This window comes from Brassica napus, chromosome C9 (genome assembly GCF_020379485.1).
Source record: "Brassica napus cultivar Da-Ae chromosome C9, Da-Ae, whole genome shotgun sequence".
Classification (NCBI taxonomy): Eukaryota; Viridiplantae; Streptophyta; class Magnoliopsida; order Brassicales; family Brassicaceae; genus Brassica; species Brassica napus.
In genome coordinates this window covers 1-131374 of record NC_063452.1, presented here as the reverse complement: position 1 = coordinate 131374, position 131374 = coordinate 1, and the positions used below count along the sequence as shown (strand labels likewise).

Below are 131374 nucleotides of genomic sequence, written 5' to 3'. Positions count from 1 at the left end.
TTTAAAGTCAATCCAAAAATATGCGTCGGCAACATGCAAAAGTGTTTTGTATTTCTATTGCAAATATGACAAATATAGTAATTATTTTTAAAATACTCGTTTTAAGTATCATAAAAATTGTAAATTGTGAAAATAAACTTTGAGCATATTAAAATTCATAAAATGAGACATGAATCTTAAAGAATTTAGTAACTCTTTGAATTCGAATCATTAGCTTTTAAAACTCATATACAGTTCAAAACTAATTGTGGTACTATTGGAACTAAACTTAATTATTTATATTTAAAAAAAACTTATTTATTTAAATGTTACTTCAAGGTACTTGTTTTGATTAAACAACTACACAATATTAGTATTAGTATTATATTTATATTATGAATGTCATTTTGACACTTTTGACAACATTAGCTATTTTCATAATATTATACTACAAAATTCATAATATTAATTTTCTTTTCAGATATAATTAGTAGTATTTTAACTAGCTTTTTTGAAGAACTTTTAAAACTATGCACCAATAGTATTTTAACTAGCTAAATATAGCTACAAACTAAAGTCATTCATGCATGTGGAATAAAGCATATCATATCTCTTATGGACGTACCAAAAGTGGCGGAGTGGCGAGTTGAAAGTGGTCCAACCGTCAACGACGCTCCGGTTACCGGTAATAATCGTACGGTTGATTCCGTCACCGATCATCATTAGATACCTTTTGTTCTTAGCGATCAATACGTTTTCGTCATAAACACCAGACGTCACGTAGATAACAAAGTATCCAGCTGTACCGTCGGTTTTGTTCGGCGCCGCCGCAACTGCGTCCGTAATGGTCGTGAAATTCCCTGTTCCGTTTTGGTTCACCGTCACAATGTCACTCACAAGCACCGTGTTATCGTCATTGTCGTCGGCGAGCTTCCTCCTGCTTAAAGACTCGTAAACGGCGCGCGTCTGTTCCGTCATCTTTAACGGCAAAGCTCCGTTACGAAAGTGACGGAGCGGCTTGTTGTGAGAGTGAGTGTTCTTCGGGTGGGCCCAAGAGTAGCCGGTTTGTTTCTTCTTCTTTGGGACCCACCCTTTGGTGAACAAAGCGAGGGAAACGCTGAAAAGCTTCGTGTCGTTAATGAGAGGCAATGCGACGCCGTTCCGTATGGTCCACGAGGAGGAAGCCGCGGTGTTGACCCCGTCGAGACACGTTTGCTCGTTGGTCAACGCCGCGGAAAGAAGCGTTTGGATATCATCGGCTTTCGAAAACGACAGCGTTTTGGACGATGCGGTGACGTTGACGGTCTCGAACGACGTTGTGAGATAGTCCGTAGTGAGGCTAGCTAAGTCACGGCAGTCTTGGAGAGCTCCAACGGCGGAGTGTGATAATAAGCCTTTGTTGCGTTTGAGGTATTTGTCTATCGTGCGTGTGAATTTTCGCGACTGCGTTAGTGACTTACGTAGGGAGAAGCGGCCGTAGTCCCGAACGTCCCCTTGTGACGTTTGTGGGAACACTGACTTGCAGAACTTGGGGTCCGGAGTCGTTTTGCAGATGCTTGAGGAAGAGTTTGATGAAGAAGTAAGGATTTGAGAAGCAATGAAGAGTGTTTGAAGAGACAAGAAGAGTGTAATGAGCAAGAGTTTTGGAAATGTCATGTTTCTGTTTATTGTATTTGTTAAATGAATGTTTTGTATTTGGAGAATTAGGTTTAGTGGGTTTATATAGAGTGGAGGAGGTTGGGAGGTGGTCCATATAAATGTTACTGACATGGAGAAAATTTTCACAAATAATCTAGTATAAATGTAGCTGTTGTGGCCATATTTTCAATTGTTTTATTCAAAATCTAAGTTATGTGATGTGTTATTTAAATGTTTCCCCTTTTTATTTTAATTATAATATAACAAAACAACAATAATGGCCGATCTATGTAGTTTTTTTTTTCCAAGTCAATATCATGGAGTCTTGTGTGAGAAAAACGCGTTGTTACGTATATATTATATTCATCGGACATTGCATCTCCAAAGCTGCCCAGCTGTTTTTGGTAAAGATCTATGTCCGTTCATGTCCTGGCTCTAATCGGATAATGATGGAATACTATATTACGAGATATCGGGATATGTATAACTAACTCACCAGTGTATTAATTATATATAAATATTTATGCGTAAAACTACAATGAATATAAAGCTTGAATATTATGCGTATTTCGTGTTAAAATAAATAAAATCAATTTATGAACTGCTCAGATCCTGTAGAATAATTATTGTCGATGGCGGTGGCAATGTGTTAGGCAATAGTATGCATATAATGTATTACTATTAATGTATGTGTTTCAAAAAAAAAAAAAAGTATTACTATTAATGTATATTCTCTATAAACTTTCGTTGTTTCGCCTAAATTAACTATATTAGGTATGGACTATTTGACTTATGAGCTCAAATAATTAAACAATAATTGTCTAATTACTTTCTTTTTCTTTTGTAAAGTTGTGATAATTTATCTATTATTGTACGCCTATATGCACCGGCATGTTATACACACACATTTAGCTTGTAAATTTACAACCATTACCATAATTCATTTTTGTAGGTGTATATTTACTACACAATTATCATAACACCAGCAGATTCAAAAGGAAAAATAAAAGAATGAACGTCGGTTTTGTATATTCGAAGGATTAACATTAACTTCTTTTTTTTTGTTCAAAAGGGATTAACATTAACTATTCTTGTAAATTACAAAGATATTCGTCTGTTTGATTTTTTCTAGTTTTTGGTGTTGCCAGGGATTGAAAGAAAAAATCTGCAACTTATTTTAACCAGATCCAAGCCATATTAAACGTGACTTTTGATTGATAAAATATTTATGAAATGGTATTTAAAACGTCATTTCGCTATTATGCATCTTATCAAACCAAAACTATAGTTTTATGCAGCTTCCTATTTTTAGTAGAAGAGAGATCTCGTTAAGTTAAGAGTAGCATAAGAATTTAAGAACATTTTCCCATTTTTCAACATTTTAAAATATGTATTTAATGTGGTGTAGAAAAATTGTATGAGCAGGAATATCTTTTTGGGTCAACACGCAGAAATAATTGAGACTGAAGAAGTGTCAACTGTCCAGCCACATTCTAATCACGTCCTGGTCCACCTTAAGATTTTGCATTTTTAAACTAAATAAATATTCCTAAACCTCATGAAAACTTAAAAATTCTGCAGTTGTGTTGACTAAACTGGTTATTCAGTAGTTAGCATTCCTTAATGTTATTTTGCTAGTACTATTCTGTTTGTATCTAAATATTATTGTTTGTCGCATTAGTTGGACAGTACTGCATATTTTTCTTTGCTGGGGACCTTTAAAAGAGAATATGTGTTAATGATAAAATTGCAGACGGTCCGAAAGCGATGGAGACTATAGGCAAAGACTTGCTGTGGAATCAAATTAGCCAAACACTTTTCTTTAATATAACCTTCATTTCTTTGGTTGCGTTTTTATTTTATTAAACTTGCATGTCATCATAGTAATCCTTTTACGTTAGTTTTAATTGCTTATATTTGTATAATTTTTTTTTGTTAACAATTACAGACTCTAAAATTCAAACTGATAGCACATGTCTATGCGGACATGTGTATAGGGTGAATCCTAACACTTCTGGCTAGTTTGTGTGTCATTGTTTTGGTCGCTCTTGATACATGTTTCATAGCAAAAGAGTTGATTTTTTCTTTGCATCTTTGGTACTCTTCAACGTATATGGCGAACGCGGTCTATTCTTATGGTGTTCACTAACTCCAAATAATTTGTCGCAAAGTTAAAGTGCTCATATATTTCATGGCTCATTTTCGAAAACAATGGAGAAAGACTACAATGTACATTCTTTATCTCATCAATCCATCATATCCTTATAACGAGCAATACCATACCAATCATGTACACTGATCACATTCTTTCCAAACCTATTTATATAACACTATCTTCATGTGTGTGGGTCTGGTTATTCTCTCTCTATATCCATCTGATATGCATTTTAATTCTCACTGTCGGATACCAAAATAGGATTCCGTCCAAAGAATGTAATCTGTTTGTTAAAATGTTTTGGGGTCTCGATCTATATTTTATACGACTTATTACTTCTTTCTTTTTAAATATACCGTAGTATCTATGTAAATTGATTATTCTTATTTGATAGATTCCATCATAGATTCCACATTAGCAAATACTCCATCTGTTTCAAAATACTTGATGTTTTAGATGAATGCACAAGAATTAAGACATACTCTTTTTTCTAAAAAGTAACATTAAAAATATAAAGTAAAACTAATTCAGCCAATCACAAAACCTACGATAAAACATCATTGATGACACAGTTTTCTGTAAAACTAAAACTAATATAAAAATATCAAAACATCAAGTATTTTGAAACATTTTAAACTCTCCAAAACATCATCTATTTTGAAACGGAGGGAGTATCAAAAGCATTGGAATCTTTATGGATTTATGGGATACTAGAAAGAGTCCAAGTTCTCAGTGTTAGTGGAAATTCACAAAATATGATTTCTTTTGTGGTAATTTTATATTCTTGGTATTTGAGTAAGTACAATATGATCATACATGGAAAAATTAGGAACTACTTATTGAATTTGAATTCGTTCTATGTAAAGATAATAAAGTTTTAAAGGTGAAGTTTTAAAAATGCTTTATTAAATCCTAATATGCCGTGAAATCTTAGAAAGCTTAATATAAAACTTATATGTATATAGAGTTTCAAGTTTTAGAGCATCTGCAACTTCACTATATATTTTTTTTTAATTGAGTTTCGGGTAAAATATGTACTAACCCAATTCTACATTTTATTTTATAATGTGTAAAAATGAGCTTATTCTAAAATGGAATATCATTCGAAGAAAATTCACTCCATTTGAGAATTACTCTAAGTAAAAGTTTACATTAGAATTTTACTCTATTCTCTTACATATGTATTTCCTGAATTTAACAGAAATTTATAATTATCTTAAAATACAATTATGTTTGTAAATAGAACATAGTTTATCTCCAACAATCATTATAAATATTTTTTTATTGCTTTATGAAGATAGAAGTTTTACAAAAAAAATTCGTCTCACAAAGATTAGAACTTTGTGATGACAAAAAAAAAGATAAAATTTTATGTTTTCAGTGTAATTTTTATCTTTTAAAAAAAATTCTTGGCCATATACTTTTGGATAGAAATGCAATTGCTTGTTTATTAAATATACTCAACTAAACGCATTAATACTACTTCATTGAAAAAGTAGACGTGGTAATTAACTGAATTCAGTTTCCTAGGTACGGTTCTATAGTCAAATCGATAGCTAATTACACTCATTTTCTAAGTAAAGTTTACCCCGTAATTCCAAATTTAAAGTATCGTTAAGCAATGAAGAATTGCGCCATGCTTTGAGTTTGATTAAATGTAAAAAGTTAATGGAAAACAGTGACACGTATAAGAATGTAAGGAATGGAGAAAAATGGCACGCATGTCATCCTCAACTTTTTTCTCTCGTCAATTTAACTCAATTTGTTTGCCGACATAATTATACCGAGATAGACATACAAAAACGGCACGCATTATATAATCTGCAATTCTACGTGTATGTAATGTCATTATGGGAAGCTTTGAAAATCTTTATGAAGGAACGTATCAAAATTTAAGAACATACAACCACAAGATAAGGGAGCATTTATCTTGCAAATTGATCTATAACCAATGTAATTTTATTTATACAAAAATCTCCAACTTTTACATTATAGTTTTCTTTCTAAATATATAGTTGAAATGTACATCCTTATTTTTAGTTTTACATTATTATTTTTCTGTCTGAATAGTGAATATACAGTTGACATCTACATCGATATATTTTGGGAGACACTTGTTATATAAATGCAGCTTAAAATGCTTCCTGCTCCTGGATATGTAAAATATAAATATAAATTATTTAAAAAATCGTAGATTTACAATTTAGTTTCAAGAGAAATCGAACTTGTGATTCTCTAACAACTAAGGGCCTGACTGGTTCAAACGCAGCGGTTGCGGTTACGATTACGGGAGTTTGTGGATGCGGGCAATTGCGGTTTCTAACGGTTTTAAGAAATTTGTACGACTGGTACTGCGGTTAAAAATTGGTGCGTTTGCGGGTGACTTATCACTGGTTAACTACCAAATACGGTAACAGTCAAATAATAAATTAACAATATTTACATTTAATATAATTATAAAAATATCAAAAATCATAAAATTATAATAAATATAAAATTTATATTTAGAAAGTTATAATTTTAATTTTTGAAAATTTATTGAAAATGTTTTTATTATAAAATTTTATAATATTTATTAAAATATAATAGATATATTTTAATATTTCATAATTTCAATTTTAAATTTTTTATTAAATATTTTTACTTTTGTATATATATTGTTTAAAAAAAAAAAATTTACCCTCCCGCAAACGCTAGTTGGAGCCAACTTTTAAATTTATGAGATTCAGAGCGGTTTGAAGCGGTTTAGAACGATTCGAATGATTATTGCAAACCGCCGACAACCGCTACCAACCGCAAAAGCTGCGTTTGCGGGTGGTAGCGGAAAAACCAGTCGCCCCCTAAATATAGAATGCTGCAACGTAAGCAAAATATTTATATATCTGTTATAGATATTCTAATCCTGGAAATAGATATATAGTCACGTTGAAAATACTGGTAGCGCTAGGAATGATCATAAGACATGCTTGATGATGACAAATTGGCAAACAAGGGATACATTATTTTCCTAACGTCTTTGAATATTATTGAAAGAATCCAACTAAGAAACCAACAACAAGAAAAAACCAATTTAGAATCACGTATTTTTAACCTCTTATTTTGTTAATTTTTAAAACTTCTTTTTAACACAAAACATCTTCAGAGAAAAGAATGATGATAAAACCTTACATGGAAATTAGTTAAAGAAAACAAAAACAATCGTCTTATATTTTTTTTTTAATAATTGGAAGACAATTCAAAACACACAAATCATAACAAAATCAAAACCTAGAAGATAAGTCAATTATTATTTCTTTTAATCTAAAATTAACCGTATCATCGTCACATGGGAACAGAGTGATAAGAGAGAAAGTTCGAGTAATCTATTTTCTTCATAATGTACACATAATTGCTACTTGTAAGAAAAATATTTAAATAACATCCTAACTTCTTATATTCTTATTTCTAATCCATGCATACGATATGCAGCACATAGACTAATTAATATCATGAGCTGAGCTTCCTAGATAAAGAAGAAAAATCACTACACTTGCGGAGGACCTCCAATCATTCGACTAATGTGGAATAGCGTTGGTCGGAGTAGGTGTACTATACATATTTATTAGAAGGCGAATGCTGAACAACCGCAGGAAAAAAAATTCAAGCGCAACGGATTGATCGGAAAGGATCATAGCAGATTATCCTCAAACGAGAATCACCTTCGTTCGAATTGAAATCATCTCAAAACCAATCGTCGAACAAAAAACCGACTCCCTTACTTTTTTATCGAACAACCAAATAAAATTTGTCGGTTTAACATTTTCAGACCGAAAATGACTTTTGTTTCTACAAATGCTCCAAAACTGTTAATAATTAACTCAGACCCATTAAGGGTTTTGATGAGCTTTATTCTGCTAATACAGGTCCATAGAAATTAGGACTTTATAGATAATGTCCAATGGATCAAAGTATTAGTAATGGTCATGCTTGGTCAAATTTACATATTTTTCCAATACAAATCGATCATGAATTTATTCATACCAAATCTATTTATTTGTACATGAGAACATGTGTGGGTTAATTGGTAACAGTGGCAGAAAGTCATTACCGAGTTCGAGACTTAATTGGGTCTGTAACTATTGGGCATAATCTTCTTGTCTTGTAGGCCCGTTTAGCGTCTCTGTAGCCCAGTTTTCTCTCCGACCATACCAGCTGATAGAGATTTTCTTCTCAGTTAGGCCTTGAACATAACACAGTGTCGGAGACATAGACTGAATGCAAATGAATTCAAATCTTTCATCGCAAACTTACTTAACATTATGGCGCAATATTCAAAGTTTGGCTTGTCTATGGAGACTTGTGCTTCCTTTCTTTGGTTTTCCTCGTACATTTATGTTTGCAAAGGGACAAGTTCAAAGATACTCATGATACATGCTTCCTGCTACCCAAGTAGGCATACCAAACTTTTAGGCTGAGGTGATTTCGGTAAGGAAAGACAAACACGATCTAATGAATGACTAAGTTTATGCTTGTAACTACAACTTGATTGAGGAATGTAATAACCGAGGAAGAAGATGCAAGAAAAGGAAAAGCTTGATTTCCTCAGAAACACTTCTCAAGAGCCTGTCTCTACATTTATTACCAGGAAAAGAAAAAGAGAAAACGTTTCTTGAAACATAAACCATGAGCTGTTCCATTTTCATTCTCTTCTTTTTTTCACTTTTGCTGATCCTTGATTCAGCTGCTCTCATAGCTTTGGAATCTTGTCCACATTTTTGTGGACAAACTGAGATCCCCTTCCCGTTTGGAGTGGGAGAGGGATGCTCTCTAGAAAACGGGTACGATATTGAATGCCAAAATCATGCGGGGAAACATGTTCCTATTCTCGGAGTTAGTAGCATAGAAGTTGTAAAGATATCTCTTCCAGGTTATGAATATAGTGATTATGAGTCATGGTTACAAGCGTCAATTATCATCAGAAGCTCTAATGATGCAACTATGTTCTTGGATGCAACTATTCATGTATTTTCATATTTCTGAACTTTTTTCAACATCTATGTGTCAACCCATACGAAAATATTAATTTCTCCGGTAAATACTATATATTGAATCCTATAATCTTTAATGTTGTTTTAAATTTTCATGGTAAACACATTCTACATTAGTATTAATTTATATTAAACTCTCTTTCATGGTACATGAGCATCGTTTTATTTTTTTGTCAATTAATTTAGTAAAACTTCATAATACACCATAAATTGGTGGATTAACCACTATAAAATCGCTATTTTCTAAAAAAAACGGAGATAACAAAAGTTTCAAACCTCTTTGACATTCATCATATGTTAGTGCATGATGGAACTATGCATTAAAACAGTATTTTTATATTTTTGAATTTTTCTTAAAATCTATGTGTTAACCCCAACAAAAATATTGATTTTTTCAGTAAATGCTTTATATATTGAAGCCTATGATCTTTAGTGTTGTTTTAAAATTTCTAAACACATTTTACATTTGTATTAATGTATATTAAACTCTCTTTCATGGTACATGTGCATAATTTTAATTTTTTGTCAATTAATTTAGTAAAACTTCATAATACTCTCTATATTGGTGGGCTAACCACTATTAAATCGCTATTTTCTAGAGAAACGGAGACAACGAAAGTTTCAAACCTCTTTGACCTTTATCATATGTTAGTTAAGGATGAAACTATGCATTAAAACATTATTTTCATATTTTTGAATTTTTTTTTCTCAAATTCTATGTGTTAACCCCTAAGAAAATATTGAATTTTCCGGTAAATGCTCTATATACTGAAACCTATGATCTTTAGTGTTGTTTTAAATTTTCTAAACACATTCTACATTTGTATTAATCTATATTAAACTCTCTTTCATGGTACATGACATCGTTTTAAGTTTTTGTAAATTTATTTAGTAAAACTTTATAATACTCCCTAAATTAGTGGACTAACCACTATAAAATCGCTATGCTCTAGAAAAACGGAGACAACAAAAGCTCCAAACCTCTTTGATCTTCATAATATGTTAGAGGAGGATGCAACTATGCGTTAAAACAGTATTTCTATATTTTTGAATTTTTCTCAAAATCTATGTTTTAACCCCTAAGAAAATATTGAATTTTCCGGTAAATGCTCTATATACTGAAGCCTATGATCTTTATTGTTGTATTAAATTTTTTTAACACATTCTACACTTGTATTAATATATATTAAACTCTATTTCATGGTACATGAGCATCGTTTTATTTTTTTTTGTAAATTTATTTATTAAAACTTTATAATACTCCTTAAATTGGTGGACTAACCACTATAAAATTGCTATTCTCTAGAAAAACAGAGACAACAAAAGTTCTAAACCTCTTTGATCTTCATAATATGTTAGTGAAAGATGCAACTATGCATTAAAATAGTATTTTCATTTTTTGAATCTGTCTCAAAATCTATGTGTCAACCCCTAAGAAATATTAAATTTTTCGGTAAATGCTCTATATACTGAAGTCTATGATCTTTAGTATTGTTTTAAAATTTCTAAACACATTCTACATTTAAATTAATATATATTAAACTCTCTTTCATGGTACATGAGCATCATTTTAATTTTTTGTCAATTAATTTAGTATAACTTCATAATACTTCCTAAATTGGTGAACTAACCAATATAAAATCGTTATTTTCTAGAAAAACGGGGACAACAAAAGTTAGAAACCTCTTTGAAATTTATCTTATGTTAGTGAAAGATACAATTATACATTAAAACATTATTTTCATATTTTGAATTTTTCTCAAAATGTAAGTGTTAACCCCTACGAAAATATTGAATTTTTTGGCAAATGCTCTATATACTGAAGCCTATGATATTTTGTGTTGTTTTTGAATTTCTAAATACATTCTACATTTGTATTAATGTATACTAAACTCTCTTTCATTGTACATGGGCATCATTTTAATTTTTTATCAATTAATTTAGTAAAACTTCATTATACTCCCTAAATTGGTGGACTAACCAATATAACATTGCTATTCTCTAGAAAAACGGAGACAACAAAAGTTTCAAACCTCTTTGACCTTCATCATATGTTAGTGAAGGTTACAACTACGCATTAAAACAGTATTTTCATATTTTTCAATTTTTCACAAAATCTAGGTGTCAACACCCCTACTAAAATATTTACTTTTTCGGTAAATACTCAATATACTGAATCTTATAATTTTTAGTGTTGTTTTAAAATTTCTAAACACATTCTACGTTAGTATTAATGTATATTAAACTCTCTTTCATGGTACATGGGCATCGTTTTATTTTTTTGTTAATTAATTTAGTAAAACTTCATAATACTCCCTAAATTGGTGGACTAACCACTATAAAATCGTTATTTTCCAGAGAAACAGAGATAACAAAAGTTCCAAATCTCTTTGACACTCATCATATATTAAGGAAGGATGGAATTATGCATTAAAATAATATTTTCATATTTTTGAATTTTTTTTCAAAATCTTTGTGTCCCTACGAAATATTGAATTTTTCAATAAATGCTCTATATACTGAAGCCTATGATTTTTAGTGTTGCTTTAAAATTTCTAAAAGCATTATATATTTATATTAAAGTATATTAAACTCTCTTTCATGATACATATGCATCATTTTAATCTTTTGTAAATTAAATTTAGTAAAATTTCATAATACTCCTTAAATTGGTGGGTCAGCCACTATAAAATTGCTATTTTCTAGAGAAACAAAGACAATAAAAGTTCCAAACCTCTTTGACATTCATCAATTGTTAGTGCAGGATGCAACTATGCATTAAAACAATATTTTTGAATTTTTCACAAAATCTATGTGTTAACCCGTAAGAAAAAATATTAAATTTTTTGGTAAATGCTCTATATACTAAAGCCTATGATCTTTAGTGTTGTTTTAAACTATCTAAACACATTTTAAATTTGTATTAATGTATATTAAACTTTCTTTCATGATACATGGGCATCGTTTTAAGTTTTGTAAATTTATTTAGTAAAACTTTATAATACTCCCTAAATTGGTGGACTAACCACTATAAAATCGCTATTCTCTAGAAAAACGAAGACAACAAAAGTTCCAAACCTCTTTGATCTTCATAATATGTTAGTGAATGATGCAACTATGCATTAAAACAGTATTTTCATATTTTTGAATTTTTTTCAAAATCTATGTGTTAACCCCTAAAAAATATTAAATTTTTTGGTAAATGCTCTATATACTGAAGCATATAATCTTTAGTGTTGTTTTAAAATTTCTAAACACAATCTACATTTAAATTAAAGTATATTAAACTTTCTTTCAAGGTACATGAGCATCATTTTAATTTTTTATCAATTAATTTAGTATAACTTCATAATACTCCTTAAATTGGTGGAATAACCACTATAAAATCGCTATTCTCTAGAAAAAACAGGGACAACAAAAGTTCCAAACCTCTTTGACATTTATCATATATTAGTGAAATATACAATTATTCACTAAAACAGTATTTTCATATTTTGATTTTTTCTCAAAATATATGTGTTAACCCCTACGAAAATATTGAATTTTCGGTAAATGCTCTATATACTGAAGCCTATGATATTTAGTGTTGTTTTTAAATTTCTAAATACATTCTAAATTTGTATTAATGTATATGAAACTCTCTTTCATTGTACATGAACATCATTTTAATTTTTTGTCAATTAATTTAGTAAAACTTCATTATACTCCCTAAATTGGTGGACTAACCAATATAACATAGCTATTCTTTAGAAAAACGGAGACACAAAGGTTTCAAACCTCTTTGACCTTCATCATATGTTAGTGAATGATACAACTATGCATTAAAACAGTATTTTTATATTTTCAATTTTTCACAAAATCTAGGTGTCAACAACCCCTACTAAAATATTTACTTTTTCGGTAAATACTCTATATACTGAATCCTATGATTTTTAGTGTTGTTTTAAAATGTTCTAAACACATTCTACATTAGTATTAATGTATATTGAACTCTCTTTCATGATACATGGGTATCGTTTTATTTTGGGTCAATTAATTTAGTAAAACTTTATAATACCCTCTAAATTGGTAGACTAATCACTATAAAATCACTATTTTCTAGAGAAACGGGGACAACAAAAGTTTCAAACCTCTTTGACCTTCATCATATGTTAGTGAAGGATGGAACTATGCATTAAAACAGTATTTTCATATTCTTAAATTTTTCTCAAAATCTATGTGTCCAACCCATACGAAAATATTGACTTTTTCGGTAAATACTATATATACTGAATCCTATGATTTTTAGTGTTGTTTTACAATTTCTAAAAATATTCTACATTTGTATTAATGTGTATTAAACTCTTTTTCATGCTACGTGGCATCATTTAAATTTTTTGTCTATTAATTTAGTAAAACTTCATAATACTCCCTAAATTGGTGGACTAACCACTATAAAATCGCTATTTTTTACAGAAACGGAGACAACAAAAGTTCCAAACCTCTTTGACCTTCATCATTTGTTAGTGCATGATGCAACTATGCATTAAAACAGTATTTTCATATTTTTGATTTTTTCTCAAAATCTATGTGTTTTTCAGTAAATACTCTATATACTGAATCATATGATCTTTAGTGTTGTTTTAAAATTTCTAAACACATTTTACATTTGTATTAATGTATATTAAACTTTCTTTCATGGTACATGGACATCATTTTAAGTTTTTGTCAATTTATTTAGTAAAACCTTATAATACTCCTAAATTGGTGGATTAACCACTATAAAATCGCTATTCAATAAAAAACGGAGAAAACAAAGGTTTCAAACCTCTTTGATCTTCATAATATGTTAGTGAAAGATGCAACTATGCATTAAATCAGAATTTTCATATTTTTTTAATTATTCTCAAAATCTATGTGTTAACCTCTACGATAATGTTGACTTTTTCGGTAAATACTCTATATACTGAATCTTATGAACTTTAGTGTTGTTTTAAAATTTCTAAACACATTATAAATTTGTATTAATTTATATTAAATTCTCTTTCATGGTACATAGGCATCGTTTTAATTTTTTGTCAATTAATTTAGTAAAACTTCATAATACTCCCTAAATTGGTGGATTAACCACTATAAAATCGCTATTTTCTAAAAAACGGAGACAGCAAAAGTTTCAAACCTCTTTGACATTCATCATATGTTAGCGCAAGATGCAACTATGCATTAAAACAGTATTTTCATATTTTTGATTTTTTTCTCAAAATCTATGTGTTAACCCCCTACAAAAATATTGATTTTTTCAGTAAATGATTTATATACTGAAGCCTATGATCTTTAGTGTTGTTTTAAAAAATTTAAAAACATTCTACATTTAAATTAATGTATATTAAACTATCTTTCATGGTAAATCGGCATCGTTTTAAGTTTTTGTCAATTTATTTAGTAAAACTTTATAATACTACTTAAATTGGTGGATTAACCATTATAAAATCGCTATTCTATAGAAAAACGGTGACAACAAAGGTTCCAAACCTCTTTGATCTTCATAGTATGTTAGTGAAATATGCAACTATGCATTAAAACAAAATTTTCATATTTTTGAATTTTTCTCAAAATCTATGTGTTAACCTCTTCGATAATATTGACTTTTTCGGTAAATACTCTATATACTGAATCCTATGATCTTTAGTGTTGTTTTAAAATTTCTAAACACATTATACATTTGTATTAATGTATTTTAAACTCTCTTTCTTGGTACATGGGCATCGTTTTAATTTTTTGTCAATTAATTTAGTAAAACTTCATAATACTCCCTAAATTGGTGGATTAACCACTATAAAATCGCTATTTTCTAAAGAAATGGAGACAACAAAGGTTCCAAACCTCTTTGACCTTCATAATATGTTAGTGGAGGATGTAACTATGCATTAAAACAGAATTTTCATATTTTTTGAATTTTTCTCAAAATCTATGTGTTAACTAACCCCTACGAAAATATTCAGTTTTTCGGTAAATGCTCTATATATTGAAGCCTATGATCTTTAGTGTTGTTTTTAAATTTCTAATCACATTCTACATTTTTATTAATGTATATTAAACTCTCTGTCATGGTACATTGACATCGTTTTAATTTTTTGCAAATTAATTTAGTAAATCTTCATAATACTCCCTAAATTGGTGGATTAATCGCTGTAAAATCGCTATTTTCTAAAAAAACGGGGACAACAAAAGTTCTAAACCTCTTTGACCTTCATCATATGTTAGTGAAAGATACAACTATGTATTTAAACATTTTTTTCATTTTTTTCAAAAATATTGAATATTTTGGTAAATGTTCTATATACTGAAGCCTATGATTTTTAGTTTTGTTTTTAAATTTTTAAATACATTCTACATTTTTGTTAACGTATCTTAAACTCTCTTTCGTGGTACATAGGTATCGTTTTAATTATTTATCAATTAATTTAGTAAAACTTCATTATACTCTCTAAATTGGTCGACTAACCAATATTAAATCGTTATTCTCTAAAAAAACGGAGACAAAAAAAGTTCCAAACCTCTTTGACCTTCATCATATGTTAGTGAATGATGCAACTATGCATTAAACTAGTATTTTCATATTTTTTGTTTTTTTTTTCTCAAAATCTATGTGTCAACCCCTACGAAAATATTGACTTTTTTGGTAAATACTCTATATACTGAACCCTATGATCTTTAGAGTTGTTTTAAAATTTCTAAACATATTATACATTTGTATTAATGTTTTTTAAACTCTCTTTCATGGTACATGGGTATCGTTTTAATTTTTTGTCAATTTATTTAGTAAAACTTCATAATACTCCATAAATTGGTGGACTAACCACTATAAAATCGATATTTTCTAGAGAAACGGAGACAACAAAAGTTCCAAACATATTTGACCTTCATCATATGTTAGTGCATGATGTAACTATGCATCAAAACATTATTTTTGAATTTTTCTCAAAATCTTTGTATTAACCCCTACAAAAATATTGATTTTTTCAGTAAATGCTCTATATACTGAAGCCTCTAATCTTTAGTGTTGATTTAAAATTTTAATTCACATTCTACATTGGTATTAATGTATATTAAACTCTCTTTCATTGTACATGAACATCATTTTAATTTTTTGTCAATCAATTTAGTAAAACTTCATAATACTCCCTAAATTGGTAGACTAACCACTATAAAATCTCTATTTTCTAGAGAAACGTAGAAAACAAAAGTTTCAAACCTCTTTGACCTTCATCATATGTTAGTGAAAGATGCAACTATGCACTAAAACAGTATTTTCATACTTTTGAATTTTTTTAAAAATCTATGTGTTAACCCCTACGAAAATATTGAGTTTTTCAGTAAATGTTCTACATACTGAAACCTATGATCTGTAGTGTTGTTTTAAAATTTCTAAATACATTCTACATTTGTATTAATGTATATTACTTGAGGGTAACAAGATCTTTTTCTCCTGAGAAAAATTCAACTATTGTGTTCTTTGCTATTGGCGTCAGGCCGTTCAGTAGAACCCTGATATGAGCAATCGTATTGAGAAATTTCATAATCTCCAAGGACACCGAGTTCTAGGCCGATATTGTATATCATTTTATCATGCTAGAAGTGAAGAGGTACTAGAAAAAGATTTGAGGGAAAAGAAGACAAAATGACTGATTTCCATCTCTACAAAATAACTATGCAGTGGTTGTAGTGGTATGGTCTGTTTTTGAGGACGCTTTGCATACCTTCCTCATATTCAAATCTAAACTTAAAACAGTATTTGCCTAGATCCGAACCTAGGATCTTGCCTTTGGAAGTCTAGATTTTAGGGAGTTCCTTGATGAATCAAGAGATTGGTTGCTCCTTAGGGTTTGTGAGCCTTTGATTAAAAGTATTGTTCTGGATGAGGAAGGAGTTGTCAAACTCCAGAGCACACACTCTCTTACATGTTGGTGGAACTGAGCTGACTGGAGACCTTTCCCTTTTCCTGCAGCAGTGAATTTTTGTGGACTCGTGAGGAATCTTCAACAAGAGAAAATGAAGCTTTCAGGTATGTGATAACTGAGATAAGAAAATGAGGGTTTAAAGGGAGGATGAAAGACGTTTGATGTTTGAAAAATGCCATTTGGAGGTCGTAGAGGAGTAGCAGTTGACTCTACACTGGACAGTGAAGTTGTTAGACGTCTCGGGGTCTTCCATGCTGCACTAGACTGGAGGATGGTCACTAAATTCGGACCATGTAGATCCTAAAACCCATACTAGGTATTTAATAGTGATTGTATGTAAGAGATCAAACCCATCTCACTACAATAGTGATAGGCACGGCACCCCCGGATATCTAGATCCTGAATACCATCCATCAATCAAACCAGTACACGAAGAAGAGCGATGCGTACAGGTGTTGACGGAATTGGAATTGAGCTGCTCATCTCCAGAACAGCCACAGAGCCATGTATATATGTGAGGAAGAGGAAGCATACTTAGGAGTAGAACCGAGGAACTACGTCGCTACTATTTAAACAACTCACTCATACCTTTGCCTTTACCATTATGTTTTGGTGTGTTTTGTCTTAATACCCTAATTAAAAGCCACAGAGCCATGTATATATGTGAGGAAGAGGAAGCATACTTAGGAGTAGAACCGATGAACTATGTCGCTACTATTTAAACAACTCACTCATACCTTTGCCTTTACCATTATGTTTTGGTGTGTTTTGTCTTAATACCCTAATTAAAAGTTTCAGATCTAAAAAACTATAACTATTTAATTTAGCAGAATTATGAAAATTAGACTACTAGAAATAAAAATTTTATTCATCAAATATTAAGAGAGATAACTTTACAATCCACAAAAAAAATTAACAAGATTTCATATGAAATTTGGTTACTAGAAATAAATTTTTTTGTGCTATCTCATACTCATCTCTATTTTGTATGTTTATTTAGTTCAATAAATATAAAATAAAACTATCAAATTCAATGCATGTCAAATATATATATGAATCTTTATATTTATAACGCCTTTAGAGAACTTTTATGGAAGTTTTAGTCAGTTTTTGTAGATACCATGTATTTTATGTTATTGTTAGTAACATTTTGCAAGCTTACTCTATCTGAACAAAGACTTCCAAAAATTATGATATTATCATAAACGAAGTAATATATCGTATATATGTTCAAGGAATTACCATAACTTTTATATTGGCAAACCCTATAACACAAAAATTATGAAAAAAATTACATATAAAGAAACAATCTTCTAAATACCATTAATAAAGGGTAAAATGACTAAATTACTTCATATTCTATAATTTTATTTTAAATACCCTCCTAAATAATAAATTTTAAACCCTAATCACTAATTCCCATCCAAATATAAAACAAGAATATATTTTTTAATTAATGCTATTTCAAAAAAAATATTTTGTGTACTATTTTTTGAACAAATAAGTAATTTAGTGTTATCTAGTGTTTTCCTTTTTTTTTTAATCTCAGTTTTCAAATGATATTTCTCTGTCTGCGTTCCATGAATTGGAAATCTGACTGAAATAAAATTCCTTTCCACATACAAATAACAAATACATCAAATATAAATTCCTTTTACGTTACCGCGGTGGCCTTGAGTGTTAAGTATACTTGTATGATTTCACCTTTCACTTCACATTTCAGCTACTCTTTTAGATTCTCCCTTTCCGCTATTTTTTTTTTCCAAAAAAAAAAATGATTCATCTAAGAAAAGTGCCAAAATACATTGTAACTCTCAGCTTATTACTACCAGTTGCCTTGCTCCTAATATTCTTATCAACCGTCGTTTCATCTCATTCACCAACCCTCCACAAAACGCAGCATCTTACATCCTCCGGTAACACCACCGACCTCCTCGTCGCCACTTTAAATCAAACCATCTCCAAGGTCAATCTTTCTTCCTCAAACTTCTCCGAGCTCCAAACGAGTCTCGGCTCAAACCTAACACATCGCGACCGTTGCGCGTTTGGTGACTGTCTCGAGCTACTCGATGACACCGTCTTAGATCTTATCGCCGCTGTCTCGGAGCTCCAGTCTCCTTACCCGGTGTTCAACAGCGTCAGTATGTTGCTCAGCGCCGCTATGACGAATACACGAACGTGTCTTGATGGCTTTGCTTCTAGCGACGACGACGAGGACGAGAATACTTATGGCAATAGTAAAACGTATGGACTTGCTGAGAGCATGAGGGAGAGTCTTTACAATATCTCTAGACATGTCAGGGAATCACTAGCTATGCTTGAGAATATTCCGGGGAAATTAGAGAATGATGTTGGGTTTCCGACGTGGGTCGACCGGAAACTCCTTCAGGATCCGACAGATGAGACTAAGATTGATCTGGTGGTGTCTCGAAATGGTACTGGAAACTTCACAACCATTGGAGAGGCCGTGTCGGCCGCTCCCAACTTGAGCGAGACCAGGTATGAAAACGTTACATGTTAGGTTATTATTGGTAATGTTACATGCTTATCCCTTTTGCATGTTTTACAAATTATGAAATTATATTAAATAAGCTTTTAAAAATAATTTTAGTGTTTCTTTGTTTTTTGCCAGTTTAATGATTACTTTCCTTCTTATCTTTTGGGTCGATTTTATTTTGCTTCTTTTAAAAAAAACAGATTAATTCGATTCAAAAGAATAGTTAAGCATATTAATATCTAACTCTAAGGTATCGGGTGGTTCTTTATTTAATATCTAAAATTGTGCACATAAACACTTACGAATAAATTCAGAGAGTACCGTGGTGAAATGTTCATCAGAGCTTTTCGATGAATTACTTCTTTCTTTATAGAGATTTTTTTCTCAAAATATCTTAAACTTATGTAGTAATCGTCACGGATCTAACAACGACAAATCTTAAACTTGAAGAACCAGACAATTTTTATCATTCCTACACGTGATCAATGGCAATACCAATAAGTGTTGACAAAAAAAAACAATTAGTGTCAAGTCATCACAAATGTCTCATCAATTTTTATCATTCCTACACATAAACAACGCCACCCCAAATTCTCATAAACGTAAGTAAAAAAGCTAGATTTTTAATATCTCCAAATAAACTGTCCCTACTTATAAGATAGTTTAAGTAGAAGTGCAAAAAAAAAACATTAATGAAAAAATTGCGTAGAACATTAATTATACATATTTTTACTTCAAGAACATTGAATGAGAGACGTAGAAAAGTTATTGCATTCTCACCTTAATACATTTTTGATAGGAAGCTCTTTCAAAAATTTCTCACCAAAATATTACTATTGATTTTTTTTCTTTAAATATGAAAAATTCAAGAGAACCGTTTCTTTGTAAAGAATAAAAAATATTGAAAACACTGGTTTTACACTTGTCTTCTCTTGGTACAATTAGTTTTTAACCATTTAATTTTAATATAAAGTAAAATAAAACATAAAACTAACTTAAAATGCTAATATAATAAAAATTAATTAAATCTGGGAGACTGATCACTACAAATGATCTTGGTGCATCTTACACTACTTTTTTCATTAATTATTATTCATTTTATTCTTTTAAGATGCATGCTTCCAAAACTGAACACATTTGCTATCATATTTACTTTCAATCCTACCTGAAATTCATTCATTTTATTCAGTCTTTAGATTCTTGTTTATTTCTAAATAGCCATTTGATCTTCTATTTTGAACAGAAATCCAAATTTCTCATTTTTATTTATAAACAATAAATAGTTTTTCTTATAACGATAAACAATAAATAGTCGTTTGACCCTCCAAAAAAACAACAAAAATTTTGCTTCGACAATATTATTATTTTGGTTTAGTAATACATTTTTTGTCAACAGTTTAGTTATACATAATAATGCTTTATTTATTAATAACTTAATACTATGAGAGTAATATTGAAATTTTTTTATGATAGATTTGTGATATATATAAAGTGTGGAGTATATTTCGAAAACATTGAAATACCGAGGGAGAAAACGACGATAATGTTCCTCGGAGACGGAATCGGACAGACAGTAATAAAAGCTAACCGCAGCGGCGCAGATGGATGGACAGCATTTAACTCTGCTACTGTGGGTAAGTTTTCTTGATAATTTTCTTTATATTTTAGTTACAACTTATAACTTTAATCAAGCCCTTTCTCAAAAAAAAAAAAAAAACTTATAACTTTAATTTATAAATCTATTAGTTATACGTTCTTTTTTGCTTATGCAGGCGTAAGAGGTAGTGGTTTCATAGCTAAGGACATATCATTCGTGAACGATGCTGGACCGACCAAGCACCAGGCTGTGGCGTTGCGTAGCGGGTCTGACCTCTCTGCTTTCTACCGATGCAGCTTTGAAAGTTACCAAGACACCATTTACGTCCACTCACACAAACAGTTCTATAGAGAATGCAATATATATGGCACGGTCGATTTCATATTTGGTGACGCAGCGGCTGTGTTCCAGAACTGTAGTCTCTATGCTCGTAGGCCAAACCCTAACCAGAGAATCACATATACTGCTCAAGGTCGAGAAGATCCTCGTCAACCCACGGGTATTTCTATAATAAACTGCAAGATCTTGGCTGCTCCCGATTTGGTCCCTGTGAAGACTGACTTCAAAGCATACTTAGGTCGTCCATGGCAATTATATTCTAGAACGGTTATTATAAAATCGTTTATTGATGATTTGGTTGATCCTGCTGGATGGTTGCAATGGAAAGACGATTTTGCTCTTGACACTTTATATTATGGAGAGTATATGAATGAAGGCCCCGGTTCGAACATGACAAACCGGGTCAAATGGCCCGGTTTTAAGCGTATCGAAACCGCAGTGGAAGCAACTCAGTTCACTGTCGGTCCGTTTATTGATGGTAACAAATGGCTTAACTCTACAGGAATTCCTTTTACTCTTGATCTCTAAGCTTGATCTTATATATAGAAATCTTGCAATAATATTAAAATGTAAGCAAAATGTTTGGTAACACTTACATAGCAATTGTAAGTAAGGTGATCAAATCATTTTAGACTAATGTATTTCCTCTTTGTAATGAACTTAGTCTAGTTAAACCATACATCGATTTGATCGCAATAATCTAAAGAACTCACAAAATCACCACGCGATCTCGTAAACACAAAAAAAAAAAACTTACCAACAAAAAGTTGACATAATGGCTAAAATTCTTGAATCACCTAGTAGAGGTCTAATTGTTTATTTGTTTAAATTTCACTGGAAAGAATATGTTCTCTTAAAATAATTAATTTAAAATGATATGGATCTCGTTCGAGGTAGAAATATGTATAAGCTTTGGGATTCAGAACTTTTTAATCATTAATTCAAAGAGATACAAGAAAACTTGAAGAAACAATTTTAGTTGTTCCGAAACGAGAAATAGAGCAAAACTATAACGGTGAACAAATAGAATCAACAAGTTCATGAACTCGATGTGCGATCCCTATGTTTCGGTCTGTCACAACCAATTAATCAACTACTCTGTAAACTAAAATATATGTACAATCAACATATCAACAACTTAAACAGCGAAGTCACACAAGCCCTGTTTATATGTAGGGATCAATCACAAGTAATGAGTTGGTTGCTTAACCACAAACCGTCCTTATATTAAACTAGCTCTTCAACTTGACATATAATCTTGGTTTAAGCTACAATAAAAATGATTTTCCATCACCAAGTTACAATACTCTTGTAACGTTTTGTAGTGGTTAATCTCTCTTTTTCATCCGTTGATTTAATTTATCCAAAAGAAAAGAAAAAAACAAAGTGGCCGATTGTGGAGGACAGGAGGGTGATCAAATTGGGTTTTACGTATGAGAAGGGTGCATGCATGTTAAACGAAAAAGACCTTTGAACGAATTATTCATTAAATTTTGTTACTTACCTTCTTTAACTCTTTGTTCAAAGTGGAATATTACAGCTAATACTAACTTCTTTTGAAAACAATCAGTGTTGTTTGTACTGTCCATAGCTAAGCCCTAAAAGAAAGTAACTATCATCTTTTAATTATGTTTTCCCATTCTCATCATTTCTGCTTCTATTATATCAAACAAATAATTTTTTAATTTGGAGCTTAGTTTAATTTTATTGTTGTTTGGTAATTTTGACGTGCTATTTTTATATATTAAATAAAAAGGTTGGACTGAATCTGTAAACAACATTTTTAAGAACATAAAAACATGCGTAAAACTCAGTTTTTGGTGAGTTAATAATTAATATTTTGACTGAAGCTGGTGCCTATATATTTGGAAATTTTATACATCTATGCATTTTACGTATTTTGTGAAAATCTTGATGTATTTAATGTGTATCTTTAAAAATAATTTATTCAAATTGAAGAAAGACGTCCATACTCGTATGTTTATGTTTGAGTACATTTATCATAAGTTGAAAGAATTACCATTGTCTAGAGGAAATGAGGTTGATGAGTAAAGTAATATTATTCCTTTGTCAAAAAAGTAATATTATTCGCAGTCTCTCTGTTATTTTAATCTTCGCCTCTATATCATTAGTTACCTTTAAGGGTTTATATATAAGACTACAAGCTCTCACTACAGTCTTGAAAAAAAAAGAAGATGCATAATCCAAGTAGAAAAACGTCAAAACACATAAATCTCAACTTACTAGCATTGACCTTTCACCTAATCTTCTTAATACCCACCGTTCATTCACGATCCACCCAGCGTCTAGCCGAACCCAATAACATCACTGAGCTCATCGTCGCTACTTTAAACCAAACTATCTTAAACGTCAATGTCTCTTACACTACCTTCTACAACCTCCAAAAACGTCTTGGTCCAAACATAGCTCGCCGTTACCGCTGCGCATTCGAAGACTGTCTCGGTCTACTCGATGACACTATCTTCGATCTTGAAACTGCAATCTCCAAGCTCCAAACTTCTTCTCTTGGGGCCCACGATGTCAATATGTTGCTCAGCGACGCCATGACGAACCAAGACACGTGTCTCGAGGGTTTCAAGACAAGTGGAATTCATGAAAAAAATAGTGATAACACGTATAAATTGACTGATAGCTTGAAGGATAGCATCTTAAAGATCTCTAGCAACCTCAGTAACTCTCTGGGCATGCTTCAGAAGATTCCAGGACATGAACTCTCCCCGGAAGCGTATGAGGTTGACGTTGAGTTCCCGAGTTGGGTCTTAGAGAATGACAAGAGACGCCTTCACGCTCCGGTGGAAAAAACTAAGTTTAATCTCATGGTGGCTCAAGATGGTACCGGAAACTTCACTACCATCAACGATGCGGTCTCGGCCGCTCCTACCTCGAGTGTAACAAGGTACATACATCTTACCTCAACGTAGTAAAGCACCAACGTTAACATTTGGAACAAAATTATAAAATCTATATTGGTACTATTTTATTTATTCTCAAGTAATACCAGTAGTAAAATTGGTGATGTCGGAACAAAGAAAAGATATGTACATGCATGTTTTGGCTTATCAATGTTGATAATATATGATTTTTTTCTTACTTTTTTTCAAATGTGATTTATGAAAATTTCACGATGTCATTGTTTTTTCTTCAGCTTTATGGTTCTAATATACACCAACATTAACATTAGGAACAAAAGTTTTAAAAATGCAAATCTACATTCATACATATTTTATTTATTATTCTCAAGTAACACCAGTTGTAAAATTGGTGATGTTAGTACAAAGAAAAGATATGCACATGCATGTTTTCGGTTTATCAATGTTGATAAATATGATTTTTTTTTCTTTCAAATGTTATATGTGAATTGGGCCATGTCATTGTTTTCGTTTAATTTTTCTTTGAACTTTATTCCTTTTTCATTAATTTATTGTTTTAGTATACACCCTTCAAAATTTTTTTTACAGGTTTATGATATATATAAAACGTGGGGTATACTTTGAGAACGTTGAGATACCGAAGAATAAGACAATAATAATGTTTGTGGGAGACGGTATCGGAAGAACAGTCATAAAAGCAAACCGCAGGAAGGGTAACTTGGGAACATTTCAAACTGCTACCGTAGGTTAGCCTTTGATCAAAATACTTTGGCTTTTTTTTCAAATGCTAATTGCTAAACATCTAGAAAAATAAGCTGCTTATAACGAGTAACGATTCTAGTTTTATGGCGTCGTCCAGGTGGCCACATACTTGATTTCTTATGGGTTTAGGCTGGGGCCGAATGATATGTCGAGCCCAAATAAAATCCAAATTTTCTTTCTTCAAAAAATAAATATAACCTAATGTTTTTTTTGCTAAAAAAATCCAACCTAATGTAATCTTCATATTATATATGGTTGTAGTATAACGAGTAACTAATAGACAATTGTTCATGCAGGCGTGAAAGGTGAAGGGTTCATAGCTAAGGATATATCATTCGTGAATTTTGCTGGACCGTCACCACAAGCCGTGGCATTGCGAAGCGGCTCTGACCACTCTGCTTTCTACCGTTGCTCGTTCGAAGGCTACCAAGACACTCTTTATGTCTATTCAGGCAAACAGTTCTACAGAGAATGTGATATATATGGTACGGTCGATTTCATATGTGGTAACGCGGCTGCTGTGTTCCAAAACTGTAGTCTTTTTGCTCGTAAACCAAATCCTGGGCAGAAAATCGTATACACCGCTCAAAGTCGCACTTGTCCGAACCAGTCTACTGGTATCTCTATGATTAACTGTAGATTCTTGGCCGCTCCTGATTTGATCCCTGTAAAAGGAAGCTTCGAGGCGTACTTAGGTCGACCGTGGAAAAACTTCTCTAGGACTATCATCATGAAATCGTTTATTGACGATCTGGTTGTTCCTGCCGGATGGTTGGAGTGGAACGGAAATTTTGCTCTTGAAACCCTACATTATGGAGAGTACATGAATGAAGGACCTGGATCAAACATTACAAACCGGGTCAAATGGCCTGGCTATAGACCCATACTAAACGAAACGGAAGCAACCCAATTCACAGTCGGTCCATTTATTGATGGTGGGACGTGGCTTAATTCAACCGGCATCCCATTTAATACCGGTTTGTAATCACAGATTTGATTGTAAACATGAGATCAAGTCACTTTAGACTTGTACCTAAAAATTAATATGATCAACATTCTATAATTTTTTTATCACTACAGGTCTGGTGGGTGTGTAGTTATGTATCCAACTCGAAAAATGACATACCCTAGCAAGTGAGAATAAATTATCTATATACGTTTAATGGTCTATTAAATTTCACATATATCATTAAATTAAACTAAAATCTAGTCAAAGAAATTTAGTTTCCAATATATGAAACTTAGTTTTGAGATAAAAGTTATAGCCTTTACCATCTGTTTTCTTGGTTGTTCATCAATAATGGATAAACTTTTACAGAGAAGCAGGAAAAGGAGAATAAGAACATGAATCCAAAGTTATTTTTGCTCTTTATAGATAACGTGTTTTGTTCTGGGGGTCATGAGGCATGTGGAATCATCACAGGAGCGCACATGATAAGTACGACATTCCCATCATCTCCATTATTATTATTCAATGCTACTCTTCATACCTATATAGATATAGCTAATTATACATGTACATATAGATATATAGGGTATCAATCTTGCTAAAATATGTAACCAACATTATCCATATATGGTTTATTAATTACTCGAAGAGTAGAGGGGAGTTAGTGCTCGATTAGTATCCAGTTAGAAAATGTGCCATGAGCTACCCGTGATTGTTTTTCTTTTTTTCTCAACAGTCCCGTCCGCAAATACCATGTTGCAGCATCCACTTATCTTCTCAGTCTTTTTGGGCCATCGAACCTGTTCAAGCGGACTTCTGGGCATGGAAGAGATTGCTTAAGCTCAGAATTCTAGCTATTAGATTCTGCAAATCTGTGCTAGGAAATGGACGAACAACTAGTTTCTGGTTTGACGCTTGGACGCCATTGGGCCAACTGATCACTTACTTGGGGCCTCTCGGTCCAAGGGCTTTAAGAGTCAGAAAGGAGGCAGTGGTAGCGGATGTTGCTAGAGACTCAGCGTGGTCTTTACCTCACCCCCGATCTCAACAGGAATTTGATATACACTCTCATCTCACTACTATAGCTCTTCCTCTATCTCATGATATTGTTGATGAATACGAATGGATTGTTGATGACTCTCCTTCAAATGTTTTCAGTGCCTCTACCACATGGGAAGCCCTGAGACCAAAGCAGGAGATTCAAGACTGGCATGACGTGGTCTGGTTCAAAGGATCAATACCGAAGCATGCCTTTACAATGTGGACAGCTAACTATGACAGGTTGCCAACAAAGGCCCGGCTTTCTACGTGGGGTCTCCCGATCTCACCCCTTTGCTCCTTCTGTTCAAGAGAACCAGAAACGAGGGAGCACTTGTTTTTGACATGCGAATACAGTCTCGAAGTCTGGAGCTACGTCTTCAGCAGATGCCATCCTCCTACCTCTCCACTCACGGACTGGGCAGAGCTACTCTCTTGGATCCGAGCCCCTAGCTCTAAGAGACTATCTCTGCTTAGGAAATTAACAACTCAAACTGTGGTGTTTCAGTTGTGGAAACAGCGAAATAACTTGATCCATAACAAGATCTCTCTCCCGGCGACCGCGGTCTTCAGGAGCATTGACAAAGAGCTGAGAAATGTTATCTCTGCTAGAAGGGAGTATAAGAGATTCAAAGATCTTATGGCAATGTGGCTTTGATAAGCCCTTAGTTTCTAGTTAAAATGTTGACCCATCTTGTTTTTCTTTTTTTTTGCCAAGATGGTTCAGAACCAAGATAATACTTTTTGTAGAATCTATTTTCATATATGATATTTACAGTTTAGCAAAAAAAAAAAAATACCATGTTGCATGCGTTTGACACCAATTACAGATATTATATTATGATGTGATAGCATTTTGTTGATTTTTTTTATTTTTATTTTAGCTTATTGTTATCTCTGTTTATGCTAAACAAAAGTATAATTTCAAAATAATTATATGCATATATTTTTGGCAAAATGATATGCATATATTTAATGTTTTAATTAGTTGTAAATTTTTATTGAAATTTTAAAAGTATGTGGTTTGCCTTGTTACATCATTATTACATAATCCTTCTATTTTTATTTATAATTTTGTTGGTTAAATACTACCGAAGATACTTTATTTTATATATTTTCTATAAAAATATTATTTTGTCTTTAACCTAAAGTTTCTATCATATTTTAGGAAAAGTAAAAGGAGTGGAGGAAAATCCATTAGATTAGATAGGAAGAAATGGAACTTATTTATTAAAAAATCGCTAATGATAAATCATGTTTCAAATTCTATTTATAAGTTTTAATTAAATCTTATTTGCTTAGTTAACTTTTACATTTAAAAAAACTAATATTATAAAACAATAAAACTTCTAAAATGACTTATATATTAAAACAGTGGAATGTTACTAATGTCGATTATCATTCACAACACATAATTTAACAATATAGGATCAGAGACTGTTAACATGAAACGCAAAAAAAACAATTTTTTTGTCTGTTTGTGGTCTGAGGTCTTCATACAAAAAAACTGAACACAAAACTACAAAAATCTGGACTTGAAAATCAACATAAATGTGTAAAAGTACTACTAATCTATGAACCAATCACTACCACTAAGAATATGTTCAACTGAAAAAGAAAAGATGCTACATTAGATTGATTTGATCAGTTTTGTCTTTCATCACGTTTGTTTTATAATCAAGTAAAAACGACAAATGTTTGAGACGCAACAAAATCTAAAAACAGTTTTAACTTTGTGATCCTTGTAAGATCTAAAAATAATAGTTTTGAAATTAGTGAAAATATAAAGGATTGTCTCGATAAAGTAAATCACACTGTTCATCTGCAATGTAATTTGGGCCCTCGACGTTTATTTTAATTTTCCGTAAATTAAGTGATTGGCTTGTTGATAAGTTATGACAATCATTACTCTATCGCATTTACTTGTACAGCATCATTCAAATAATTGTAACCTTTTTAGCATAAAACATAACAATATGCAATAGCACTCCCATATGTTACGGACTCCTCTTAAAGAGAAACCACTAATAATGCCTAATAATTGTTTATAATGGCCAGAGCTTATTGTTCATCATAGATTCGTATGGAAAAAGCTTGTCACATGCACACATGTATGTGGAATGATTACAAAGTCACGTTGAAAATCCATCATCATTATCGAACAATCTACTAAAAGTATGTTCACGAGATTGTCTAGGCAACTGTTAACTGTTTAAAGCTAAGTTAAAAAAAAACGGTTAACTGTTTAAGAGTAGGCAACGGTTTGATGTAAATTTGATCGTTATAAGAGAATGCAGAAATAAACGAAAGTAATTGGCACGTCGATGTATGTGGCTTATCCTTTATTCGTGACAGATAAATCCAGCTTAATAGCGTTTGAAGGTGAAGTTTACTATAAAAAGTGATCGTTTGTGTCATGTATCTACAATTTCATTATACGAGAAATCAAAAGGATTACAATTTTTAAATCACTATAATCTTTTATAAACCTTTGAACACCTAAAAATATTTATTTAGAGCATTTTCAACAATGACACCAAATTTGGTGTGGAAATTACACTAAATTTAGTATTTTGGTGTCAAAACCTTTTGGTCATCTCCAACGATGACACTAAATTTAATATCAAAAATAATATTATACTAGGTATTTTGCCCGCGATGCGGGCTTAAACATTTTCATAATTTTTGAAAAGTTCTTTGTACACTATATTTATTATACTAAAATAAATCTTCAAATAACTTAGTATTATATTTTTAATTATATAATTGAAAAATATTATTTGATTAATATTTAATTATATAATGTATGTTTTAACTTTTTACTAAAATACCTTTTCAGATACAATAAAAAAAAATATATATATATATATAGAAATTATCTTTTTTAATTATATTTTTAGATTTTGGATAATTCAATATTCTATTTTTAATTATATAATTAAGAATTTTATTTGATAAGTATTTAGTTATATAATTCATGTTTTAACTTTTTACTAAAATACTTTTTCAGATAACAATACAATATATACATAAATTATCTCTTTTAAAAATTATATTTTCAGATTTTGGATAATTCTAACTATTATTAATAATTCAATATTCTATTTTTAATTATGTAAGTAAGAATTTTATTTGATTAGTATTTAGTTATATTATTCATGTTTTTAAATTTTTACTAAAAGACCTTTAGATAACAATACAATATATACAGAAATTAACTCTTTTTAAAATTATATTTTCAGATGTTGGATAATTCTTACTATTATTAATTTTATTCAATTATATAATTAAATCAATTAAAATTTCGTTTTTATTTTTTAATTTAGTTATACATTTTATTCATTAAGGATATAAACGATATTAACCACTCTAACTTTTAACGTGAGAGCACGATTCCAAAAATTTACTTCGCAAATAATAGTATAGATATGATTTGATATTTTTAGTTTCAAGTTTCAACACGAAATTTCACGTGACCAAATCCAAGCGATTGTTTATTAAATTACATGAACATAATATATTCTGATTCGAAACCATAATGTTAATTAACTCTCGGGTCTACAATAACTAAACTAATTTACATAGTAACCCCTAATTGAAACCTGTAACTATCTATAGTAACAAGTTATAAGAGATTCAAAGCATATTAATAATGGTATAATTATTTATTTGGTAATATGATAACTATATTTATTTATGTAATAAAAAAGTTATATAACGGTGATATTTCAGCAAATAATGATGTACCCATTTTGTTAAACATAATCCCAAACCACAGAGTCCAAAAGTTATATTGTGAGTAGCCACACTTTAGAAATTTGTCCCCTGAAATTTATCTAGTAAAACAATTTAAACTGTTTCATATAATAACTTAAAGTAACAATTAAATCAGCCACAGAAAAAGTAGTAAATTAAATTGAACAATAATTAAACTATTTCCATTATATTGTTGTTCAAAATTCAAATGGTTATGCGCTCATTATATTGGTCAAAGTCTTCTGATATCGATTTCCATTTAGACTCATCAGTCTGAAACTATGATTGAACTACTGTAAACAAATTTGAATGATAAAATCTCGAATATTAATAAAAAGAATGATATTTTGGAATAAATAAAAGTTAGATCGGTTTGTCTTTTACAAAATTCAGAAGCACCGAATCTTATCTAAATATCAGATACGTAATCAAGTACATGCAAGAATAGAATCAGACACACAAGTAAAATGAATCTTTAGTCATAACTTAGATTTGCGAATGGGCTTCCCCATCTCCCACCGAGTCCAAACAAGCAGCAGGAGTACGGACAATGAGTTATTACTGAATATTATCAAAAAAAAACCCCTCTAGTTTTCATTTATTCCGATTTTGTCCCAAACTATCCAACTAGTCATTTCTCTCTTTTTTCTGACAAAGCAAATTTTTATTTACCATATATGTTGATAAAAAAAGAGCAGTCAAGAACATTTTTTACCATGCCACAGAGACAGTGAGAGAAGAGAGGAGAGAGAGTGAGAGACACACAAACCTTTCTCCCCCTATAAAAGAACAGAGCTACTTCCTCTGTTTCCCACAAAGCAGCTTCTGCTACCTGTCTAGCTCATTGGTTAGTTAACTGAAGCTCTGCTCTCTCAGAGAGAAATGGCTCTCCTTTTCTTTTCTTCTTCCTCCTTTGACTTCAGAGTCTTCATTGTCCTCTCTTTCTTCATCGTTCTCTGCAATGGCTCCTCCTACTCTTCTTCTTCTCCTTCCTCTTCTCTTCTCAGCACTCACCACCATCGTCACCACATCGCCAAGCACAACTACAAAGACGCTCTCACCAAATCCATCCTCTTCTTCGAAGGCCAAAGGTCTGGGAAGCTTCCTCACAACCAGAGAATGACTTGGAGAAGAGACTCTGGCCTCTCTGATGGCTCTGCTCTTCATGTAAACTTTCCTCAACTCTCTTTTCAATTTTACAAGTTTTATTGTTCTGTTTAATGGAAATTATGAACTGGGTTTGCTTATTTACTGAGAGTTTTCATCAATGTGGGTTAAACTATGTACCAATATCATCAAAAGATTCAACCTTTTTTATTCATGGGTTTACTTTTGACAGAAACAGAGTAAAAGTCAGTTTTTTTTTTCAAAAACAGAGTATGAAGTTAGTTTCTTGGATAGAAAAAGAGTAAAAGTTGATCTTTTTACAAAAACATAGTAAGAGTAAAAGTTGATTTTCTTACAAAAACATAGTAAATTAAAAGTTGTTTTTTTTTACAAAAACAGAGTATTAAGTTAGTTTTCTACAGAAACAGAGTATAAAGTTAGTTTTTTTAATCTTTGTTTGGTTGTTAGGTGGACTTGGTTGGAGGATACTATGATGCAGGAGACAACATCAAGTTCGGTTTCCCAATGGCGTTCACAACAACAATGCTCTCATGGAGTGTAATTGAGTTCGGTGGTCTCATGAAATCTGAACTACCAAACGCTAAAGCAGCCATTCGCTGGGCAACAGACTATCTCCTCAAAGCCACTGCACGTCCTGACACCATTTACGTCCAAGTTGGTGATGCGAACAAAGACCATTCTTGTTGGGAAAGACCAGAAGACATGGATACACAGAGAAGTGTGTTTAAAGTAGACAAGAACACTCCTGGTTCTGATGTCGCTGCCGAAACAGCCGCCGCTCTCGCCGCAGCTGCTATCGTTTTCAAGAAGTCTGATCCTTCTTACTCCAAGATCCTCCTTAAACGAGCCGTTAGAGTAAGTACAAAAAAAAACTTGTGAAAACCAAACTTTTTCAGACAAAAGTTGTTTAACAAGAAACTTGATTGGTCTTGTTGTTAGGTTTTTGCATTTGCTGACAAATACAGAGGAACCTATAGTGCAGGATTGAAGCCAGAAGTTTGTCCATTTTATTGCTCTTACTCTGGTTATCAGGTAAATGGGATTCTCCACACATAATAAATAAATTAAATTGTAAAAAATAAAATAATGATTTTTAGGAAAAAATAAAGAAATTAAAGAATGTTTTTTTTTTTTACTAAAGGCTGATTCAAGAATGTTTTTTGGTTCTTGATTTGCAGGATGAGTTGTTGTGGGGAGCTGCTTGGTTACAAAAAGCTACAAAGAATGTAAAATATTTGAACTACATAAAGATGAATGGACAAGTCCTTGGAGCTGCTGAGTATGACAACACTTTTGGTTGGGACAACAAGCATGCTGGAGCCAGAATCCTTCTTACAAAGGTAGAAATTTTCTTTACAAAATAATTATGTTAGATAAAAAAAAGTCTATAACTAAGTTTGATTTTTTGTTGTGAAGGCGTTTCTAGTTCAGAAAATGAAGACACTGAGTGAATACAAAGGTCATGCTGATAATTTCATCTGCTCTGTTATTCCTGGTGCTCCTTTCTCTTCTTCTCAGTACACACCGGGTACCAACATTTTTACCCCTTCATCTTCCTTTAGTTTAGGGATTTAATCTCCAGTAAAGAACGTTATTTATCCCTTATTTCATGGTAATTATTTCGTGATGTTATACTTTCCGGAAACCATGTAATTTTTTTATGTATTTACTTTATGCTGATTTCTTTTCCATTTTAGGGTGATATTCTTTTGATAAATATGTTATTTATTTGCTAAATAAGAGGAAATATAATACTGGTGCAATACTAAACATTTTTGTACATATATTATGCAGGTGGATTATTATTTAAAATGTCAGATGCTAACATGCAATACGTGACGTCTACATCGTTCTTGCTCTTGACCTACGCCAAATACTTAACCTCCGCAAGAACTGTCGTCCACTGCGGTGGCTCAGTCTACACTCCTGGCCGCCTCCGCTCAATCGCCAAAAAGCAGGTGGATTATCTACTTGGAGACAACCCATTGGGGATGTCTTACATGGTTGGTTACGGTCCGAAATTCCCACGGAGAATCCACCACCGTGGCTCCTCCTTACCTTGCGTTGCAAGCCACCCGGCCAAGATTCAGTGTCACGAAGGCTTCTCCATCTTGAACTCTCAATCTCCAAACCCTAATATCCTCGTCGGTGCAGTGGTTGGTGGTCCTGACCAGCACGATCGCTTCCCAGACGAACGGACTGACTACGAGCAGTCTGAGCCAGCTACTTACATCAATGCACCACTCGTTGGAGCTCTTGCCTACTTCGCTCATTCCTATGGTCAACTCTAGTTGTAACCTTTGGATTCAATCTAGTAATGAGTGTTTAGTTAAGGAAAAAAAATAAACGTCAAGGAAGTTATCTATGTTTTTTATGTTTGGTCGAAAATCTGATCACAAGAGGACATTGGTCCAAGGGATGGCTTTATTCGGTTCGTTATATTACGTCAAGTGTAATCTTATCGTGGTTATTAATGTTATCGTCTTTTAAATTTCTTTTAAATTATTCTATCCATGTTTTTTGTATGTTTGTGTGATAATTTTACTATATCCAGCTGTTTTGAGCCATAACATGGCGATTGTGATTTCTTGATTGGCTCCCAACTTCTTGGAGTGTTGGGAAATATAGAGAAATTATAAAACAAATACAACAATTTTGGAACGTAATATTAGTAGAATTAGCGTGAAGTTATATACAGTTAAATGATTGCATTAGTGGAATATGTAGTCTTTTGTGTGTTTATGTGGGAATAATGTCTTAAAGCAGAACAAAAACGTAAGAGAACTTACATAAAAACGAGCGAAATTATGCTTTAGCGTGGAGGGAACATCATAAAGATTTAACAAGAATCTAATTTAACAGCTCAAGTGGAACTTCGAGTTCCGGGATTCATTGGTTTTATTAAACAATCTCACATAGTTTTTTTGTTTTTTTTTGCTAAAATTTACAATCTCACATTTGAGAGACCAATATCCTAAAAATAAAAGTTTTAACGAGAATACTTTTTAGTCTAGTGATCGGACAAAGATTTTAGTTTTCACATTCATCATAAGTTGAAAGATTGATGTAATAGATTTTTTAAAATTTAAAAATGATTTTTTAAATTTTAACAATGGATTTGCGTCAGTAATTATTTAAGTAAAACATAACTAAATGATAATTTTAATATGAAAATGAAATAATATATTTATATTAAAATAAAAAGTTGAAAAATAAAGAATTGGAATAGTAAAATAAATTTTCAAACCCTTGAATAGTACTTTTATTGAAAATGTAAGCAAGTATTTTTGTTTTTTTAAATACTAAACGAGAGAAAAGAATGATGATTGATGTTTATTGCATTGGGAGAACAATTTTCCACGGCACGAGAAGCGAGTAATTGACCAGAGAGAGAAGTGTACTTTCTCATTGGTCAATTAAAGCTGCTTTTGTCATCTCTTCTCTTCTGTCAGGTTTACTCTAGAGTATCTATAGTACTCACGCATCAGTTGTGTATCTCGATATTTATCAATAAATGTGACAGTTTAATTTAAAATATATTGAGGAACCCATACTGTTCTGTTTGTTTTTAAATTTTAATATCCAGTCAAATCTTTAGCAGCCCATTTTTATATGCACCAAATCCTCTTTGGCTTATGAGAATGTTGTAATTTAAAGATTTTTTTTGTTTTTGTTAGTTCATCAATTTCATAATAAGTTTTGATTTTAGAGTTTTGGTTTCCGCTAGAAACTACTGTAATATTTTTAAAGGAAAGTTATCAAATAAGTTTGTATTGATAAACAGTTCAATCTCTCTTAGAAAAATATGGATCATCAATAATATTTAAACTCATTTCATTTTAGAATATAGGTGAATTATAGACTAATGTAAACTTCTGTATTTATAGAAAAAATGTTTAAATAGTTTGATCAACCAACCAGTTTTGTTTCTAGAGAGAAAAAATCGATCATCTAGAACGTCAGTGTTTGAAATCGATCTGGTTTATTCTATTTTGAGACGACATAGATGTGAAATGAAAATATTCTCGAGAAGACTTTTTATTGTAAGCTACAAACTTCACGTGACTTTCAACATGTCAGTAACACATGACCAAACACAACACACAAAAGTACCATGAAACACAACACAAGCAAGTTCGTAATAACTCCATTCCACCAAAGTCATCATCCTTTCTTACAAACACAACATTTATTCATCTTTTTATTCTTCTTTTTTACACCAACTAACTACTTCTTTCATTCAACGCAGAACTGGATCAATCATTCATCGTCGCTTAAAGGTACAGTTTTCACCTGAAAAAAACAAAACAACAAATCATAAGTCTGTAACGAGCTAAGATCAATGAGAGCTTATTATACTGAAGAAGAATGAATCAAAGAGTTTGTGAAAATGTGACCAAGTCGCGGAACTTGAGAATGTAGAACATCTCAAGGTATCTTCTAGTCTCACGACGCTCCAGCTTCGATACGTATTTCCAGAAACCATACACACCAGCTAGTGTCATTAGCCTCTCAGAGTATATCTTCCATGTGTACCTACACCCATACCATATTGACTTCAAAAACTTTTGGATCAACATACAATAATCCTAAACGTTATTACATGACGTGGTTATTAGACTAAATAAAAAGCTATAAATGATTACTTTATACTTTTAAAAATTAATGAACATCAAACTAAATATAAACGGAAATATTTTTTTCATTTTTAAAAGTTATTATTTCTGCTCGTAGTGCAGGAGACCCTCTAGTATTTTTAATATAAAAAGGGAAAATTATATTCATAATGAAAATAAAAGGTTGAAAAAATAAATAATTGAAATAGTAAAAATAACTTTTGTATCAAAAATAATCCTAAACGTTTTTTTTACCTTTCATATATCCTCTGCAGTCCAGAATCTGATACTTTGTTCCAATGGTTAGGATCTTCCTTACAGCGTTGAAAGAACTCAGCCATAATGTTACCAGCTTGCTCAGGATGGTACGGATCAATATGGAAACCAGACACCCCATGCTCTATAATCTCAGCAGGCCCACCGTGCAGAGTGGCGAAAGTAGGAAGCCCACAAGTCATTGCTTCCACCACCGTAAGCCCAAAGGCCTCGTAGAACGCAGGCTGAGCGAAAGCACCTTTTGTATCCGCAATGTAACGGTAAAGCTCGCCGTTTCGAGCTCGGTTAGTCTGAGCCGTTATCCAACGAAACTGTCCTTCAAGCTTGTAGTTTTTTATAAGGCCATGCATCTTCTCAATCTCTGAGATCTCTTCTCTGTCTTTGGACTTGTTCACGTCAATGTTACCAGCTATTACGACTAGGTTCACCAGCTCCCTCAGCTTTGTGTTCTTACCGTACATCTCAACTAAACCCGAGATGTTCTTCACTTTGTCTAGCCTCGCCATAGAGAAGAGTAATGGCTTCGACCTATCGCTCAATGTACCACTGAAATAACACAAACATGAGATTATTCTTTCAAAAAAATAATGTCAATAATACTGTTTTTTTTTTTAATTTTTATTTTTTCAATATTACTTACACATGCTCATCAGTTTGCTCAGGGCTATAGAGCATTTCTTCAATGGAACCATGTAAAGCTGTGAGTCTCTTTTCACTTTCGGTAAAAGGGAAGTAAATGGTCATGTCTGCTCCAGGTGAGACTATGTTGAACTTTGGATCAAACACATCGATGCCGTGAACTACTCTGTATAGCCCCGGGAGCGTAAAAGCTCCATGGCTTTCGTATTGACCGACCGTGTTCTTCCTGAACAAAACACCAATTAAATGAGAACTAGCACATAAGAAAAAAAAAAAACAGTTCTAGATATTAAGTAGTGATCACTTACGTTCCTGCGATCTCTTGGTAAGTGCTTGTGATGATGAAGTCTGCGTTGTTCATGGCGATTAGATCAGCAGTGAACTGGCAAGAGAAGTGGTACTTGTTGTCGAAGTCTTTCCAGTAAATGTCTGAGTCCGGATACTTTGTTTTCTCCAGAGCATGTGCAATAGTACACTGTTGATGTCATAAACAATATCAAGAGTCCATATCTGTGATGCTTCTTAAAGGTTAAAAAAATAAAATAAAACTTACTTGTGTAACACCCATTTTATGTGCCATTAACGATGCAACAAGGTTTCCATCGCTATAGTTACCGATGATAAAGTCAGGAACTCCTCGTAGTTCGCCGACGATCTCGCTTGCTGCATCCTGATCTCTTAAAGAGAATGTATCAGTGAACTCTTACATAAGAAAAAAAAAACCTCAAGAAAGCGAACCTGAGCATAGTTTTCTAGGTAAGGCCACACGTCGAATCTTGAAATCCATTTGCGAAGGATCCCTTTATCAGACCTAAAAGGAACTCGGAGGATGTGTGTATGCTCAGTTCCGCTTACTCTCTCTAACCTCTGGTTGCATGTAGTTCCTTTCGCGTCTGGTATTAGTCTTGTTACCTTGGGAGGCAAGGAAGAAAAGCTGTAGTCTACCTTGAGAGATAAGTTATTATCAAACAATCAAAACTTACAATGAGAATCCTAGGTGTTATGTCCAGTCCTTGTCTCTTTATCCTCAACAGCATTTCAGTCTCAAGGGCTCGAACTTGGTCTAGAATGTAAACAACCTGAAAAAACATCAAAAAATCTTTAAAAGACTAATCGAAATCCGAAAAAGACAAGGGTTTTTGGGAGATAGATACTTGTCCACCAGTGTCCGGCAAGCCTAGGACATTTGCTTGTCCGAAATATCCATGTGGAGATAAGATGACAACGTTGAAAACCATTGGCACCATCCCAAGAAACTTCTCCAAGGAGGAAGGATCAGGAGCTTGAAGAATATCGGAGAGAAGATACATCATCTCGAGCACTCGTCCCGCGGTGTCTCCCCATCCTTTCTCAAACCCCATTCCTTGAATCGAATACTCGAATTCAGGGAATGGAGTTTCTTCTGGGAGCTTAGAGATGTGATCTTCTGCTTTACTAAGTTGGCTTTGAAGCCTGTATATGCTTTGAATCCGATCATTCAACATCAATGGCTACACACACAGAAATAAACATCATAAGTAAACAGATTATTTGGAGCTGGTTAATGAATTATTGATTTATTTTATATTTATATAAAATATATTTTTTTGGGTTTAATCATAGAATTATTTTGATGAATTATCAAAAGTACGTATACAAAACAAAAGAAATTAGATAAATTTGTAGATTTGAATTAACATTATTACTCAATTTAACCGATTTAAATTTAAATTATTTAGATCGATTTAAATCGATTAAGAATGTTTAAACTGATTTAATCGGTTTAACCGATTTTTTAGAACCATGCTCATAGCGAGCAGACAAGGAACAAGAAAGCTTTATAGGAGTTAAACTTACATGACCTTTGTACTTATGAACCCTTAGGAAGTCAAGCAGAGGCTCCAAGCAATCTTTATTACGGAACATAACAGAAGACAAGTGACGGTTCAGAAACTGAACTCCATTCCCAATGGAAGACGACCTCGAAGGACGCGGCACGTTTGCGTTGAAAGGCTCGAAATCAAGCTCAAGGCAAAAAGGGTCGCTGCTGCTAGCTCCATCAACGAGTTCTTCTTTGAAACAAAGATACTCGGAGACAGTTAACTGTTCAACGCTTAGCTCGTAGACATTGACACGAACGTATTCCCAAACACCTTGTCTTGGTCTAACGGCTAAGGCAACGAACGGTGGTATCACTATGGCTTCCTATAAAATAGACACACAAAACTATAATTATACCCAGAAAGGAAAGAGTGATAAAAGTGGAAACTTTCAATCTCACCATTGCGGATTTGAGGATTTCGCCGAAAGGACCATCGGAGAGACTCTTCTTCCTTGCGTCGTCGTCTCCGATGATGGATTCGAGTTCGTCGATTAAGTTGTGCGGCTGAAGAATCCCTTTTCCCTGATCAACGTACCTTTCACACCAAACAAACAATTCAATTCTCAGGTAAAAGAATAAAATTTTCCCGGAAAAAAAAAGGAAAAACTTTGCCGGAAAGGATCAGGCTTTACCTGGAGAGAAGAGCGACGAGTTCGTTGCGGTGAGCGGAGAGCGTGTCCTGCACGCGGTCTCTCATGCTTAGAATCCTAGTGAGTTTAGGGTTTGACATGATGAATTGCTTCTGGCTTTGAATGATCGAATCAGCAACGAAGGCTATTACAAAAGGAAAGAGCTTTGAGTGATTCTAGAGAGAGAAGAGGAAGAAGACGTGTTTGATCTGCTCTGTTTCTGATCGAAGTGACGTGTTTGTGTAAGGGAGAAAGCATGTGATTGTGTGATAATGTAATGTTGTATATTTGTAAGTAGGTGTATATATACTTTACAATTTTTTAGGAATAGTAAACCAGTGGTGGATGGAGGCTCCGGCTTGCGAGTGTTGTTGCTCTGTTTTGAAAGCGGTTTTATCGAGTAGTATAGTAGAAATTACAGAGGAGGAAGACAAGTGGTGTTCTGTTTTCGCGCCACGTTGTTTCTAGAAATGTTTTGTTTTTTCCTGCTTTCTTTGAAAACTAATATCAGTGACCGCTCAAATTATTACTTCCCAGCGGTTTATACATTTTGGGCTTAACTGATCCTTGTTGGGCCTATGTGGTAATATGGGAATTGCGTATATACCCCTGTTCAAAAACGTGGCAGCCGTTGTTCGAAAGTTGACCTCAGCGAATATATAGTTAGGTGTTGATCCGCGTAAGATTGTCTAATTCTCATGTTGACCGTTTAATTTCCGCCTAATTTTTTTTTGTCGTTCGTGTAAAATTAAAACACAGTTGATTATTTTTTACTCATTATTAACAGATTTTATGTAATTATTCATTACTAAATAATTACAGTTAGCTATCAAACCCGAAACAAATACATAATTACTTCATTTAGGGATTTTTTGCACTAACCACACCATAATCTAAATGTTCGACGAATCAAAAAAAAAATGTTTAAAATTATATATAAAAAATTATATAGTTATGTCTAAGAACATGTATCATCATATTTAAAATTAACTAACTATATTATAAATATATTAAATTATACTTAAAACTAGACTCCGCATAATCTTTGATTTTTTGGTAATTTAATAGGTCCGGAGTTGCCACCCGACTAGTGCCTAGCGTAGTTCCGAACAGAGATATATACATATGCTGTATCAATTTGAAAGTGGAAACAGATGCGTAGGAAGTTCTTAAGAATGTTTTCCATGTATCCTATCACGACTCTTCATCTAACTTTTATTGACCTTCTGAATATATCTATAAACCGTTTTGTGAAATACATCCCATCTTTCTCTTATGTGCAAGTATGTATAAGGTTTTACAAGAGTATCTACATATTACATTTGTATGTTCATCTCACTCTCTGGTCTCTATATACAATGACTTAAGATTTATTGGACACAAAAACATCTAAAAAGAATTTGACTCTTTTTAAGTTTGTTTTTTCTTTTCAAAACAAAATGATATGTTTCAAGAATATTATAAGAGCTCTCTCTACCTCTACTTCGAGCAACCAGACCCTTGCTTATCTTTTCCAGAGAACATGACAAAACTTCATGGCCAAGAACATGACCCCTTTGGCTTTTAACACTCAAGAACTTGAGCATTATCTGCTGATCTTGGCCAGCTGCAACCACTGGACCACCCCAACACACCCGAGATTAGATCCACCTTTGCGCAAACGCTAACCTGAGAGGTATAGATACATAGTGACACTGGTTAGGTTTACTGATCCAAACTAAAAGAGAGTTTAGAACATTGGGACATATATATTACCAAACTTTCAGTGTTTGCTTCTATTTGAAACAACATTACTGCTAATCCTCTTCCTCTGTCAATCTCAGCCTGCAAAAAAAAACATGACACTATCATGAGTCGTTAGAAACTATAAAGTTTCAGAAGTAAGGTTTTACAGTTGAAGCACGCACCACGCAAGAACATACTGTGATGCCTTCAGCTGCAAGGACTGTTGTAACCTCTGCGATTATGCCTGCAAAATATATAAACAAAACAAGTTTGATTTGTCTATAAGATAAAGAGAGATGGTTGTGGATTAACATACCTTTACGAGCCATGGATACAACACATAACCACTCGATGGAGTGACCTTCCAGATGATGCCATGAGTCGATCTTACTGGCTCGCCAGCTGTCTAAACCGGGCAGCACTTCTTTATAAGCAGGGATGTTAGCAGGAAAAATCTTGGCAATTCCATCCCCAGGTGAGAAGAACTCTGGATTCTCCAGACTCGCGTTTTTGATGGCTTTGTTGTGTTTCCCATTCACCTTTGGGACCCAAACGCTGCCGTTTTGAGACTCCGGTGTTGCGTTTCTGCTTTTGTCTTGTGACTGGAACTGCTTAACATTAACGAGAATTTTCTCCCACCACTGTAAGCTCTTTCTTGAATCTTCCGTGAGGTCTTCCACGTCACTGTCAGAGTCCGCCACAAAGTCATTGACTCGATCCTGGGTTATTTCTGCAGCACATTGCGCAGCTTGCTCCCTTAGAAACTGGATAAAGTTGAGAGGTATCATCAATTAGTAAAGGGTGAGCCAATTAGTTTAACTTAAGAAAATAAAAATAACATACCCTCATAATCTTGTGTCTTGCACTCCTTGTTTTGGCGTGTTGCAACCACTGTTTATGTCTCTGGAAAGCAGATTTGCTTGAGAGGGCCTGTGATGTGACGATAATACAAAAACATGAGAGCTCACAGAACCTAGGTATTATTAGAGCATGGCAAAGGCAATCAAAATTTCCCTAAGCAGGACAAAATGATAAGAAGAAAATGGCAAACATGCAAGAGAGAAAAGTTACACACGTTGTAGGTGAGTATCTCTACGACCTCGGCATTCTCAAGAACGTGCGTTGGGGAAACAAGATTACCATTCACCTACAGTTTCAAGCAGTTGTTGCCCGTCTTGAAAGATGATAAATAGAGAATTCAAAGATAATATCATGAAAGTGGAAAATACCTTTGCTGCAACCATCTTGTTTCCGATCTCCGTGTGAATCAGATAAGCGTAGTCAACAACGGTGGCCCCTTTAGGAAGGTTCTTTATCTGCAAGTAAAATACCAAAGCATCTAAGCAAAGACTTGAAAAATTTTAGATGAACGTTCCAGAGGCTTAGTCTTTACCTCTCCTTTAGGTGTGAATACAAACACACGACTACCTAAAAGATCCCTCGTAATAGTATCCACAAATTCTCTAGAGCTCATGTTACCCACAAACTCCTCTTGCCATTCCCTAATTGCATTTAGCCACCCGATCTGGAAAAAGAAACTGTCATAACTAACATCATACTGTGAAAGGCAAAAAATAAAGATATATCACCGCCTACTTCTAGAACGTTTCTCTGCATTTTTACTTGTGAGTATAGTAAGAAAAGTACCCTGAGTGCAAAATCTGTATTGTTGAGGCAACCTGTCTTCCCCCTTGACTTTCTACCTAAAGGAATAGGATTTTCAGCTAACTCAGCAGAAAGAGCCCTGCCATTGTAGTAAACAGCTATTCCCCTTTCAGCTATCAAGTCCATCTCCTCGGTTCTGATCTGCAGAGAGAAATGTAGTTTTAAAAAACAGAAACCAAACTCAAATCTACTCGTATGTAGCGTTTTCCTAAGAACTGTGGTCAATTAATATCATGTAATACCTGAATCTCCAGCCGAAACATACTCTCATACAAGAACGGAATCACAGTAGTATGGAGGCTCTGGTAGCCATTAGGCTTTGGTGTCGCAATGTAATCTTTCATCTGTAACATAAAAGGAAAGACATATGCTCAGATGTAATGTAGTGAAAATAAATCCTGAAAGAACAAAAGATCAAATAGATACAGTTCGGGGAATAGGTTTCCAGATCTCATGAACTAGCCCAAGAACATGATAGCATATCTGCATTGATGAAAGAGTGAGAAAGTTAAGAGACCAGAAAGAATTGGACCAAAAGATACCCTTTTCGTTGTGGCTTCACCTGTTGTGGACTGCACAGAGGCCCAACCCCCGCAGAAGGTTTTGGCTTTACAACAATCCGTAACTGCTAAAATAAACAAATATAGAGAAGCAATGTTAACAATCAGATTAGGCTGGCAGCCGGAAGTTTTGTATTTGAGAATTTTGATACAGCTTGGAGATGAGTGTACAACACAAACCTGAGCAATCTGGTTGTAATCATCAATTGATCCTTTTGATTTGAGTGCAGCTTTGTATATGCTGCATATAAAAATAAGAGACTTCAGATACAGGAGAAAAGGCTATGTTACAGAGTAAAACGAAGAAGTCACTTATTGGATTCACCTGTAAGTTTCCTTGCAGACAGATCGAACATCAGTGTTCACAGTAACAAGGTCCAAAAACTGATCATCTTCAATCTTTTTCACCAAAATTCTGTTTGCCTAAGATACACATTAGGACTATGTGAATACAGATGAATTAAATAAACGACCAAATGAATTTGCAGGTCATCCTTCTCTAATTTATTTCCCTTTATAATCAACGTTTTGGCAATATAAGTTAAGAGCCTATAATAAGTTGAAGTTACCTCAGCGAGTTCTTTCTCATGCTCTTTGTAGAGGTTAGCGATCCTGCTTGTGACTTTCTCGTAATCCTCGGCACTTACGTACATGAAAGATAGATTTTCCAGTTCAGACTGCAAGATTAGCACCACAAACTTAGAACGCCCAGGACACAACAGCTCAGATAATTAGGTTTCATACAGACACTAAAAACACATTTCAACTGACGTGTCCAGAAAAACTATGCTACCTCGTGGAATAATATTGTATTAAGAATAATAGCAAACAAAATTGTAAAGGGTTATACCTTTATTGAATACATTCCAAGCAATTTCGCTAAAGGAGCAAAGACCTGCAAAGTCTCCGCTGCAATGCTGGACTGAACAAAATTCAAAAAAATCATTAGTTATGACACATGAAACATAGAGCTGAGAGCGGTATGGATAACACATTTCAAGTACTTGACGGAATCACCTGCTTATGGGGAGGCATGTGGCAGAGAGTTCGCATATTATGCAACCGGTCAGCAAGCTTGACAATGATAACGCGGACCTGGAACGAAGCCGTTAGGTTTTGCTTATGAATAATACAACCACACCAACTGAAACACAATCATATAAAATTGGAACCTCGTCTGTCATCGCCAGAAACATCTGCCGCAAATCATCTGCTTTAACGTCTTGTATCGATTCAGTATCGGTTTTACACTTCAACTTTCCCAGTTTTGACACCTGATACAGAAATTTCAATTTTATAAATAGATAGAATTTCATGTCAAAGGAAAGCGATAATTCTCTGTCTATAAGGTTAGAAGATAGGAAAAAGATATTGCAGCAAACACAAATATGCAGACCTTAGTCTCCCCTTCTACTATGTGACGTACAGTTGCACCAAACTCTGCTTCTATCTTTTCGAAAGTAACAAAATTTGTATCCTCGACCGTGTCATGAAGTAATCCAGCAACAATAGACTCCCAATCCAATTCCTAAACAAGAACAAAAATAACTTATCAAGCTTTCCAACTTATCCTCAAGCTAACAACATTCATAATTTATCATGCAACTCACAAGTTCCCCAAGGATACGAGCAACTGCAACTGGATGTATAATGAATGGTTCGCCACTACGTCTCTTTTGACCATCATGTGCCTCAAACGCTAACTGCATAAATCTTTCTTACTGAATCAAGAAACGAATACCGGAAAACTGAAATATACGCCAATATAGGATATAGGTGAAAGAGGCCTATTAAATATAAAGAAACTTATATCATCATACCTTGAGGCCCTTCTGAACAAACTCTAATTCTTTACAGGATAAGTAAGATATCGCTGGGAAAAGATCCTACAGAGATAACCCACCCATCAAAATGATTAGATACTGTGGGAGTAAGTGCCATTAAATTGACGAGAATAGGCCATAGGGTCTACTACCTCCCATAATGTTTCGATGGTAACATCGTCGGAAGCACCAGAAGATTCAGATGATAAGCAATACAGTTCACATCTTCTATGACCACCACAAGATGATCTGGAGCTCAAGATTTTTCTCACATTTACAAAGTGAGTAACCTCAGAGAAACCTACTTCATATTCATAACTCTGCCAAGCGCACTACATTATGCAAAGGAGTGAGCGTAAGGAACTTCAAGATGAGATGGCAAAAACATCAAAGCCAACTCAACACCTAGCTACATAAGCAAAAAGAACAAAGGATACTTACAGATTTTACTCTACTCTTTCTTCCACTTCTGCCACATAGATACAAAGAACACACAGCCGGATGAGCAGTGCTAGCTAGAAACCCAGTTAACGATCTAGGAGCTTTCCAAGCACAGGAGAGAGCATTGCAATCACTTCTTACATTCCCGTCTCCTTTCGTTAGATTGCATATGTTCACACATTCCACAGACACTGCAATGTAGCCACACAAAACCATTAAAAATTGACCAAAAAGGGAAAAAAAAACGGATGCATGGATTCAAAGCAATTAATTTCAGATAAAAAGTAGGTTAAACTGTGGTCCTCAACAAGAAAGGTAGGATGTGTTTAGTTGGCACATAAAAATTTACTCAAAAAAGCACTAGTCTACAACCTAACCGTTCTAAATCCAACTTTCCTACGTTTTTCAGTGAACCACCAAGTGGATTCTCTCTTTCTGCCTCGCATACACATACACAGAACACTAGAAAACTCCATAACAGGTGAGTACACGATGGCAAGAACGAGAACTAAACTAGTTTCAAAATACATTCCCGTCTCCTTTATTTAGATTACATATATTCACACATTCCACAGACACTGCAATGAACCCCCAACAAAACAATAAAACATTGCCCAAAAAGGAAAAAAAGTAGATGCATAGATTCAAGGCAATTAATTTTCAGAGAAAAAGTAGGTTCCTTAGCCAGTAATAGAAAAATGTGGTCCTCCACAAGAAGGGTATGCACATGAAAGCTTACTCAAAGAAGCACTAGTCTACAACCTAAACGTTCAAAACCCAACTTTCCTACGTTTGTTAAGTGACCTTCCCAAGTGGATTCTCTCTTTCTACCTCGCACAGAACACACAGGTGAGTGAGTACACGATGGCAAGAACGAGAACTAAATTTTTGTGGTACTTGATTGATCCCACTCATTCCCAGGAGATTTTCACAGCTATTAGTCCAGAAGGTCCTAATACAAAACTGTGGTCCTCCCCAAGAAGCACTAATCGCTCCCAACAAACACTAGAAAAGTATCTATCACCCAAAGTGGATTCTCTCTTTCTCCCTCAGCAACACATAAACACAGCGCTAGTAAACTCCATAACAAGAGTGTGAAACTAAACTAGCTTTCAAAATGTTATGGCGACAATATAGTCGTAAAAAGGCTCGTCCTTTCTCCATTTCTCTCGTGAATACATACACGATAGCAAGAAGGAGAACTAAACTAGCTTCCCTGCAACACAGTCGTTTAAAGTCTCGTTCTTTCTCACTACAACAGCCTAATAAGCTAAGTCGCTAGTCTCAGTACACACAATTGCGCGTGGATTCAATTGGAGATAAGAACATATCAATCGTCCTAAGCAAAGGAAGCACGCACCGGACATGGAAGAAGCAGAAGCCATTGCTAATGAGGCAAATCAATCGCAGTGAATCGATCCACCATTTGATCTGAAGAGTAATTCCGAAATGGGTAGAGACGGCGATTGGGAACTCTGACGGAGAAGAGGGGCGAGCGAAATTTCGAAAGTATTGGAGATTTTTGAAAGGATAGAATATAGAGAGAAGAGAGAGAGAAGCGCACAGTGATGTGAGGAAGAAGAAGAGGAGAGAGAGAGATATAATCAGCTCTTTGGGTAAGTCCTGACCACACAAATGCCCTCCGCAGAGAAAATTGCAAAGATATTTTTCCCCCTTTGTGGTAAATGTTAAACAATTATATATGTCCCGTTTGTGTTAATATACTTTTTGAAATCAATATTTTAGGATTTCGGAATTAATATGAAAACTAATTTTTGATCCGCTCGTCCGCGCGAATTCTTCATAATCATATGTTTTTAACTTTTGAAAATTTAATTAATTTAATTGTTTGTATTCATTAAGTTATAGATTCATAGGTTTTTAGGTTGACATTGGTGTATCTTGTTTAATGTGATTAGATTTCATTTATAAACTATGAGATTGTGTTTTTCTTTTATTATATTTTTATTCAGTTTATTTGGTAAATTAAACAGTAAAATATTAAATTTTTAAGTATATTGTGGTTTTTAAAATTATATTATAAATATTTTGTTTTAAAATTGAATATAAAGTTCAAAATTTTTATTGAGATTTTTAAAACAAATACATTATGTAGACAAACCAAAACAATAATAGAACCGAGTTACCAAAAAACATACAAAATAAGAAGAATGTAAAAAAAAATAAGGATAGATTTGAAAACTTTTATTTAGCAAACCTAATTAATGTTATTAAATTGGGCCATTTTAATGAAAAAGTCAGTACATTATAATGAAATTTTTCCAATAATTCAAACTCATATGTTTATATTTGATAAATCTATTTTATTAAAACCGGAGTGAATTTTATTTAACATACAATATTTTATTTTACGTAAAATATTTTTATTTAAAAAGATAGATTTGTTAATATGAACACTACAAGAAAACACAGGCTTAACGAGGAAGTTTAACGAGGAAAAACAATCCTCGTAAAAATACGTTGATTTTGCGAGGAAAGTACGTGGAAAAAGAAAAGCATCGTTATTTCGTCGTAAGGTCACGACAAAACATATTCGTCGTAAAGACAATGTAAATTGACGTGGCTTTTACAAGGAAAAACTATTTCCTCGTAAAGACGACGTAAATTTCGCGAGTTCTTTACGACGAAATATTTTACGTGTATTTAACGAGGAAATTTTGAATCCACCAACTTGGTAGGTGGCTCACGTTTTTTTTTTTTGGCCATCCAATTAATTTTCGTCGTAATTTCATAGTAAAATTACAACTACCAGATTCGAAATTTCCTATAAATATGGATGTTTGAACATCATTTTAAACACACCAACAACAAAAAACGTGAAAGAAAAAAAAATGGCTGGTTCTGGGACTATTTACGAGTTGCGGAATTGGATGTATATGCATAGAGATGCTAACGGGAGAGTGACGAAAGAATACCTTGCGGGGCTGGAGACATTTATGCACCAAGCAGATTCAACACCGCTCGCCCAAGAAAGTGGTAAGATGTTCTGTCCTTGTCGGAAATGCAACAATTCGAAATTGGCAAACCGTGAAAATGTTTGGAAGCATTTAATAAATAGAGGTTTCACGCCAAATTACTATATCTGGTTTCAACATGGGAAAGGTTTTAATTATGATCAGAATGAAGCTAGTAGTAGTAATAGCAATTTTCAGGAAGAACCGGTTAATCATCATTTGCATAATGAACATAGTTACCATCAGGAGGATATGGTATATTATGATAGGGTTCATGATATGGTAGCTGATGCATTCGTAGCTCATGATGAAGATGAAGAACCTAATATAGATGCAAAAAAGTTTTACGGAATGTTAAACGCGGCGAATCAACCACTTTACAGTGGTTGTAGAGAAGGTCTCTCTAAATTGTCGTTGGCTGCTAGAATGATGAATATTAAAACTGATCACAATCTACCTGAAAGTTGCATGAACGAATGGGCGGACTTGTTTAAAGAGTATTTGCCGGAAGACAATGTGTCTGCTGATTCTTATTATGAGATTCAGAAATTGGTTTATAGTCTTGGGTTGCCTTCGGAGATGATAGATGTCTGCATCGACAACTGCATGATCTATTGGAGAGATGATGAGAAGCTAGAAGAATGTCGATTCTGCAAGAAGCCACGATTCAAGCCGCAAGGACGGGGACGTAATAGGGTACCGTACCAAAGGATGTGGTACCTACCAATTACAGACAGATTGAAAAGATTGTATAAATCAGAGCAGACTGCTGCAAAGATGAGATGGCATGCCGAGCATACTCAGACGGATGGTGAGATGACTCATCCATCAGATGCAAGAGCCTGGAAACATTTCAACAAAGTACATCCGGATTTTGCTAGCAATAGCCGGAATGTGTATCTCGGATTATGCACAGATGGATTTAGTCCGTTCGGAATGTCAGGGAGACAATATTCATTGTGGCCAGTCTTTCTTACGCCATACAACCTGCCACCGGAGATGTGCATGCAACGGGAGTTGCTATTCTTGACGATATTGATACCTGGTCCGAACCATCCAAAAAGGTCCCTGGATGTTTTCCTACAACCACTGATAAAAGAGTTGAACGATTTGTGGTCAACAGGGGTGAGGACGTACGACTGTTCAACGAAGACGAATTTTACGATGCGACATACTAATTATTTTTAGCTTATAAATAAACACATTAAAATACAATATGAACAACCAACAAATTATAAACAATTAAAAACATCGATCTATCAGAAATGTTGTATACTATAAATCGAAAACAAACACTCATATAGATGTATGTGATATATCGTGTTTTTAATGACTTTTAACATCTAGTTTTAACTCATTATAATCATTTAGATTGTATATTAGGTGTATATATTGTATTTGCATGAATAATTGCTATAAAACGATTAAAATGCACACTTGAGAAGTTTGAGACAAAATTGTGAGGTTATTCCTATGAATTTAGAAGTATTGGGGAAAATGTGAAAACAATAGAAAATTCAGGTACCAAGGTTACAAAAATGGAATATTCGCTGGGTCTAGATAATATAATTGAAAGGTTCTGGGTTGATTTGGAAGGATGTTTTTGCAATTTACAAAGCCTTTGGCCGATTTGAAAATAATCAAACATATTAGGGACCTAAAGTGCAAATATAGAGAAGTCAGCCATGGATATGGATCGAGCTTTTATCTTCGCCGGATCTGGAGCTTGACGATGCCGGTGGCCATGACGACGAAGCTCACGATGCAGCAGAGACACGGAATGGAGACGCCACTCTTTATGCAGCAAGGCGGCAGAGCAAGTGAGCCGACGACGGCGAGATCAGGAGCCACCTCGGAAAGCTTTCATGGACCACTGTGCGATTTGGGAAAGACAATTGAAGATTTCTGGTATGTAAAAAATAATATTCTGATTTAGAATCAGATAAAACGACAATGTTTTGGCAGTGGCAGAAGATCGTAATTATTTAAGAAAAGTCTGGAAGTAATACTAAATATACTCCTGTTTTAATAGTTTAGATGGCCTCGTCAATAACATGTTTCATTTATTAAATGCTTATAATAATAACATATAAGAATGCGACTATTTTAAAGTAGATATTAAAAATTATTATCTTTTTTTTTGTGTGTGAAAACTATATTTAGATGTAAGCATAGCAATTTAAACTTCATAAACCTTTATAATATTGTTACTTTTAGTCTTTATTTAAATAACTAAAGTCTTGATTCTCAGATTAATTAGTTACTGACTCCATCCAAAATTTTGGAAATTATTAGTTAACATAAATATTAACAAATTATGAAATTTTGGATATGACTATGTAATAAAACATATGATATAACTTTTGGAATCTTTTTCGTGTTTGCAAAAGTATAAAGGGAATGAAATATGTGTTTGTTAAATTTTGTTAGATGTGTGGAAATGTAGATAAAAACATAGTAGAATTATAATTTTCTCTGTTTTTATTATTTTTTGGATAAATATATTATTTTAATATTTTATAAAGCTATTAAACCAATAGTAGTTTGATAAACCTAACCTGGTTTTAAGTTTAAAATTTATTGTTATAACCCACTAATGAAAAAATAATAAAAACATAACTATAAACAACTTTTTCCAAAAAAATTATCTTAGAAAACGGATGGGGTAGAATAATGAATTTTTGAAATTAGGTTTTAGGTTCCTTTTCAAAAAAAAAAATCATATGTACATATAAATTTGTGGAAAGCAGTCTGAATATTTTGTTTATGTTTCATTTATGTTGTGATTTTGTTTGTATACAATGATATATACCTGTTTGGTAAAATGTGTCAAACAACTATGGCCCCTTTGTATTAATAATATACTCTCTGAAATCAATATTTTAGGATTTGGGAATTTATATAAAATTTGCCCAGTCCAATAACATGTTTCGTTTATTAAATGCTTATAACATATTCACAAAGATAAATGTCTTAGAAAAAAAAATTGTTTCACAAACATATATATTTTATATTTTCTATGAAAAAATTATAAACTTCAAAAAAAAATTGATTTTATTAAATAAATATTGATTAAAAATTATTAAAAATTGAGAATTGCAGAAAACAATTTTCTTAACATGTGTGAAAACGCTAAAAAATCTATCTCTGTGAAAGAGAAGAAATATAAGAATGCGACTATTTTAAAGTAGATATTAAGAATCGTATCCTCTCTTTTTTTGCGAGAACTCTTTTTAGCTGTAAGCATAGCAATGTAAACTTCATAAACTTTGATATATTGTTACTTGTTTTAGTCTTTATTTAAATAACCAAAAGTCTTGATTTCCAGACTAAATAGTTACTGACTCCATCCAAAATTTTGAAAATTATTAGTCAACATAAATCTTAATAAACTATGAAATTTTGGATATGACTATGTAATAAAACATATGATATAACTTTTGGAATTTTTTTGTGGTTGCAAAAGTATTAAAGGGAATGAAATATATGTTTGTTAGATGTGTGGAAATGTAGATACAAACACATTAGAATCATAATTTTCTCCGTTCTTATTAATTTTTAGATAATATATTATTTTAATATTTTCTATAGCTATCAAGTTTTAATAACGTTAAACCAATAGTAGTTTAATAAATCTAACCTTCTTTTAATTTTTTAGATAATTTATTGTTATAATCCACTAATGAAAAATAATAAAACATAACTAACTATAAACAATTTTTTCCAAAAAAAATTATCTAGAAAACGGATGGGGTAGAATAATAAATTTTTGAAATTAGGTTTTAGGTTCCTTACAAAAAAATTCATATGTACATATAAATTTGTGAAAAGCAGTCTGAATATTTTGTTTATGTTTCATTTATATTGTGATTTTATTTGTATACAATGATATATCTAGTCTATTAATTTGGAGAGAAATAAATTTACAACTTATAATTTAGAAAGAATAAACTTTAAATTCATTGAAAATTAACGCGAAATTATAGTTCAATAGATATCTGATGTTATATAATAGTTTTTATGAGAAAATATATCGTTAACCCATATAATTATATATACTCCAATATGCTCATTCAAAATTTTCCCAAAACAAGTATATCACATATCATTTCATTTACACCCATAAATCAACCAAACCATTTTTTAGATATTATAAAAAATACATACATATAAATCAAGTAACCACAATAGTAAGCTTATGGAGTTAAGATAGTGTTGATGAGAAGAGCGTCCTTGCAAAGCTTCAAGAAGTTAGTGTTCCTACGAGCAAGCTCAGCATCATTACCAGCACGTTCGCTCAAAGCATCTTCACAAGCCTCTCCGTCGCTAATAGCCGTGTTAAGCCAAATATCAACATCAATGAACGCATTCGCGAGCAAAGCGGCGAGAGAATCGTCGAGCTGCGCGACTGCGTCTAAGTAGTTCTTGGAGCAGTCATCGAGCGTGTCCTCCAAAGCCGGCTCGAGGTTCCTCTGCTTCAGTTTGGACTTGATGTAGAAAGACGTGTCTGAAGCGTTTGTGGATGCGACGCTTAACGCTATCACTCCGAGTTTAGGCGCAGTTGCGGTTTCTGACTCGTGACGTGAGGTTAGACTCGCAACGCAAAACGCTTTGTCTTCGGATTTCTCGCAGAGTTTCTCGGCTAAAGCTTTGCCCGTCTCGGTAAATGTTGGCGGTGGAGCTTTTCCGGCGATGACCACCGTGACGACGATGGAGAGGAAAAGGAGAAAGATCCTTCCGACCATTTTCATCTTTTTTTTGTTAGGTTATGTTTCTTCTTTTGCTCTCTTCGCGTAATTATTACAAAGATCAAACTGAAAGTTGGTTATATAAGGAGTTTATCAAATAGGTATTTTTGGGTTATTCTATTTGAAGATTTTGTTTGTTGGCTACCTCTAGTCTATCTTTAGGTGATTCTCGTGGTTTAGGCTCGAAGGGCATGCCATGTTTCTTATTGTGGGTTCATGAGACATTTTTGTAACGAGAAACAAGGCCAACGCACGTTTGTAAATTTGTAATGATTTTTAAAATGCACAAATTAGGTTTTTGTTATTCTTATCAATTCTTACTTGGGTTTGTAGGATTTGGTTCCTTAATTTCAAATATACATCCAAACTAAAAATTTATATGAAGGTACGAAAAATGTTCCAACGGTTAAAAATTTTAAGTTATCTAATAAAAATATTTAGATGTCAAATGTTCAACTTCTATTGGAGAAAATGTATTTAAATAATTATGGATATCCTGCCCTTTATACGAGTATATGGTTCTACGTACCTAAAACATTTTAATCATTAAAGATGTTACAGAAATTAATGAAATAACTATTTATCTATTAGTTTGTTTAATGATTTATTAGTGATGTATAAGTTCTGATTTGTAAAATTTGATTTTTTTTCGTCTAAATTTATTTTATTTAATATTACATAAAATTTCATATGATACATCACATAAAAAAAGTCACAAACAACTTCTGAAAAATAATCTAATCCGTTAAAATAATATGATAAATATGAATACAAGAGATATCAATGACGAAATCCAAATCGAAATGTTGCCAATACATTGACATAAGATGATTTTGTTCCATGTTTTAACGATCGAAATGCTTTTTGGCATCACAACAGGCTGTAATCACCTGTACATAAAATTTGATTTATCGTTGACAATGTAAATTAATAGACGAAAACATTCAAAAAATAATAATTGAAAGTAGAACCGTCATACAAATCTTTATTAAACGGCTCGATATGTGGTGTATAACCATCAAACATAAATTTTTGTAAGAGAAGTATAATTATCAGCATAGAATAAAACTTATAATTTATAACAGGGTGGTAAATATAAAAAAAATAACTGAAATGCTTTTTTTTCTGGTAAGTCGATAAAAATATAAATGTTTGAGGATAGCGGGTCAAGCAGGCCTGCTGAAATTCATGTTATAAGACAACGGACGTGTGTAATTTCCAAGCATATAATGGGCTTTAAAAAGGCCCATGATTATTTTTTTCTTTGCGGAAGGGTAGTAAGTAACCCTAGAGAAGGTCATATATAAACACATTTCTTTAACGTTTTAGCCCTTCTCCGCACCAAAACAAGTCTCCACAAGGAAGGGAGAAAGAAGCAAAAATGGTGTCTCTGAAGATCCAGAAGCGGCTCGCTGCCTCAGTGATGAAGTGCGGAAAGGGCAAAGTATGGCTCGATCCTAACGAAAGCCATGACATCTCCATGGCCAATTCGCGTATGTGTTTCTTCTTCTTCTTCATGCCTTTTCTCCTTTTGCATTCGTATCTGCTGATTGAAGCTTGTTGATAAGTATGGTAGCTTGATTCGTTGAATAGTAATTAAATTTGAGCTCGGATTCACTATGTTCGTATCTGTGATCGAAGCTTGTTTGATGAGGATGGTAGAAGAAATGGATGCTGTGTATATTAGTAGCTTTGATTCTTTGAATGATATTGAATTCAATCTGATGAAATTTGAGCTCAGATTCACTTTATTGTTTTTTGATTTCGTGAGCTGGGGTTTGTGATTGGTTACGATGGTAGAAGAAAAGGATGTTTATGTATTTTGTAGGCTGATTCGTTGATTGGTATTAAATTCAATCTGATTAGTATGGATTTTGGATTCACTATGTTCTTCATTGACTTTCATGAGCTATTGGTTTTGTGATTGTTACTGATTCAAACTGATATGTATCACTAGGTCAATTTATTAGCCTAGGATTCACTATGTTCTTCATTGACTTCATGAGCTATAGTTTCTGACTGTTACTGATTCCAGCATGCCGTGGTTCTTGCATCTATCCTTCGTTTTGATGATTGATTGAGATTCTGTGTTGGTGTTTGTATGTATAGGTCAAAACATCAGGAAGCTTGTGAAGGATGGTTTCATCATCAGGAAGCCAACGAAGATCCACTCACGTTCCAGAGCTCGCCGCATGAAGATTGCTAAGATGAAGGGTCGTCACTCTGGTTACGGTACGCAGCAACGTTTTTTGACCCACACACTCTTTGAAAATTACCACATACCCATTTATTCAATTGTTTAATTATGGGTTTAAGGTAAGAGGAAGGGTACCAGGGAGGCAAGGCTGCCGACAAAGGTACTCTGGATGAGGAGGATGAGAGTTCTGAGGCGTCTTCTCAAGAAGTACCGTGAGTCCAAGAAGATTGACAAGCACATGTACCACGACATGTACATGAAGGTCAAGGGAAACGTATTCAAGAACAAGCGTGTTTTGATGGAGAGCATTCACAAGTCCAAGGCTGAGAAGGCTAGAGAGAAGACTTTATCTGATCAGTTCGAGGCTAAGAGGGCGAAGAACAAGGCTAGCAGAGAAAGGAAACATGCTCGCAGAGAGGAACGTCTTGCCAAGGGTCCTGGAGGAGATATACCTGCCGCTGCACCTACTGCGCGAACCGCATAGTAAGTATTGATCATAAGAGACCAAACTGTTATTGATATTGTGGTGAGATTCTAAGCTTTTGCATTGGGTTGTTTGTTTCTTGTAGGGTCCTAGCGAAAAGGTCTAGGAAGTGAGGAGAAAAAGCTTTTGGTCGATAGTGAATTTTTCTTTAGCAGTGATTTTTGCATTTTTTTTGTGACTCAGCTTTTTTGTCAAAACACTTTCTGTGCGACAAATATGAGACCTTTGCCATTAGTTTTGTCAGTAATTTGATGTGTTTCAGGATATACTTGAATCTTTTCTCTAATCCTTGTCTTTTAAGATTTTGCTTGGAAACTACTATTTCTCTCGTGTTTCAAGCGAATTTATACTTAAAATTAATCACAAGTTCAATGTATTATGTTGAAGCATTTAACACTAGACAAAACATGGATTGGTTATGGTGGTGAAATATTTTTTTTGACAATGGGCTTTGGTAAAGTGATTACTACAGACAACACAAGTGTATTTTTGGCTACATAATTTGTATTGGCAACATAATGTCAATATCAATCACACTAAAGCAATGTTCAATCGATCACTAGGTGGTCGTATGCGGTGATACAAGAGATTATTGTTTTGAAAGCCTTCAATCGCCATGTAGACCATTTTTAAAAATTGTGTGTTTAGATGTTTTGTTCATAGCAAATTGTCATCTAGTTTAAACAGATTTTTAGAATACTTAAAGACAATAGTATTACATGATAACATATATCAATCAAAACATATTTTATATAGTTAAATATTATAACCATATTTTTGTTTGTTTTGTTAGAAAACCGATCCTATCCGGTCCAGTTTAGATTATAAGTTTTAATTAGTAAAAATTAGTTACTGATTCGATGCAATTTAGTTCAGGTTCTAATCATCTAATGGGGTAAAACTAATTTTGGTTGTCAGACTGATTCCAACATCTATTGTTTCGTCAAAAGTATGGTTTGTCAGTCGTTCAGTATTGTCTAAAATCCAGATATATGATGAAAATTATGGCTAGCATTTTTTAGTTTTATAAGGTATCTTTTTGTTGGTGACTAATCACACCATAATTTGACTCTTTATATGTTGTCAAATCGCCCAACTTCTGACAAAGAGATTTTAATATCAAAATCTCTTTTATAACAAACAAAAGAAACGAACCAGTGTATATAACCCATGAGAATTTCACAAATGATCCAGTAAAGAACAAAACTTTGGCTGCAACAGAAGAGATGATGCGATGCCTCCTAAGTTGTTTGACTATAGACTTGAACCCAGACAAACTCTTCATTGTAACTTAAACTCGAGTCACACGAGTTCTCACACGTGTACACCACTATTGTTGCCCAATCCAGAGATTCCCTCTCATTGCTCCCCCCGAAGAAGAACAGTAGCTGTGGCATTGCCTGATCAACAACACAGATCAAGAAGAAATGATCAAGAACACTGGTTTATAAAGAAGAGTACTAAGACAAGACTCATACAAGTTACCTGAAACTCGAAACAACGAGGACCACCACAAGATTTGCAATTGGGAACCTCAGATTTAGAGACTCGTCCACTTGCCATCGGCCAAAGAGGTTTTGCTTCAGAGCTCCTGCAGTATCTGTATCAAAAAATGTACTTTCACGCATTGATCTTGTGAGAGAATCATAGTACAAAACATCAAAAGGTACTGTGTTTGAATCACTACCTTACAACTTGCTCAGGTGCTTTGTCTACACGTTGCTGGAAATTAACCCAACTATTCTTATCAGCATCTCCCTGTACAAAACACGCAACTGAGAATCAGTTTTTAGCAGTTTGCAAAAATAGATGCAAGCAAAGTAACTTTGTAACCTCAAAATCCTTCATCACAGATTTCATTTGGTCGTCAACTTCTCTCTTTGAGACCACCATAGGTTGAGCAACTTCATCAGTTTCTGACATCTCTGTATCGTACTCACTTTCATCCTCATTGATCAGTACAAACTCTTTCCATAGACTCTTACTCGCAGCTGCACAAAAACCGAATAAAATATTGATATCACTAGTTTACATAAAAGTTAGCTAAACAAGAAAGGTTTTGTGTGTTTAGCAAACCTTTCTGCACTTGAGTAAGAGTAACCCCATTATCGACTGAGTCAGATGTTTCGAGAACGGTACGAAGCTGTTGACATTCAATTTTGTGAGCCCTGTGCCAATGCAGGGCCTGGAGATTCGAAAACAAAAATCGTTTTAATGATAAAACCTCTCAACTATTTTTGAATCGGAAAAAAACCTTTAATTATTTTTTTAGCTTTTTAGTCTCTTTATAGCAAAACAATAATAACAAACCATGCACACACACACACACACACACCTGGTGTTTAGGTGAACAATATCGAGCTGTCTTGCAGCCTCCACACACTTTATCTCCTTTCCATGTTCCACACCAAGTGCATAGAGGAGCTAAATAGAAACAAAACATAATCAAATTGAGTCAAAACTATCATCAATCAGTTTATAAGTTTTACCTCCAGGTCCCAAGGGCTGGTCAGTTCCATCGTGTTTAGGAGCCTCACTCGAGTAAAACGGATTAACACGAGGCAATTGGCAACGAAACACCTTCACACTTCAGAAACAAACAAACAAAATATAAACAAACAAACACAAAGATGAGACTAATGTAATGAAAGAGTGTTAATTTCTTTTACCTCCGCATTGGTTTCTCAGGGGCGCGTTTCCATTGTTCATGTTGATCACGGAGGAGACAAGACATAGATGGACACATGAAGAGAAACAACGTTCGGTGAAAAGCTGATTCCTTATCCGTTAAAGGAGCATAAAGCTGCCAAATTCATCCTCAATTCAATAAATAAACCCCGACCAAACAACATTTAAACAAATACGATAGTATTTTTTTCTAGAATTTTCACACATTAAATAACTATCCTAAATGCATCATTTTCAACAATAGTAATTCAACAACCTCAATTCATTTTCTTGAAGTCTACAATTTTTTTACAGTAAACATAAAAATCTTATTTTTTCTGAAAAATCTAAAAAAAATCTTATTTTTTTGAAAAATCTTATTTTTCTGAAAAAACTATCTTAATGAAATTGGAGGAATTATAGTTTTGTAATGAAAACTCAAACCTGAAGTACAAACTGGAGAGGCTCTTCACATAAGTCACATAGAATAGACTTCCCGGATGGTAAGTTAACTGGATCCAACCACGCCTGTATTAACCCAAAGAATCAAAACCTAAGAACATAAAAAGACAAGCTTTGATTGAGATTTGAGAATATTAAAAGATTATTACCGGAACACCGCCTGCTAAGTTAGGGAAGAGTTGTCGGAGACTTGACCATGGGAACTTGGGGCTCTCGACGAAACCCAATATCACAGGCTCTTCTTCGTCATCTTCGTCGTCGTCGTCATCATCATCGAATTCGTCTACGTTTATTGGTTCCACTGGAGCTTGTTCTTCATCGTCATCGTCGAGCTGGGTTATGCGGAGGCCTTTGAAATCGTCTCCGTTGAAGCTGCTCATCGCTAAAGGTTTTGACTTTATGAGTTGGGCTGTTGAAAATGAACAAAGAGGGGGTGATTCTAGGGTTTTACTAATTGCTGCATAAACCTTGAACGAAGACGACGATGAAGTTAGAAACACTCTCTGATGCTCACTTCGGCCCAAAAAAAACCTAGACGGAAACGACGTCGTAGTGTTTAGGCCCATCATAGTATAAACCCATTAATGGTTTGCAGATAACAGAATAACCTCAGCGAGGTTAGTCCTCGACATATTATCTGAAACCCGAAAACCGAAGCAAAAGGTCCAGAACTAAACCGACAAAACTGAGACCGAAGCTGGATCAAAAATTACAAAAACCCAAACGGTTTCTATAATTCTAAATCTGAAAAACAGAAACCAAACCGGATCGAACCGAAAACCAAATATTTTAAATATATTAAAAATATTAATTATTTTAATTTTAATATCTCTAAAATATAATGGGTGAACGATCTATTTCTCGACGAGAACTATCGTATAGCGTCATATCCCCACCAAACTATGATTTCGTGCTAAAATTCCATGAATTTAAAGTTGTAAACTTATTTCTCTTCAAATTATAAGTTGTAAATTGATTTCTCCCCAAAACGATAGTTCGAACCTTAATTATCCATAGACCATGGTTTTAATCGGTTAACCGACCAATTAACCAATGAAAATCTCAAACTAATTTTTTATTTAAAGAAAAAAACTGATTCACACACAAAAAAAAGTGATTCCCAGAATTTTTTTATTAGACAAACAATTTTTTTGGCAATTTTAATTCAATTTTTTGATGAATCAGTTTAAAAAAAAAACAATAAGGTTTTCTTGGGTTTAATTAGTTTAAAATTGGTGGGTTAATAGTAAACCGATTAAAACCATAGTCTATGGACAATTAAGTTCTGAACTAGATTTGGGGAGAAATCAATTTACAACTTATAATTTGGAGAGAAATAAGTTGACAACTTTAAATTCATGGAGTTTTAACATAAAGTGATAGTTCGATGGAGATCTGATGCTATACGATACTTTTCGTAGGGAAATAGATCGTTCATCCAAATATAATTTATAAATAAAAATATCTAAAATACTCAAACTACCCGAAATTGTTTTCGTTTTTTTTTTTGGAGTTAACTCAAGTTTTCGGGATTTTTTGGTTTTTAAGATTTATAATAATTTATAATTATATTCACTTCGGAATTTATACAAAATAGAAACCCAACCTGGACTCGACATTATCCGAACCAATAAAAAAAATGTCCAGTTCCTGGATAATCCAAAAACCGAATAAACCGAACATAACCGAAAACCGAGCGTCCGGCACCGCTAGGCAGGGAGAAAAGTGACTGACTTCAAACGTCTACTCCACTTGATCTCCCAAAAGGCCCAATTAACAGCTAAAAGCCCAAATAACTCTCCGTCTTCGTTAAGTCTACGGCCACGCGCTAAACCAGAGAACGCTTTGCGATTCAGATTCATTACTTTTCTTCCGACGACCCAAGTACCGTGAAATCCGAAGCTCGGAAACAGGATCTCGTGTCTTGAGTTTGATTTGGCTTTTGATGGCGACGAGGAACCGAACGACGGTGTACAGGAAACACAGAGACGCGTGTAAGAGCGCGCGTGCTCCTTTATCCGATTCGTTCGGTGGTCCCGTGATCGAAATGGTTAGCGGCTCTTTTGCTCGGTCCAACCACTCCTCTTATGCTCCTTTGAGCACCAATGATCCTGGTCCTTCAAGGTAGTTTCTGTGTTCTTGTTCTTTGATGATGCAAAATTTGTTGATGGGTTTGAATAAAAATGCAAACTTTCTTGATGGGTTTGAATAAAATGCAAAATTTGTTGATGGGTTTGAATAAAAATGCAAACTTGATGATTGAATCGAATTGTTTCTTTATGGGTATGAATAAAAATGCAAACTTTATTGTTATTTGTGAATGTTATTGCAGTAGCAATGATGCCTTCACAATTGGTCTGCCACCAGCTTGGGTGGATGATTCTGAGGAGATCACTTTTAATATACAGAAGGTGAGAGACAAGATGGGTGAGCTAGCTAAGGCTCATTCAAAGGCTCTAATGCCTACGTTTGGGGATAACAGAGGGGATCAACGTGCTGTTGAGATGATCACTCATGAAATCACCGATCTGTTGAGGAAGTCAGAGAAGAGGTTACACAATTTATCTACTAGGGGAGGAGGGCCTTCAGAAGAATCTAATCTCAGGAAAAATGTGCAGGTAATTGCTGAACTTCTTTGATATTGAAAGCTTGTTATGGATAAAGAGTGTGTGACCATGTAGAGAATCTATGTATATTCTAGAGGAATTTGGGTTAAACTATATCTCATATGAGAAAATATTCTCATTACCATTCTAGTTGACATTATCATCAGTTAGGTTTATTATATGTTCTGAGTTTGTAGCTTGAGGTTAAAGATATGTGTGCATCTGTTAGTGGGGATCTCTAATGGACTTGACCTACTCGTTGACACACTGTTTTTTGACAGCGTTCTCTTGCAACAGATCTTCAGAGCCTCTCCATGGAGCTCCGCAGAAAACAGTCTACTTATCTGAAACGTCTCCAGCAGCAGAAAGAGGTATTTTGTTATATTTTTTCTTTGAATGTTGTACCCTAAGTTGATGCTCTTAATTGTTTTGGCTTCTCAAATCAAAGGGTCAGGATGGAGTAGATTTGGAGTTTAACATGAATGGAAAGATGTCAAGAATGGATGAAGACGAAGAACTTGGTGGCATGGTAAGTTCTTATATATCATTGTAATTATCAAGCTAGAGCAGTTTAGTTTTCCTAATCAAATATCATTGCCTTCCCTTGACACTGTCTCAACAAATTTATAGGGTTTTGATGAACACCAGACAGTCACGTTGAAGGAAGGGCAACATGTCTCAGCGGAAAGGGAAAGAGAAATACAGCAGGTATACTATTACTCTTACCGTTTTTAAAGAAGTTGCTTGATTCTACATTTCAGTGGTGATGAACTTGAGATTTACCTTGTAGGTGTTGGGGTCAGTGAATGATCTTGCACAGATAATGAAAGACTTATCAGCTCTTGTGATTGATCAGGTTCCAATCTTAACTCATTAAGGCATATAAAAATATACCTAAAGTGGATACAAAGTTTTTTTTTTGGTTGTTTTTGCTCTCTCTCAAGTGTCAATGAGTTTATTGTGTTCTTGTGTCAATCAGGGCACAATAGTTGATCGGATAGACTACAATATCCAAAATGTTTCTACATCGGTCGGGGAAGGCTATAAGCAACTACAGAAGGTTTGATTCTTTACCAAAAACTATATAAGTTCTTTTTTATTGTGAGATGGTAGAGAACTCACAGAGACATGTCTTTTGTATGGTTGAATAGGCGGAGAGAACACAAAGAGAAGGAGCAATGGTGAAATGTGCGATGATACTCCTTATACTTTGCTTCATAATGATTGTCCTTTTAATTCTCAAGAATGTATTGTTTTAGTCACAACAGCTGCCCTTTTGTTATTTACAAACCTTACCATGTCTTTTTCTTGTTATCATTTTTTCATGGATAATAAAGTCACGTAGATGAACACAGCAGCAGAGAAAATGAAAGCTTTCATTGATATTGATAAAAAGATGACTACAGATATGAGAAACCAATCTAGATCGTAACTAAGACAAGTTGTTCATTGTGTAGCACATGCCATTTCTTTTTAAGACATTTGGCACTATCAAAATGTAAAATACTACACTTGTTTGATTACAACAGATTGTCTAGCCAAGAGAAGATAAACATATCTTTCTTTGATGTTTTGGATAGGCGGAGACAATACAGAGAGAAAGAATGATGGTGATATGAGTAACAACAATCGTTATACACCGTTTCACAGTGATTGTTCTTTCAGTCGTAAAGAGATCTATTACCTATAGTTTTTAAGAAAACAGCTAGCTAGCCTTTTGTTGTAACAAACCTTATGGATAAGATAGAGACTAAACCTTATAAGAAATCTTATGGGTACGATAACATACATTAGACTATTAGAGAGATCATAATGGAAATGAACTTGTCCAATAGAAAATATAAGAAACTGAAACGAATAAACATCTTGCCTCATGGACATACTTTATTACACTTTATAGTTTTATCCATTTATATCGCTATTTCTCCCCGAACCAATAAAATAAAAATGCGCACTCAAAAGAGCAAAAGGAGGTCTCTGAGATTCCAAGCAACTTGAGGATGATAGGGTAAATGCAACGAGACTTACACTTGCTGCAAAATGGGCGAGTTACACTTTTATTGAGCACCACCTCAAACGATCGATTCTGAAACTTTACTACACTTCTTGGCATGAATCTTGCTAAGTCTCGGAGCACACACCTTGTATGCAAACTAGCCCGCTGATCTTTACAAGTGTAGAACCATTCCTTTGAATCGGTTTCTTTCTCGCAGATGTCACACCAATATTTACCACTTGCCTCCTCTTCTTCGCCATAGCACAGTGAGAGAGGATGATCGTCTACTCTATTCTTCACCACTTGTGGTAGAGTGGCGCATTTGAATCCCAATGCAAATCCACAATCACCTTCAATGCACCTGAGGACATGTGATTCCCTTCTGTTGCAACCATTGCATATTTCTACTTCTTCTGTTGGAATGTAATATAAGGGATGTTGGGGATGACTTGGATGGAAAAATGGCTCAGAAATTGAACCGCACAAGACATCAAACTCCTTATCTTCATCCTTGTACATGAAACCATTGGACCTTCGATAGCAAGCATCACAACTGAAGACTTCTAGGTCCTTGTTTGTAACTAAAGTGAGCCGTTCATTGTGTAGTACATGTCGTCTCCTTTTAGGACATTCAGCACAATTCTGATGTAGAGAAAAATCACAATTCACACAGCTATAAAAAGATTGAAGACCGATGGGATGGGTGCATGCGCTGCATCGTTTGGTATCCTCATACAGAACACCATTCTCATTGAATCTGAGGTAATGCTCTTTGTGGCTGAAATGTTGTATTGTGTTGTCGTCTATCACCACATATGGTTCTATATCTTCTTCTTCTTCAGGTACTCCTTCTAGTTCTTCCCCATTCCACACATCTTTTCTGGTAGCACATTTAGAATGAACGACATAACCAGGACACCTCTTACAAGAAAACCCACCACAAGTCCAGTCCACCTTCTTGCGACAAACTCCGCACACAGAATTCATAGCAGCGTCACCAAGAACGGAAGTACGAGAAACACGGTGATCATGCCGGTTGATGTTAATGACACGTGGAAGGCCAAGACAATCTTGATGGATCATGAAACCACAATCAAAACATGCGTAAGGGCTTCGATCTCCCTTTAGACCACAAGCATTACATGTAAAAGAATCGAGTCGTGGAAGAAGGGTGAGTTGGTGATCATGAGCTTTCAAATCCACAAGAGCTTGTGGTGGCGGGTGCAGAACACAAGGCAGATCCAAGGTAAAGTTACAAGAAGAACAATGATAAAAATTTCTATCAACCATTTCACCGCAAATACGACATTTACCATCAGAATACTCTGGTGGTTCACCCGTGAGGAGCTTAAGAGGATGGAGGGAGTGGTAAGGGTGGTTTACCTCTGGTGAGTAATTTAGCACTTCTGTTGGGTGCCATACACAATCAACATGGAAGGACTCATAACATTCATCACATTCATATGAAAACCCATCATTATCCTTCTTGCATTCACTACAACCGTCAATCAAAAACTTCATACGTTCCTTGTCAAGTGTAAGCTTGTGGGGGTGCCTCTCGAAATTGTCAATAAAATCCGGTGGTGGGTACTTTGCACAGTACGGATCCACATCGAAGTCACACATCTCACAACGATAGTATAGATTCAAAATCGCCAATCCACACAAATTGCAAAAGTTACCTGGATCAGATCGAGGCTGGAGAGTGTGACCGGGATGAGATGGGTGGTCGATGAAATCAGAGATGTCGTCACCGCATTCCTTGTGCAAGAAAAAATCACAGAGTTTACAATAGTAGCCATCACTCTGAGATACATATCGTCCACAACAATCACCTCTCCTCAGATCATTCCAAGGCATCATAGGATGCTCGTGGATCAATGGTAACAACACTCCCTCAGATTCCATTTTTCTCTCTCGTATACAAAGATCTAAGGGGAAGAAGATGGGGAATATCAAAGTTAGATCAAAGTTTAAGGCTAGGTTAGATCGAATAGAGACTTACGTATTCATATCAAACTTTTGCTGGTCATTTTTAAAATAGTTATCGTTGTTGATTACTTAACTATATTTTGGACATAAACTGACAATACACCTATGAGAAAATATTTTTTTTTCCCGTTGAACTTGTATGGTGGCGAGTGACAATAATAAGTGCTCTAGCTGTTGCATTTGTATATTGTATATTGAATATTGAGAACACAGCTACACACATGGAAAAAAAAAACGCTCTCTAGGAAAGGACGATAGCAAAGGTGATTAGGGTTTCACCACCCTTTCGCCGCCGTTGGTTTCGCCTCACGCGTATCAACGAGAAGCTTCTTCGTCTTCACTCTCCTCCTCTCCGTCCATGGCGTCGCTGGTAGCAGATCCTCCGGTTCCTCCTGACCCTCCGCCTGATATTCTATCAGTCATGGGGTTTCTTCAGTTGTACAATCTCTCGGCCACCGTTGGTTTTCCCCATAAGTTCTCAGATCCAAAGTTATGCTTGACGATTTCAGATGGTGGGCTAGCCTCAGATAAAGATTTTTTCTTCCCGGATGGAACAGTCTTTGTACTTACTCCCCTATACCAAGTAAGCTCAGACTCTTTACCCTACGCTTCCGAGTGTGGTTGGATTATCGATGTGTTGGTAGAGCTGGTCTTATTGGATCTGAGATTTTACGTTCTAGTTCCGACTGTTTCGGTTGCATTTGGTTATGCTATTGTGGCCTTTGTTGGTACCTTTGTGGTCTGTGTATGGTCCATTACTGCAGTATGCAGATGTTGTCCCTTTACTGCAGTATGCAGGTTTACTTCCACCTTTGCTCTAATGGCTTTTGAAATGACATGGCATTTTCTCCTCATGTGGCAATTTGGAGTGAAAGTTCTGAAGTTGTGTATCCTTTCAGCAAATCTGGTTTGTTTGGGCTCTCTTTGCCCTCCCTACTCCTTTAAGGAGTGTTTCATCCTCCCACATCTATCACTTGTTATAAGTGAAATTGTTATAGGGAGCATTGTGTTGAAGATGGTTCTGTTTGTAGCAGAAGCGAAGATGTCTATCGTCTCTCGTTTTGATGGTGTTAACTGTCTGACCTCATTGACCATGGAGGCTTTTATCCCTCCCCTTTATTGTTTCGATCAGGAATGTCAATTTGAAGAAGTCTTCTGGTCTGACTTGCCTTTCTCGGAGAAAACGGTGGTTGAACGTGTGATATCACCTTTATCAAGTCTTTGCTTGAATATTTGTTGTTTAAGCTTTACCATTTGTCTGTCCAGTATATTGGTCTGTGCTTTAGTTTCTTTGGCTCTTTGTAGCCTTGTTGTATCCTCCACTAGTGGAATTAAACTCTTTTAAGTTTCAATGAAAGTAAGTTTGATCAAAAAAAAAAAAAAAAGAACACAGCTATCCCAAGGAGCTCTAGCTGTTGCATTTGTACATTGTATAATGAATATTAAATACACAGCTGTTCCAAGGTGCTCTAGATGTTGTAATAGTATATTGAAGATTGAATTAACAGCTATTCCACGGTATATGTGGAAAGCCTGATCGTATAAAAAAAAAGTAAATGTTTTTTATATATTAAAAATAGAAGTAAATATGATTGATACTAACGGCTATGTAATTTAGTGAGGGAAAGTCAGTTCTTAGTTTCATAGTCAGTTCTCAGTTTCATCTGTCTAGTGGAATGTAATTACAAGGTGTATATATAATTCAAAACAGCACTTGTATATGTTCTGGAACAGACAGTGATTTTGGTCACATAAGCAAAAGTGTCAAACACACTTGGTGCAGAAGTAGTGCTTATGTCGGGAAACCCTGTGAGATCACCCTCCTCATGTCTCAAACACTAAGCTTAGGGCAGAAATCTAAACTCACAAAAGGAGAAGTAAACTCATCGAAACAAGCTATCCTGATACGTTCTGGAGTCGCAGGAGTGACCAAAGGGAACCATTTCCTGCCAAGACCCACCTCGGCTCGAGCTGCTTTGATCGCATCTTTAATCGCAAAGAGAACAAATGATGGTGATATATGTGTGACAACACTCGTTATACACTGTTTCACAGTGATGGTTCTTTCAGTCCTCAAGAAATCTATTACCTATAGTTTTTAAGAAGCAGCGGTTGGTGACGCATTTGGAACCTATCAAGATATAGAGCACAAAACATAGTTACATCTCAACTATTTAGCTTGATATGTTTATAATAAATGTACCTTGCCGGTGCTTGTTTCTGATACAAAAACGGAACTAAGGGGAATGTTAAAGGCAGACGCAGAAACTTGAGCAACTTTTGTATGCAATCCTTGACCCATCTCTACACCTCCATGCGTCACCAAAACAGTGTACACATGAACAAGTGCACCTGCCTAACACCACATAATCAAAAACTCTGTTTCTTGCTTCTCAAGAAATAGTAGTGCAAGATGGATTACCTGGTTCATGAAGTTTTTGGTAAACCATACGCCAAACTTTGTGGGAACCATAGCCATAATCAAAATAAATAAATATACAAGTACACAACACTAGTTACGCTCTGTTTCACAGTTATCATTCTTTTAGTCCTCAAGAATCTGCTGTCTATATTTTTAAAGAAAACAGCTCGCCTTTTGATATTACATTAGGGAGATCAACTGAAAGTGGAAGTGAACTTGTCCGAAGGAAGAATGTAAGAAACTGATACGAATAAACATCTTAACGATTTATCTCGCTGGACCTGTCCAACTCAATAAGAATGATAATAAAATAAAATGCGCACTCAAGAGAGCAAGCGTACGTCCCTGAGGTTCCAAGCAACTTGAGTTTGATAGGGTACATGCAACGAGACTTGCACCAAATGCAAAATGGGCGAGTTACACTATTATTCAGCACCACCTCAGTTGGTTTCCCCCACAATTTTGCTACGCTTCTTGGCATGAGCCCTGTACAGTCTCCGAGCACACACATTGTATGCAAACTAGCTTGTTGATTTTTACACGTGTAAAACCATTCCTTTGGATTCGTTTCTTTCTCACAAATGTCACACCAGTATTTACCACTTGCCTCTTCTTCTTGGCCATAGCAGAGTGAGAGAGGATGATCGTCTACTATGTGTTTTACCACTTGTGGTAGAGTGGCGCATTTGAAGCCCAGTACAAATCCACAATCACCTTCAATGCACCTAAGCATATGATGTTCCCTTCTGTTGCAACCATTGCATATTTCTTCTTCTTCGGTTGGAATGTAATATAAGGGATGGTGGGGATGACTTGGATGAAAAAATGGTTCAGAAACTGAACCACACAAGACATCTAGTTTCCTATTCCCATCCTTGTACATGAAACCACTGGATGCTCGATCGCAAACAAGACAGTTGAAGACTTCTAGCTCCTCGTTTGTAACTAAAGTAAGCCGGTCATTGTGTAGCACATGCCGTTTCATTTTAGGACATTCAGCACACTTATGATGTAGATAAAAATCACAATCCACACAGCCATAAAAAGATTGAAGACCGATGAGATGGATGCATGCGCTGCATCGTTTGTTCTCCTCGTACCAAACACCATTCCCATGGATTCGTCTTAGGTAATGCTCTTTGTGGCTGAAATGTTGTATTGTGTTTTCATCTATCACCACATATGGTTCTATATCTTCTTCTTCTTCAGGTATTCCTTCGAGCTCTTTCCCGTTCCACACATCTTTTCTGGTAGCACATTTAGAATGAACGACATAGCCAGGACACCTCTTACAAGAAAACCCGCCATAAGTCCAGTCCACCTTCTTGCGACAAACTCCGCACACAGAATTCATAGCAGCGTCACCAAGAACGGAAGTACGAGAAACACGGTGATCATGCCGGTTGATGTTAATGACACGTGGAAGGCCAAGACAGTCTTGATGGATCATGAAACCACAATCAAAACATGCGTAGGGGCTTCGATCTCCCTTCAGACCACAAGCATTACATGTAAAAGAATCGAGTCTTGGAAGAAGGGTGAGTTGGTGATCATGCACTTTCGGATCAACAAGAGATTTTTGTGGTGGATTAAGAACACAATGGAAACCCACAGTGAAGTTACAAGATGAACAATGATAAAATAATTTACCAATCTCTGTTCCGTAAAGACGACATTTACCATCAGAATACTCAGGTGGTTCACCAGTGAGGAACTTAAGAGGATGCAAGGAGTGGTAAGAGTGGTTTACCTCTGGTGAGTAATTTAGCTCTGATGCTTCTGGGTGCCATACACATTCCACAGGAAAGGCTACATCACATTCTTCACATTTGTACGAAAGTCCATAAGCCTTCCCGCATTTAGCAGAACAGTCGAACACGGTATTCTTCTTGACAAGTGTGAGCTTGTGGGAGTGCGTCTCGAAATTGTCAATAACATCTGGTGGTGGGTACTTGGCACAGTGTAGATCCATGTCGAAGTCGCACCCGTCACAACAACGATAGCACAGATTCTTGATTTTCCTTTCGCATATATCGCATACGTGACCGCGTATTCCTTGAAGCCGGAGAGTGTGGTCAGGGTGAGCTGGGTGGTCGATGATGAACTCAGTGAGCTCGCCACATTCCTTGTGCAAGAAAAAATCACAGGTTTTGCAATAGTAGCCATCACTCTGCGATACAAAACGTTGACAACAGTCACCTTTCCTCAGATCATTCCAAGGCTTCATAGGATGCTCGTGGATCAATGGTAACGAGACTCCCTCAGATTCCATTTGCTCTCGTATACGAAGAGATAAGGGGAAAAAGGGAAGAAGATGGGTAATCTCAAAGTAAGATCAAGTTTCATCGCTAGATTAGATCGTAAATATCAAAGGCCTTCTTATAAAACAATGAATAGACTTACTTTCTGACTTTTGGTCGTCATTTTAAAATAGTTATCATTGTTGATTAGTTAACTATATCTTAAAAAATTGAAAATGAATACGCTAAGATGTCACATGCAAAAAACTTTTCAGTCAAACTCTACATAAATGTGTTCACACTATATACTATTTTAGGTTTTTTAATAAAAAAGATCAGATGCATGATTTTACAAATTATACAAAGGGTCTACATAAAAAAAATATAAAAAATTCACTATTGTGTAGGGTTATTTTATTTTTACTTAATTTTTATTTTAAAATTTTTATCTTTCATGTGTATTTTGAAAAAAAATATATTTTTTATATATATTTTATATACACATACATGTAAAACGTGGGCACGAATCGGATAAATGGGGGGGGGGGGGGTTTGGAGGTATTTGGATATCCAGAATTTTTTTTTATTTTTAACCGGATATCCGATTTGATCCGTAAAAATAAATAAATCGATAGTTATTTTAAAATAGTTATCATTATTGATTAGTTAATTATAGTTAGGACGGAAACTGACAACACAACTAATGGGAAGTTTTTGTTTTCTCGTATAAATTGTTATTATATGGGATGGTGGCAAGTGAGAATAATAAGTGCTCAGTTTCTCTATGCGCCAAAACTCCTTACACTTTTGCTTCATAATGATTGTAACAAGTTGCAACCACTGCAGGTTTCATCTTCGTCCATATGAATGTAATGTAAGGGATGATGATGGGTCACATTCACATTAAAGATCGTAACATAAGGGATGATACTTTACGACATATATTATATTCAAAACAGCACTTATGTATAAACACAACTTCGTGCAAACGTTAGTGCTTATGTTGGGAAACCCTGTGAGATTATCATCCTCATGTCTCAAACACTAATTAGCTTAGGGATGAAATCTGAACTCACAAAAGGAGAAGTAAACTCATCGAGGCAAGCCATCCTGATGCGTTCTGGAGTCGCAGGAGTGTCCAAAGAAAACCATTTGCTGCCAAGACCCATCTCTTCTCTAGCCGCTTTGATCGCATCTTTAATCGCAAAGAAAACCGATGATGCCAGGAAAAACGGAGGCTCACCAACTGCTTTTGATGAATGTATCCCCTTTGAATTTGGATTCCCCTAATGGCAAAAAAAAACATCTAGGGTAACTTTCTTGCCTTCCAAGTAAAGTCACAAAGCTTTTTATTGTTACATATATATATATATACCTTGAGAAGAGAAACATTGAAGTTGAAGGGAATGTCGTTAATGGAAGGTATCTTGTAGTTACCAGGTCCACAAGTGAGTAGATTCCCTGGTTTAATCCATTTATGAGATGCATCTCCCCATTTCACTTCTTCTAGAGCTACCCATCCTAACCCTTGTACGAATGCTCCTTCTATCTGCAAAACATGTTCAGGTTTCAGACACAAACGCAACACTCTTGTCTTAATGATTTCAAGTGGTTTTGTTTCAAGTACTTGTCCAATATCTATGGCTGGGTTAAGAGAATATCCCAGGTCCAACTTTATATCGACCGTTTTTGTGTGAAAGTCACCGGTTAATGTATCGATCTCAACTTCCGCAAATGCAGCTCCGTAGGTGTAATATCTGAATGGGTTTCCTTTACCGGAGATCCAGTCAAAGCCAACATCGGGAACAATGTAAAAGCCATGAGCAGAGAGGTCTATTCGTTGAAAATAGCATGCACTTGCCAGCTACATACCAATCAAAACAAAGCAGGTTAAGAGAGTTTTATTCATCAAAAGGCAAAGAATGTTTCATTGAGTTACCTCAGCAAAGGAGTTGCCACTGAGCTTAGTGGCAAGAGGCTCCATTCGTGCTTTAATCTGCTCACACCGTACATGTCAGAGCTCAGAGAAGCAGCGGTTGGTGACGCATTTGGAACCTATCAAAATATAGAGCAACGAACAGTTTTGTGCCTGAAACATAGTTACATATTATTTCTTAACACTTTATATTATAAATATTACCTTGTCGGTGCTCGTCTCTGATACAAAAACGGAACTAAGGGGAATGTTAAAGGCAAAAGCAGCAACTTGGGCAACCTTCGTATGCAATCCTTGACCCATCTCTACACCTCCATGTGTCACCAAAACAGTGCCGTCTGTGTACACATGAACAAGAGCACCTGCCTAACACCCAAAATAAAAAATGGATAAGTAACAAAAACTCTGTTTCTTGCTTCGCAAGAAATGGTAGTGCAAAGTGGACTGTTTCTTACCTGGTTCATGAACTTTTTGGTAAATGAAACGCCAAACTTTGTAGGAACCATAGCCACACCACGCTTTTTCCACCGGTTGTGGCTATTAAAATCGTCGACTTCTCTACGAGCCTTTAGAAAGTTGCAAGACACTTTCAGCTCCTTCCAGAGCTGATGCAGTGTGCAATGCTGAATACACTGAGAGTAATGTGTGATAGAGCCTTCCACTTGAAAGTTCATCTCCTAAATTGACACGCAAGAAAACATCAAAACATGAGAAAAAATTCCTATGAACTTTCAGGAACATTATGATTTCTTCAACTCACTTTGATTTCTTCAGGGCTTCTATCCAGTTCAGCTGCGATTCTCTGGATCCAGTTTTCGGTTATAAGCATGCCTTGCGGACCTCCAAAGCCTCGGAAAGCAGTGTTGCTAGGATAGTTAGTAAAGCAAACGTTCCCTCTGATCCTCACATGTGGGATCTCATAGACATTATCAGAGTTAAACATGGCAATCTCAAGAACAGCTTGGGAAAGATCCAAAGAGTTTCCACCATTGTTGTAGACTTCAAGGTCATACGCCAATACTTTCCCACCATTAGTAAACCCAACCTGTAAATAGTATCGGAATAACAATTAATAAGAAAACGCTTTATCTAATAACCACAGAGGATGATGATACCTTGTACTTTCCAACAAAACTATGACGGTGACCAGATATCATCATGTCCACATCTCTGTCCAGTATGAGTTTCACCGGTCGGTTCAATAGGTAGGCAGGAACAGAAGCTGCAGCAGCTATGAAGGCTGATCACCACAATTCTTTTAGTTTTGCACACCACTTTAGAAAATGGAAGGCCAAGAACATGTGAAACATATTGCTGGTGCCTATGAGGATCCTACATATATTTAAATCAAGCAGAAAAAAAAACATTTTTCATTTAAAATCATAATTAGTTGATATAACATTATAACCTATAGAGACCTTAGGGCTATCAACTTGTTGTAGAGTGATAACAATAACATTTTAGATGATGTTGTAAATACTAAATATTATGGTTACTTGAGTGGATGAGATCATATGAACTTCGTTGCCACCATCACTTGTCCAGACCAAACTACCATGGGCTCCATGTAAAAGTGTTCCTGGCTGCCCATTTGAACCTCTCCATTTATTATCCTATCTCACTGACCTGACTGAAAGCATAGCTCTACATCTCCTTTCCTTAGCATTTTCTCTGTGTTTGGGTGGAAACTTTTAGCAGCAATAGCCTCCTTGATTGATAATATTGCTGGTAATATAGCATTTTCATGTGTATCCGCAACAACCACACCAATGACCTGAAAAAATCCAGACACAGTTTAGCGATAATCTAAGAAATAAAAAGTTTCAAGTCTTCTTACTTGTCCCACACATGTGACCACATCTGTAGCAAATAATTCTTCATCAGCTACCACAGGTCCAATCTTATTGTCTGTTGGAACGTCTTTGGCAAGAAACATACCAGCAAAACCACGTGAAGATTTGGATTTCGAGTATATTGAAAATATGCGAGCATGTGGCATTTTGCTTAGCACTAAGGCAGCATGCATCGTATTAGGAGGCACTGGGGCATCAGTATATTCTGCTTCCCCTGTGACCTACATGAAAGTTCAAGAGTGTTGAGAGTTGAGACATTGTGTTATGCTTTGATTTCACGATTTCCTTCTATAATAGTTTACTGAAAAATGCTTTGATAAGCAATCATTTTCTACCCAAGAGAAGAGAGATACATCTTTCTTCCATGTTTGAATAGGCAGAGATAACACAAAGAATGGTGATAACAACACTCGGTTACACTATGATTCACAGCGATTGTTCTTTAAATCCTCAAGAATCTGTTACCTATAAATTTATAAGAAAACAGCTCACCTTTTTAAAATAAAATAAAAATAAGTTCGATAGAGATCATCAAATTCATAATGGAAGTGAACTTGTCCAAGGAAGAATATAAGAAACTTGAACGAACAAAACATCTTTCCTCATCAACGAAACCAATATGTGCAAGAAACGGAGCAAAGGTATGTCTCTGAGATTCTTCCAAGCAACTTGAAGTAGATAGGGTACTTGCAACGATCCTTACACCGCCCCTTGCAAAACGGACGAGTTACACTATCATTGAGCCCCACCTGACACGATTTGCCCCAAATCTTTGCTAAACTTCTTGGCATGAGCCCTGTCGAGTCTCCGAGCACACAACTTGTATGCAAACTAGCCCGCTGATCTTTACAAGTGTAGAACCATTCCTTTGAATCGGTTTCTTTCTCGCAGATGTCACACCAATATTTACCACTTGCCTCCTCTTCTTCGCCATAGCACAGTGAGAGAGGATGATCGTCTACTCTATTCTTCACCACTTGTGGTAGAGTGGCGCATTTGAATCCCAATGCAAATCCACAATCACCTTCAATGCACCTGAGGACATGTGATTCCCTTCTGTTGCAACCATTGCATATTTCTACTTCTTCTGTTGGAATGTAATATAAGGGATGTTGGGGATGACTTGGATGGAAAAATGGCTCAGAAATTGAACCGCACAAGACATCAAACTCCTTATCTTCATCCTTGTACATGAAACCATTGGACCTTCGATAGCAAGCATCACAACTGAAGACTTCTAGCTCCTTGTTTGTAACTAAAGTGAGCCGTTCATTGTGTAGTACATGTCGTCTCCTTTTAGGACATTCAGCACAATTCTGATGTAGAGAAAAATCACAATCCATACAGTCATAAAAGGATTGGAGACCGATGGGATGGGTGCATGCGCTGCATCTTTTGTTCTCCTCATACATAATACCATTCCCATGGATTCGTCTTAGGTGATGCTCTTCGTGACTGAAATGATGTATAGTGTTTTCATCTATCACCACATATGGTTCTGTATCTTCTTCCTCTTCAGGTACTCCTTCGAGTTCTTCCCCATTCCACCTCTTACAAGAAAACCCACCACAAGTCCAGTCCACCTTCTTGCGACAAACTCCGCACACAGAATTCATAGCAGCGTCACCAAGAACGGAAGTACGAGAAACACGGTGATCATGCCGGTTGATGTTAATGACACGTGGAAGGCCAAGACAATCTTGATGGATCATGAAACCACAATCAAAACATGCGTAAGGGCTTCGATCTCCCTTTAGACCGCAAGCATTACATGTAAAAGAATCGAGTCTTGGAAGAAGGGTGAGTTGGTGATCATGCACTTTCGGATCAACAAGAGATTTTTGTGGTGGAATAAGAACACAATGGAAATCCACAGTGAAGTTACAAGATGAACAGTGATAAAAATATTCACCAATCTCTGTTCCGCAAAGACGACATTTACCATCAGAATAGTCCGGTGGTGGACCTGTGAGGAGCTTAAGAGGATGCAAGGAGTGGTAAGGGTGGTTTACCTCTGGTGAGTAATTTATCTTTGTTGCTGGGTGCCATACACAATCCACGTGGAAGGATACATCGCATTCATCACATTTGTAAGGAAGTCCACCACTAGCCTTCCCGCATTTAGCAGAACAGTCGAACTTAGTCCCTTTCTTGAGAAGTATGAGCTTGTGGGGATGGGTCTCAAAATTGTCAATAACATTTGGTGGTTGTTGCTTGGCACAGTGTAGATCCAAGTCGAAGTCACACATGTCACAACGGTAGAATAGCTTTGAGATTTTCCAACGACAAAAGTCACATCTGTTACTTGATTCATGTTGAAGCTCGAGAGTGTGCCCGGGGTGAGATGGGTGGTTGATGAATTCAGAGAGCTCGTCGTTGCCACATTTCTTGTGCACGAAAAAGACACAGAGTTTACAATAGTAGCCGTCACTCTGTGATTCATATCTTCCACAACAATCACCTCTCCTCAGATCATTCCAAGGCATCATAGGATGCTCGTGAAATGGTAACCACACTCCCTCAGATTCCATTTGCTCTCTCTCTCTCTCGTATACTAAAGAAGATGAAGAAAGAGGAAGGGGTTGAATACGTGTATTAAGAAAAAGAAGAAGTCATGAGGTTGAACAGTGTGGGCATCTCTTTCTCTTTCTTTGTTTTCATATTTCGATAAAGAAAAGGTTTTCTATGCTTAACGTGGGGTTGTCCGCTTTGTTTTCTCTTTTACTTTTCTGGTTTTCTTTTTGCTTTTTCTCCAAATGCGTAGTATTGTCACTTATCAGCTGCATAACCGTAACGAAGAAAGATGGTGGACGCTCAAGAAGCTATAGTTCTGGCAGCATTTGCCTCTTTCAGGATAACCTTACAGATTTTTTTCTCATTATAGTTGCAACTATTTTGATGACCATGACCTAAGTTGAAGGTTATGCATCACTTTTGTTATTTAGATAGACGATCAGCTGAGAAATAATTCTGGTTCATTGTCGTCACTGTCTTTCTTGGATGTATCATTATAGAGACATCGTTTCAGCTGTTTCAAATATTTCCATGGATAATGAAGTCACATTACGTACATTGATAAAAAGTAGATTACAAACTTGTATACTCGCTTCCGCTTGTCTAATCAAAATGCTTATAATCTTTTTCAACCTTAGTTACTATTGCAGATTACTCTTGAAATTGTGAGAGAGGTTGATTATTGCATGGACCCCAAAGAGAAGCTTGTTAATTCACCTCACAGAGCAAATGTATGTACCTGACCTTTAAGATGATAGCGTATTGCAATGGTATGCCAAAAATGGACGTGATGTACCTCAAATGGTATGCCAAAATACTTCAGCGTGTTCCCTGGCATGAGCCACCTAGTGTCTCCGAGCACACACGTGTAGAACCAGTTCTTTGGATTGGTATCTTTCTTACCAAATGTCACACCAGTATTTGCCATTTTCCTTTTCTCCATATATAGCATAGTGAGAGAATATAGTCATCAACCTATGCTTTGCCTCCATGGCTTATTTAGCAAAAAAACCTATGCTTTGCCTCCATGGCTTATTAATATTTATTACACTTTGTAGTTATGATTGTTCATTTCGCTCTACCTCTTCCCATATCAAACGTAAACAAGAGAGCACTCAACAGAGCAAAAGCATATATCTGGGGACCCAAGCACCTTGAGGTAGATAGGGTACATGCAACGAGACTTGCACCGAATGCAAAATGGGCGAGTTACACTATTATTCAGCACCACCTCATGCGGTATGCCCAACAACTTTGGTACGCTTCTTGGCATGAGTCCTGCAGTGTCTCCGAGCACACATTTTGTATGCAAACTAGCCAAGTGATCTTTACACGTGTAGAACCATTTCTTTGGATCGGTTTCTCTCTCACAGATGTCGCACCAGTATTTACCACTTGCCTCTTCTTCTTCCACATAGCATAGTGAGAGAGGATGATCATCTACTCTGTGCTTTACCACTTGTGGTAGAGTGGCACATTTGAAGCATATTACAAATCCACAATCATCTTCAATGCACTTGAGTAGACGATATTCCTTATTGTTGCAACCATTGCATATTCCCGTCTCTTCAATGGAATTGTCAGATAATACGAAAGTGTAATATAAGGGATGGTGGTGATGACGTTCAAATGGCTCAGAAACTGAACCGCACAAGACATCCAACTTCGTATACCGATCCTTGTATATGAATCCATTGCACATTCGACTGCAAGCATAACATCTGAAGGTATCTAGCTCCTTGTTTGTAAATAAAGTGAGCCGTTCATTGTGTAACACATGCCTTTTCTTTTTAGGACATTTAGCACAGCACTGATGGAGAGAAAAATCACAATCCATACATCCATAAAAGGATTGGAGACCAATGGGATGGGTGCATGCGCTGCATCGTTTTTTATCCTCATACAAAACACCATTCTCATTGAATATGAGGTAATGCTCTTTGTGGCTGAAATGTTGTATTGTGTTGTCGTCTATCACCACATATGGTTCTATATCTTCTTCTTCTTCAGGTACTCCTTCAAGCTCTTTCATGTTCCAAACATCATATCTGGTAGCACATTTAGAATGAACAACATAGTTAGGGCACGTCTGACAAGAAAATCCTCCACAAGTCCAGTCCACCTTCTTGTGACAAACTTCGCATACAGAATTCATAGCACCATCACCAAGAAGCAAAGTACGAGAAACACGGTGATCATGTCGATTGATGTTAATGACACGAGGAAGACCAAGACAGCCTTGATGGATCATGAAATCACATTGAACACACATGTAAGGGCTTCGATCTCCCTTGAGCCCACAAGCATTACATGTGAATGAAAGCAGTCTTGGAAGAAGCTTGAGTTGGTGATCATGAGCTTTCAAGTTCAAAAGAGATTGTGGTGGCGGATTCACAACACAACGCCAATCCAAGGTGAAGTTACAAGAAGAACAATGATAAAACAATTCTTTATCAACCTTTCTTCCGCAAAGACGACATTTACCATCAGAATAGTCAGGTGGTGGACCCTTGAATAGCTTAAGAGGATGCAAGGAGTGATAAGGGTGGTTTACCTCTGTTGAGTGCTCTAGTGCTGCTGGGTGCCATACACATTCCACATGAAAGGCTACAGCATCACATTCATTACATTGGTAATAAAATCCACAAGAAAATCCTGCAGCATATGCAGAAGTCTTCCCGCATTTTGCAGAACAGTGGAAGGCGCTCAGTTCCTTGACAAATGTGAGCTTGTGGGGATGCATCTCAAAATTTTCAATAATATCTGGTGGTGGGTACTTGGCACAGTGTAGATCCATGTGGAAGTCACACATCTCGCAACGATAGGATAGATTCTGGATTTTACTATCACATATATAGCATACGTGATCTTCTCGTTTTTCTTGAAGCCGGAGAGTGTGATCGGGGTGAGATGGGTGGTCGCTGATGAATTCAGACAGCTCGTCGCCACACTTCTTGTGCACGAAGAAATCACAGAGTTTACAATAGTAGTAGCCATCACTCTGAGGTTCAAAGCAATCACAGCAATCGCCTTTCCTCATATGATGATCATTCCAAGGCGTCATAGGATGCTCGTGAAACAATGGTAACAACACTCCTCCCTCAGATTCCATTTTGCTCTCTAGTATACTAAAGAAGATGAAGAAGAAGAAGGAAAGATTGAATAATGGAGATAGATCTCTTGAATAATGGTGTGGTGTGTTTTCTCAAAGCTATATCTCTTTCTCTGGCCACTCAAACATTATCCCCTCTCAAGTTTCTTTGTTTTCATATTTCGATAAAGAAAAGGTTCCCTATGCTTAAGGTGGGGTTGTCCGCTTTGTTTTCTCTTTTACTTTTCTGGTTTTCTTTTTGCTTTTTCTCCAAATGCGTAGTATTGTCACTTATCAGCTGCATAACCGTAACGAAGAAAGATGGTGGACGCTCAAGAAGCTATAGTTCTGGCAGCATTTGCCTCTTTCAGGATAACCTTACAGATTTTTTTCTCATTATAGTTGCAACTATTTTGATGACCATGACCTAAGTTGAAGGTTATGCATCACTTTTGTTATTTAGATAGACGATCAGCTGAGAAATAATTCTGGTTCATTGTCGTCACTGTCTTTCTTGGATGTATCATTATAGAGACATCGTTTCAGCTGTTTCAAATCTTTCCTCGAGCATGTTCTGATTCATTGAGTCCAGAGTTTCAAACCCGGGATAATATATGAAACATATCAATCAGACTTTTTTTTATAACAAACCTTTACCAAGCATTTTACATGTAAGACTGAGGGTTACTGTGCTCTTCGTTCTCAAGGGAAGATATTGCAGAAAACGTAGAGCTGAAAACATTAGGAGAAACAATAGTCTTGGAAGGAAAAACAGTCTCCATTGATAAAAAGTAGATGAACACGGTGATTGATGTTAATGACCCGTGGAAGGCCAAGACAGTCTTGATGAATCATGAAACCACATGGAACACATATGTAAGGGCTTTGATCTCCCTTGAGGCCACAAGCATTACATGTAAAAAAAAAATCGAGTCTTGGAAGAAGAGTGAGCTGGTGATCATGAGTGGGGGTTCAAAACAATTCTAAGGCAAAGACGACATGTTCCATCAAAACACAAGGCATATCCAAGGTGAAGTTACAAGAATAACAATGATAAAAACAATTCTTTATCAATCTCTCTTGTGTTTGGAGTTTGATTTGGCTTTGATGGCGACGAGGAACCGAACGACGGTGTACAGGAAACACAGAGACGCGTGCTCCTCTGTCTGATTCGTTCGGTGGTCCGGTGATCGAAATGGTTAGTGTTTGATCCAAAAATGGTGTTTATCTTTGTGATGTTTGTTGGAATCAATCAAATAAAGAATCTAAAGATAAAAGCTTAGATTCTTGAGGTTTAGGAGAAATCTTAAAAGAATCAAATGAGAAATGAACATCAAAAGAGTTTATTGATTTAAGATTGTATTACATGTAGGATTACAAGTGTAAATAAATCTAATAATTCATAAACCTTTTGTAAGAAGTGTTCTAAGTCTAAAATGAAAAAGAAGACCCCCCCCTCTAATAAGGAGATAGTTCCTTATTTATAGAAGAAAGATGACTAGAGTTTCATAGTAAAATGAGTCTAATTTATTGTCTAATGGGCCTTGAGGTAGAATGTAAATCTACCCCCAACAATAAGTCCCCCCAAGTTCGTAGAGAGAGATGAAGTCGATCTCTGTGAATTTTACGAATAGGGTTTATTAGACAATAAACTAGACACATTCATGCCTATGATGGTTTAGGCGAGTTTACTTCGAACTTGTGCCTAGTAAAAGGCAAGTTTGCTTTAAACTCGTGCTTAGTGAAAGACGAGTTTACTTGACTCATGCTGAGACAGAGGCGAATTTACTGAGAACTCGTGCCTAGTAGTAGGAGAGTTTCTGTAAACTCATGCCTTGTCAAAGATGAGTTTTTGTAAACTCGTGTCTAACAATAAGTGAGTCTAATGCAAATTTGTGCCTAATAAAAAGCAAGTTGAATTTAAACTCGTGCCTAGTAAAAATAAGTTTACCGAACTTTGCCGACCCGAAGTCTCGTGTTGAGATCGTGTGTGCCGAGCAAGTTATTGGCTTGTGTGTTCGTCAGGCATGATGACGTAAGAAAGCGCCGGCTTGTGCTGATTCAGACAAGTTTGTAGCTGAGAGATCGCCATTCCAAGCATGAGGACATGACAGTAGCACTCACTTGTTGATTCTCTTTGGCTCAACGATCTAATCAACTCTGGTTCACAACAAAAAGCATGATCAGATCAAGGTTAACCAAAAGAACCAGCCAAGTTTTGTATAATTGATAAGCAAGCGATAGTTTAACTTGTGTTAATGCTCGGCTATTGCATATGATGTTAGTAATTTATCAATTACTAATCATTATGCACAGGTTGCAAACAACAAATCAATCAACCGTAATTATCTCATAAAGATTATAAGATACTTATCTTTGAGGATGAGCCTTGTTTGTAACTTGACAAAGAAGTTATTGTGGACGTGATGACATTTTGTGCTGACGATCTCAATGGATCGCTCTTATCAGAGCTGAGATGACGGTGAACTCAAAGCTGATGACTTTATCTTTGTTCCTCACTGTTGAGAGCTCGTTTCCTTTTGCAACCTCTTCTTCGTATTTTTTTTTTTGAGATGACAAACTCGTATGCCGGTTCATGTTCAAAGCGGAGGTTAAGCATGAAGCGTCGAGAGAGTACCACAGGCCTAGTGAGGAAGATAACTTAGGAGTGTGCATGAGCTTGAGCCTCTTGATCCTTGAACTTGAGCTCGAGCTTCTTGATGGCTGACGTGCGTGCATGACCTTTAGCCTCGTGACCGTCGAGCAAGTGATGGAGCTTTAGGCCCGCAAGAAGCTTCGTTGATGGAGCTTTGAAGACGTCATGGTGATGAAGCCATAAGAAACCGGGTGCCGAGATCACATGATCACCTCTGTTTCTCGGCGGTGTACCGGACGAGCTTGAACTTACATTGTTGTTTGGCGTTGACTTGTGCCTAGTAAATCACATGACTGTTGCTCGGCGTTAACCCGCACGATCTCAAGGCTTCTGTCGCAACAAGAGCAGTCATCGACGAGGTGAGACGAGATGGACCTTGAACGGAGGCACGCAAACGAGGCCTTGAAGAGCTTGCCGGTAATGACGTGCTTGTCTAGAGAGCTTTCTTGAAGAAGCAAGACCTTGTTGGAGAGGTTGTCATCGACATGATCATAACCAATTGAACCTTCTCCTCGTCATGAAGGAGCTCTCCTCCTATTCTCACGCTCATGCCAAGGTTAAAGCCTTTGTCGGGTAGAAAGATGCGACCGATTCCCTTTGCTGTGTGAAAGCAAAGGCCAGAGCTGTCCTTGGGCTTCTTGGGATACAGCGATCTCGGGATGAAGAAGAGACAGCACTTGCTACAGCGGTCTCGTCTTAAAGATGAGGCAAGAACTTCCTGTCACTCGGTTTCGTCTTTAACGAAGACGAGGAGCTTGTACTATCCCGTCAGTGTGGCGAGCTTGTGTGATGCAGTGATCAAGCTCGTTTATCAGACGAGAGCCAGAAATGAGCAGGGTCTGTAAGCTTCCGAGCTGACTGGTATGGCCTAGCCCTTAGTTCACCGTGAAATTACGCTCCATTCTATTAAACAAAGACATTAGAAGTTGAAAATAATTCGTAAGAAACTATTTAATAATGCTTTGGAGAGTTATGCAAGGTAGCTTGTCAATTATCTATGGGAACAATCGTTCAAAGTATACAATCCCACTATATAAAAGGGACTATTTTTAAGCTTCCTAAAGCTAGCCACATGCTCAAAATAATCAGGGCCAATCAAATTGCCACGTCACTGCCAGATTAGGCTTCAAATTAAAATCACGATCGGGCTTCCTGTGCGCTAACTCATTCTCCGACTCCGTATTTTTGTTTTGCGCCATCAGCCGAAGTGAAGCCAAACTCAGATAATTCACTTTCACCCAGCCCAGCCCATTAATCCCATCAATCTGATAATTCACTTTATCCCAGCCCAACCCATTAACCCTAATCTACGTATTGTTGAGACTCAAGCCAAAGCGCACACAGCTTTCTCATCCTCTGAATAACCTAATCGCCGTCTCCCCCATTTACCTTTCTCTCATGACGACCCATCTCGAAGCCCATTCCCGAGCCACTCTCTCATAAGCATAATCCCGTGTTCTAAACATCCCGTATTAAATTTTTTAAAACACTCATATCTTAGAAATAGTTTAGAAAATATCTTTATATAAATGTTTTTTTCTTGAATAATATTTAATTATAATTTTTTGTATCTTTTTAACTTTTATAATAAAATTATTGTTTTCAGATAGCTATAAAATATAAATAAGAATTATCTTATTTTAAATTTTTTGATAATTTTATTATATTATTTTAAAATCATTTATTTAATATTAATATAACATATAAATTTTATATGATTAAAATAAAATTCGTTTTTAATTATATATAAAATTCATTAAGGGTATTCTTTTAATTAACACATTAGCGAATCAGTTAGAAATTAATAATAAATCAATAACCTATCTAAAAGTCTAAAACCTAATAAAATATGACAAATAAGAAAAACTAACTAAATTTTAATATAAAATAGAAATTTAATATTACTAATAAAAAATTCATTTTAATATATATATATAATATTAATTAAGGGTATTTTTAAATTAATAAATTAGTGACTTAGCTAAAAATAAATAATAAATCAATGATTTAGCGAAAACCTAATAAAAACATGACAAATAAGTAAATTTACTAAAATTATGGATAATATAAAATATAATTGATTCTTTAATACAAAATTAAAATAAGAGTTTTGTTAAATAAAACATAAGTTTGCCGTATCGGTCTAACAAAAAAAATAATCATTAATAGTGTCGTAGGAATTATGTTTTTCCCATTAGCGAATAAAATTGAAGCATAGTGTTGGAGGATAACTCAACGTGTAGACAAGATTATGGAGATTGACATGGGAGTTGAGGTAACAGACACAACTGTTCTTTCGCAAAGAAACGCTCCTGCTAGACATCCTGGATAAATGAAAAAGACATATCTTTACTTGACTTTGTGTTAATGGATGGTGACTTTCCAATGCTGTTTGGAGTAAGGACCGATATACACGCACCAAATCACCACTGTAAGCGGAAGCTGAAGGTTTGCTATGGGCAATGCAAGTGATACTGAAGTTTAGACACAGAGAGATGGTCTTTCAATCGACTGTGAACAACTGGTTATGCTTATTCAAAAGGAGAAAGATTGGCCTGTGTTGGACTCGGAGCTCAACGAAATACAGGCTGTATCTAAAGAATTTTCTGAACTTTCTATTGCTTATATTGCTAGAGCTTTAAAATTCCGTATGAATAGCCTAGCAAAAGGTGTCCGATCACGCGCATCTCAATCAGCTTTTGTAAACCCTTTTGCACCAAGTTGGCTAGCCCCACAAGCTAGCATGAGGATGTCAAAAAAGAGAATAAAGTTAAAAGTGAAACTAAATATCTCAATGAACAAATTTATCAGAAGTCCATATTTATGTGGATGTCTATATAGGACAAACAATTTTTTTAGACAATTATAGAATATAGTCACGAAAATCAATCCTAATATATATAATTTAAAAAAACCATCAAAATTTTCAATATTACACCAAATAAGAATATAAAGACCAACTATATTCTCTTTATGTATAATGTATTGTGGTAAGATTCAAAAAAATTAACTTACTTTACAGTAAGGAAAAACTAGATTTTTAATTCCAAATTTACAATAAAAACATAACATTTTATAAAACTAAACAATTGACATAATAGTACAAAAATATGAAGAAAAAAACAAAATACTATCCGCGCGTAGCGCGGACAAGGACCTAGTAATTTATAACATTGACTCAGCGAATGAATAATTGATAAATAATTAATCAAGAATCCACGACTTGCACAAAGTGTGAAGTATTATTTAGTGGTAATGGATAATTGACCAAAATATTGAAAAGGAGACTTATCTTTTTTTTTTGTGTAGGCAATTTTGATGGAGATATCTTGTGCCAGTCTGGAGGGATTTCGAACAGGAAGGTATCTTGTAGTTACCAGGTCCACAAGTGAGTAGATTCCCTGGTTTAATCCATTTATGAGATGCATCTCCCCATTTCACTTCTTCTAGAGCTACCCATCCTAACCCTTGTACGAATGCTCCTTCTATCTGCAAAACATGTTCAGGTTTCAGACACAAACGCAACACTCTTGTCTTAATGATTTCAAGTGGTTTTGTTTCAAGTACTTGTCCAATATCTATGGCTGGGTTAAGAGAATATCCCAGGTCCAACTTTATATCGACCGTTTTTGTGTGAAAGTCACCGGTTAATGTATCGATCTCAACTTCCGCAAATGCAGCTCCGTAGGTGTAATATCTGAATGGGTTTCCTTTACCGGAGATCCAGTCAAAGCCAACATCGGGAACAATGTAAAAGCCATGAGCAGAGAGGTCTATTCGTTGAAAATAGCATGCACTTGCCAGCTACATACCAATCAAAACAAAGCAGGTTAAGAGAGTTTTATTCATCAAAAGGCAAAGAATGTTTCATTGAGTTACCTCAGCAAAGGAGTTGCCACTGAGCTTAGTGGCAAGAGGCTCCATTCGTGCTTTAATCTGCTCACACCGTACATGTCAGAGCTCAGAGAAGCAGCGGTTGGTGACGCATTTGGAACCTATCAAAATATAGAGCAACGAACAGTTTTGTGCCTGAAACATAGTTACATATTATTTCTTAACACTTTATATTATAAATATTACCTTGTCGGTGCTCGTCTCTGATACAAAAACGGAACTAAGGGGAATGTTAAAGGCAAAAGCAGCAACTTGGGCAACCTTCGTATGCAATCCTTGACCCATCTCTACACCTCCATGTGTCACCAAAACAGTGCCGTCTGTGTACACATGAACAAGAGCACCTGCCTAACACCCAAAATAAAAAATGGATAAGTAACAAAAACTCTGTTTCTTGCTTCGCAAGAAATGGTAGTGCAAAGTGGACTGTTTCTTACCTGGTTCATGAACTTTTTGGTAAATGAAACGCCAAACTTTGTAGGAACCATAGCCACACCACGCTTTTTCCACCGGTTGTGGCTATTAAAATCGTCGACTTCTCTACGAGCCTTTAGAAAGTTGCAAGACACTTTCAGCTCCTTCCAGAGCTGATGCAGTGTGCAATGCTGAATACACTGAGAGTAATGTGTGATAGAGCCTTCCACTTGAAAGTTCATCTCCTAAATTGACACGCAAGAAAACATCAAAACATGAGAAAAAATTCCTATGAACTTTCAGGAACATTATGATTTCTTCAACTCACTTTGATTTCTTCAGGGCTTCTATCCAGTTCAGCTGCGATTCTCTGGATCCAGTTTTCGGTTATAAGCATGCCTTGCGGACCTCCAAAGCCTCGGAAAGCAGTGTTGCTAGGATAGTTAGTAAAGCAAACGTTCCCTCTGATCCTCACATGTGGGATCTCATAGACATTATCAGAGTTAAACATGGCAATCTCAAGAACAGCTTGGGAAAGATCCAAAGAGTTTCCACCATTGTTGTAGACTTCAAGGTCATACGCCAATACTTTCCCACCATTAGTAAACCCAACCTGTAAATAGTATCGGAATAACAATTAATAAGAAAACGCTTTATCTAATAACCACAGAGGATGATGATACCTTGTACTTTCCAACAAAACTATGACGGTGACCAGATATCATCATGTCCACATCTCTGTCCAGTATGAGTTTCACCGGTCGGTTCAATAGGTAGGCAGGAACAGAAGCTGCAGCAGCTATGAAGGCTGATCACCACAATTCTTTTAGTTTTGCACACCACTTTAGAAAATGGAAGGCCAAGAACATGTGAAACATATTGCTGGTGCCTATGAGGATCCTACATATATTTAAATCAAGCAGAAAAAAAAAACATTTTTCATTTAAAATCATAATTAGTTGATATAACATTATAACCTATAGAGACCTTAGGGCTATCAACTTGTTGTAGAGTGATAACAATAACATTTTAGATGATGTTGTAAATACTAAATATTATGGTTACTTGAGTGGATGAGATCATATGAACTTCGTTGCCACCATCACTTGTCCAGACCAAACTACCATGGGCTCCATGTAAAAGTGTTCCTGGCTGCCCATTTGAACCTCTCCATTTATTATCCTATCTCACTGACCTGACTGAAAGCATAGCTCTACATCTCCTTTCCTTAGCATTTTCTCTGTGTTTGGGTGGAAACTTTTAGCAGCAATAGCCTCCTTGATTGATAATATTGCTGGTAATATAGCATTTTCATGTGTATCCGCAACAACCACACCAATGACCTGAAAAAATCCAGACACAGTTTAGCGATAATCTAAGAAATAAAAAGTTTCAAGTCTTCTTACTTGTCCCACACATGTGACCACATCTGTAGCAAATAATTCTTCATCAGCTACCACAGGTCCAATCTTATTGTCTGTTGGAACGTCTTTGGCAAGAAACATACCAGCAAAACCACGTGAAGATTTGGATTTCGAGTATATTGAAAATATGCGAGCATGTGGCATTTTGCTTAGCACTAAGGCAGCATGCATCGTATTAGGAGGCACTGGGGCATCAGTATATTCTGCTTCCCCTGTGACCTACATGAAAGTTCAAGAGTGTTGAGAGTTGAGACATTGTGTTATGCTTTGATTTCACGATTTCCTTCTATAATAGTTTACTGAAAAATGCTTTGATAAGCAATCATTTTCTACCCAAGAGAAGAGAGATACATCTTTCTTCCATGTTTGAATAGGCAGAGATAACACAAAGAATGGTGATAACAACACTCGGTTACACTATGATTCACAGCGATTGTTCTTTAAATCCTCAAGAATCTGTTACCTATAAATTTATAAGAAAACAGCTCACCTTTTTAAAATAAAATAAAAATAAGTTCGATAGAGATCATCAAATTCATAATGGAAGTGAACTTGTCCAAGGAAGAATATAAGAAACTTGAACGAACAAAACATCTTTCCTCATCAACGAAACCAATATGTGCAAGAAACGGAGCAAAGGTATGTCTCTGAGATTCTTCCAAGCAACTTGAAGTAGATAGGGTACTTGCAACGATCCTTACACGGCCCCTTGCAAAACGGACGAGTTACACTATTATTGAGCTCCACCTCAAACGATTTGCACCAAATCTCTGCTATACTTCTTGGCATGAGCCCTGCAGAGTCTCCGAGCACACATTCTGTATGCAAACTAGCCCGCTGATCTTTACAAGTGTAGAACCATTCCTTTGGATTGGTTTCTCTCTCACAAATATCACACCAATATTTACCACTTGCCTCTTCCTCTTCGCCATAGCACAGTGAGAGAGGATGATCGTCTACTCTGTGCTTCACCACTTGTGGTAGAGTGGCGCATTTGAAGCACAATACAAATCTACAATCATCTTCAATGCACCTGAGCACATAATCTTCCTTGCTGTTTTTGCAACCATTGCATATTTCTACTTCTTCTGTTGGAATGTAATATAAGGGATGATGGGGATGACTTGGATGGAGAAATGGCTCAGAAATTGAACCGCACAAGACATCAAACTCCTTACCCCCATCCTTGTACATGAAACCATTGGACCTTCGATAGCAAGCATCACAACTGAAGACTTCTAGGTCCTTGTTTGTAACTAAAGTGAGGCGTTCATTGTGTAGTACATGCCTTTTCTTTTTAGGACATTCAGCACACTTCTGATGGAGAGAAAAATGACAATCCATACATCCATAAAAGGATTGGAGACCGATGGGATGGATGCATGCGCTGCATCGTTTGTTATTCTCATACAAAACACCATTCCCATGGATTCGTCTTAGGTAATGCTCTTTGTGGCTGAAATGTTGTATTGTGTTTTCATCTATTACCACATATGGTTTTGTACCTTCTTCTTCTTCGGGTACTCCTTCGAGTTCTTTCCCGTTCCACACATCATTTCTGGTAGCACATTTAGAATGAAAGACATAGCCAGGACACCTCTTACAATAAAACCCTCCACAAGTCCAGTCCACCTTCTTGCGACAAACTCCGCAGACAGAATTCATAGCAGCGTCACCAAGAACGGAAGTACGAGAAACACGGTGATCATGCCGGTTGATGTTAATGACACGTGGAAGGCCAAGACAGTCTTGATGGATCATGAAACCACAATCAAAGCATGCGTAAGGGCTTCGATCTCCTTTTAGACCGCAAGCATTACATGTAAAAGAATCGAGTCGTGGAAGAAGGGTGAGTTGGTGATCATGCACTTTCGGATCAACAAGAGATTTTTGTGGTGGGTTCAAAACACAAGGCATATCCAGTGTGAAGTTGCAAGAAGAACAATTATAAAACAATTCTTTGTCAATCTCTGTTCCGCAAAGACGACATTTACCATCAGAATAGTCCGGTGGCGGACCTGTGAGGAGCTTAAGAGGATGCAAGGAGTGGTAAGGATGGTTTACCTCTGTCGGATGATCTGTTGCTGGGTGCCATACACAATCCACGTGGAAGGCTACATCGCATTCATCACATTTGTAAGTAAGTCCAACACTAGCCTTCCCGCATTTAGCAGAACAGTTGAACAAAATCGGTTCCTTGACAAGTGTGAGCTTGTGGGGGTGAGTCTCAAAATTGTCAATAACATCTGGTGGTGGGTACTTGGCACAGTGTAGATCCAAGTCGAAGTCACACATCTGACAACGATAGCATAGCTTTGCGATTTTCCAACCACATAAATCACATATGTTACCTCCTTTATCATGTCGAAGCTGGAGAGTGTGATTGGGGTGAGATGGGTGGTCGATGAATTGAGAGAGCTCGTTGTTGCCACATTTCTTGTGGACGAAAAAGACACAGAGTTTACAATAGTAGCCGTCACTCTGTGATTCATATCTCCCACAACACTCACCTCTCCTCAGATCATTCCAAGGCATCATAGGATGCTCGTCAAACAATGGTAACAACACTCCTCCCTCAGATTCCATTTGGTGGTCGTATACGAAGAGAGGAGAAGAAGATGGCTAAATCCCAAAGTTGCATAAAATTTCAAAGCTAGGTTAGATGGTTAGTCTGAGAGGCGTTCTTATAGACTTACTTTTTTACTTTTGGTGGTCATTCAATAATAATTAAAGTACTTCTCAATTATCATGGTTGATTAGTTAACTATATTTAGGACAGAAACCGACAAATACAATTAATGGGAAATTCTTTTCGCTCTAGCTTTTGTATTAGTTTATTGAATATTGAATAAAGAGCTATTCCAATAAGTAAACATGATTGATTATGTAATTGACTGAGAGAGTCAGTTGTCAGTTTCTCTGTGCGCCAAAACTCCTTACACTTTGCTTCATAATACTGTCGAAGTTGTAAGAGCATTTCTAAGGGGACTCTATTTTTTCCTCTATAATTTACACTAAAATAGAGTAACTCTATTATAGAGTTGAATTTGCTTCAATGGTTCACTCTATAATAGAGTTACTCTATAATAGAGTGAAATATAGAGTAATCTCATTTTTTTACTCCAAATATAGAGTGAAAAAATAAGAATACTCTATATTTCACTCTAGAATAGAGTAACTTTATTATAGAGTGAACCATTGGAGCAAATCCAACTCTATAATAGAATTACTCTATTCTAGAGTAAAATATAGAGAAAATTATAGTGTAGCATTGGAGATGGTCTAACCACTGCTGGTTTCATCTTTGTATTGTGGAATGTAATACAAAGGATGATGATGCGTCACATAATATATCGTAACGTAAGGGAGAATGGGCTTTGAGAATTTACAAAATATATATAATTCAAAAAATTCACAATCAGTTACATGTATTTCGGAGTAGACAGTGATTTTGATTGTGTCTAAAAAAACAAAAAAAAAAAAAACAGTGATTTTGGTCACATAAGCAAAGTCTCAAACACTACTTGGTACAGAAGTTACTGCTTGCTTATGTCGGGAAAACCTGTGAGTCTACCATCCTCATGTCTCAAACACTAAGCTTAGGGCTGAAATCTAAACTCACAAAAGGAGAAATAAACTCATCGAAACAAGCCATCCTAATATACGCTCCGGGGTGGCAGGAGTGTCCAGATTGAACCATTTCCTGCCAAGACCCACCGATCGGCTCTAGCCGCTTTGATCGCATCTTTAATCGCAAAGAAAACGGAGGCTCACCAACTGTTTTTGACCAATGTATCTTGGGTCAGTTTCTTGACTTGTAAGTAAAGTAACAAAGCTTTGGGTGTGTGCTTTTTATATACCTTGAGAAGAGAAACCTATAAGTTGAAGGGAATCCCCGGTTTAATCCATTTTTGAGCTGCATCTCCCCATTTGACTTCTTCTAGAGCTACCCATCCTAACCCTTGCACAAATGCCCCTTCTATCTGCAACATGGTGAGATTTCAGACATAAAGACAACACTCTTTTGTTAAGATTTCAAGTGATTTTGTTTTTGTTTCAAAGAGAAGAGTGAGTACTTGTCCAATATCCCAGGTCCAACTTTACATCGACTGTTCTTGTATGATAGTTACCAGTTAATGTATTGATCTCAACTACTGCAAATGCAGCTCCATAGGTGTAATATAAATTTGTAGTGATTTTTGACTAGCGATTGTTGGCAAGGCTGAGTCAAGCACCAGAATTTCAAAAGATGATGTTCATAAGCTTGTTACACTATGTGTCACAGTGATTTTTATTATTATTTCTCAAGAATCTGTTACCTATAATTTTAAAGAAAATAGCACGCCTTCTGTTATAACAAACATTATGGGTATGATAAGTACATTAGGGATATCAACTCATAATGGAAGTGAACTTGTCCAAGGAAGAATACAAGAAATTCTAAAACGAATAAATATCTTGCCTCATGGCGTACTTTATTACACTTTATAGTTTTAATGATTTATATCTATAGACCTCTCGAAATTAATTAAGATGAGCAAAAATAAGAGCAAGCGTATGTTCCTGAGGTTCCAAGCAACTTGAGTTTGATAGGGTACATGCAACGAGACTTACACCTGCTGCAAAATGGGCGAGTTACACTATTATTGAGCTCCACCTCATATGATTCGCCCCACAACTTTGCTACGCTTCTTGGCATGAGCCCTTCAAAGTCTCCGAGCACACATTCTGTATGCAAACTAGCCCGCTGATCTTTACACGTGTAGAACCAGTTATTTGGATAGGTTCTTTCCTCACAAATGTCACACCAGTATTTACCACTTGCCTTTTTCTCGCCATAGCATAGTGAGAGAGGATGATCATCTATTCTGTGCTTTACCACTTGTGGTAGAGTGGCACATTTGAAACCCAATACATATTCACAATCACCTTCAACGCACCTAAGCATCCGACGTTCTATGTTGCTGCAACCATCGCATAGTTCTCCTGTTGGAATGTAATATAAGGGATGTTCGGGATGACTTGGATGGACAAATGGCTCCGAAATTGAACCGCACAAGACATCTAACTTCTTATCACCATCCTTGTACATGAAACCATTGGACGTTCGATTGCAAGCATCACAACTGAAGACACGTAGCTCCTTGTTCGTAACTAAAGTAAGCTGTTCATTGTGTAGCACATGCCATTTCTTTTTAGGACATTCAGCACATTTATGATGGAGAGAAAAATCACAATCCATACAGTCATAAAAGGATTGGAGACCGATGGGATGGGTGCATGCACTACACCACTTGTTATCCTCATAGAGAACACCATTCCCATGGATTCGTCTTAGGTTATGCTCTTCATGGCTGAAATGATGTATTGTGTTGTCATCTAACACCACATATGGTTCTGTATCTTCTTCTTCTTCAGGTACTCCTTCGAGTTCTTTTCCGTTCCACACATCCTCTCTAGTAGCACATTTAGAATGAACGACATAGCCAGGACACCTTTGACAAGAAAACCCACCACAAGTCCAATCCACCTTCTTGCGACAAACTCCGCACACAGAATTCACAACACCAAGAACCGAAGTACGAGAAACACGGTGATCATGCCGATTGATGTTAATAACACGTGGAAGACCAAGACAGTCTTGATGGATCATGAAATCACATTGAACACACATGTAGGGGCTTCGGTCTCCTTTCAGCCCACAAGCATTACATGAAAAAGAAAAGAGTCTTGGAAGGAGGGTGATTTGGTGATCATGAACATTCAAATCAACAAGAGATTGTGGTGGTGGATTCAGAACACAGCGCATATCCAAGGTGAAGTTACAAGAAGAACAATGATAAAACAATTCTTCATCAACCTCATTTTCGCAAAGACGGCATTTACCATCAGAATAGTCTGGTGGTGGACCCGTGAGGAGTTTAAGAGGATGCAAGGAGTGGTAAGAATGGCTTACCTCTGGCGAGTAATTTAGCTCTCCTGTTGGGTGCCATACACAATCAACATGGAAGGCGACATCACATTCTTCACATTTGTAAGTAAATCCATCACCAGCTTTCCCGCATTTAGCACAACAGTAGAACTCGGTCAATTCCTTGAGAAATGTAAGCTTGTGGCTGTGCGTCTTGAAATTTTCAATAACTAGTGGTGGTGGGTGCTTGGCACAGTCTAGATCCACTTTGAAGTCACACACCTTGCAACGATAGAATGTATTCCAAGTTTCCCTTCCACATAAACGACATATACAAAAACCTTTCTTAGATCGAATCCGGAGAGTGTGATTGGGGTGAGATGGGTGGACGATGAATTCAGAGAGATTGTCGCCACATTTCTTGTGCACGAAAAAATCACAGTTTATACAATAGTATCCATCACTCACAGATACGAAGCGTCCACAACAATCACCTTTCCTCAAATCATTCCAGGGCTTCATAGGATGCTCGTGGATTAATGGAAACGACAGTCCCTCAGACTCCATTTGGTAGTTAGTAATAGAAGAGATAGGGGAAGAAGAAAGATGGGTAAATCTCAAAGTTGGATCAAACTTCAAAGCTATGTTAGATCCGATCAGTCTCAAAGGCATTCTTTTAAAATAATATAGACTTGCATTTAGTTTTGGTGGTGTCACTAAATAACAATTAAAATAGTTATCACTTATCATGGTTGAATAGTTTAGTATATTTAGGACAGAAACCAACAACTACAACTAAGACTACTAATGAGTTATTAGCATTTAATAAAACTAAGACTACTACTAGTATAAGAGCAGTTCCATCTGTAAGCTCCTTAATGAGTTTTTAGCATTTAAAAAAAAAGAAAAAGAAATTAATTTAGGTGAGAGAACGTTGAAAGGTTCTGATTACAGGGTTTTAAGAATCGATACCAAACTTAAAAGGACAGATGTCATTGCAGTATTGTTTCAATTGGTTTTGGAAAATTAATACATAATTAAATTATTATAATAACATTTTTTTTTTTTTTAGAACCTTTCACAGGTTGTAACCGATGGAGCTGGCCTAATAATGGGATAAAACAGTTCAATTTTTTTCAACAGCTTCCATGCTGAATAAAATTAAAGTGAGCCCAACAGTAACCCATGACAACATATGAAAAAAAAGTGATATTTCATTGGGTTCCACATGCAACATTTTATTGGTTAAAAAATCTGTGTGCTTTCTTTTCTCCTCTAAATTATTAAAACTTAATTATTTTATGGTGACTTATATTTTTCAAAACAAAAATTATACCAAAAATCATCATTTTTAATGATTAGTCTCATTCTTTTTGGATATATAATTTTTTTTGTCATTTTCACTATTTTTTAATTTTATTTGTTTAATGGTGATTTTTATTTTTTGTATTTATTATTTTTAAAATATAAAACAATAAAATATTTTAAAGTTTTTAAGTTTAAGATATTTAAACTTGAAATATATTTTAATATATTGTTTACAAAATGAAATATTTTTTAAAAATATGAGATAAAATATTGGGGTAGGGTATTGAATGTTTTAAAAAAAAACCATTGTAGATGTACACCGTCGATTAAAATGAGGTGAAAAAGACGGTCTTCTAGGATATCTTCTGCGGAGGTGCACTTAGGCGCTAGTCGGGTTACCTCCGGGGTGTCCGGATTACCTGGATTATCAAAAAAAACCATTATAGATGAAAAAAGTTAGATGGTTGTTGAATTATTATGTGGAAGAAAGAGATGATGATGTGGAATGTAAAAAGTGTAATTTAGGATGTTGAAAAATTGTGACTATTGTATATAGTGTAATGGGAAATTCTTTTCGTACAACTTTCATCATTATATGGAATGGTTGCAAGTGAGAATTATAAGTGCTCTAGCTTTTACATAAGTTTATTGAATATTGAATAAACAGCTATTCCAAGGTATATGTGGAGAGCATAATCATATAAATAAGTAAATGTGAGTGATAGTAACGGTTAGTAATTGACTGAGAGAGCCAGTTCTGAGTCTCTTTACAATTTGCTTCATAATGATTGTCCAAGTTGCAACTACTGCAGGTTTCATCTTGTAAAATGGAATGGAATACAAGGGATGAGGGGTCACATGATATATTCGTAACGTAAGGGATGAGACTTTACGATATACATTATTCAAAAGAGCACTTAAGTGATTTTGGTCACCTAAGCAAACGCCTCAAACACAACTTGGTACAGAAGTTATTGCTTATGTCTGGAAAACCTGTGAGTTTACACCTCCTCATGTCTCAAACACTAAGCTCAGGACAGAAATCTGAACTCACAAACGGACAAGTAAACTCATCGAAACAAGCCATCCTGATACGTTCTGGAGTAGCAGGAGTGTCCAGAGGGAACCATTTGCTGCCAAGACCCACCTCGGCTCGAGCCGCTTTGACTGCATCTTTAATCGCAAATAAAACCGATGATGCCAGGAAAAACGGAGGCTCGCCAACCGCTTTGGACGAATGTATCCCCTTTGAGTTTGGATTCCCCTAATAGAAAAAAAAACATCTTGGGTAAGTTTCTTGCCTTCCAAGTAAAGTCACAAAGTTTTCTATTGTTACATATATATACCTTGAGAAGAGAAACATTGAAGTTGAATGGAATTTCGTTAATGGAAGGTATCTTGTAGTTTCCAGGTCCACAAGTGAGTAGATTCCCCGGTTTAATCCATTTATGAGATGCATCTCCCCATTTCACTTCTTCTAGAGCTACCCATCCTAACCCTTGTGCGAATGCTCCTTCTATCTGCAAAACATGTTTAGAGTTCAGAGTTCAGACACAAAACAAAACACTCTTGTCTTATGGTTTCAAGTGGTTTTGTTTCAAGTACTTGTCCAATATCTATGGCTGGGTTAAGAGAATATCCGAGGTCCAACTTTATATCGACTCTTCTTGTGTGAAAGTCACCGGTTAATGTATCGATCTCAACTTCCGCAAACGCAGCTCCATAGGTGTAATATCTGAACGGGTCTCCTTTACCAGAGATCCAGTCAAAGCCAACATCGGGAACAATGTAAAAGCCATGAGCAGAGAGGTCTATTCGTTGAAAATAACATGCACTTGCCAGCTACATAACAGTCAAAATGAAGAGAGTTTTATTCATCAATAATGCAAAGAAGGTTCCATAGGTTCAAGTAGAGTTACCTCAGCAAAAGAGTTGAAACTGAGCTTAGAGGCAAGAGGCTCCATTCGTGCTTTAATCTGCTCACAAGCGTCCAAAACCGCAGCACCGTACATGTCAGAGCTCATAGAAGCAGCGGTTGGTGACGCATTTGGAACCTATCAATATATAGAGCAGCGAACAGTTTTGTAATTCAAACATGGTTACATCTCAACACTTCAGTTTGATATATTTATAATAAATGTGACCTTGTCGGTGCTTGTCTCTGATACAAAAACGGAACTAAGGGGAATGTTAAAGGCAGACGCAGCAACTTGAGCAACTTTTGTATGCAATCCTTGACCCATCTCTACACCTCCATGTGTCACCAAAACAGTACCGTCTGTGTACACATGCACAAGAGCACCTGCCTGACATCCAAAAATCAATATGGATAAGTAACAAAAACTATGTTTCTTGCTCGGCAAGACATTATAATGCAAGCTAGATAAAACAAAAGTTACCTGGTTCATGAACGTTTTAGTAAATGATACGCCAAACTTTGTGGGAACCATAGCCACACCACGCTTTTTCCACCGGTTATGGCTATTAAACTCATCAACTTCTCTACGAGCCTTTAGAAAGTTGCAAGACACTTTCAGCTCCTTCCAGAGCTGATGCAATGTGCAATGCTGAAGACACTGAGAGTAATGTGTGATAGAGCCTTCCACTTGAAAGTTCATCTCCTAAAGTAACACCCAAGAAAGCATCAAAAAAGGAGGGAACATTCCTAAACATAATAAAACATTCAACTCACTTTGATTTCTTCAGGGCTTCTATCAAGTTCAGCTGCAATTCTCTGAATCCAGTTTTCAATTATAAGCATGCCTTGTGGAGCTCCAAAGCCTCGGAAAGCAGTGTTGCTAGGATAGTTAGTAAAGCAAACGTTCCCTCTGATCCTCACATGTGGGATCTCATAGACATTATCAGAGTTAAACATTGCAATCTCAAGAACAGCTTGGGAAAGATCCAAAGAGTTCCCACCATTGTTGTAGATTTCAAGGTCATACGCCAATACTTTCCCATCATTTGTAAACCCAACCTGTAAATTTAGCAGAAAAACAATTAAAATGATTTTTTTTTTTTGGTGAGTCCAAAAAATGGAAACAAGAGGGGAAGATACCTACCTTGTACTTTCCAACAAAACTATGACGGTGACCAGATATCATCATGTCCACATCTCTGTCCAGTATGAGTTTCACTGGTCGGTTCAATAGGTAGGAAGGAACAGAAGCAGCAGCAGCTATGAAGGCTGATCTCGTTTCCTTGCCACCAAAGCCACCACCAATTCTTTTGGTTTTGCATACCACTTTAGGCATTGGAAGACCAAGAACATGAGAAACATATAGCTGGTGCCTATGAGGATCCTACATATATTTAAATCAAGCAGAAAAAAAAACATTTTTTCATTTAAAATCGTAATTAGTTAATATAAACTACAGTGACCTAAGGGCTATCTACTGGTTGTATGCTTACTTGAGTGGATGAGATCATATGAACTTCGTTGCCTCCATCACTTGTCCAAACCAAACTACCATGAGGCTCCATGTAAAAGTGTTCCTGGCTGCCCATTTGAACCTCTCCTTCTATTATCCTATCGCACTGACCTGACTGAAAGCATATCTCTACATCTCCTTTCTTTAGCATTTTCTCTGTGTTTGGGTGGAAACTTTTAGCAGCAATAGCCTCCTTGATTGATAATATTGCTGGTAATATAGCATTTTCATGTGTATCCGCAACAACCACACCAATGACCTGAAAAAATCCAGACACAGTTTAGCGATAATCTAAGAAATAAAAAGTTTCAAGTCTTCTTACTTGTCCCACACATGTGACCACATCTGTAGCAAATAATTCTTCATCAGCTACCACAGGTCCAATCTTATTATCTGCTGGAACGTCTTTGGCAAGAAACAGACCAGCAAAACCACGTGAAGATTTGGATTCTGAATCATCAATAGAAATTATGCGAGCATGTGGCATTTTGCTTAGCACTAAAGCAGCATGCAAGGTATTAGGAGGCACTGGAGTATCATCAGTATATTCTGCTTCCCCTGTGACCTACATGAAAGTTCAAGAGTGTTGTAGAGTTGAGACATTGTGTTATGCTGGAAATAACGACTTTACTTACACTCAAGCATCTTTCTCTTGTCTACTCTTATCACATATATCAATCAACAAGACATGTGTTACACCACTTGAACTAGCTTGGCTAAGAAAATAACCAGCATGAGAATCCATTTTGAGAACATTGGATGGAACAATGGAATATTCGCCTCAGGCCCCAAATGAGAATCAATTTTGAGAACATTGGATGGAACATTTGCCTCAGGTCCCCAATTTTTTTAAAAAAAAATTATATATACATATGTTTCTAAATTTGTAAAAAGAAAAAATTTAGACCCTCAGACTATTGAAAATCTTTACTAAATAGCTCCCAAAATAACCAGCACGAGAATCAATTTTGAGAACATTGGATGGAACATTCCCCTCATTCCCCCAAAAACTTTTTTAGAAAATTATTGAATTCTTTACTAAATCGTCTTTAGCCCTTGAGAGGGCAAGCCCTGCCAACATACCTGCATTCTTGCTGAAAGATGGACTTCCGGCAAGCCAACAGCTGTTCCCTGCTTTACTGTCTCATAGTCTTGTCTTCCAGCTCTACATGGCCGAGAAAAAGACTGCACAGCTGACATATGAGAGGGTGGGAAGGTCTCTATAGTTGGCTTTACATCGCGTACATGATGAGAAACCCATAAGAAGAACTTAAAGAAGAAGCTTAGGACTAGAGACTTCCGAAACTCCACCATACCACCAGGAGCGTCTTCATCAATCAACACATCACTTTGTATAACCTTCAACGCATCTTGAAGAAGACCTTTGCTCCAACTCTTTCCAATTAGAAACTCCTCAGTATTTCTTGCACGCAAAGTAACCGGAGCCACACCACCAAAAGCAACAGATGCGTCAGAAACGAACAGTTCTTGACCTCTCTCTTCTAGAAACACACGCATTCCACCGTTGACGATAGCTATATCATCCTCTCTACGGTGGGCCTGTTTAAACTCTTTCACATACTCCAAAGGCCTCGTCCACGGTATGAACACTGACAACAAGATCTCGTTGCTCTCCATATCCACTTTACGGTAGCCACTGAAGAAATCTCTTGCACGTACCGACCTAACGTCTCCGTAGCAGTTGATTATCTTGAACTCTGCTCTTGAAGCCATCCAAGGAGGGTTTAGATCAGATATAGGACTAGCTGTACATATGTTCCCACCAACGGAAGCAACGTTTCTTATCTGTGTCCCAGCAAACCACTTCAGCTGCTCAGTAAAAGCCTTGCAAGCTGATGTCTCATGTGCAGGACGCTCCTTTACAACGTTCTTGAATAGTCTCAGAAGCTCCGAGAGTCTCAAAGCAGAACCAATCTCTACCCCACTATCATTAACATTCACTGTGTTGAGTTCTGGGACTTGACCAACATATATCAGCACCTGATACTGTAACCTCTTCAGCCTCATTTCGATTCCCACCTCTGTGTTACCTACCACTAGCTTTGCTTCAGGATGTTTTGCCTTGAGACGGAGCAAGTACTGAAGTCTCACGGGTCTGTACCATATCATCCCTCCATCTCCTCTCAACTTCAAGGAAGCTAACTTCCTCAGTAAAAGTTCAGGAGGGAAGATAAGCTCCTTCTCCGTATACTTAGCCCCATCTGTCTCACTATAAGAGATGGGCTGGTATCTACCGTCACCACATGAACAAGGTTTGCCAGTAGATGGGCAAATACTTGAACCGTCTTGGAGGCTAAGCGAAGATAAACCACTGTATAAGGCGTCGTCAGTTTTTGCGAAAACACGGAAGGCATCAACAATGGGTCTGTAACCAGTACAGCGGCATAAGTTTCCTGCAAGAGACTCTTCGATGTCCTCTTCAGAAGGTGAGTTTTTATTTGACCTCAGTAAGGCATACATGGACATGATAAACCCGGGAGTGCAAAACCCACATTGGGAACCATGGGAAGATGCCAATGACTCCTGCAGAGAGAATGAGGATCATATGAGGACTAGTCAGGGCCGGTCCTAGGTGAAGCCGGATAAAACATTCGTCTTTAAGCACCCAAAATTTTTGAAAAAAATTATATATAAATAGACCTCTAAATTTGTAAAAGAAAAATTTTAGGTCCCCAAAATATTGAAATCTTTCTTAGACTGTCTCAGGGATAGTGGACATAGATTCTCCAGAAAGTAGAGCCAAAAAAAGAACCATCTACCTGAAGTGGGTGCAAGCCGTGCTTGCGTTGACCAACTCCCTCAATGGATATTACATGCATTCCTTCTACAGAATACAGAGGTGCTAAACAAGCGTTGACAGCATAGTGTCTGCAATTATAAAATTCTGGTTGGAGAAAGAATCAACAAGAAGGGCTTAACTCAACCAACATATAGAGAGAAAGAGACGCACATGCATTTGTTTGATGTTCTGTCATAATTAGAGACCATCACCGTGCAAGCCCCACAACCACCTTCACCGCACCCCAGCTTTGTCCCGGTCAGTCCTAAATCTAAAGGAAACAAGAAAGGCTTTTTTAGCAAGTTATATAAAAACTTTTATGCATATAGTCTTTACTGAGATGTATACAATTCATATTTAAACTAATCAATGGATGAAACCAAAATAAAAAAAAATCCCACAATTCAAGTCTTTGCATCTCTAAAGTTGATTTGAAAACTGAACTTGTTGAGTACTTTTAACCATTTACTCATTCCCAAACACTAGAACTTTATCGGAAACCAAAGACCAAAAATACAAGAGTAAAGTGATTATCATGTAATATACACACCTCGGAGGTATTCAAGAAGTGTCATATGAGCAAGGCCATCAGGTAACACTCTACGAACGCCATTGACGTACAGTATCGCCTCCGTAAACTCGTCTCCGATCTGCTCCATCTCTCCTTCCTTCTTCAGTGAACCCATAAGTCAAATGATTATCGTTGAACTTAAGAGAGGACTAACAAAAGCAAGAAGATGGAGAAACTGATCATGATTAAAGTCAAAGTCAAGCACAAGGAGAGACTATGATGAGAGCATACTTTTCTTTATGTCTGAATGTAATATATGTATCTGTCGTTGTCAGTTTCTCCATTATGCAATCCAAATCCTTTGGTTTTGTCTAAAACACCCACTAAACATAGTAGTACCACTGTTCTTAGTCGTTAGCAAACATTGTTGAATTTTCCACGGTTGAATATGTCAGCTTCACACGCAGCGACGTAAAGCGAACGGCACCTACACTTCTTCAATGCAAGCTCACCAAAACGGTCTTCGCTTCTAAGGGGCTGACACACGTCATCGATTGCTTGACCGACCGGTCAGATCCAAAATCCGGTTAAGAAACCGGGTCATGGTTGTTCTGATAGCTCTCATATTTGAACGCACCACATAGCCGAGCTTTATGGCCCCTTGGTCCCACGTGAACCTCTTTGCAACGTTTGCAAACTTCTGACCAGCTCTCACTTTCTCCCACGCCATCAGAGCGTTTGCACCAACGTGGAGACCAATTATATCATCTGTATACTTGGAGTTAGTGTTTACTATTTACTTTTTTTAGAAGGAGAATAAAACATGGACTATTTTAATTTAGATTTATTCTACGTATTATACGTTTGTTTGATAATATTCAAAATGTAGAGAAAAATCTATCAATATGTGTTGCAGTTCTTATTTAATTTGTTTGATAGTATAATATTGTTTGAACTTGTGTCTTTATTGTTTTGTTGAAAGAGTCAATTATATCGAAACAACAACAATTACAAGGTAACAAGACTAATTAATGGCCTACTTTTCTTTACAAATCCATGTGTAGACAGTGTAGTTACTAGATCATGTCGTATAAGCTGAAGTAATTTTGGACTTTGGTATATTGATGTGTTGAAGTTTGTTCGTGTACAAGAAACATTGAAATGTAAGACAATTGCGGTGGAATATATATAAATAAATGTTTCTAAAAAATTAGGGTAAATTCCGCATAATCCGACCAACTTGAGAGAAAAATCCAATTGTGAATAGAGTGATATATATGCGAAATATTGGAACTTAGTGCCATTTGCATGGAACCATGTTTTGAGGCTATTCCTTCGTGCAAGTGACTATACCAATTTAGGGTTCCCTCATTAATCATTTATGTAAAATCAATAATAATTATTAATTATAATCTTTTAAAAAATTCTTAATTAAATTGATCGATCATGAAATGTTTATTAGGGAAAAATAACAGATTTAACTAGCGTTTTTAAGTAACTAATTTAGTAATTTCTAGAATAATTAGTATAGGCATTAATTGAGTTTGCGTTTAGCTGTATTTCTTTTCCTTAACTTCCTCTTCACGTAACTACCGCATGGAGAGCGCTGTCTTTTCTAGTTATGACGTGAAAGCTTCTTAAAAGACAGCTTTTACTTCCACCGTTAAACCCTAAACTATTTAATACTTATACTTTTCACCCCTAATATTTTAAATTACTAAATTACACCCTTGTATTTATTTTCATATAAATAGACATCAAGAACAAAACCTTTCTCCTTGGGCTCTTCTTTCAAATCTCTCTTCCCTGCTCATTGCAGGGAAACCACCCCACCCCTTCTTGAATCTCTTTTGTTCACCATGGAAGTCAAAAACCAGATCAATGGTAGAGAAGAAGAGATCAAGAACAAGATGAAGAAGAAAAGATCACGTGGCATGCACGTGATTGGTGTAGCTTTGTACATGCTTCGCCGTCGTAGGAGGACAAAGCCGTTTAGAAATGGGTTTTGGCGGCGAGTTGTTGAGTCCTTTCAGCAGTTGAAAAACGATAAGATTACCATGCAGCCACCGTCTAATATTACGATAATGCCACCGGCTTCTCCGGTGAAGGAGAAACCTCCAGCGAGTAATGACGATCGGCTATCAGAGATGGTAGAGGTTTTCACGGCGACGTCTTCTTCTTGCTCTTCGGGAATCTCCGGATATGGATCGGCAAAGTCGTTGCGTGATATGGACTGTCTTGATGAAGATGAAGATGATGATGATGATGAGGATTGCTATCGTGACGTTGATGGAGGTGATGAGATGATTGACGTGAAAGCGGAGGAGTTTATTGAGAGATTTTACGAGCAAATGAGGATGCAAAATCAGGCTTATACAGGACGTTGCAAAGGCAAAGGGACGATGACGGTCTAGCGATGAAGCATATTATATGACATGAACGTATGGTTTATACATGCATAGAGATGTGCATGTTTATCACACTGGAAGGTTCTTAGGGTATGTCTTTGTCTTTAATTATATCGAAACATTTAATCTGCAAGAAAACATATCATCTATTTGTTTATTTTATAAATTTAATTAGTGTGTTTGAGTGTTTCTAGTCGATGGTTAATTTGTACGAATTGTTTGCAATAATACTAAATTTCTAAAATACATTCATTTGCTTCCTGTCGACCAATTCTGTTATTAATTTACTTTGCAGAAGTGAGGATTTGTTTCGGCCGAATCTGTGTCCAATAAAATATATACATTTATGATACCTATAAACTCTCGTGTCCAATAAACTCTTGAATTGGTTCAACTCACTTTTGTCTCGGACAAAATTGGGCTTAACAGATTTAAACCACTTCGTATATATAGGCTTGTTCATTACCGTCCCATAGACCTAAGAATGACGAACTCCCAAAGCTAACTAATTCTTTTGAATGGTACCAAATTTCACGATATATCAACAATTCATTTGTTTGCTTTATTATTAAACTTATATAATGTTTGTAAATGCCTAACTAAATCATAAATATGGATTCAGTTAAGACGTAAATCATTTTGTAGAAAACACAGGAGCTTGAATAGGTCTTAGATTCTAAAACGAGAGCGGAGTTATAGTCAAACTTACATACAAATCCAACTTTGATGGCTTCTGGGTTGGCCTTAAAGATAGGATACATTAGAGGTTATTATCATGGTCATAGTGTGTCTTTCCCCGGGAAACTAGGGTTTAGCATTGTGCTATTTTGTGTATTTAAAAAAAACTACACTCCTTATTGTTCTAATTAAATCCATTCAGAGATAACGAAACATAGTCAGATATAATGCTCTCTTCACGAGCTCTTAATGCAGCGTCTCGTTCGTCTCTCAGTCGTCCTCTTCTCGCCAAGAGACTAGCTTCTTCCGGTCGAACTGCTGATCCTGATATCCATGGTCGTAACGATGGAGACGAGCCTAGTCTTTTCCCAACAGACCCCGAAGTATCATCCATCTTTTATTTACATTTTCTGTCATTAATTACACTTTAATTTGACTTTACATTGTCACAACAAAAAATGTAGATTGTTTCTTAAAATGTTGTTTTTATTACCAATCATGCTAAAAAAATTTAGAGGTAGGTCTTAAAACATAACTATACTCACTTAACCAACAAGATTATTAATTATTAATTGTGATATGTTTTTTGTTGTAGGGTTTGGATGATGTAGCGAATCCCAAGACTCCGGCAGATGAGATTGTACCGGACATTCGACCACCCGGTTTAGAAAAAGAACCGCTTAAGCCTCCTAAAAACCCACGAACTACTTCACACAAGATTGAGTCTACTCCGGTTGGTCTGCCTGCAGATCCCAGTCTCCAACAGAAACGAAAATAAGAGCAGCAAAAGCCTTAGCAGCTGCACCCGCCATGGTCGCCTAGTATAAGACATACTATTGTGAACTGTAGGCAGATATGTTTACTTTTTATTAGCTTTTGAGAATAAAAAAACAAATTATTTATGCTTTCTTGGGACTAAAGAAAGTAATTTACTTCCATTTTTACAAATGTGTTAGTATCTTGGAATTTTGAGTTGATGTGATGCATGAGGTTAGGCACAATAGATTTGACTCAAGCATATGTGGTGATAATTAAAAGACAGTTTTCAAATGGTCCAAAACGGTTTTAATTTGGTTCTTCAACAGAATTCCTTCGGTGTTTATCCCCCACAAGCTGTAAATTTTGAAGAGAGTCACATTCCAAAGTTGCTATTAAAGAAGTCTTAAAAGAAAATAGATAAAAAAATTTTTTTGAGGCAAACATAGAAAGATAAAAACTCTTCATAATTTCACAAGTTTTTGTGTTCTTTATGTATTCCACCTTTGAAAAACACCATTACTTTGATTCGCTTAACATCATCAAAGCAAAACACCCCATCATTGTGATCAATAATATTATATTAGCTAGAGGTTTGTCCGCGCTTCGCGCAGGTTGTTCGGTTTATAATTTATGATTTTGTTGGATAATGTTCATTGTCAATAGATATAGAGCTTTTGATATGGTTGTATTTTATGTGTTTGGCATGCTAGTGTAAAGTTTTATGTAATGTGTATATCGTAAATATAGTGGGTGTAACATAGTAAATGTTTTGTCTTAGGGTTGTCTTTAAGGTCATAGAGAGGGGACTGATGAAAGAAGGGGGAATGTTACTATGAAATTGTGGAAAATACTAAGCAAAAACTCTGATATTTCCCAATAGTGAAACAGTATTTGCTATGATATTTGCCAATTTTTAATATTCTGTATAGTATAAGGATGTTGAAAACTTGTAGCCTAATGTTGTTTGTAAACAATAGGGCTCGGGGGAGGTTTGTTTTGATGAATTGTTTTTTGCATGTGTTTGTGTGTTGTTTCTTCATTTTTTTTCTATAAAATTTACGATGATGTTTGTAATTTTGTTAAAATTGCAAATTAAATCTTTGAGGAATCTACTTTAGTAATATTTGAAAGAAAGAGAGGAGCTAGTGTTTTAAATGCAAGTATGGAGAGGTGCTAGTGTGGCAATGGCTAACATGACCATTGATAAGGATAATGTCAAAATTATATATACTTATTAAGTTTTTAAGGTCAATGATGGCACTTTTATTCCATTATCGATTGCCACTTCTGAACTTAGGTTGTTTTGTAAAGAGATACGAATGGCTTATATATGTGCTAAGCTAGTGTGGTGGTTAGAGTTTTCATGTTGTGGTCCAATAATTGAGTTTTTCCACGGTAGTATTGGAAGTTGGTGGGCTGAGATTATATGATGGGCTATTGATTAAGGATGTTGGAATGAATTTGTTGATTATATGTTTAATAAGTGTTTTTAGTCACTTATGATTTGAACTTCTTATCATAGTAATGAACTGGGATGGTAGAAGCTGGTGTTGAAGTTGAAACCCTTAATTTTTTTTTTTTTAAATCGTAGTTGCAGGACATGAGTTTTTAGAACTGAACTCTTTAGATGCTTTCTGATAATTGGTTTCCATGCTTCCCTTTCTACTGGTTGAGGAATGTTTTAAGTGAGCTTCTTCTGGGAGATTTGAATGTTGTTATGTTATTGTTTTGGAATTATTTATTCATTTGAGGAAAATTTGGTGGGGCATTCAAGATTTTTTTTTTTGGTTATATGAGGTGATCTAACCGTGATGATGATGTTGTAGGTCAGATTTCAAGTGGATTTGTGGATTTGTTGAAGTTTTTGATGAATTTGTAATAATTTACAGGCTGATCTGGGGAAACTTTGGTTGGTTTCAGCAAAAAAAAAACTTTGGTTGGTTTCCGTTCATGTTCGGCCTCTGTGGTAATTTAAAATTTGTTAATCATATCAATTTATGAATATATTGCGAGGGTGGGGTGTGTCTGATTTTCCCAGTGGTGGTGTCATCGGTTTTTATTAGATCGTTGTCAGTGAATGTGACGTTGTCGAGCTATGTGTAAACCGTAATACTGTATGTCCATACACAGAAGTTTAAATTTAATTTGCTATGAGGACAGTGTCTTTATTTATGATAACGTAACTAATTGTTTGTTTATTTTTGTAGTCAAAGATTCGTAAAAAAATTTGAAAAATGTTAAGAAATTGGTAAGTGCTTTTGTAGTTACAGATTAGCATTTATATGAAATTTCTATATATCTGTCCATTTAAATAGTAACCTTTTTTGTTTTCATCATAGGTAAAGCTTTGTAAACAATAAATATACTTCTTGTATTTAATAAAAGTGACACCGGAAATTTTTTCACGAATTAAGAAATCACTTAAAATTATATTTTATTTTTTGTTTACACACTAAAATTTTTGCCTTTTAATTAATTCACTAACACAATAAAGTTAAAAATAAAAATTTATTTAAAATTCCGCATTGAAAATACTTAACGGCACAAAAATAAAATTCTAAATGACATTTTTTTAAGAAACAGAGGAAGTATGTTTTCTAAGTGAAGATTATAAACAAAATTAATTAGTTTTCTATCGGAGTGGTATACATTTAACTAAAACAAAAAAAAACTATCCAATTACATTATTAAATACAAAATTTATTAGCATTAATGGTTTAAAGGGACAAAAATTATCAGTTGACACATCTTCAATATCCCACAACATACCCATCTACATTATTTTATAAATTATTCTTTAAGACGTTGGATTTCTTCAGCCAAAGCCAAATGGATTGTATCATGACAATAATAAGAAACCTGCAAGAATCCTATTTCCACCAAAGCCATCATACATTAGATAGCAACTTGCAAAAAAATCTATCTCGAATAAAACCCATATCATATATACATACAACCTACGGCAACTAAACATAACTTAAAGTTTTTCCAAAGTTCCATGTGGTTAAAATGTCTTCTGAATGTTGGATATCTTGATATTGATTTGGGCATCCTTGAAGCCTTTGAAACAAAACCGAACACAGGTTAAAGCGAAAAGACATTTATTTACATGTGAAGTTTTTATTATATGCTTACCTGCAAGCTTAGTTGTGAAGCTCAGCTTTTCTTAGTTCCTGTCAAATGAAGATAATTAGAGCTTTTAAGTCTCTCTTAATCTCCAAACAGCAATACCAACTTTCCAAGATACTCTTCTTCTTCAGATAGGTTTCTGCTTCAGCCTGGTATTTAATGATAAGAAACGGAGTTGAAAACCAATCAAAGATGGTCTTTTGGGAAGATTATTTGTAGTTATCTCCCTTACACTGTCATCTACATGAAAACGCACAACATTTATGATTCAGAGAATCTCTAAAGATACGGTTCGTGTAACCATATTGCAAGGTACTGAGCAACAAACCGATGGAACTGGATTTGATATAGCGTAGAAGCTCCTTAAGAAGGGAATAAGCGGGTAAGGCAATGATGACGACTTGACTGCCTTTGTTATACTTGGCTTCTTTGATGTTGTTTGAGTATATAATACCTTTCATTACCATAATCTCTGTGCTGCCTACATTCCACAAAATGAGCATCCAACTGCAAAAACCATTAAAAGATTTCAGACAATAGAAACAAATAAACAGTTAAGATAAACAGTATTAGAGAGACTCTCGAGAACATCAAGTGGTTTCAGGTCGATCATTGGGCCCTTGTTTGATCCTTTTCTTGATGGACTTGTTTTGAAAGACCACCAGAAAACGCCGAAGTACCACCTTCCGCTTCGTTTCGAAAAGTTGGCCTTTAAACTCCCTATTGCTCATATCAATTAAACGATTTACAAACTGCAGCATACCTGAACGCCTTTGTGACCATTATATATCTAATATACCGGCGAAGTAACCAAACTTTGAGGGAAGAGATGTTGGAGTCCACTGGCGAGGACAGTAGAATATGTATACGATGGCGGATGCTGCGGCTATTTGGCAGAGCACTGGAGCTACAAATCCTTTTTTCTTATCTAAGGAATCGGTGTTGGACTTGCAGTATTTCACTAAAAAAGTTTAGGCTTCAGTATATAGAGCATTTAACGTAAAAAATCAATATTTTTGTAGCGTTAACACATAGATTTTGAGAAAAATTCAAAAGTTATAACAATATTGCTTTAATGCATAGTTGCCTCCTGTACTAATATATGGTGATGGTCAAAGAGGTTTGGAACCTTTGTTGTCTCCATTTCTCTAGAAATAGCGATTTTATAAAGGCTAGTCCATTAATTTAGCATACATTAATACGAATGTAGAATGTTGTTAGAAATTTTAAAACAATACTAAAGATTATAGGGTTCGGTATATAAAGCATTTACCAAAATTCAATATTTTTGTAGAGGTTAACACAAATTTTGAGAAATTTTCAAAAAATATGACAATATTTTTTTAATGCATAGTTGCATCCTACACTAATATATGATGATGTTGAAACAGGTTTAGATCCTTTGTTGTATCCGTTTTTCAATAAAATAGCGATTTTGTAATGGTTATTCCAGTGATTTGATAATATTATGAAATTTTATTAATTAATTGATAAAAAATTAGAACAATTCTCAGAGTTTAACATACATTAATACAAATTTAGGATGTCATTAGAAAATTTAGAACAACAATAAAAAGTATAAGTTTCAGTATATAGAGCGTTTAACGTAAAACTCAATATTTTCGTAGACACATAGATTTTGAGAAAAATTCAAAAATATAACAATATTGCTCTAATGCATAGTTACCTCCTGTCCTAATATATGGTGATGATCAAAGAGGTTTGGAACCTTTGTTGTCTTTATTTTTCTAGAGAATAGCGATTTTATAACGGTTAGTCTACTAATTTACGAAGTATATGAAATTTTACTAAATTAATTTATAAAAAATTGAACGATGATCATGTATCATAAAAGAGAGTTTAACATACATTAATACAAATGTAGAACGTGGTTAGAAATTTTAAAACAATACTAGAGATTATATGGTTCAGTATATAAAGCATTTACCAAAATTCAATATTTTTGTAGGGGTTAACACATAGATTTTGAGAAAATTTCAAAAATATGAAAATATTGTTTTAAAGCGTAGTTGCATCATGCACTAATATATGATGATGTTGAAAGAGGTTTGGAGCCTTCGTTGTCTCCTTTTTCTAGAAAATAAAGATTTTATAATGGTTATTCTACCGATTTAGTGAGTATTATGAAGTTTCACTAAATTAATTGATAAAAAGTTATAATGATTCCCATATACCATGAAAGAGAGTTTAACATACATTAATACAAACGTAGAATATGGTTAGAAATTTTAAAATAACACTAAAATGTTTAGGCTTCAGTATATAGAGCGTTTAACGTAAAACTCAATATTTTCGTAGGGACATATAAATTTTGAGAAAAATTCAAAAAATATAACAATATTGCTTTAATACATAATTACCTCATGTGATAATATATGGTGATGGTCAAAGAGGTTTGGAACCTTTGTTGTCTTTATTTCTCTTGAGAATAGGGATTTTATAACGGTTAGTCTACTAATTTAGAGAGTATATGAAATTTTACTAAATTAATTTATAAAAAAATTGAACAATGATCATGTATCATAAAAGAGAGTTTAACATTCATTAATACAAATGTGGAATGTGCTTAGAAATTTTAAAACAATACTAAAGATTATATGGTTCAGTATATAAAGCACTTACCAAAATTCAATATTTTTGTAAGGGGTTAACACATAGATTTTGATAAAATTTCAAAAAATATGACAATATTGTTTTGATGCATAGTTGCATCATGCACAAACATATGATGATGTTGAAAGTGGTTGGAGCTTTTGTTGTCTCCATTTTATAAGAAAATAACGATTTTATAGTGGTTATTCCACCGATTTAGAGAGTATTATAAAGTTTCACTAAATTAATTGATAAAAAATTATAATGATTCCCATATACCATGAAAGAGAGTTTAACGTACAGTAGAAGAAATGTAGAATGTGGTTAGAAATTTTAAAACAACACTAAAAATTTTAGGTTTCAGTATATGGAGTTTTTAGCGAAAAACTCACTATTTTTGTAGGGGTTAACACATGGATTTTGGGAAAAATTCAGAAAATATAACAATATTGTTTTAATGCATAGTTGCCTTTTGTACTAACATATTGTGATGGTCAAAGAGGTTTGGAACCTTTGTTGTTTTCATTTCTCTAGAGAATAACTATTTTATAATGGTTAGTCCACTAATTTAGGGAGTATATGAAATATTACTAAGTTAATTTAAAAAAAATTGAACGATGCTCATGTACCATGAAAGAGAGTTTAGCATACATTAATATAAATGTCAAATATAGTTATAAATTTTAAAACAACACTAAAGATTATATGGTTCAGTATATAAATCATTTACCAAAATTCAATATTTTTATAGGGGTTAACACATAGATTTTGAGAAAGTTTCAAAAAATATGAAAATATTGTTTTAATGCATAGTTGCATCATACACTTACATATGATGATGTTGAAAGATGTTTGGAGCTTTTGTTGTGTCCGTTTTTCAAGAAAATAACGATATTATAGCGGTTATTCCACCGATTTAGGGAGAATTATGAAGTTTCACAAAATTAATTGATAAAATTTTTAATGATTCCCATATACCATGAAAGATAGTTTAACGTACATTAATAGAAATGTAAAATGTGGTTAAAAATGTTAAAACAACACTAAAAAGTTTAGGCTTCAATATATAGAGTGTTTAACGTAAAACTCAATATTCATAGGAGTTAACACATGAATTTTGGGAAAAAATCAAAAAATAAAATAATATTGTTTTAATTCATAGTTTCGTCCTGTACTAACATATTGTGATGGTCAAAGAGGTTTGGAACCTTTGTTGTTTTCATTTCTCTAGAGAATAGCGATTTTATAATGGTTAGTCTATTAAATTAGGGAGTATATGAAATATTACTAAATTAATTTATAAAAAAATTGAACGATGCTTATGTACCAGGAAAGAGAGTTTAGCGTACATTAATATAAATGTAGAATATAATTATAAATTTTAAAATAATACTATAGATTATATGGTTCAGTATATAAAACATTTACCAAAATTCAAACATTTACACATAGATTTTGAGAAAATTTCAAAAAATATGACAATATTGTTTTAACGCATCGTTGCATCATGCACTAACATATGATGATGTTAAAAGAGGTTTGGAGCTTTTGTTGTCTCTGTTTATAAAAAATAAAAACGATTTTAAAGTTGTTATTCCACCGATTTAGGGAGCATTACGAAGTTTTATAAATTAATTAACAAAAAATTATAATGATTCACATATAACATGAAAGAGAGTTTAACGTACATTAATATAAATGCAGAATGTGGTTAGAAATTTTTAGAAAACACTAAAACGTTTAGGCTTGAGTATATAGAGCGTTTAACGTAAAACTCAATATTTCATAGGGGTTAACACATAGATTTTGGAAAAAATTCAAAAAATATATTATTATTGTTTTAATGCATAGTTGCCTCCTGTTCTAATATATGGTGATGGTAAAAGAGGTTTAGAACCTTTGTTTTCTTCATTTTCTAGAAAATTACGATTTTATAATCGTTATTCCACTAATTTAGGGAGTATATGAAATTTTACTAAATTAATTTATAAAAACATTGATCGATGCTTATGTACCATGAAAGAGAATTTAGCATACATTAATACAAATATAGAATGTGGTTATAAAATTTAAAACAACACTAAAGATTATATGGTTCATTATATAAAACATTTTAAAAAATTCAATATTTTTGTAAGGGGTTAACATATAGATTTCGAAAAAAACTCTAAAAATATGAAAATATTGTTTTAATGCATATTTTCATCCTACACTAATAAATGATGATGTTGAAAGAGGTTTAAAGCCTTTGTTGTCTCCGTTTTTGAAAATAAAACTGTCATTTTGTAATGGTTATTCTCCTGATTTTGATAGTATTATGTAGTTTTACTTATTAATTTTTTGAGAAAAATTCAAAAAAATGAAAATTCTATTTTAATGCATATGATGAAGGTCAAAGAGGTTTGGAACCTTTGTTGTCTCCGGTTTTCTAGTGAATAACAATTTTATAGTTGTTAGGCAACCAATTTATGGAGTATTATGAAGTCTTACTAAATTAATTGACCAAAAAATTAAACGATTCCAATGTACCATGAAAGAGAGTTTAATATACACTAATACAAATGTAGAATGTGTAGAAATTTTAAAACACCACTAAAGATCATAGGCTTCAGTATATAGAGCATTTACCGAAAAATTAAATATTTTCGGAGGGGTTAACCCGTAGATTTTGAGAAAAATTCAAAAAAATGAAAATTATATTTTAATGCATAGTTGCATCCTTCAGTAACATATGATGAAGGTCAAAGAGGTTTGGAACCTTTGTTGTCTCCGTTTTTCTAGAGAATAACGATTTTATAGTGGTTAGTCAACCAATTTAAGGAGTATTAAGAAGTTTTACTAAATTAATTGACAAAAAATTTAAACGATGTCCATGTACCATGAAAGAGAGTTTAATATACATAAATAAAAATGTAAAAATGTGTTTTGAAAATTTAAAACTACACTAAATCAATGGCTTCGGTATATTGAACATTTACCGAAAAATTCAATATTTTTGTAGGTGTTAACCCATAGATTTTGAGAAAAATTCGAAAAATGAAAATTCTATTTTAATGCATAGTTGCATCTTTCACTAACATATGATGAAGGTCAAAGCGGTTTGGAACCTTTGTTGTCTCCTTTTTTGTATAGAATAACGATTTTATAGTGGTTAGTCAACCAATTTAGGGAGTATTATGAAGTTTTACTAAATTAATTGACAAAAAATTTAAATGATGCCCATGTACCATGAAAGAGAGTTTAATATACATAAATAAAAATGTAGAATGTGTTTAGAAAATTTAAAACTACACTAAAAATCAATGGCTTCAGTATATAGAGCATTTACCGAAAAATTCAATATTTTCGTAGGGGTTAACCCATAGATTTTGAGAAAAATTCAAAAAAATGAAAATTTAATTTTTATGCATAGTTGCATATTTAACTAACATATGAAGAAGGTCAAAAAGGTTTAGAAACTTTGTGGTCTCCGCTATTCTAGAGAATAGCTATTTTATAGTGGTTATTCAACCAATTTGGGGAGTATTATGAAGTTTTACCAAATTAACTGACAAAAAATTTAAAAGATGCCCATGTACCATGAAAGAGAGTTTAATATACATTAATAAAAATGTAGAATGTGTTCAGAAATTTTAAACTACACTAAAAATCATAGGCTTCAGTATATAGAGCTTTTACCGAAAATTAAATATTTTCGTAGGGGTAAACCCATAGATTTTGAGAAAAATTCAAAAAAATGAAAATTCTATATTAATGCATAGTTGCATCTTTTACTAACATATGATGAAGGTCAAAGTGGTTTGGAACCTTTGATGTCTCTTTTTTTCTAGAGAATAGCGATTTTATAGTGGTTAGTCAACCAATTTTGGGAGTATTATGAAGTTTGTCTAAATTAATTGACAAAAAATTTAAATGATTCCAATTTACCATGAAAGAGATTTCAATATAAATTAATACAAATGTAGAATGTGTTTAGAAATTTTAAAACAACACTAAATATCATAGGCTTCAGTATATAGATCATTTACCGAAAAATTAAAATTTTCGTAGGGGTTAACCCGTAGATTTTGAGAAAAATTCAAAAAATGAAAATTATATTTTAATGCATAGTTGCATCATTCACTAACATATGATGAATGTCAAAGAGGTTTGGAACCTTGTTGTCTCCGTTTTTCTAGAGAATAACGATTTTATAGTGGTTAGTCAACCAATTTATGGAGTATTATGAAGTTTTACTAAATTAATTGACAAAAAATTTAAACGATGTCCATGTACCATGAAAGAGAGTTTAATATACATAAATAAAAATGTAAAATGTGTTTTGAAAATTTAAAACTACACTAAAAATCAATGGCTTCAATATATAGAGCATTTACCGAAAAATTCAATATTTTCGTAGGGGTTTAACCCATAGATTTTGAGAAAAATTCGAAAAAATGAAAATTCTATTTTAATGCATAGTTGCATCTTTCACTAACATATGATAAAGTTCAAAGAGGTTTGGAACCTTTGTTGTCTCCGTTTTTCTAGTGAAATAGCAATTTTATAGTGGTTAGTCAACCAATTTGGGGAGTATTATGAAGTTTTACTAAATTAATTGACAAAACATTTAAACGATGCCCATGTACCATGAAAGAGAGTTTAATATACATTAATACAAATGTAGAATGTGGTTTGAAATTTTAAAACTACGCTAAAAAATTATGGGCTTCAGTATATAGAGCATTTACCGAAAAATTAAATATTTTCGTTACCCATAGATTTTGAGAAAAATTCAAAAAAATGAAAATTCTATTTAAATGCATAGTTGGATCATTCACTAACATATGATGAAGGTCAAAGAGGTTTTGAACCTTTGTTGTCTTTGTTATTCTTGAGAATATCGATTTTATAGTGGTTAGTCAACCAATTTGGGGAATATTATGAAGTTTTACAAAATTAATTGACAAAATAATTAAACGATGCCCATGTACCGTGAAAGAGAGTTTAATATACATTAATGAAAATGTAGAATCTGTTTAGAAATCTTAAAACAACACTAAAGATTATAGGCTTCAGTATGTTGAGCATTTACCGAAAAATTTAATATTTTCGTAGGGGTTAACCCATAGATTTTGAGAAAAAATCAAAAAAAATGAAAATTCTATTTTAATGCATAGTTGCATCATTTACTAACATATGATGAAGGTCAAAGAGGTTTGGAACCTTTGTTGTCTCCGTTTTTCTAGAGAATAGCGATTATATAGTGGTTAGTCAACCAATTTGGGGAGTATTATGAAGTTTTACTAAATTAATTGACAAAAAATTTAAACGATGCCCATGTACCATGAAATAGATTTTAATATACATAAAAAAATGTATAATTTGGTTAGAAATTTTAAAACTACGCTAAAAAATCATAGGCTTCAGTATATACAGAATTTACCGAAAAATTAAATATTTTCCTAGGGGTTAACCCATAGATTTTGAGAAAAATTCAAAAAATGAAAATTCTATTTTAATGCATAGATGCATCCTTCACTAACATATGATGAAGGTCAAAGAGGTTTGGAACTTTTGTTGCCTCCCTTTTTCAAGAAAATAACGATTTTATAGTGGTTAGTCAACCAATTTAAGGAGTATTATGAAGTTTTACTAAATTAATTGACAAAAAAATTAAAGGATGTCCATGTACCGTGAAAGGGAGTTTAATATACATTAATAAAAATATAGAATGTGGTTAGAAATTTTAAAACAACACTAAAAAATCATAGGCTTCAGTATGTAGAGCATTTACCGAAAAAATCAATATTTTCGTAGGGGTTAACCCATAGATTTTGAGAAAAATTCAAAAAAATGAAAATTCTATTTTAATGCATAATTGCATCATTCACTAACATATGATGAAGTTCAAAGAGGTTTGGAACCTTTGTTGTCTCCGTTATTCTTGAGAATATCGATTTTATAGTGGTTAGTCAACCAATTTGGGGAATATTATGAAGTTTTACAAAATTAATTGACAAAATAATTAAACGATGCCCATGTACCGTAAAAGAGAGTTTAATATACATTAATACAAATGTAGAATGTGGTTAGAAATTTTAAAACAACACTAAAAAATCATAGGCTTCAGTATGTAGAGCATTTACCGAAAAATTCAATATTTTCGTAGGGGTTAACCCATAGATTTTGAGAAAAATTCAAAAATATTAAAAGTCTATTTTAATACATAGTTGCATCCTTTACTAACATATGATAAAGGTTAAAGAGGTTTAGAACCTTTGTTGTCTCCGTTTTTCTAGAGAATAGCAAATTTATAGTGGTTAGTCACCCAATTTAAGGAGTATTATGAAGTTTTACTAAATTAATTGACCAAAATTTTAAATGATTCCCATGTACCATGAAAGAGAGTTTATTATACATTAATACAAATGTAGAATGTGGTTAGAAATTTTAAAACTACCCTGAAAAATCATAGGCTTCAGTATATACAGCATTTACCGAAAAATTAAATATTTTCGTAGGGGGTTAACCCATAGATTTTGCGAAAAATTCAAAAAAATGAAAATCCTATTTTAATGCATAATTGCATCCTTCACTAACATATGATGAAGGTCAAAGAGGCTTGGAACCTTTGTTGTCTCCTTTTTCTAGAGAATAGAGATTTTATAGTGGTTAGTCACCCAATTTGGGGACTATTATGAAGTTTTACTAAATTAATTGACCAAAAATTTAAACGATTCTCATGTACCATGAAAGAGAGTTTAATATACATTAATACAAATGTAGAATGTGTTTAGAAATTTTAAAACAACACTAAAGATCGTAGGCTTCAGTATATAGAGCATTTACCGAAAAATCAATATTTTCGTAGGGGTTAACCCATAGATTTTGAGAAAAATTTAAAAAAATGAAAATTCTATTTTAAGGCATAGTTGCATCCTTCACTAACATATGATAAAGTTCAAAGAAGTTTGGAACCTTTGTTGTCTCCGTTTTTCTAAAGAATAACAATTTTATAGTGGTTACTCACCCAATTTGGGGAGTATTATGAAGTTTAACTAAATTAATTGACAAAACATTTAAACGATGCCCATGTACCATGAAAGAGAGTTTAATATACATCAATACAAATGTAGAATGTGGTTAGAAATTTTAAAACAACACTAAAAAATCATAGGCTTCAGTATGTAAAGCATTTACCGAAAAATTCAATATTTTCGTAGGGGTTAACCCATAGATTTTGAGAAAAATTCAAAAAAAATAAAAGTCTATTTTAATGCATTGTTGCATCCTTTACTAACATATGATGAAGGTCAAAGAGGTTTGGAACCTTTGTTGTCTCCGTTTTTCTAGAGAATTGCGAATTTATAGTGGTTAGTCACCCAATTTAAGAAGTATTGTGAAGTTTTACTAAATTAATTGACCAAAATTTTAAATGATTCCCATGTACCATGAAAGAGAGTTTATTATACATTAATACAAATGTAGAATGTGGTTAGAAATTTTAAAACTACCCTGAAAAATCATAGGCTTCAGTATATACAACATTTACCGAAAAATTAAATATTTTCGTAGGGGTTAACCCATAGATTTTGCGAAAAATTCAAAAAAATGAAAATTCTATTTTAATACAGAATTGCATCCTTCACTAACATATGATGATGGTCAAAGAGGCTTGGAACCTTTGTTGTCTCCTTTTTCTAGAGAATAGCGATTTTATAGTGGTTAGTCACCCAATTTATACAGTATTATGAAGTTTAACTAAATTAATTGACCAAAAATTTAAACGATTCTCATGTACCATGAAAGAGAGTTTAATATACATTAATACAAATTTAGAATGTGTTTAGAAATTTTAAAACAACACTAAAGATCGTAGGCTTCAGTATATAGAGCATTTACCGAAAAATCAATATTTTCGTAGGGGTTAACCATAGATTTTGAGAAAAATTCAAAAAAATGAAAATTCTATTTTATGGCATAGTTGCATCCTTCACTAACATATGATAAAGTTCAAAGAAGTTTGGAACCTTTGTTGTCTCCGTTTTTCTAGAGAATAGCAATTTTATAGTGGTTACTCACCCAATTTGGGGAGTATTATGAAGTTTTACTAAATTAATTGACAAAACATTTAAACGATGCCCATGTACCATGAAAGAGAGTTTAATATACATTAATACAAATGTAGAATGTGGTTAGAAATTTTAAAACTACGCTAAAAAATCATAGGCCTCAGTATATAGAGCATTTACCGAAAAATTAAATATTTTCGTAACCCATAGATTTTGAGAAAAATTTTAAAAAATGAAAATTCTATTTTAATGCATAGTTGCATCTTTCACTAACATATGATGAAGGTCAAAGAGGTTTGGAACCTTTGTTGTCTCTGTTATTCTTGAGATATCGATTTTATAGTGGTTAGTCAACTAATTTGGGGAATATTATGAAGTTTTACAAAATTAATTGACAAAATAATTAAACGATGCCCATGTACCGTGAAAGAGAGTTTAATATACATTAATAAAAATGTAGAATCTGTTTAGAAATCTTAAAACAACACTAAAAATTATAGGCTTCAGTATGTAGAGCATTTATCGAAAAATTCAATATTTTTGTAGGGGTTACCCATAGATTTTGAAAAAAAATCGAAAAAATGAAAATTATATTTTAATGCATAGTTGCATCATTTACTAACATATGATAAAAGTCAAAGAGGTTTGAAACCTTTGTTGTCTCCGTTTTTCTAGAAAATAGCGATTTTATAGTGGTTAGTCAACCAATTTGGGGAGTATTATGAAGTTTTACTAAATTAATTGACAAAAAATTTAAACGATGCCCATGTACCATGAAAGAGATTTTAATATACATTAATACAAATGTAGAATGTGGTTAGAAATTTTAAAACTACGCTAAAAAATCATAGGCTTCAGTATATACAGCATTTACCGAAAATTAAAAATTTTCGTTAGGGTTAACCCATAGATTTTGAGAAAAATTCAAAAAAATGAAAATTCTATTTTAATGCATAGTTGCATCATTCACTAACATATGATGAAGTTCAAAGAGGTTTGGAACCTTTGTTGTCTCCGTTATTCTTGAGAATATCGATTTTATAGTGGTTATTCAACCAATTTGGGGAATATTATGAAGTTTTACAAAATTAATTGACAAAATAATTAAACGATGCCCATGTACCGTAAAAGAGAGTTTAATATACATTAATACAAATGTAGAATGTGGTTAGAAATTTTAAAACAACACTAAAAAATCATAGGCTTCAGTATGTAGAGCATTTACCGAAAAAATCAATATTTTCGTAAGGGTTAACCCATAGATTTTGAAAAAAATTCAAAAAAATTAAAATTCTATTTTAATGCATAGTTGCATCCTTTACTAACATATGATGAAGGTTAAAGAGGTTTGGAACCTTTGTTGTCTCCGTTTTTCTAGAGAATAGCGAATTGATAGTGGTTAGTCACCCAATTTAAGGAGTATTATGAAGTTTTACTAAATTAATTGACCAAAATTTTAAATGATTCCCATGTACCATGAAAGAGAGTTTATTATACATTAATACAAATGTAGAATGTGGTTAGAAATTTTAAAACTACCCTGAAAAATCATAGGCTTCATTATATACAGCATTTACCAAAAAATTAAATATTTTCGTAGGGGTTAACCCATAGATTTTGCGAAAAATTCAAAAAAATGAAAATTCTATTTTAATGCATAATTGCATCCTTCACTAACATATGATGAAGGTCAAAGAGGCTTGGAACCTTTGTTGTCTCCTTTTTCTAGAGAATAGCGATTTTATAGTGGTTAGTCACCCAATTTGGGGACTATATAGAGCATTTACCGAAAAATTAAATATTTTCGTAACCCATAGATTTTGAGAAAAATTTGAAAAAATGAAAATTTTATTTTAATGCATAGTTGCATCTTTCACTAACATACGATGAAGGTCAAAGAGGTTTGGAACCTTTGTTGTCTCTGTTATTCTTGAGAATATCGATTTTATAGTGGTTAGTCAACCAATTTGGGGAATATTATGAAGTTTTACAAAATTAATTGACAAAATAATTAAACGATGCCCATGTACCGTGAAAGAGAGTTTAATATATATTAATAAAAATGTAGAATCTGTTTAGAAAACTTAAAACAACACTAAAAATTATAGGCTTCAGTATGTAGAGCATTTACCGAAAAATTCAATATTTTGTAGGGGTTAACCCATAGATTTTGAGAAAAAATCAAAAAAATGAAAATTCTATTTTAATGCATAGTTGCATCATTTACTAACATATATGATGAAGTTCAAAGAGGTTTGGAACCTTTGTTGTCTCTATTTTTTCTAGAGAATAGCGATTTTATAGTGGTTAGTCAACCAATTTGGAGAGTATTATGAAGTTTTACTAAATTAATTGACAAAAAATTTAAATGATGCCCATGTACCATGAAAGAGATTTTAATATACATTAATACAAATGTAGAATGTGGTTAGAAATTTTAAAACTACGCTAAAAAATCATAGGCTTCAGTATATACAGCATTTACCGAAAATTTAAAATTTTCGTAAGGGTTAACCCATAGATTTTGAGAAAAATTCAAAAAAATTAAAAATTCTATTTTAATGCATAGTTGCATCATTCACTAACATATGATGAAGTTCAAAGAGGTTTGGAACCTTTGTTGTCTCCTTTATTCTTGAGAATATCGATTTTATAGTGGTTAGTAAACCGATTTGGGGAATATTATGAAGTTTTACAAAATTAATTGACAAAATAATTAAAAGATGCCCATGTACCGTAAAAGAGAGTTTAATATACATTAATACAAATGTAGAATATGGTTAGAAATTTTAAAACAACACTAAAAAATCATAGGCTTCAGTGTGTAGAGCATTTACCGAAAAATTCAATATTTTCGTAGGGGTTAACCCATAGATTTTGAGAAAAAAAATCAAAAAAATGAAAATTCTATTTTAATGCATAGTTGCATCATTTACTAACATATATGATGAAGGTCAAAGAGGTTTGGAACTTTTGTTGTCTCCATTTTTCTAGAGAATAGCGATTTTATAGTGGTTAGTCAACCAATTTGGGGAGTATTATGATGTTTTACTAAATTAATTGACAAAAAATTTAAACGATGCTCATGTACCATGAAAGAGATTTTAAAATACATTAGTACAAATGTAGAATGTGGATAGAAATTTTAAAACTACGCTAAAATGTCATAGGCTTCAGTATATACAGCATTTACCGAAAAAATCAATATTTTCGTAGGGGGTTAACCCATAGATTTTGAGAAAAAATCAAAAAAATGAAAATTCTATTTTAATGCATAGTTGCATCAGTTACTAACATATGATGAAGGTCAAAGAGGGTTGGAACCTTTGTTGTCTCCGTTTTTCTAGAGAATAGCGATTTTATAGTGGTTAGTCAACCAATTTGGGGAGTATTATGAAGTTTTACTAAATTAATTGACAAAAAATTTAAATGATGCCCATGTACCATGAAAGAGATTTTAATATACATTAATACAAATGTAGAATGTGGTTAGAAATTTTAAAACTACGCTAAAAAATCATAGGCTTCAGTATATACAGCATTTACCGAAAATTAAAAAATTTCGTAAGGGTGTTAACCCATAGATTTTGAGAAAAATTCAAAAAAATCAAAATACTATTTTAATGCATAGTTGCATCATTCACTAACATATGATGAAGTTCAAAGAGGTTTGGAACCTTTGTTGTCTCCGTTATTCTTGAGAATATCGATTTTATAGTGGTTAGTCAACCAATTTGGGGAATATTATGAAGTTTTACAAAATTAATTGACAAAATAATTAAACGATGCCCATGTACCGTAAAAGAGAGTTTAATATACATTAATACAAATGTAGAATGTGGTTAGAAATTTTAAAACAACACTAAAAAATCATAGGCTTCAGTATGTAGAGCATTTACCGAAAAATTCAATATTTTCGTAGGGGTAACCCATAGATTTTGAGAAAAATTCAAAAAAATTAAAAGTCTATTTTAATGCATAGTTGCATCCTTTACTAACATATGATGAAGGTCAAAGAGGTTTGGAACCTTTGTTGTCTTCGTTTTTCTAGAGAATAGCGAATTTATAGTGGTTAGTCACCCAATTTAAGGAGTATTATGAAGTTTTATTAAATTAATTGACCAAAATTTTAAATGATTCCCATGTACCATGAAAGAGAGTTTATTATACATTAATACAAATGTAGAATATGGTTAGAAATTATAAAACTACCCTGAAAAATCATAGGCTTCAGTATATACAGCATTTACCGAAAAATTAAATATTTTCGTAGGGGTTAACCCATAGATTTTGCGAAAAATTCAAAAAAAGAAAATTCTATTTTAATACATAATTGCATCTTTCACTAACATATGATGAAGGTCAAAGAGGCTTGGAACCTTTGTTGTCTCCTTTTTATAGAGAATAGCGATTTTATAGTGGTTAGTCACCCAATTTGGGGACTAGTATGAAGTTTTACTAAATTAATTGACCAAAAATTTAAACGATTCTCATGTACCATGAAAGAGAGTTTAATATACATTAATACAAATGTAGAATGTGTTTAGAAATTTTACAACTACACTAAAGATCGTAGGCTTCAGTATATAGAGCATTTACCGAAAAAATCAATATTTTCGTAGGGGTTAACCCATAGATTTTGAGAAAAATTCAAAAAAATGAAAATTCTATTTTAAGGCATAGTTGCATCCTTCACTAACATATGATAAAGTTCAAAGAAGTTTGGAACCTTTGTTGTCTCCGTTTTTCTAGAGAATAGCAATTTTATAGTGGTTACTCACTCAATTTGGGAAGTATTATGAAGTTTTACTAAATTAATTGACAAAACATTTAAACGATGCCCATGTACCATGAAAGAGAGTTTAATATACATTAATACAAATGTAGAATGTGGTTAGAAATTTTAAAACTACGCTAAAAATCATAGGCTTCAGTATATAGAGCATTTACCGAAAAATTAAATATTTTCGTAACCCATAGATTTTGAGAAAAATTTAAAAAAACTGAAAATTCTATTTTAATGCATAGTTGCATCTTTCACTAACATATGATGAAGGTCAAAGAGGTTTGGAACCTTTGTTTTCTCTGTTATTCTTGAGAATATCGATTTTATAGTGGTTAGTCAACCAATTTGGGAATATTATGAAGTTTTACAAAATTAATTGACAAAATAATTAAACGATGCCCATGTACCGTGAAAGAGAGTTTAATATACATTAATAAAAATGTAGAATCTGTTTAGAAATCTTAAAACAACACTAAAAATTATAGGCTTCAGTATGTAGAGCATTTACCGAAAAATTCAATATTTTTGTAGGGGTTAACCCGTAGATTTTGAGAAAAAAATCAAAAAAATGAAAATTCTATTTTAATGCATAGTTGCATCATTTACTAACATAAATGATGAAGGTCAAAGAGGTTTGGAACTTTTGTTGTCTCCATTTTTCTAGAGAATAGCGATTTTATAGTGGTTAGTCAACCAATTTGGGGAGTATTATGAAGTTTTACTAAATTAATTGACAAAAAATTTAAACGATGCCCATGTACCATGAAAGAGATTTTAATATACATTAGTACAAATGTAGAATGTGGTTAGAAATTTTAAAACTACGCTAAAAAATCATAGGCTTCAGTATATACAGCATTTACCGAAAATTAAAAAATTTCGTAAGGGTTAACCCATAGATTTTGAGAAAAATTCAAAAAAATAAAAATTCTATTTTAATGCATAGTTGCATCATTCACTAACATATGATGATGTTCAAAGAGGTTTGGAACCTTTGTTGTCTCCGCTATTCTTGAGAATATCGATTTTATAGTGGTTATTCAACCAATGTGGGGAATATTATGAAGTTTTACAAAATTAATTGACAAAATAATTAAACGATGCCCATGTACCGTAAAAGAGAGTTTAATATACATTAATACAAATGTAGAATGTGGTTAGAAATTTTAAAACAACACTAAAAAATAATAGGCTTCAGTATGTAGAGCATTTACCGAAAAATCAATATTTTCGTAGGGGTTAACCCATAGATTTTGAGAAAAATTCAAAAAAAATAAAATTCTATTTTAATGAATAGTTGCATCCTTTACTAACATATGATGAAGGTCAAAGAGGTTTGGAACCTTTGTTGCCTCCGTTATTCTTGAGAATAGCGATTTTATAGTGGTTAGTCAACCAATTTGGGAGTATTATGAAGTTTTACTAAATTAATTGACAAAACATTTAAACGATGCCCATGTACCATGAAAGAGAGTTTAATATACATTAATACAAATGTAGAATGTGGTTAGAAATTTTAAAACTACACTGAAAAATCATAGGCTTCAGTATATACAGCATTTACCGAAAAATAAAATATTTTCGTAGGGGTTAGTTAACCCATAGATTTTGAGAAAAATTCAAAAAAATGAAAATTCTATTTTAATGCATAATTGTATCCTTCACTAACATATGATGAAGGTCACAGAGGTTTGGAACTTTTGTTGTCTCCTTTTTCTAGAGAATAGCGATTTTATAGTGGTTAGTCACCCAATTTAGGGAGTATTATGAAGTTTTACTAAATTAATTGACAAAAATTTTAAACGATTCCCATGTACCATGAAAGAGAGTTTAATATACATTAATACAAATGTAGAATATGGTTAGAAATTTTAAAACTACCCTGAAAAATCATAGGCTTCAGTATATACAGCATTTACCGAAAAATTAAATATTTTCGTAGGGATTAACCCATAGATTTTGAGAAAAATTCAAAAAAACTAAAACTCTATTTTAATGCATAATTGCATCCTTCACTAACATATGATGAAGGTCAAAGAGGTTTGGAACCTTTGTTGTCTCTTTTTTCTAGAGAATAGCGATTTTATAGTGGTTAGTCACCCAATTTAGGGAGTATTATGAAGTTTTACTAAATTAATTGACCAAAAATTTAAAAGATTCCAATGTACCATGAAAGAGAGTTTAATAAACATTAATACAAATGTAGAATCTGTTTAGAAATTCTAAAAAAACACTAAAGATCGTAGGCTTCAGTATATAGAGCATTTACAGAAAAATTCAATATTTTCGTAGGGGTTGTTAACCCATAGATTCTGAGAAAAATTCAAAAAAATGAAAATTCTATTTTAATGCATAATTGCATCCTTCACTAACATATTCTGAAGGTCAAAGAGGTTTGGAACCTTTGTTGTCTCCTTTTTTTAGTGAATAGCGATTTTATAGTGGTTAGTCACCCAATTTAGGGAGTATTATGAAGTTTTACTAAATTAATTGACCAAAATTTTAAACGATTCTCATGTACCATGAAAGAGAGTTTAATATACATTAATACAAATGTAGAATGTGTTTAGAAATTTTAAAACAACACTAAAGATTGTAGACTTCAGTATATAGAGCATTTACCAAAAAATTCAATATTTTCGTAGGGGTTAACCCATAGATTTTGAGAAAAATTCAAAAAAATGAAAATTAGATTAGAAGGCATAGTTGCATCTTTCACTAACATATGATAAAGTTCAAAGAGGTTTGGAACCTTTGTTGTCTCCTTTCTAGAGGAATAGAATTTTTAGTGGTTAGTCAACCAATTTGGAGAGTATTATGAAGTTTTACTAAATTAATTGACAAAACATTTAAACGATGCTCATGTACCATGAAAGAGAGTTTAATATACATTAATACAAATGTAGAATGTGGTTTGAAATTTTAAAACTACGCTAAAAAATCATAGGCTTCAGTATATAGAGCATTTACCAAAAAATTAAATATTTTCGTTACCCATAGATTTTGAGAAAAATTCTAAAAAATGAAAATTATATTTTAATGCATAGTTGCATCATTCACTAACATATGATGAAGGTCAAAGAGGTTTGAAACCTTTGTTGTCTCTGTTATTCTTCAGAATATCGATTTTATAGTGGTTAGTCAATCAATTTGGGGAATATTATGAAATTTTACAAAATTAATTGACAAAATAATTAAACGATGCCCATGAACCGTGAAAGAGAGTTTAATATACATTAATAAAAATGTAGAATCTGTTTAGAAATTTTAAAACAACACTAAAGATCATAGGCTTCAGTATGTAAAGCATTTAGCGAAAAAATTCAATATTTTCGTAAGGGTTAACCCGTAGATTTTGAGAAAAATTCAAAAAAATTAAAATTCTATTTAGATGCATAGTTGCATCATTTACTAACATATGATGAAGGCCAAAGAGGTTTGGAACCTTTGTTGTCTCTGTTATTCTTGAGAATGTCGATTTTATAGTGATTAGTCAACCAATTTGGGGAATATTATGAAGTTTTACAAATTTAATTGACAAAATAATTAAACGATGCCCATGTACTGTGAAAGAGAGTTTAATATACATTAACAAAAACATAGAATCTGTTTATAAATTTTAAAACAACACTAAAGATTATAGGCTTCAGTATATAGAGCATTTACAGAAAAATTAAATATTTTCGTAGGGGTAAACCCATATAGTTTGAGAAAAATTCAAAAAAATGAAAATCTATTTTAATGCATAATTGCATCCTTTACTAACATATGATGAAGGTCAAAGAGGTTTGGAACCTTTGTTGCCTCCGTTATTCTTGAGAATAGCGATTTTGTAGTGGTTAGTCAACCAATTTGGGAGTATTATGAAGTTTTACTAAATTAATTGACAAAACATTTAAACGATGCCCATGTACCATGAAAGAGAGTTTAATATACATTAATACAAATGTAGAATGTGGTTAGAAATTTTAAAACTACCCTGAAAAATCATAGGCTTCAGTATATACAGCATTTACCGAAAAATTAAATATTTTCGTAGGGGATAACCCATAGATTTTGAGAAAAATTCAAAAAAATGAAAATTCTATTTTAATGCATAATTGCATCTTTCACTAACATATTATGAAGGTCAAAGAGGTTGGGAACCTTTGTTGTCTCCTTTTTCTAGAGAATAGCGATTTTATAGTGGTTAGTCACCCAATTTAGGGAGTATTATGAAGTTTTACTAAATTAATTGACCAAAATTTTAAACGATTCTCATATACAACATGTAGAATGTGTTTAGAAATTTTAAAACAACACTAAAGATCGTAGCCCTCAGTATATAGAGCATTTACCGAAAAATTCAATATTTTTGTATGGGTTAACCCATAGATTTTGAGAAAAATTCAAAAAAATAAAAATTATATTATAAGGCATAGTTGCATCCTTCACTAACATATGATAAAGTTCAAATAGGTTTGGAACCTTTGTTGTCTCCGTTTTTCTAGAGAATAGCAATTTTATAGTGGTTAGTAAACCAATTTAGGGAGTATTATGAAGTTTTACTAAATTAATTGACAAAAAATTTAAACGATGCCTATGTGCCATGAAAGAGATTTTACTATACATTAATACAAATGTAGAATGTGGTTAGAAATTTTAAAACTACGCTAAAAATCATAGGCTTCAGTATATACAGAGCATTTACCCATAGATTTTGAAAAAAAATTCAAAAAAATGAAAATTCTATTTTAATGCATAGTTGCATCATTCACTAACATATGATGAAGGTCAAAGAGGTTTGGAACCTTTGTTGTCTCCGTTTTTCTAGAGAATAGCGAATTTATAGTGGTTAGTCAACCAATTTGGGGAGTATTATGAAGTTTTACTAAATTAATTGACAAAAAATTAAAACGATGCACATGTACCATGAAAGAGATTTTAATATACATTAATACAAATGTAGAATGTGGTTAGAAATTTTAAAACTACGCTAAGAAATCATAGGATTCAGTATATACAGCATTTACCGAAAAATTAAATATTTTCGTAGGGGTTAACCTATATAGATTTTACGAAAAATTAAAAAAAATGAAAATTCTATTTTAATGCATAATTGCATCCTTCACTAACATATGATGAAGGTCAAAGAGGCTTGGAACCTTTGTTGTCTCATTTTTCTAGAGAATAGCGATTTTATAGTAGTTAGTCACCCAATTTAAGGAGTATTATGAAGTTTTATTAAATTAATTGACCAAAATTTTAAATGATTCCCATGTACCATGAAAGAGAGTTTATTATACATTAATACAAATGTAGAATATGGTTAGAAATTTTAAAACTACCCTGAAAAATCATAGGCTTCAGTATATACAGCATTTACCGAAAAATTAAATATTTTCGTAGGGGTTAACCCATAGATTTTGCGAAAAATTCAAAAAAAGAAAATTCTATTTTAATACATAATTGCATCTTTCACTAACATATGATGAAGGTCAAAGAGGCTTGGAACCTTTGTTGTCTCCTTTTTATAGAGAATAGCGATTTTATAGTGGTTAGTCACCCAATTTGGGGACTAGTATGAAGTTTTACTAAATTAATTGACCAAAAATTTAAACGATTCTCATGTACCATGAAAGAGAGTTTAATATACATTAATACAAATGTAGTAGAATGTGTTTAGAAATTTACAACTACACTAAAGATCGTAGGCTTCAGTATATAGAGCATTTACCGAAAAATCAATATTTTCGTAGGGGTTAACCCATAGATTTTGAGAAAAATTCAAAAAATGAAAATTCTATTTTAAGGCATAGTTGATCCTTCACTAACATATGATAAAGTTCAAGAAGTTTGGAACCTTTGTTGTCTCCGTTTTTCTAGAGAATAGCAATTTTATAGTGGTTACTTCACCAATTTGGGAATATTATGAAGTTTTACTAAATTAATTGACAAAACATTTAACGATGCCATGTACCATGAAAGAGAGTTAATATACATTAATACAAATGTAGAATGTGGTTAGAAATTTTAAAACTCGCTAAAAATCATAGGCTTCAGTTATAAGAGCATTTACCGAAAATTAAATATTTTCGTAACCCATAGATTTGAGAAAAATTAAAAAAAATGAAAATTCTATTTTAATGCATAGTGCATCTTCACTAACATATGATGAAGGTCAAAGAGGTTTGGAACCTTTGTTTCGTGTATCTTGAGAATAGCGATTTTATAGTGGTTAGTCAACCAATTTGGGGAATATTATGAAGTTTTACAAAATTAATTGACAAAAAATATTAAACGATGCCCATGTACCATGAAAGAGAGTTTAATATACATAATAAAATGTAGAATCTGTTTAGAAATCTTAAAACAACATAAAAATATAGGCTTCAGTATGTAGAGCATTTACCGAAAAATTCAAATTTTTGTAGGGGTTAAACCGTAGATTTTGAGAAAAAAAAATCAAAAAAATGAAAATTCTATTTTAATGCATAGTTGCATA

At 34.3% G+C, this 131374-nt stretch overlaps 19 protein-coding genes and 2 pseudogenes across 22 annotated transcripts; 8 read left to right on the top strand and 13 right to left on the bottom strand.

Moving 5' to 3' along the window:
• Nucleotides 1–543: 543 nt before the first annotated feature.
• On the bottom strand, nucleotides 544–1670 carry LOC125593343 (probable pectinesterase/pectinesterase inhibitor 41). Its single transcript, XM_048769852.1, has one exon. The coding sequence runs from the start codon at nucleotides 1633–1635 to the stop codon at nucleotides 544–546; it is 1092 nt and encodes a 363-aa protein (XP_048625809.1). The 5' UTR covers nucleotides 1636–1670.
• Nucleotides 1671–17804: 16134 nt separating this feature from the next.
• LOC106379255 (probable pectinesterase/pectinesterase inhibitor 40) lies at nucleotides 17805–21735 on the top strand. Its single transcript, XM_013819264.3, has 3 exons — nucleotides 17805–19238; nucleotides 20710–20870; nucleotides 21009–21735. Exons 1-3 carry the CDS (start codon nucleotides 18514–18516, stop codon nucleotides 21698–21700), a joined length of 1578 nt encoding a protein of 525 aa, XP_013674718.3. The 5' UTR covers nucleotides 17805–18513; the 3' UTR covers nucleotides 21701–21735.
• A 1602-nt stretch (nucleotides 21736–23337) lies between these two features.
• LOC106379267 (probable pectinesterase/pectinesterase inhibitor 39) lies at nucleotides 23338–25888 on the top strand. The gene is made up of 3 exons (XM_048769489.1): nucleotides 23338–24089; nucleotides 24652–24809; nucleotides 25122–25888. The coding sequence occupies exons 1-3, from the start codon at nucleotides 23368–23370 to the stop codon at nucleotides 25808–25810; spliced, it is 1569 nt and encodes a 522-aa protein (XP_048625446.1). The 5' UTR covers nucleotides 23338–23367; the 3' UTR covers nucleotides 25811–25888.
• Nucleotides 25889–26169: 281 nt separating this feature from the next.
• LOC125593342 lies at nucleotides 26170–27470 on the top strand. The gene is made up of 2 exons (XM_048769851.1): nucleotides 26170–26229; nucleotides 26511–27470. The coding sequence occupies exons 1-2, from the start codon at nucleotides 26170–26172 to the stop codon at nucleotides 27468–27470; spliced, it is 1020 nt and encodes a 339-aa protein (XP_048625808.1).
• A 3893-nt stretch (nucleotides 27471–31363) lies between these two features.
• Nucleotides 31364–34189, top strand: LOC106365511 (endoglucanase 17). The gene is made up of 6 exons (XM_013804928.3): nucleotides 31364–31735; nucleotides 32144–32551; nucleotides 32636–32728; nucleotides 32875–33036; nucleotides 33113–33224; nucleotides 33491–34189. Exons 1-6 carry the CDS (start codon nucleotides 31451–31453, stop codon nucleotides 33985–33987), a joined length of 1557 nt encoding a protein of 518 aa, XP_013660382.2. The 5' UTR covers nucleotides 31364–31450; the 3' UTR covers nucleotides 33988–34189.
• A 1512-nt stretch (nucleotides 34190–35701) lies between these two features.
• LOC106365510 (sucrose synthase 3) lies at nucleotides 35702–40066 on the bottom strand. The gene is made up of 12 exons (XM_013804927.3): nucleotides 39721–40066; nucleotides 39488–39623; nucleotides 39064–39411; nucleotides 38382–38717; nucleotides 38211–38306; nucleotides 37966–38139; nucleotides 37781–37897; nucleotides 37536–37702; nucleotides 37229–37453; nucleotides 36568–37134; nucleotides 36094–36232; nucleotides 35702–35989 (listed from the first exon to the last, which is right to left on the bottom strand). Exons 1-12 carry the CDS (start codon nucleotides 39816–39818, stop codon nucleotides 35957–35959), a joined length of 2436 nt encoding a protein of 811 aa, XP_013660381.2. The 5' UTR covers nucleotides 39819–40066; the 3' UTR covers nucleotides 35702–35956.
• Nucleotides 40067–40963: 897 nt separating this feature from the next.
• Nucleotides 40964–47551, bottom strand: LOC106362473 (putative GTP diphosphokinase RSH1, chloroplastic). 2 transcript variants are annotated; one of them, XM_048769487.1, is made up of 24 exons: nucleotides 47292–47551; nucleotides 45932–46122; nucleotides 45643–45822; nucleotides 45488–45553; nucleotides 45278–45370; nucleotides 45064–45195; nucleotides 44840–44941; nucleotides 44685–44762; nucleotides 44518–44589; nucleotides 44237–44344; nucleotides 43993–44090; nucleotides 43848–43908; nucleotides 43670–43735; nucleotides 43534–43590; nucleotides 43350–43451; nucleotides 43090–43248; nucleotides 42836–42967; nucleotides 42672–42758; nucleotides 42518–42589; nucleotides 42286–42372; nucleotides 41759–42206; nucleotides 41625–41686; nucleotides 41473–41541; nucleotides 40964–41385 (listed from the first exon to the last, which is right to left on the bottom strand). In XM_048769487.1, exons 1-24 carry the CDS (start codon nucleotides 47314–47316, stop codon nucleotides 41281–41283), a joined length of 2652 nt encoding a protein of 883 aa, XP_048625444.1. In that variant the 5' UTR covers nucleotides 47317–47551; the 3' UTR covers nucleotides 40964–41280. The 2 variants fall into 2 exon arrangements, with proteins under 2 accessions (XP_048625444.1, XP_048625445.1); XM_048769488.1 differs by having other exon boundaries at nucleotides 43670–43732.
• Nucleotides 47552–50366: 2815 nt separating this feature from the next.
• On the bottom strand, nucleotides 50367–53708 carry LOC106363882 (putative pectinesterase/pectinesterase inhibitor 26). The gene has a single exon (XM_048769486.1). The coding sequence runs from the start codon at nucleotides 53655–53657 to the stop codon at nucleotides 53103–53105; it is 555 nt and encodes a 184-aa protein (XP_048625443.1). The 5' UTR covers nucleotides 53658–53708; the 3' UTR covers nucleotides 50367–53102.
• Nucleotides 53709–54915: 1207 nt separating this feature from the next.
• On the top strand, nucleotides 54916–56601 carry LOC106345279 (60S ribosomal protein L19-1). Its single transcript, XM_048769485.1, has 4 exons — nucleotides 54916–55147; nucleotides 55764–55886; nucleotides 55971–56334; nucleotides 56421–56601. Coding segments are annotated over exons 1-4 (600 nt in total). The 5' UTR covers nucleotides 54916–55035; the 3' UTR covers nucleotides 56422–56601.
• An 841-nt stretch (nucleotides 56602–57442) lies between these two features.
• On the bottom strand, nucleotides 57443–59953 carry LOC106365505 (programmed cell death protein 2-like). Its single transcript, XM_013804922.3, has 10 exons — nucleotides 59614–59953; nucleotides 59447–59530; nucleotides 59005–59138; nucleotides 58825–58922; nucleotides 58671–58759; nucleotides 58412–58520; nucleotides 58169–58326; nucleotides 58023–58093; nucleotides 57821–57935; nucleotides 57443–57735 (listed from the first exon to the last, which is right to left on the bottom strand). The coding sequence occupies exons 1-10, from the start codon at nucleotides 59842–59844 to the stop codon at nucleotides 57577–57579; spliced, it is 1248 nt and encodes a 415-aa protein (XP_013660376.2). The 5' UTR covers nucleotides 59845–59953; the 3' UTR covers nucleotides 57443–57576.
• Nucleotides 59954–61282: 1329 nt separating this feature from the next.
• LOC106365506 (syntaxin-42) lies at nucleotides 61283–63427 on the top strand. 2 transcript variants are annotated; one of them, XM_048770183.1, is made up of 8 exons: nucleotides 61283–61588; nucleotides 61800–62082; nucleotides 62352–62441; nucleotides 62519–62599; nucleotides 62701–62778; nucleotides 62861–62926; nucleotides 63050–63130; nucleotides 63222–63427. In XM_048770183.1, the coding sequence occupies exons 1-8, from the start codon at nucleotides 61410–61412 to the stop codon at nucleotides 63327–63329; spliced, it is 966 nt and encodes a 321-aa protein (XP_048626140.1). In that variant the 5' UTR covers nucleotides 61283–61409; the 3' UTR covers nucleotides 63330–63427. The 2 variants fall into 2 exon arrangements, with proteins under 2 accessions (XP_048626140.1, XP_048626139.1); XM_048770182.1 differs by having other exon boundaries at nucleotides 61289–61588; nucleotides 61797–62082.
• On the bottom strand, nucleotides 63321–77239 carry LOC106365501. 2 transcript variants are annotated; one of them, XM_048770180.1, is made up of 2 exons: nucleotides 76058–77239; nucleotides 63321–64985 (listed from the first exon to the last, which is right to left on the bottom strand). In XM_048770180.1, the coding sequence occupies exons 1-2, from the start codon at nucleotides 77038–77040 to the stop codon at nucleotides 63989–63991; spliced, it is 1980 nt and encodes a 659-aa protein (XP_048626137.1). In that variant the 5' UTR covers nucleotides 77041–77239; the 3' UTR covers nucleotides 63321–63988. The 2 variants fall into 2 exon arrangements, with proteins under 2 accessions (XP_048626137.1, XP_013660371.2); XM_013804917.3 differs by lacking the exon at nucleotides 76058–77239 and having other exon boundaries at nucleotides 63321–66017.
• On the bottom strand, nucleotides 68500–71251 carry LOC106365503. Its single transcript, XM_048770179.1, has one exon. It carries the CDS (start codon nucleotides 70750–70752, stop codon nucleotides 68740–68742), a length of 2013 nt encoding a protein of 670 aa, XP_048626136.1. The 5' UTR covers nucleotides 70753–71251; the 3' UTR covers nucleotides 68500–68739.
• On the bottom strand, nucleotides 71484–75935 carry LOC111200820 (annotated as a pseudogene).
• A 299-nt stretch (nucleotides 77240–77538) lies between the features above and the next one.
• On the bottom strand, nucleotides 77539–80264 carry LOC106365500. Its single transcript, XM_013804916.3, has one exon. The coding sequence runs from the start codon at nucleotides 80133–80135 to the stop codon at nucleotides 78117–78119; it is 2019 nt and encodes a 672-aa protein (XP_013660370.2). The 5' UTR covers nucleotides 80136–80264; the 3' UTR covers nucleotides 77539–78116.
• Nucleotides 80265–85458: 5194 nt separating this feature from the next.
• Nucleotides 85459–89106, bottom strand: LOC106362471 (annotated as a pseudogene).
• LOC106365502 lies at nucleotides 88884–91491 on the bottom strand. Its single transcript, XM_048770181.1, has one exon. It carries the CDS (start codon nucleotides 91086–91088, stop codon nucleotides 89106–89108), a length of 1983 nt encoding a protein of 660 aa, XP_048626138.1. The 5' UTR covers nucleotides 91089–91491; the 3' UTR covers nucleotides 88884–89105.
• A 1440-nt stretch (nucleotides 91492–92931) lies between these two features.
• Nucleotides 92932–95457, bottom strand: LOC106345290. The gene has a single exon (XM_013784517.3). The coding sequence runs from the start codon at nucleotides 95161–95163 to the stop codon at nucleotides 93031–93033; it is 2133 nt and encodes a 710-aa protein (XP_013639971.2). The 5' UTR covers nucleotides 95164–95457; the 3' UTR covers nucleotides 92932–93030.
• A 965-nt stretch (nucleotides 95458–96422) lies between these two features.
• On the bottom strand, nucleotides 96423–102761 carry LOC106365498 (xanthine dehydrogenase 1). The gene is made up of 14 exons (XM_048770178.1): nucleotides 102503–102761; nucleotides 102124–102223; nucleotides 101933–102041; nucleotides 100236–101696; nucleotides 99475–99717; nucleotides 99133–99411; nucleotides 98784–99023; nucleotides 98414–98698; nucleotides 98121–98342; nucleotides 97866–98027; nucleotides 97641–97775; nucleotides 97327–97563; nucleotides 97068–97241; nucleotides 96423–96985 (listed from the first exon to the last, which is right to left on the bottom strand). The coding sequence occupies exons 1-14, from the start codon at nucleotides 102636–102638 to the stop codon at nucleotides 96740–96742; spliced, it is 4029 nt and encodes a 1342-aa protein (XP_048626135.1). The 5' UTR covers nucleotides 102639–102761; the 3' UTR covers nucleotides 96423–96739.
• A 1008-nt stretch (nucleotides 102762–103769) lies between these two features.
• On the top strand, nucleotides 103770–105117 carry LOC125593487. The gene has a single exon (XM_048770184.1). It carries the CDS (start codon nucleotides 104323–104325, stop codon nucleotides 104875–104877), a length of 555 nt encoding a protein of 184 aa, XP_048626141.1. The 5' UTR covers nucleotides 103770–104322; the 3' UTR covers nucleotides 104878–105117.
• Nucleotides 105118–105722: 605 nt separating this feature from the next.
• Nucleotides 105723–106596, top strand: LOC111200825. The gene is made up of 2 exons (XM_022692209.2): nucleotides 105723–105932; nucleotides 106145–106596. Exons 1-2 carry the CDS (start codon nucleotides 105777–105779, stop codon nucleotides 106325–106327), a joined length of 339 nt encoding a protein of 112 aa, XP_022547930.1. The 5' UTR covers nucleotides 105723–105776; the 3' UTR covers nucleotides 106328–106596.
• The last annotated feature ends 24778 nt before the right edge of the window (nucleotides 106597–131374 follow it).

What these genes read in the sequence shown, in the direction of transcription:
- LOC106365510 (XM_013804927.3), bottom strand. Translation starts at nt 39,818, where the DNA reads ATGTCAAACCCTAAACTCACTAGGATTCTAAGCATGAGAGACCGCGTG. An exon ending in ATAAAATGGGTGTTACACAA is followed by an intron (nt 37,703 to 37,780) that starts GTAAGTTTTATT and finishes TGACATCAACAG; the next exon opens with TGTACTATTGCACATGCTCT. An exon ending in GAGCAAACTGATGAGCATGT is followed by an intron (nt 37,135 to 37,228) that starts GTAAGTAATATT and finishes GTGTTATTTCAG; the next exon opens with TGGTACATTGAGCGATAGGT.
- LOC106365501 (XM_013804917.3), bottom strand. Translation starts at nt 65,974, where the DNA reads ATGGAATCTGAGGGAGTGTTGTTACCATTGATCCACGAGCATCCTATG.
- LOC125593342 (XM_048769851.1), top strand. Translation starts at nt 26,170, where the DNA reads ATGAATCCAAAGTTATTTTTGCTCTTTATAGATAACGTGTTTTGTTCT. An exon ending in TTTGTTCTGGGGGTCATGAG is followed by an intron (nt 26,230 to 26,510) that starts GCATGTGGAATC and finishes TTTTCTCAACAG; the next exon opens with TCCCGTCCGCAAATACCATG.
- LOC106379267 (XM_048769489.1), top strand. Translation starts at nt 23,368, where the DNA reads ATGCATAATCCAAGTAGAAAAACGTCAAAACACATAAATCTCAACTTA. An exon ending in CCTACCTCGAGTGTAACAAG is followed by an intron (nt 24,090 to 24,651) that starts GTACATACATCT and finishes TTTTTTTTACAG; the next exon opens with GTTTATGATATATATAAAAC. An exon ending in ATTTCAAACTGCTACCGTAG is followed by an intron (nt 24,810 to 25,121) that starts GTTAGCCTTTGA and finishes TTGTTCATGCAG; the next exon opens with GCGTGAAAGGTGAAGGGTTC.
- LOC106345279 (XM_048769485.1), top strand. Translation starts at nt 55,036, where the DNA reads ATGGTGTCTCTGAAGATCCAGAAGCGGCTCGCTGCCTCAGTGATGAAG. An exon ending in CATCTCCATGGCCAATTCGC is followed by an intron (nt 55,148 to 55,763) that starts GTATGTGTTTCT and finishes TTGTATGTATAG; the next exon opens with GTCAAAACATCAGGAAGCTT. An exon ending in GGGTCGTCACTCTGGTTACG is followed by an intron (nt 55,887 to 55,970) that starts GTACGCAGCAAC and finishes TATGGGTTTAAG; the next exon opens with GTAAGAGGAAGGGTACCAGG.
- LOC125593487 (XM_048770184.1), top strand. Translation starts at nt 104,323, where the DNA reads ATGGAAGTCAAAAACCAGATCAATGGTAGAGAAGAAGAGATCAAGAAC.
- LOC125593343 (XM_048769852.1), bottom strand. Translation starts at nt 1,635, where the DNA reads ATGACATTTCCAAAACTCTTGCTCATTACACTCTTCTTGTCTCTTCAA.
- LOC106365506 (XM_048770182.1), top strand. Translation starts at nt 61,410, where the DNA reads ATGGCGACGAGGAACCGAACGACGGTGTACAGGAAACACAGAGACGCG. An exon ending in AATGATCCTGGTCCTTCAAG is followed by an intron (nt 61,589 to 61,796) that starts GTAGTTTCTGTG and finishes ATGTTATTGCAG; the next exon opens with TAGCAATGATGCCTTCACAA. An exon ending in GCTATAAGCAACTACAGAAG is followed by an intron (nt 63,131 to 63,221) that starts GTTTGATTCTTT and finishes ATGGTTGAATAG; the next exon opens with GCGGAGAGAACACAAAGAGA.
- LOC106363882 (XM_048769486.1), bottom strand. Translation starts at nt 53,657, where the DNA reads ATGAAAATGGTCGGAAGGATCTTTCTCCTTTTCCTCTCCATCGTCGTC.
- LOC106365505 (XM_013804922.3), bottom strand. Translation starts at nt 59,844, where the DNA reads ATGAGCAGCTTCAACGGAGACGATTTCAAAGGCCTCCGCATAACCCAG. An exon ending in ACTTAGCAGGCGGTGTTCCG is followed by an intron (nt 59,531 to 59,613) that starts GTAATAATCTTT and finishes GGGTTAATACAG; the next exon opens with GCGTGGTTGGATCCAGTTAA. An exon ending in ATTGTTCACCTAAACACCAG is followed by an intron (nt 58,521 to 58,670) that starts GTGTGTGTGTGT and finishes TCGAATCTCCAG; the next exon opens with GCCCTGCATTGGCACAGGGC.
- LOC106379255 (XM_013819264.3), top strand. Translation starts at nt 18,514, where the DNA reads ATGATTCATCTAAGAAAAGTGCCAAAATACATTGTAACTCTCAGCTTA. An exon ending in CCCAACTTGAGCGAGACCAG is followed by an intron (nt 19,239 to 20,709) that starts GTATGAAAACGT and finishes TTTTTATGATAG; the next exon opens with ATTTGTGATATATATAAAGT. An exon ending in ATTTAACTCTGCTACTGTGG is followed by an intron (nt 20,871 to 21,008) that starts GTAAGTTTTCTT and finishes TTGCTTATGCAG; the next exon opens with GCGTAAGAGGTAGTGGTTTC.
- LOC106365503 (XM_048770179.1), bottom strand. Translation starts at nt 70,752, where the DNA reads ATGGAATCTGAGGGAGTCTCGTTACCATTGATCCACGAGCATCCTATG.
- LOC106362473 (XM_048769487.1), bottom strand. Translation starts at nt 47,316, where the DNA reads ATGGCTTCTGCTTCTTCCATGTCCG. An exon ending in ATTACAACCAGATTGCTCAG is followed by an intron (nt 43,736 to 43,847) that starts GTTTGTGTTGTA and finishes TGTTTATTTTAG; the next exon opens with CAGTTACGGATTGTTGTAAA. An exon ending in TATTCACACCTAAAGGAGAG is followed by an intron (nt 42,759 to 42,835) that starts GTAAAGACTAAG and finishes TTTTACTTGCAG; the next exon opens with ATAAAGAACCTTCCTAAAGG.
- LOC106365498 (XM_048770178.1), bottom strand. Translation starts at nt 102,638, where the DNA reads ATGGGTTCACTGAAGAAGGAAGGAGAGATGGAGCAGATCGGAGACGAG. An exon ending in AGAACATCAAACAAATGCAT is followed by an intron (nt 102,042 to 102,123) that starts GTGCGTCTCTTT and finishes TTATAATTGCAG; the next exon opens with ACACTATGCTGTCAACGCTT. An exon ending in GAAGCCCTGAAGAAATCAAA is followed by an intron (nt 98,343 to 98,413) that starts GTGAGTTGAATG and finishes GTGTTACTTTAG; the next exon opens with GAGATGAACTTTCAAGTGGA.
- LOC106365511 (XM_013804928.3), top strand. Translation starts at nt 31,451, where the DNA reads ATGGCTCTCCTTTTCTTTTCTTCTTCCTCCTTTGACTTCAGAGTCTTC. An exon ending in GCTCTTACTCTGGTTATCAG is followed by an intron (nt 32,729 to 32,874) that starts GTAAATGGGATT and finishes CTTGATTTGCAG; the next exon opens with GATGAGTTGTTGTGGGGAGC. An exon ending in TTCTTCTCAGTACACACCGG is followed by an intron (nt 33,225 to 33,490) that starts GTACCAACATTT and finishes TATATTATGCAG; the next exon opens with GTGGATTATTATTTAAAATG.
- LOC111200825 (XM_022692209.2), top strand. Translation starts at nt 105,777, where the DNA reads ATGCTCTCTTCACGAGCTCTTAATGCAGCGTCTCGTTCGTCTCTCAGT. An exon ending in TTTTCCCAACAGACCCCGAA is followed by an intron (nt 105,933 to 106,144) that starts GTATCATCCATC and finishes TTTTTGTTGTAG; the next exon opens with GGTTTGGATGATGTAGCGAA.
- LOC106345290 (XM_013784517.3), bottom strand. Translation starts at nt 95,163, where the DNA reads ATGATAAGTGATAACTATTTTAATTGTTATTTAGTGACACCACCAAAA.
- LOC106365500 (XM_013804916.3), bottom strand. Translation starts at nt 80,135, where the DNA reads ATGGAATCTGAGGGAGGAGTGTTGTTACCATTGTTTCACGAGCATCCT.
- LOC106365502 (XM_048770181.1), bottom strand. Translation starts at nt 91,088, where the DNA reads ATGGAATCTGAGGGAGGAGTGTTGTTACCATTGTTTGACGAGCATCCT.